Consider the following 142,645-nt stretch of genomic DNA (forward strand, 5'->3'; position numbering starts at 1 on the left):
CTGGCAAGTGACCAGATCAGGGCACCTGTGACCACACAGCTCAGTCTTGGTTTCGTAGCTGAAAATAATATTCCTGGCTTTCGTTTGGTTTCTCATGTTAAGAGGTAGAAGTGCTGACAGCCCCCGAGCCTGCGACGCTCCTCAGGTGCTAACACTGGTGGAAATAAAACCAGGAACATGCTGGAGGTTAGTGAGGGGCTTTCGGAGGTCTGAGCTCTGTTTCAATTCTTAGCACTTTCGTTGCCTTGCACGGGAATTTGTGCACTTGAATCATCCTTACTTAAGTCCCAAAAGGCAGGTAATTAAAGACAGATCAGGAGGCAACGAAGTTAGTGGGGTTTTAGGGTGTCTTGAGATCGTCGTATCAGCATGCAGGTGCCTACAGCTAGAGCATCCACAGACGGGCTCATGGGGGCTTTTTTGTGAGCGATATAGAATAAAAGTGAGGGCAGTGTCAGCGACTACCGGGCAGGGCTTACTAAAACCCTTAATTTCCTTACTTCCCAAGGGGCAGAAGTAAGTTTTTTAAGTTAAGCACAGCTTAAAATTCCTTCCTTACGGCAGCCCGGACACCTGACCCGCGGTCGCCCCTGCTCCCCTGCCCGGGCAGCGGCAGAGGAGAGAGGGAAGGGAAGGGAAGGGAAGGGAAGGGAAGGGAAGGGAGATGAGGAGGAGGCGCTTCCCCAGGAGCCGGGCCGGGCGTGGAGCGGGGGCTGCCGGGGTAGCGCAGGCACGGCCGGGCCGGGCCGGGCGCTCCGCCGGGGCCATCAACAGGAAACCCTGCGCGGGCCGGGCCGAGGCGGCGCCAGGCGCGGCCGCCTCCCCCTGTCTGTCCGTCCGTCCGTCCCTCCCCCGGCCCGTCCCTCCCGCGCAGCCCAGGGGCCGCTCGGCTCCGCTCGGCCCAGCCCGCGGCGGGCGAAGCGCGGCGCGTCCGACCCGGCGCCCGGCAAGGCACCGAGGATGAAACTGCTGTGGAGAGCGAAAATGGTAACCGGCTGTCCCCTCCTGTCCCGTCCCCTGCCCTGCCCTGTCCTGCCCTGGGTCCCGCTGCCCGGCGATGCTCAGTGCCAGCCGTGCCGTGCCCGCTCCCCGCGATGCTGCGCCCGGTGCCGTGTCCGATGCCGGCCATGCCGTGCCCGGCGATGCCGTGCCTGGTACCGGGATATGCTGTGCCCCCTTCCCCCGCTTTCCCCCGGCTCTAAAGCTGCTTGGTTTTTTTGGTTTGTTTTTTTTTTTTTTTTTTTTTTTTGTTTTTTTTTTTTTTGTTTCTTGTTCTTGAAATAATAGGGTTTTTGGAAGAGCAAATCACAAATCCCTCCTTCTCAAGAGAGTGAAAATGTCGCTGTGTTTTAAATGCTCAGTAGCTTCAAAGATTCAAGGCTGTGTGACGAAGTAATTCAGCAGTTTTAAAAGTGCGAATCCTTCCCTAAATGAAAGGCCAAAGAGACTAATTGCTGTAGAAAATAGGGAACGAAAGAGACGACTGCTAATCAAAACCAAACTCTTTCCTTAGAAGACTTTATGCAACTATTTAAAATATGTGCTAGTCTGGGAAAAACAGTTAAATGGAAAGTCCGGGTACCTCGATACCACAGGAAAGGACAGCTTGCCAAGAATATCTCCAGTGTTCCCTCAACCTAAGGGTATCCTGGATTGCTTTGATTGCTGTGTTTGCTTTGTGCTGCCCATCTCCTCTGCTCTGCCTGGAGCGGCAGAGCACCTGGGACTGATTGTGGTCTGCAGAAGAGGGAGAACGTTCCTTTTCATCTTATTTTTCTTTCTCCTTTTCCTGGCAGACCACATTTCAGGATGGGGGTGAAGAGGTAGAAGACGGAGCTGTCTACAATGTCACCCTTAAAAAAGTGCAGATTCAGCAGGCTGCCAACAAAGGAGCAAGGTGGCTGGGGGTAAGTGAGGCTAGCACGGAGGCGGTGGGGAGGACTGCTCATGGACTTCGGAGCCGTCCAGGGAGCTGAATTCCACAGGAATTGTTACAATATTAACTTCGAGCATTGGCCACTCTCATTATTTTTTTAAAAAAAAGAACAAACCAAACACTGGACTAGTCTGCCTGGGTCATCTGAAATAACACTCTCCTTGTGTTGACTCTTCCTCTTTTCTTGACCTGTAAAAACAATTTGACCAGCTGTGGCCCTGTATCAGGTGATTCTTGGTGCAGAAACAAGGATCTTAGTTTATGGTCCGAGAAGCTGAATGTTTAACAGTTGTTGCAGACAGACTATGGCTTGTTTCTGCTGTTAAGAACCTATCTCAGGTCTCCAAACAAGTAGTTATGTTATTTTGACTGGTGAAGGTCCCTCAAAGTCAGCAAAACTTCCTCTGACCTTAAGGGAACATTGGTTTGGGTCTTATTTCTGTATTGCTTTCTTGGCCAGATGAGAAATTAATTGCATTTCTGTAAGAATTACAGCTCTGTACTGTTTTTCAAAGCACGAAGGCTTTAATGGTAAGTAAAATGAGCTTAAATGTACACAGTTGATTTGACATGCTGCTGAGTGCCTTCACCTTTATCAGGCCAAGTCCCCAGCTGATAAAAAATGTCCTCACTTCATTGGAATCAGTGCAGCTGTGGCAGCTAGGGCCAGGTCTGCAGGAGATGCCTGTAACTTTCATAGTGTTTTGTTATGTTTATTTTTTTTCCTTTGGGATCAAAGGCAGTAATATAAGAAGTTGGCTTGATGTAGTATCCATGTTGATATTTTCAAGGCTTTTACAACTGCCCTGAGATTTATATCCAGTCATTTTCTTGTGAAGCCTCTGTGACATGAAGCAATGCAGCAGAGATGAAACCAGCGTCAGGAGAAATAAGCGAATTCCGTCCTGCATACAGACAGTGCTTAGAGTCTCCCCTTCCCGTGTTTCCAAGAAGTACACAGAGTACTCATCAGAACAGATAATTTCAAATCTGCTTCCTTTGAGTGGCAGATTTCTCATTTCTGCCTGCTGTTTTTACCAGGAAAATACTATCAAGTATATTTGAGCTCCTGCAACTTTCCCAGCTGGTTTTGTGGAAGAGGTGAAGATCATTTTGAGTGTGTCTGTGTCCCATAAACATAGTTTAGAAAAGTCTGTTTTTTGAATACAAAAAAATTCTGAATTTTTTTTTGCCTGCTTGGGCTGTGTTGTTCCTTGTAGTAGAAGGAGTTTGCCAGGCCTTGGTCCTGTTCTCAGAGGAGGGGAGCTTGTATATTCCTGTGGTCATATCCCCACAGCTGATGCTGCCCATCCCAATAGCAGGACCATAGACTGCAAGGTCAGGGAAGTGACTGTCAGGATCCTGTGCCTGTTGTTGGTTTTTTGAGGTCACAATGTTTGTAGGGAAGGAGATAATGTGTCAGAAATCCACACCTGTTCTGGGCATAAATCTGTAACTTCAGCTTCCAGTCTAGTCTCTTTCATGAGCAAAACCCCCCAAATCTTATGTATATTACTTTAAAATATTTTGGAACATATGGGCTGTTTGTTTCCCTTAAGCTCTTCAGAACATAAAGTATTTTAAGCTCTTCTTGTGATCTTGTTTTATTAATGGCTTTTTTTTGTGGTCCTGAAATCAATAAATAGCCTCTAACCCAGAGCATTATTTATGAAGAGCCATCCCTGCCCCCAGCAGTTTGACTTTGAAGAGCCAAATTGTCTCTTTTAGAGCTGTCATCAGGTGACTTTGTTTTTTTTTTTTTTTTAATCTGGAGTTTATAAGGGTTTATGATTTTTTTTTCTATGCTTTGGAACTCATTAGCACTAAATTAACAAGGTGTTGGATTTAGCAATTGATTTTATTTTTTTGATGGTACTCGAAGTCAGGCTTAGATTGAAGACTCAAGGTCAACAACCTATTTGTACATCAGCAAGTATTGAGCCTTCACAGTAACAAACATAGTAACTCACTTATTGATCATATGGATGCCTGGATTTACTTTTTTAAAAACTTCTTCTCAGTGTCAGTTTGTGTCCTGTAGAAGTCCACTTAGCAGTATGACCCCTTCTGAAGCACTGAGCTTCTTGTGGCAGGTCAAGTCTAATAAACCTTCCTTAAGATTCTCCATCCTAAGAACCCATCCAGGGTCACTGAGTGGTTGGCCCTGTAATGAGAGAATGGATTGTTTAAAGGCCGATCATAAGATTCCAACTACAGCACCATAAACACTTGCCTGCTGAAATACAGAAATGCCTTTCTTGTGTTTCAAACTTCTACATCTAACAAAAGAAAAAGAGAAACAGGCTGTGACTTAAGCAGGCATCAGCAGTTCTGAAACTTTCAGTAGTGTGAAGCTTTGGGATAATCACTGAATTTTTTAGATTTAAATTTAATATTAAACATCAAAGGATGCCAGTAACAGCCACTGTTTTGTCACCACATACTTAGTCACTAAATATTTAGTGAAGCTTAAGACTTTAAGCACTAGAGTATTAGGGAATATTAAAAGCTCTAGTAGGAGCTCAGTATTGTGAGATGCTGCACAAAAGCACTGTTTTGACTTAAAAGAATGTGCAGACGTGATACTAAAAGAGGATTGTCTGTACATACATCTTAGCTGATGATTGGTATCAAAGCTTCAAAAGCCAAGTGTGCTTTCTAGAAATATTGAGAGAGAATCCCTCCCAAACACAATAGATTCAACCAGAGAAAGCATGAATGCATTTTTCTTGAAAATAAAGTGAGTTTTGGTGTCTCCAGGATAGATTTTGAGAGGTCTCCAGGATCCTGGAGAGAGGAACAATCTACAAAAGCCATGGAAGCTGAGGTACATGGCCTGACATCTTTGTGAGAGAAAAGGATGGAGAAGTAGAGATTTGTACATACAGATGGCACACACAGAAGAGGGGAAGAGGAGGATGTGGGTTGGACAGTCATCAGTTTGAATGGCATTATGTCAGGCTAGAGAAAAAGGCATATTGGTAACTGGAAGAGAAGGTTTGGGAGCACAGCAAGGAATTTGAATGATGTGGTTAGAAAGAGAATATTGTGTTGTGAAACTTTATTTTCAGAAAGAACCTGAAAAATGGGATTCAGCTTCCGTCTGAGGAGGTGACTGCAGCCCACAGGGAGGCTGGATGTCAAAGAGGATGGTGCTGTTGTCCGTGGAGAAAAAGCACCAAAGCAAAAGAGACAAAAGTTCGGGGGGGCTTTGGTCTTGAACTGACAGGCAGGTACCCGTGCAATGACAGAGACGAGCTGAGTCATACTCCAGCCAGTAGTGGGAAAGGACAGCCAAACTCTGGATGTACGAGTAGATCAGCCGCTAAATACCGGAATTTCTGTGGCCAGGAGCAATGTGCTGACAGTGCCAGGGGAGGTGAACTCCGGCCGGTGACCTACGGGAGACAGTGAACAGCTGGAGAGAAGGGAAACAGCAGCGGGTGGAGAAGTTCGTGGGGAGATGGGGGGGACAGTGGTGCAGGAAGAATAGGGCATGGGTGTGGTGTGGGCGGGTGGACAAGATTGCTAAAACATAAGCAAAGAGGTTTTGAAACGCTGTGAAGTGGCTATTGTCGAGCCCCCTGCTAAGCAGCTGGAGTGCTTTATCTGCCCTTGCAGGAGTTAGGGAGGGATGGGCCACTGCTGTCCAGCCCTGGGAGGGGAGGGAATGCTGAGGAACGAGGGGCTCCTGAATACCTGCGAATGTCTTTCCTATCAGAGTCCTTCATCTGGGAAGGAGTGAGGAAGGGACCTACAATGTGTGAGTACCTAGTGGGGCAGGTCACAGGAAATGCAGCCAGGAACTGGAGTTCCCCAAGCCTCAGTGCTGATTCTCCACACCTGAAATGATGGCTGAGCTTTCAGAGTCCATCCTCGCCATCAAGGTTCTTGCTTTACTGATGGATGACAAGGACTCCTCTTCCTTTGAGTCTTAAATATCCAGATAACAGATAAATAGTCTGCTCACTTATGGCCAGGCTGCCTGGCTTCATTAGGCATGGATTACACATCTAGAGGAGATTTTAGAAACTTCGATTTTACTTCTTGCTTTCTCTTTTTGGCTACAGCTGAACTTATGGCTCTGGGGTTTGTTCAGGCAGAGATGGAGGCAAAACATAGCTTGTCTTAAAGTGTCTTTAATATTGTAATGCTGGGTGTATAGCAGAACGTGTTCTTCCAAAATTGTCATTGAACTGCTGTTAGAAGGGTGCTTTTCAGTACCTTAAAATGCTGAAAGAGGGAAAAGCTGAAAAGTAGCAAATCTATCACTTAATATTTGTGTGCGTTCTTAGCACTACTATTATTTGATAATTACCTTTTCTGGGAATTTTGTGGTGTTTTAGAAAGAAATTTTTAAAAATTTTATTTATTTATATTTTTTTATTTAGTGTGAGTGATTGCCTTGCACTGAAAACTGCATGTGACCACAAGTTTGGCTTCTAAACTCATCCAGAGTCACATACATTGGCAGGAAGTTTGTGCTGAGAGTTCAGACAGAAAAACATTGCAAAAACTTGTGGCTAACTAATCTGTATCCCAGTTGGGGCCTGGGACACAACCATCTCTCTGACTTGATCAATATGTCAGGAAAGAAGCTTTAGTCTGGATTTCTTTCTTTCTTTCCAGCACAGACCTCCTAACTATGGGTTGAGATTTAAGTGGTGCCTGGAATCATCAACATTTAGGAAGAAGTAAAACCTCACATTTTCTCTAGCCTGCTCCTGCCCTCCCACTTGCCCTTCTGAGCCAGCTCTATGATTTCTTTTTCATCTTGCCCTTAGATCCCAGATGTTCTGGTTGAGTGCAGTTTCCTGTGGAAGCATCAGGCAAGGGCTGGGCTGATCATTGTCCTTGCTGCAGCTTGCTGTTTTGTCTCTTGATTTAGAGCATGTGTTGGTCACTTTTGGCTAAAGCAGCCTCCCTCTGCTAAATCAGGTTCCCTCAGCCTGTCCTGACTGCCCAGACCAAGGCCAGGGTGCAGTTCTGGCTGTATATTTGGCAGAAGCAGAAAAGCAGCTCCCAAGGAGCTGACAGGCTTCCTGTGGAAACTGAGCTGTGTTATCATCCACTTCAAAGTCTCCGAGGAGCTGTCTTGGAGAGGGAAGAAGGATGGGGTGTGCTCACACGGGGTTTGCTTGGGGGAAGATGGCTGTTGGGTGCTGGAGACCCACAAGGTACTGTATTCCAAGGGAACAAAATGATTTTACCTATAGACATGTACTCAGTTATCCAAAAGAAAGCTTTGGCATCTCGCTCAGCTTGTGTTTTGGTTTGGAGTAGGCTCTTTCCTCTTGTCCTTCCTTCACTTGTGGGCATAATAGTACCATGGTACCATTCACAGCCTTTATTAATGACTTCTCATGGAATATTTTTCTCCTGGCTTCCTGGTTTAGGTTGCAGGGATATCCTCAGTAGCAGTCTTGCATACAGTCATCAGCTGGTTAATAGAGGCTGTGTGTGCAACAGACACTCAAAAATGGAAACTGAGCCTATTAAGAGTTCTAAAAAGGAAGCCTGAAAGATTACTGTCCATTACTTTGCCAGTTCCAAGTCCAGAATGCATAATTAGAAGGGTGACTGGCTTTGTAGCAGAGTGTTATGCTCTCAGTTGAGTGTAAAGTGTAAAACCTGCCACTCCAAGCTGCCAAAGCGTGACAGGGTGGCAGTGCTCTAATCCTGTGGTGTTAGGAAGGCTGAGTTAGGGCTGGGATACCCTGGCACAGCCATGAGGAACATGGGAGAGACAGGGCCAGCCTGCCTTCCTGGGGCTGTGCAGGGGCACCTCTTGCTAAGGATTCTTATATTAAGTGGAATAAAAAGGGTTAAGGGAGGCTCTTGAGTAAAGCTGCTGGAAACTGTTCTGTTGCTGCACTCCTTGTGTGTATCTGCATTTTGGATATCTCCCAGCAAGCCTGCTCATGGACAAAACTTGCCCTTGGCATTTACCTGTGACATGCAGGTTTAGAATGACATCCTGTGCTGTAATTGCTTTCCCCTGGGAATTCCTCTGACAGCCAGGATGACTGTTTTTTTGAACTGTGCTACTTGGATGCTACAGGTTCTCCCTAAATTCCAGTGCCTTAACTGTCTTGCTGCTGACATCACTGAGTGTTATCTTGCTTGCTGTTTTAAGAAGCTCTAAGTGAAAGGAATAAGCCCCAAATTTTGCTTGCTCTGCAAAGGAACTGGCACTTTCTCTCTGAGTGCTAGATGTAGGTCACTTGTTGGGTTAAGGAAGAGTTGGCAAGGAATGTGGCTATGTGTCATCGGAAAGCTGTGAGATGCAGTACATGAACTGGACTGAGATGTTGTACAGAGAACAGCCCTGGAGAAACCATTAGTTTCACTGTTGGGGTTTTGATGCCTTCATTTAAGGAACAGGCTGAAACATTTTATGTATTTAGTCACACTTGGATTTAAATTTAACCTTGGTAAAGCTAATTAAAAAATGTGTGTAAATGCACGCTTTGAACTTGCATCTTTTACTCCTGCTGCTTTTAAATATGTAATTTCCTTTAGCCAGCACTGTAAGGGGGTGCACCTGTGTGAAGAAGCCAGCACAAAGTAGTCAGATCATGGCTTAGCCCCTTGGAGAAAACAGGGTTATTTTGTGTAACAGGGGTAAATAAATGCGAGGTGTGGATCCTGCTCTTCCTCGCCTTTGTGTAGTCACTGTGTAGTGTCTTGTAAAGCAAGGGCAAAAGGTGTGTGATGTCTTAGTGTTAATACCACATTAAGATAGTATCAGAGGCTGTGAAAGATGATTCCTAAAAGGAATTGGAACCTCATTCCTGAAGGGTTGAGCAGCTCACCAGCAGTTGGCTCTGGGAAGGTGTCACAATTTGCTCCTGCAGTCTCCCAAAAGTACTTTTGCCCTTGATTCACCCCAAAAAGCACTATGTTCAGTGGCCATACATGCCCTTCAGAAGTGACTTGTATTCTTCCTGGATAGTACACTAGCATGTAGGGCTCAACTATAGTCTATGTTAAGTTTTTACACCTTATGAAATAAGAATTTTATTGATTATGAGGATGTGTGTTTCATTTTATTTATTTATTTTTTAAAATTTAAATAAAGTATTAAAGCCATAGTGAGGAATTCTGTGTTTTGGACATGGAAATCCTTTTACCTTGGACCAAATTGAACTCATGCTAATGTCTGAATACTGTAGTTCAGTTTAGCACCATGCCACTGAGAGGTGACAATTTAGGGACTGCAAGGAAAGCAGAAACACCCAAGTGAAGAGATAATGGTCTTGCATTCTTACAGCACCTTTCATCCAAATAACTTCCAAAACATGGCTGCAGATTTTCTCTAGACTGACTATGTTGGATGTTGTAATGTAACACAGCACAAAAGTAGGATTGGGTAGGGATTAAAATTCAGCCTCAGTGCTGTGGCCTGGGTTTGGGAGATTCCCCTTTCCTTGGGGAGGTGGAAAAGAGATGGGGAAAAAGTGTTTCTGGGACAATGTGACTTCAAAAAGGCTGGGGTTTTGAGGCTGCTGAAGGGTTTGAACCATTAAAAAAGTCGAGGGAGATGGATTAGCTGTTAGAGCTGCATGGTAATATTTATTTAGTGGCTTCACACTGTTATCATGTGAATATCTTCTTCACATGTGACACATGCAGCGAGGAGCAGCTGCTTAGCAAGCCACAGCAGCACCTGGAAACAATTTAGGACCAGAAGTGAATTAAGTAAAACCACCTGGGGAGAAGACCTGGACTTCTGAGAGTCCAGAGTTCTGTGGAAGCATTTGCCCCCCATGCAACAGCAGTTGTGAAAGGAAGCTCAAATATTAAGTTACAGCAGGGAAGGGGGGAGTGAAGCTTAGAAAATACTGTTAGGGAGATGACAGTAACTCCTCACTCGTTCCTGGTGCTTCTTCCCTCATCTCAAAGGCAGAGAACTAGAAAGAGGATCCACAGGTGGAGGGGGGTTGGAGACACCAAAAAGGTGAGGACTGTTATATTTGTGTCTTGGTGCGTCTGGGGCTGATGTACAAGTTTTACAATAAATCCTCACAGGACTGAGGCTCTGTTCTGGCAATGAATAGGAGGATATAGGAAAAGCTTTCAAAACACTGAGTGGAGAAGGGACATGTTATCTCCAGGGTGGTTTTGAAAGCAAGGGGGGAAAGAAATTAGTGATTTTGCATTGTGTGTAATTAACCTGAAGGGTCTTGCTGCTGGCACAGTAATTGAGTCCAACCAAGTCCAGGAGGATTCAGAGAGGATTGAACATTTATATGAATAATGAAAACAAATGCATGAGATTCAAAACACAAGACAATAATTTTTGTGATTTAGGGATGAAACAAACATGTCCTGCAGCTGAGAAGAGCCTTTTCCTTTAGACTTGTTATTCTGAATGTTATGTGTGTTATTTCTTCACCTTGCTCTATAGCATCTGGTTAGAGGAGAGAAATTTTAAACTCTAGTTTAGTTTAAAATTACAATTATTATGTGTGGCTGTTTATGAAGTTCTGGTTTCAATTTGTTTGCAGCAAATGTTTAATGAGGGAGAATAAGATTGAACACTTATCAAAAGAATCATGAGGACTTTAATGCCCAGGAGGTGTCAGGGCCATATTGCCACATGGTACAGGAGTTTGGTGTGGGCTGGTTTTCCAGCAGCCCTGCAAGCTCTTCCTGCTTAAGGAGAACTTTGGGTGCTCAGATCTTGTTCTTTTTTTATGTGTGTAAAGCAAAAGTTTGCATCTGCGCAGTTTTAGACTCTGCAAAAGCAGGAATTGTGTGGGCTGCCCTTTGCTTTCCCCCATTCATCTTCACAATGACTGCTTTAAAAATGAGGCAGCTTGAGCAGAGCAGAGTACTCTACATGTGGGCTCCTCAGACAATTTTTTGTTTGCTTTTTGTTGTCACTTCCAAGCACTGTGCTGAAATATGTAATGTTCTACCTACTGTAACCCTTCAGGTCTTTTCTCAGATCTGTGTGCCACCGTGGGACCTCTGAGGGTAGGACTTTCAGCAGACTTTTTTCTGGCCTCTCACATTTATCTCCGTTTAGTTGCAGAAACCATCTGTTGCACATCAGAGTGTAGCTTGCCTTCAGAAGCTCTGGCAATCAAAATGAGATTTTGGCAGCTCCACCTCAGGTGTGAAGCTTTGTGCCACTTTGCATGGTGACATTCACTGACCTTTTGCTCTTCTGGGTTGCAGACTGATGGAGTTTTGACTTCTTCCTGTGCCACCTCCATGGCTGTTCTGCACATGGCTATGACAGCAGCCACCAGTGCTGCCCCTGGGCCACAATGGCACTAAGGAGGTGTAGGCATTTCAAGTGCTTTTGTGGAGTAATCCTGTTATTATAGTGTATTGAATATATATTTTTTTCTCTTATATTCTTCCCACCTTTTTTGGTTTGAAAGAAGTTTAAAGGATTATTTTCTTTTACCCTCCCACCCCCTCACCTGCTTTGTACTGCCTTTCTCCCCATGGAGACTCAACCTTTCTTCCAGTCAGCAGCTGTTTCTTCCTTTCTGGGGAGTGCATGGGCTCTCTGTGCAAGTAAAACAGCATGTTTTTATTACTAAGTGGCATTTTCCATTGAAAAACCTCAGAATGACCGAACAATACGGAATGACTGAATGCTTTGAGATAGCCCTTGGGCTTCAAATTGGAGACTTGTGGTAGATCTCATTAGACTGCCAGATCCCATTGGCTCTGTGTTAGTGTCTATAAATCCTAAAGCAGAAATAGACCATCATGTTAGAGCTACCTGGGGTTTTATTCCTTCCTAAATATAGTTCATGCCCCACACAAGCTTGAGTTTTTGTTTTGACTCAAATTGAGTGCAGAATGTCCTTCAGTTGTTTAGAGGATTCCTGTGGATAGAACTTGCCAGATGAGATTCACAACATTTCAGAGATGTGTTGATGTTGGGATGCAAACAAGTCAGTGCACTCATCTGGATTAGCTGTTGTCTTCAGTACAAAATAAATTAATTAGCTAAATGCTCCTGAGGTGCATTTGAAACCTAGCTTTAATATTCCATGCAAATACAGTGAGAAAATTATTATTAAGATATTCCTCTGCTTTTATTTGCTTGGTTTGTAGTAATCTCTGGCTGTACTTCTGATGCATCTTGTGTTTCTTAGAGTAGAAACCCTTTAGGGCAGGGCTGGTGTCTTGGGTTTGGAGATGGCAGCCCATTGTGCTGCTGTTGGAAATGCCCCATGAGTAACAACAACGTGTTTCACTTGGAAGGCAGATCTTAGGCCTTTGCATTCCTTCCATGGAGTGCTTCGGATTGATTCTGGCTGCGCTCCAGGCTCCTGGCTCTCTGGAGCAGAGAAAATGTGAATGAACTCTTGCACACTTACTTAAAGCATGAGGCTTGCATTCTTCCTGCAAAAACAGGCACTTTGTTCAGGAAAACATCAGGTGGTCAGGGAGAACAGGACAGGGAAGAGCAGAGGTATGCTATTAACTCCTGGTGGGTAGTTAAATAACAACCCCCTCAAAAAAGAAGAAAAATCAAACCAATGTGAACAACTTCTGATTTATCTGGCATTTTTTTCTTTTTTTCTCCCCTCCTTACTTGCAAGCTATACTTACTTTGCATTCTGACTCAATACTTCTGCATAATTATGTGTTTTGATTTATGTCCATTGCCTAAGGATTTCAGTCCAAGTGCAACACAGCATTCTGAAACCAAAACACAAATATCTGCAGAGGGTTCAGGGCCAGCTCGCACTGCTTGTGCTGGGGCAGAAGAGGAGGGTTCACCACTGGTGCTGCAGTTGGGAGGATGCACTCATGTGTGCAGGTGTGTGGTGCTCCAGTTGCCACAGCCTCTGTTGGTCCTGTGAAATGCAGAACTTCTCCTAATGTACCTGTACAGATGGGACAAGGATGTAGCCATGGCTTGCAGACACACGTGTGGCCAAACACAGTCACTCCCTGCCTCTGGAGGGGGGTGTGTGTGCAGGAGAGGAACACCAGGAGATACCATGCCTCATCCCTTGTGATGGCTGCATAATATAGTAAAAATGCAGTTTGGCCTGGACTAATGATTGAGTTCATATTTTCGGACTCTCAGCACATAAATAAATATTCAAGCTGGTAACACTTAATATTAGGAAACGTTAGCTTCCTATTACTGCTTTTTCTACTCAGACCCCACCCTGAAGAGGCCTCCTAGTTTCAAAACAAAGGGTAGTAAAAAGCAAAACCATGGAAATGAAGTTTATAATGTAGTTCAGGCATGTTTCCATGCTTTGGTCATAAAAGTGGTTACTGACTGCTAACCCATTTCTTCTTAAAAGCTTAGAAAAATTTGGCATTAGGGATTGCTCACATTAATAATAATAATAATAATTAATTATTATGAAACATGTCACAACATTTCTTGGGTACTTGTTGTTCCACAAAAATACCTTGTTCAGTTTATTTAAGAATATGAATCAATCTTCTGCTAAGTATTTTCTCCTCTGTCAGAAGGCATGTCATCTCCCCTCACCTACAGGTTTAATTTCCAGCTATTCATACTATAGTAATTTATCACTCTTTCCTTGTTGTTTACACTGGATACAGTGGCAGTTTACATTGATTTCCTGACTCGGTATAAATTTAATTTCTGTGTACTCCTTGAGCAAGCTTTACAGTGTGAAAGGAAAGCCAACAATACCATTAAGAGGAATAAAAGCATTTTGGGTTATGTAATATGCATTTGTGCTTCTATTATGCAACAGAATTATTACTTGTGGCATCCTTAAATCCATTTTGAATTTAGCACTGTTGCCTGCTGCCTCATACAGGACCTTTGTTTCTACTGACTGAGCAGAAAGTGATGATGAGCTCCACAATTAATTTAAATTACATTTCTGGAAGGAGATAAAAATAGTGTGACTTGTCACAGGACAGGTATTCTGTTGGTAGTCAAAAATCGTGATCCCATATGAAGTCTTTCTGACTGAGTTAGTGGTAATATCAATCATCCCCTCTTTTTGCTACGCTTGGTGTTTATTAAAAATGACAGTGTATTTCAGCATTTTCAAAAGAAACATGGCAAAGGGCTTTGCTGACCACTGTTTCACAAACAGCATTTAAATAACAGCTTTCCTCTGGCATTTCTTAGGGTAGGCATAGAGTTGTCATTTTTAACATCAAGGCAGCTTAGAAATATTGCATATAAATACAGAATTTTCTGTGCTATGAGATTGAACCTGTCAGTATTTGTCAGATGGCAAGTGCACTGTACCTATCCCTGTAATCTGTAATCAGAATCACAAGAAACTGTTTCAGACTCAAGTGAAAAGTTTAAGCTGTCTGCCACCTTTTGTACTCATTTTCTTTGCTCAGCACCTCTTCTCCCTTATGGTTCCCAGTAAAGGTTCCTGGGTGCTTTGGCACTTCCAGATATCCAGGGCAGACTGGAAGCTGTGAGAGTGTGGAGAAGGAGGAAGAGGAGTTAAGATAAAGGCTGTGAACAGAAGCAGCAATTACTGTTTCTGGGGCAAAGGGGAGCTGCCCCAGCTGCCTTTACCTCCTTAAGGACCTTCTGTAATCCATACCTGGAAAAGCTGTTAGTACTTTTCACAACTAATTACCGCTTGCTTTACGCAAGTCCCAGGAGACTTTGTAGAGCTCTTCTCTCAGAGACACACTGTGTAACACTTCCTTTGGCTCCAGAACTCAAAATATTTTAGAAAATGAGCTGATTGTACTGCCAAAATGGGCACCCATTTCCTTGCCTTCATCCTGGTGCTCTGTTCACTTAGCTGTTTATTATTTTGAATATTTATTTACTGCTTGGTTTGGAGATTGGACATCTTGGTGTTTCTGGGCACTGAAGAGAGGAGGATACTGAGTTTTACAAATAATTTTCTTCTAATACAGAAGGGCTTTGGGAAGATATTTAGTGTGGGACACATTTATTTACTGGATTACAAGAGTGTTTGTAGTAAATGTCATTTGATGACAGATATACCTCCAACAATGTAAGATGCACATGACTAAGAGCCTTACCTGACTTACTGGTTTCTTTTTCTTGCTTTTCAGTTTCAAATTAGAAACTTGCTAAGCTTCAGTGTCCAGTCAAAACCACCACAAGGAATATTTCATAATACAAGTTATGAAAATAATACATCCCTGGCATGCCTAAGAGGGAACAGGGTTGTGGTGAACTGCAGATCTGTGAAACGTGACAAATAAAAAAGAAACATCAATAATCTCATGATTCAGGTTCAGTTAACTCAATGATGACACAAAGTCAGATGAGAGAAGAGGGTGAGAGGTCTTGTATTGGTTTTGGTAAAGGTCTTTCTAGCAAGAGAGGTGAGAGGCAGGACAAGAGGGAACTTCTTGTAGGTAGGAAGGGACGAGAAGGTAAATGCATAAATCATAGGGATTTATACGTTTGCAAGGTAGAGATGGAGGTCTGGAGCTGTTCAGGTGATTTTTTCTTTATTTAAAAACCTTGTATGCTGCACAGCGAACCTCCTGGATCACTTGGTTCTCAGTGAATAATATGGCTACATTCCTTGCTGCACAGATGCTTCTGAGTGGGTAAATTCAGAATTTCTATGTTCCCAGGGCTGGATAAGCTCCAGCACTTTTAAGACCTGCACAAAGCCATTTTAACCTGGACCTCTTTGAAGATTCAATTTAGTAATGCACTTGCTAAAACTCCTTTAGATGGATGCAGGGAGAGGTGATTTGTGAATTAGGCTTCTTTACTTTTGCATTGATTAATGTGGAGCTGGTCCCACAAAATTCACTGATACCCAAATGAGTCAAAATTTGCATCGCTTCAGAAGGTGTGAGAATGCAAAGCTCAGCACCACGAAATTTATTTCTTGTTTCTTATTTTCTCCAAAGAGGCTTTAAGTAGCTGCAAGGTGAATGAGTGAAAAAGTTGAAACTGAGCAGCAGCATTTGTGTAAGAGACTTTCTCCTTTTCTCTTTTCCCCTCTAAATCTGCCCCACAGCTTTTGTGACTGTTTGCCAGCGCTTCAGACAGATACCAGCCAGGCTGTGAGCTCGGAGGAGAAAACAAGAATGCCTTTTGTGTCATGATCATGGAATTAATTGGTCCTGCAAACTCTGGGTCGCTGCCAAGAACGGGTATTTATGTGGCAAGAAAGGAAAGGAAAAGGGTGGAGCATTGGAAATCCAGGAATCCCCCTCCTTTTTGGAGCTTAGGAAAGAGTTCATAAACTTATTTTGGCTTCTGAGTTTGGTGCAGTCAGTATGCAGAATTCTGGTTTTGCGTGGGTGTTTTGGTGTTTCTTTTTTCTTTTGTTTGGTTTGTGTTTGTTTGTTTGGTTTGGTTTTGTTGTTTGTTTGTTTGTTTTTTAAACAGTATCCAAAACGAGGAAATGAGAGTTATTGAAGTGGAGAGAGTTCTGTGGAGAGCTCTGGCGTAATTTTATTTCATTTCATTTCCAAGTGCACTGTAGGATAAAAGCATCTGCCTTTGTCTGCAGGACATCCGCTGCTGGCCACCCAGGCCCTGCACTGCCAGCCACGCTTTCCTAGGCTGGAAATTCTGCTCCAAATTTGCAAGTTTTCCCCTGCAGACTGTTTTCTGTCCTGGCAGCTGGGCACAGAGCTTTCCTAGGCTGGAAATTCTGCTCCAAATTTGCAAGTTTTCCCCTGCAGACTGTTTTCTGTGCTGGCAGCTGGGCACAGAGCTTTCCTAGGCTGGAAATTCTACTCCAAATTCACAGTTTTGCCCCATGTAGTCTGTTTTTCCTGATGGTAGCTGGGCACAGAGCTTTCCTAGGCTGGAAATTCTGCTCCAAATTTGCAATTTTCCCCCATTCAGACTGTTTTCTGTGCTGGCAGCTGGGCACAAAGGTTTTCTAGGCTGGAAATTCTGCTCCAAATTTGCAATTTCCCCCATTCAGGCTGTTTTCTGTGCTCGGAGCTGGGCAGTGTTGGATCTGCCGGGCCCTGAGAGCTGAGGGCGGGAAGCGGCCGGGATGGGAACGGCCTGGCCCAAAAGCACTTGAAATACTTGTGACTGTGTTTGATAAGATGAGCGCAGGCACTGCTATGTGGCATTGCTTGGGCAAAATCCGCACTTCTCAGAGGGTTTTTTTGTTCGGCAGTCATGCGGTGGAGCTGGGTGCAGATGAATGTCAGCTGCTGTGGGTCTGTCTGTCTGTCCGGCAGCCGCAGCGCGATCCCTCTCTCTTCACTCGGTTAAAAACTCCATTGAGGTCTTTGTTGCAAGGAAACGCTTTGTCACCGAAGTTGTTAATGCCTTTGCAGTTGTTCTTTACCAAAATACTTGACTAAGACAGCTAAACAACTTCTGTTTCACATGTCTTGCTGTTTTCTTTAGTGATGTGTGTCTGCGTGTTAAATAAAGGGTATTTTCGGCTTTACTTCTCTTAGACTGATATGGATGCTTATAGTTCTGCAGCTTTTGGAGTGCCATAATTGAGCTTTTCAAATTCCATGATTTGATTTTTTTTCCTCCCTTTTTTTTTATTTCCCCCAAGGATGAGTGTAGATTTTAAAGACATGTGCTGGAGAACCTGTGTGTAAGGAAGCAGTGTGAAAAAAGTGAGGTTAAAATCACGAAGAGCATCTAATTTCTACTTTGAGGAGGTTAAAACAGACTCATATTTAGACAGTGACTTGATTACAGTGCTTTATTTTGAATTAATGTATGAGTTACTGCACTTCAGGCACTTTTATTCCAGCATAGTGTGTCTGTCCAGTAAGTTAATAAAAACAGAGTGGAAAACTCTCCATCTGGTAAAGCTGTAAGTTTCAAGGAAAATGAAGAGCATTTAAGAATCTGTCAAAATCAGTAAAAATGCATTTAAAGTGCTAGTTAGATGCTCCTGAAAAAAACTTCAGAATTTCTGATAAAACAAATCTGTAGTGGAGTGGTAATGTTTCAAATGACTGAGCCTGAAGAATATTTGCTACCTCTTTTTCTTATTGTTCATCCTAGTTGTTTTAGTATTTTTTCCAGTCTGCGTAATGAAAAACAATTAGATTGACCTCATTTCACGATTCTCAGTTCCAGGATCTCAACAGATAATATTTGCATTGGAAAAAACCTGTGCAGAGCAGTGGGTTTTTTGGGTGAAAGCAGTTCTTTCCAGTGGTATTTCTAAGATAATGACTGCAGTTCAGTACGTCTGTTTGGGTAGCAGCCTGGTTCTGTACTGAGCAGAGTTCTAACTTTCCTTTTTTTCTTGAGTCTCTAATCCCTCTTTCTAGGCTGTAGCATTTGTTTAGGCACTGGTGGTGTTTATAGTTAGTTTATATTCCCACAGGAGCTTAACAGGTAGTGTTTGGAGGAAGCTTTTCAGCCTGGATGTGTTTTGGTGTGCACGGAGCTCTCCTGTTTCAGCAAGAACTGTGTATGTAGGTAATGTTTAATGCTGTAGAGCTGTAAGATGATCACCTTAAAGACAGTGGGCCCCTCTGAAGGTACAGCATTGGCAAGGGTTAGTAAAGTTGTTGCAATTACACTACATCAGTACACGCACAACCTCAGAAAAGAAGGATTTGCAAGTATATACTTCCATCTAATCTTTCTATGTTTGCTTTTGGAAGATGCTGTCTGTCTTGTAGGAAGCTACTTGCTCATCACTTATTCTTGCAGATTATCAAGGTTACAATCTGTTGCCTGAAAAATCAAAATGAGATTTTAAAAGACATAAATCAGATTATAAAATGCCGTATCTGTCCGTTTTAGAGGACCAAGAAAATGTTACTGAAGCCCTGAAATGTTGAGGTCTGTGTTAGCCACTGGACACGGTGCTGAAGGAGACAAAAAAGAGCTGGAGAGATTTTCTTTGTTCTTTGGGTGCACAAAACAGTGCAAAACTGGTATCATTTGTTGGTACCACTAACAATACACCCCTGTAAAAAATTGCAGAGAGCTTTAGGAGCTTTTTTTCGTGGCAGTGAGTAGAGTGTAGCTCTGAGCAGAGAGCTCTAAGGCAAACATGAAAACTCCTTTGCCTTTGGGTAGCCTGGCTGTGTCGGTGAAGAGATGCCCTCTTGATTAAATCCAGACTGAGCAGTTTCCTGTTAGCATGAAACTCAGCCCACAAGGTCTTGTTCTCAAAGCCTGTTATAGAGCTTGTCTGCCAAGTCCCTTTTCCTTTTAAACTTTCAGGCAGAATTGCTAAAATAATACAAATGAAGCAATCCCAGAACTTTCACAATGATTTCTAACAGTCTGATATTTTGCTGACAAAGTTTTAGGTTTTTCAGAAACTGGGTTTGTTTTGTTTAGCTTTGGTGGGACTTTTTTGGGGGTTTTGTTTCTTTTTAACATTCTCCCAACATGATGTCTTGGGGAAGTTGTAGTGTTGCAATTAGTGGAAAATTTTGTGCGTGTATCAGTCTTGGAAGCAGATTCTGCCCTTGTTTTGAATATACTAACATGGGAGAATGAGAGGGTTCTATGTGCCCTGAGTGAATATGCCCATAAACCATTACACTGTGAGTGGGGCAATCTGCTGGATCAAAAATTAAGAGTTAAATACAGCGGTGCAGACTTTCTTCCCTGTCTGAAAGTGGTTGTATTGTGTAATGAGTTATTTTCAAAAGTGTATCACAATTGTAAAATGAAGAGTTAGCAATAAAATTGCAATTTTTTTATGCTACAAAGTTTTGCTTAAAGAAAATTTGAATGTAAGAGAGTTACATAGTGGTGGCATCGTATTCTGTTAATAATATTTCTGTAATGACAGTGTCAAATGTAATTCCAGATACACTTTTAGTTAATTTTTGTAATTCATATATTTCCAGATGCACCTTTAAGTCAGACAAATTACAAGTTATACACCTTTTTAAAGATCCGTGGAACAAAATGTAGCAAAGTATTTCCCTGTCTAGTCTGTTTTTATTTTTTTTGTTTTTTAATACAGACAGCAATGTTGTATTTTAATGTTGCAGCAAGGGTTTGTTGGATCTCCTGAAGCTGGGAAATGAGATAGCAGAGCTTTGTAAATAATATTAGCAACAGAACTTTAGAATGATGTTAAAGACATCTATATTGTTTAAAACTGGAAAGGATGTCTATTAGAAACAATTCCAAAGCAGTGGAGGGTAGTGATGTAAATAGGAAGTGGGTGGGGTATCTCTTTAAATTATCTTATTAATAGATTATTTTTTTCCTTTTGTTTTGTCAGTATCCCGAGCCAGGGTTGGTAGTGACTGTCATTAACATGCTGTCTTTGTGCCCTCACTATCAAGATGTTTGAATAAATATTGGACATTTTTTTATTTATAATCCCATTTTTTATCCCACATAATTTACAAAATAGAGTCAGGAAAATACTTTTCTGAACTTCTCTCTAAATAATGACATAATTTAAGGAATTGTTCTTTCAGATTCAAAGCAGGCTGTAAGCATTTAAAACAAATGCTGTTTAAAAAACAAACCCACACACAATCCCAAACCCTAGATTTATGGACAAATATTGTGCCAAATGAAATCTCTTAAGAGAAAATTGGAATGTTTGCAAGATGAGTTTCACACCCTCCCTGCAAAAAGTGTCTTGAAATGTTTTTGCACCAAATGTGTTCTGACCTTGGGTCCTGTGTGACACCCCAAAGTTGGTATTTTCAGCGAGGGAATTGCAAATGTCAGTGCTTAAGTTATGGTCAGTTTTCATGTTCATTCAGAAGTTAAATGAAACACTGAATTATCACTTTTATTCCCTGCAGTAATGTTACTCTTTGTGGGACAATGGATTGTCTTTTAGATATTAATGTATGGTGGAATCATGACTTGATAGTGGTCACACTGTAAAATGTTTTTTTTTGAGCATGTCAGAGAAATGTTTTAAAATAAAGTTACTTAAAAACTCCATTATTTGATACAGCATTTGGTGCTTAGAGAGCACCAAAAAATGACAAAATTATTTAGTAACTGCTGATGGCCAATTCCTGTGCAAATATAGGATTTAATCTATGTCAGGGATCTGTCTCCTGCCTGATTTTTGTGCTTTTTGTTTCCTTTTGTAGGGTGAAGGAGACCAGTTACCCCCAGAGCACACTGTCAGGCAGTATGAAACATCCAAGATCAGGGCTATAAAAGCTGGAACTTTGGAGAAACTGGTGGAGAACCTTCTCACAGCTTTTGGAGATGCAGATTTTTCCTACATCAGCATCTTCCTTGCAACATACAGGGCCTTTGCTTCTCCCAGGGCAGTGCTGGAGCTTCTTCTGGACAGGTAAGAGCCACTGCTGTGGAAATGGACCCATCCTTTACACCACAGGGGAAAGCTGCCAGGAGCTTCTTCCCTTGCTTTTAGTGGGCATGGATTTAATAACCTGTTGTCAAGAATATTGCAAAATCCAGAATTTCAGCATAAAGATCCAGTCTATAAATGCGTTGCTGCTCACATCCCAACACTCATCAAAGCATAGGTGAGGAATGTGTGCCATGTCTGGCTGCTAAAGAACCCAGCTGGACCAACACAGCAAAATTAATTCAGGTTTCCTCCAAAAACCCAACAGAATGCATGGGCTGCAAAGTCATACCTAGAATAGATTCCAAAATTTTGTTGGTTACCAGTGTTTTCAGACCTGTCTCTCCTGTTTGGGGGCTGCTGATTCAGAACAGGGATTGTAGAAACACAAGAAAGAATTTGCTCTCCTGTTCTATTACATCACATGAATATGCAGCCATAAATTTCTGCTGGCAGCCCAAGAACTGCTAAATGTTATAAGAATAACTTTCATGGTCAGACTGTTAAACCATGGCAGCTGGGTCTGCATAAATGCTTGGGACACACAGCATTGGTTTCTCACCCCAAATTCTAATTGAGACATGGCTGGGTCAGGGGTGCTCCTATTTTGGGAGTGTCATATTTGTTGCACTTTAAAAATCTGTGATTCACAGAAATGGTTGCTCTGGCATAAAGTAATGAGAAGAGAGAAGGGGCATAAGAGCTCCTAGGGTTCAATTTTGTGCTAGAGTTTAATTTTGTACTATCTCCCACTAGTTAGATAAAGAACAAGGCATTGACAAATTATCTGTGCTTTTCTTTTCTACCTGGAAATGATAGTCCTGGCTGCTTTGTAGGAAAGCTGTGTGGCTCAGTTAGTAGAAATAATAATAATAATAATAATAATAATAATAATAATAATAATAATAATAATAATAATAATAATAATAATAATAATAATAATAATAATAATCTGAGCATCAGGTAAGCAGTCAGCTGAGAAAGGAGCAGCCATCCTGGAGAGCAGACTTGGTTACAGTGACATTGACTGTTGTGTGCTTTATCCCTCAGTCCATCCCAATACTGGTTCAGAATGTGAGAAATGATAAAAATTGGAAGTGGATGGGTAAAAGAATATAAAAACATTGAGTCTCTAAGGAAGCTGGCCCTGACTTCCTCCTCTCACACTGATTTAAAGAGGTGAAAATGTCTGGAGAGGGCAGGAGAACTGTCTCCATAGAACAGAACTCTCTTTTCTGAGCCCATTTTTCATCTTGCTGGCTTGTGTACCTCTCTGAGCAAGTTAGAATTTCCCTTTCAGAGGAATGGGCTGCCTGATCTTATCAGCATCACCCCCAGCCTTTTTTAATACATGAGAGGATCCACAGGAAATCCTAGGAGGTTACACTTCCTTCCCTTCTCTCAAATCATAGGAGTGTAGTGCTTAAGAATCCATGGATGTTTCTCCTGGCTTTTTGTGTATCATGGGTAGTCTAGAATTTTATGGCTTGGGAGAAAATATAGATTAAATTTAAGCTATAAAAGTTAGAATGATAGACATGTAGCTAGGAATATGGAATTGTGAAGAAAAGCAGATGTTATAAGGGAAAAAATTGAAAAAAAAATGGATAGGAATTGATTTTAACCAGCTTGGTTTTCATCTCTAGATTAATTGAGAATAAGTAGCCCAGAGCCTGCATTTTTGCAACTTTGTTTTTAGTGGTACTTGTTAATAATCAGAGACTAAAATGGGTGTCAGTGCATAATTTGTGTTTGGTTTTGTGTACCAGTGAAGTAATAATAAAAGAGGCATTCTCTTAAAAAAAACAACAACAAACAAACAAAACAAAGGCAGCACAGTTTTGGCATTTGTTGTCAGGTTTAGTTTCATCTGAAGGGTTTGAGCCCTGTCTCTTATTGTTGGGGATAGAGCAGGGTTGTGGAGTAAGGGAACAATTGGAAGTGCTGAGCTCTTGTTGTTTGGTCCAAGGGAGAACAGTGATGTGACCTGATCAAAAAAGGCCCTTCCAGCTTTTTACAGGTGAGCAGCTCCTTGGGAGAGAGGAGGAGGGAACAGCATCCACATCATTTGCAGGATATTTTATTTTGTAGGGACATAGTCACTGAAAAACCTCCTCCACAATGTATTTGTGGAAGCTGGGTTACCCTCAAGCCCAGTGCATTCACTTTCTGCTGGATTTGCTGTGGGTGCAGTGCTGCAGAATTGTCTGATGCATGTGTTAGACTTAAACAAACCCAGCTTACACAAAAGTCCTGGGACTCTTGGGAGAGCATCCTGGGAAATGTGCATGTCCTGTACCCTAAGAGTGTGGGGAAACCTGCTGGTCATTTGGTGCTGTCTGCAGAGCATCCTGTCCAAGCAGTGCAATGCTGACTGCATTTGGAGCAGGAAGCATTTATGGTGTCCAAAAGCAGGTCAGCTGCTGGAAATAAAAAAATGGATGCTGTGCTTTAGAGAAACTTCAGTTTTAGAAACAGTTTCAGAAATCTGGTTGTTGCATTTTTAAATTTTCTTTCCTCCAGGACTTAATGTTACCCTTTTGGTTTTGACAAAATTTGAGACAGAGGCCCTATTAAATTTTTTTTAGCCAGATTCAGCCTATAAAGGTTTTCTTTTAAGATAGATTAGAAGTCACTAGACAAAATCTTAAGCATAGATTGGTATGTTGAGAAGTGAGTGGGATGACTTGTGTTTCCAAAGCCATTTAGGAGTAATTTAACATCCACATCCCTTTAGCATTCATGAGAGTTTGGCATCCAAGTGCAGCAGACAGCTTTGGAAATCTGCCAAGCTTTTAACACTGTGCACTCTGATATTTTCTATTCTTTGGTACAAGGGGGCAGGGAGAGTTTAAAGGAAAATATCCTGGTGGCATTTGGATGTGAAGGCTTTCCATGGAAGTTCCTGGAGGGAAGGAGAGCAGCTCCTCCTGGCCCTGGATGTGGGGATACAGTGTGGTGCCTTTGGTATTCCCAGGGGGGTATTCCAAAGTGTGATGGAAGCCAGAGGTGGTGAGCTATCCACATGAGGTTAGAAGGAGGCCAAATTCCTCTCTTCCATAATGTATTTTGCCCTGATAAGTGTGTTCCTCAGAAGTGGAGCTGTGCTGTGCTTGGCACAGGGAAAGCAGCAACCAGTCCCTGTCTGGAGCAGTTTACAGAGGAGGGAATTGAGACTGTTTGGTGGGAGAGCTGGAGCTGGGGAATGACAGTGAAGAACAAGTTAGATTTATGTTTCCCATTCATTCCTTTTGCAGGAGGAGGGTCTGCTGCAGGGTAAATGGAAAGGACAGGAGGCAGAGGGGGAGTATTGAAGGAGTGGGTCCTACAGTAGCAGAGCCACACGTTTTGGGACAGCAGCTTTGTGGAGTTGGACTCACAGCTGTTCCTGTAGCATCTGTTATTTCAGCTCTTTCCTTTATATCAGGTGGCTGGTCTACTCAGCTAGAGAAGTGATTTCACTTCCATGACTCCATGTGTGTAGGAGTCAAACCACCTTATTTTTCCTGAGGATCTGGCCTTCCAAATTGCTTTTTTCAATGCTTACATGCTTATTTAGGGTTTTGTTTGGGGCTGTTGCAGAGACCACCTTTCCTATTATTTCTGAGTTACTCAGAGTATTTTCCTCCTTCCCTCTTAACAGAGAAGCAGGGATGCATTTTCCACTCTGTTTTCCAGTAATTAAACATTCAGTGTTACCCATTACATTCTGGTCTCATTTGCTTAGTCAGTTTGAGTGCAGTTTGTAACTTCCCAAATGCTAAGCAAGGCTGAAAAGTTCTGTGAGCTACAGGATCCTTTTGTTTCTCGTGTCTCTTTTTGTATGCAAAGCATTCCTACAAGGCTGGGCAGTGAAAGGCTCTTTGTCCGGGAGCTGGTGAGAACAGAGTGCTGGAAGGCTGCAGAAAGGCTGTTCCTCACATCACTTGTGTTGTTAACTCCTCCTAACCCGTATTTAATGACCTGTTGTTCATGGAGGGATGAGAGATAGGCAGAGGCTGTATCCTTCTCCAGTTTTGCACAGAAAATTGCCTGCTCTTTATTGCTGTCTTAAGGATTTCTGCTGTAAAACTCAGCTTGTGTCTCTAGTGGGATTTAAACACAAGTGCCTGATGTTCTGCAAAGACATATTTAATATTTCACTCAATAGTAGGACAGTGATGTTGGGACTCATCTCCATAAGTTTTCCTCCAAAAATTAACTGCAAATTTTGAAAACTGAATATAAAAATCTAATTTTTATTTTTAAAAAATTCCCTGGCAGGGGAAAAGTGCCTTTTGTCTACTGGCCAAGGTGTGTTCTAGGCATTTTATAGAGCAGATGGCAGTGGAGAGTGAAATCCTCTCCCTTTAACAACAGGTCTGTGATCCTTATATAGGAAGTCTTAGACCAATACTTGAGGGGAGCATAAAACTACCACCACTTCCATCCATTGAAATGTTTTTGGATGAGTTTGTGACAGTTCTGAACGAACCTTCAGGACACAGCTCACTGTTCTCTCTGATGTTACCAGGTTGTTGTAGCACAAGCACTTAAGGATGCACTTGTTTTAACTCTTCAGATTAATTGAGATGTGTAAACTTAAATGAATCAAATCAGCTTGTCTTATTCTGGACAGTGAGTAATCGTTCACCTTCATTAAACCTGCCTGGAGGGAGCCATGGGATTCCTCATGGGTAATTATGGAGCTGTATATCTGAAACAATGGGCACTCCTGCTGAAAATGAAGTGGATGATCCTGCCTGCAAGGCACAGGGTTGTGCCTTGTAGGTAAGAGATTTCCCTTTGGCACTGTTGGAGTTGTGCCCATGGCTCCCTCTTTTCCAGTGCTGTTTTCACAGCATCGTGGGCTTTTCTCACTGATATGGGGAGTTTGGGCACAAAGTCAGCACTTGCCACCTAGGAAACCTTGAGATAACACTTGGAGCTTTAGGAATGGCAGGTGCTAGAGACACAGGAGCTGTATTGGAGAAGGTGGTTGTGTCACAGTCTCTTTGCACACTGGAACGTACCCTGGGAAAGGATGGAGTGAAAACAGGCAGAAGGGTCTTGGAGCTGTGAGCAGAGACACTGTTTGGTTGATTCCTCCTGTGGGCAGGCTGCTTCATATAAATTTAAAAATTAGGCTGGATGATACTGGCTGTTTCTTTAGGATTTTTTCCCTCCTAAATGAAATAATCTTCAAGGTCCTTAATTCTGCCCACCTGTTAAGACTCCTTGTAGTTTGAGCTGGAAGTGCTTTGTAGTTGTTTATGGTAATTGTATATGAATGATGCTATTTGGGATTTTGCTTTTATTCACTAGAGTTTCTTGTAAACATCCATCTCCTTTTTCAGGTTTGGCAACCTGGAGACCTCAAGCCAAGGAGAAGTGGCAAACCTGAATTCCTTGGAATCTGAGATGGTACTCAGGGCGTAAGTATGGATTTGCACTGTGGAGCAAGCTCCAGACAGGGTTTGGTCTTGGAGGAGGATGCAAGCAGCAGAGCTGTTGTTTCTGTTGAAAATTCACAGCACTGTTTGCATGCTTAAACAAGCTTGTGGAAAGGCCAAATACACATTGTCTTGTAACATATCCAATAATACAATCCAGGCATCTTTTGCAGGGAAATTGTTTTGGAATTAAACATGAGATGAACACATCTAGGCCAACATTTTGCTGATTAAACAAACAAGGAGTGTTTGTTTCCTCTGCCTTATCTGTGGCAGTAAGTGGTTATTGCTTGAGAGTGATTTTTTTGTCATTACAGCAATGCCTGCAGAGCAAAGCTGAGGGTGACTCAGGCAACGTGTGTGCATAGATCTTTTCTGTTAGTACCCTCTGATTTACAGTGCTGCTTTTAGAGTGAAATTTAAATTCTGAGGTCACCCTCATTTGCAAAAGAAATAGCAAAGCCGTTTTGAACTGCAGTTTAAATGAGAAAAAGGTGGTTTGGCTATCCTCCTGGGGTTTTATCTTTAGACATTGGGTGTAAAATGTGCCTTAGGTCATCAGCATTTGTACTTTGACATCTGTGGTTTGCATGCACTGTGGTATGCATGGTTATATTTGATTACAGAATGAGGATGCTTGATTCTTGTCAGCATTACTGGTTTTCTGTTCCTCTTGCCCCATGGGACTTGACATAGGAGCTCAACCCTCAGTCTCTCCTGACTGGTAAAATGTTTTGCTCCCATTTTGCCATGAGAACTCCTCAAAGAACAGCTGGTAGTTAAAACTTGGTTAGAGGCACCAAGGAGGCAGCATTATGTCATGGGTAGAAGCTATAACAGTCAGTCAGTGGTTCCCACACTTCCATCCAGACTGAGCTCTAGGGTCTCTTCCAGCTTTGGATAAACCATTTGACATTCCCTGATCTCAGTCATAAAACATGAGCTAAAGCTGTACCCTTCCTGCAGAATAGCTGAAGGATTTATACTGGGGGTGAGGAATTAATTTCACCAGTATAAATCATGGTGGGATTAATCCCCCAGCTGCCTTTTTGTGGACCCAGAGGACTTTGTTGATGAGGTGGAGAGAAAAGGGGTGAAAGTAATCTTGATTCTACCTCTGTCACTTGGGCTTTGGGCAAAATGCATCAGTTTTTAGTTATACATGCAGGTGAGTGTGCAAGCAAATAGCATTTAGTAGGAGGGTGTTTGTTTTGGTTTGTTTCTTTCTTTGTTTGTTTTTAGTGGAAGTATTTTCCTCCTGGCACACATACAATATACCAGCCTTGTCAGGTGCTTCCTGCTGCATCTGTGCTTTCTTCCCTCCTGACACGTAACACCTTTGCACAGCCAGGGACAGACAAATGGATAAAGCCTGTGGGCTTGTTCCTGTGGTAGCTCAACTTCTGATGGATTTTCTGCCAGATTTTTCATCCATGTAGTTCAGAACAGCTGATTTTGATCCTTTGACCTTCATAAGATACCTTTTACACGTGAATTTGATATCTTTACTCAAATCCGTGTCTATAAAAAGTTCAACAATGAAGTCAAAAAGTTATTTGTCATGTATATGTACGTGTTTAAACAGATACCATATAAATATGAGTTCACTTTCCTTCCCTAAAAATTTCCACTGTAATTGCTTTCAGTTGCTCTGGCTTCTTGTCTTTTAGGTATGATTAGTGGTATCTGGAAGGTGTTTGGCTTTGTAGTCCTGTTGTGAAACGTGTACTTCTGGTAGTTCAGGTTTTCTCTTGTCTGGGATAATTCCAGTATAATTTCATTTGCCCTCTTTTCTCATGGAACAGAAACATGATATAATTGTGCTCTTGGTTTTATATGACTTGCAGAAAGAGGAGGAATCAGCAGTAGAGCCTTGTTGTTTCTTGCCATTAACTCTGTATTTCTCAGAGGAAAAATATCTCAAGGGGAAGCCTGTGGTCTGTGGCCAGAGACCTTCTGCACTCATCAGACTCCTGCTGTGGCAGCTCAGAGGCTTTAAAAAGCCAGTTGGGCCGTTAGAAGTAGGATGCAATTTAAAGCATTTCCACTGGTTTGACACAAAAAAAAAAGCTGCAGAAGTTGAGAACAACAAGAAGGAGAGTTTATGACTCCTTAAGTACCTCATGGAGCCTGAAAGAAGGAGGAGCAGCAAAAACTGAGGGTATGTGTGGAAGGAACATTGTCCTCTGTGGTGCACTGTAAGCCCACAGGTTTCAGCCTTTTACAGTGAAATTCTCTGTTGTTTTTGCACTTGTAGTGTAGAGCTGTCATTCATGTATTTTGAGGAGAATGCCTGATGTATGTGATGTATTTTGTAAAAAATTATGTGAATATTCCACACAGTGTTTATGTACCTGCTTCAGTGTTCAGAACCTGCAGATCCTAGAGTCGGGCTTGAGCACATTTTTGGCACAGCCTTGTTCGAGGGGCTTGTGGGAGCTTTAAGCCTGCCCTGCATTCCTGGATCCTGCAGTGATTCCAGGCTGCTGCAGTGATGTAGTTACTGACCTGAGATCACCTCGGCTGTGTTCAGAAACATGCCCTCCCAGGACCCCTTCTCCCAAGGGGATTTTCTCCTCTTCACTTGAACATCATTACTATCATTTCTTGGGCCGCTGGAGTGGTCAAAAAATTGTGTTTTTCAACAGGGATACGACTAATACGTGGTTTAAACAAAGGTACCATACTTTTCAAAATACCTTGGATCTTAGAGTTGTGAGTAAACTCATCAAAACCATGAAAAATTTTGTAAGCTTCAAACAACCTGGCTTTTTCATTCCCTATCAGGACCCACCTTAGCTTTTCATGTTCAGTAACTTGCTTTCCACACTTCTCACTACTTTCACTCAGTCAGACAGTTCATGATCACAAGTAACAAAGAATACAGTCCAGAAAAGGTCATATATTCCAGCTAAACATCTGAGTTAGATGGACTTCAGCCTGTGTTTCCAGAAATGTGATGCTGTGTCTCTTAATTGTCTGATAAGAGAGTTGAAAGGAGTAGCTTGTTTGACCCTCTACCTCCTATTAGTAATTTTTTTGTTCTTCATGTTATCATATCAACAAGATTGCCTTGTTCTGTGTCTCATGCTGCATGTTTTTGTGTCAAGGGGTGACAGACTTTCCTTCTCCTTGTAGGTTGTTGTTGTGTTTGGAGTCTTCTGTGTTCTCTGCATGGTTAGCTTAGGACTTCTGTTCACATTCAAAAAAACGTGTAACACACCAAGGTGTGTGACAGTTCAGAATAAAACCATATATACATTAAACACAAATAAATTATCAGCATGATAAATTGCATTAAGATTGCATTAAATTACATTAAATTGCATTAAGAGGGGTTAATAAAATTTAGTAAAATTTCTATGATAATTCAGTTGTGTTCTTTCCTTTTAAATGTCCTAGGGAAGACAGTGTTAATTTTGATTTCTGGGTAATCAGTCCACTTCTGGCAGATAGCTGCTCCCAAGCACAGGCTCCATGAATTTAGAGAGGTGATGTGTTAAAAGAGCAAGCACTGCTTTCTCCAAAGGCTGACACTGAAGACCAGGCTGAGGACTGGAACTGAGAAAGGAACATAAAGCCTTCCCAATCTAAAATATTGTAGCTGCTGGTACTTGCTGTGATTCAGTGGCTCTGCAGGATCCTGGGATGTCTCTGGGTCATGTGAGGGTCCCAAGCCAGGCCATGGCACTGGAATCCCTTCCTGTGACAAGCCTGTGACACCTGGGGAGCTGAGGTGGTACATCAGGGAGAGGTGCTGAGCTGTTAAAACACCAGTTTTAAAGATTTGTGTCAGTGCAGTTCCCAGAAGGGATTCATTCCTGGCCAGACACACAAAAAGCTATCCAGGCTGGCAGTCCAGGCTTGCCTGTGATGTTTGCATTTGGGGAAGCCTAATTTAAGGTCAACTGTATCTAGTTCCTTGGAGACCTGGCTCAAAAATACAGGATTATCTGCAGGAAAGGTTTTTTGAGAGGCAGACATGTTGCTGTGTTGGTCTGTGGACTTGGACCATGATTATTTGTTTGTTTGCTTTCCAGAGGTCTAACATTAGTAGTGCCATGAATCTTTGAGTAACAGCAAAAAGTCCTTTCAAGCTTCCTCTTGAACTACAAGGCTGTGGTTCCCTTCTGTTACCTTGATTTGCTGGTGTGGAGTCCATTGGTGGTGCTTTCCCTCAGATGGAAGACAGGTCACAGAAATGAATCAAAATTCATGGGGCTTTTTTGCTTGTCTTGAATGTCAGGTCATAGTTGCATCCACTTTATTATCAAAATGTGAAATTTCTTTGTTATTAAAACTTGGAATATGGCACAACTGAAAACCACAGACAAAGCACCTTGAAGCTAAACTGAAACCTTGTTTCATTCCACAGCATTTGGGGGAAATAGTTCAAATAGAGAAAATTAAGGAATTATTCAGTGACCACATGTCTTGCATGTTCACCTCTCCTCTTCTGTATTAAAATAAAATATCCAAAACCTTCAATGTAGTACCACAGCATTTGGAGTTTTTCATAGTGACAAGCAAACATTCTCCTCTGGCTTTTTGTGCATTGAGATCTTCCTGACCAAAACTTGATGTCTTTTGGTTCCTTCTGAACCAAACAGCCCCACTGGAAAACAATGTGCACAGTTACAGCACTGCAGAAGTAAAATGTCCTGAAACATTGTGCTGCAGCACAATAGACACCAAAGGAATGTGAGACAAATGGAAGAAAATTCACTGGAAGCTTCTGATGCCTGGGAAGTCCGTGGTGGGGAGCAGTTAAGATGCATTTGGGAAAGCAACAGTTATTCATTCCAGTAAAGCAAATTAAGCTCAAACAACATCAGAAACCAGTGTGGTTACATGAAAAGCAGAGTCAAACACAGGGCAGTGGGAGAATTATGAAAACAACCAGTACCAAGCAGAAAAGAATAATTAGAAAGAAAAATAATGATTGGTATCTCAATTAAAACAAAGAACAGCAAGCAGAGCTCTTCCCTTAGCAGTTTCACATGTGTCCCAACCAAAGTCTCCCATATGTTACTGAAAAAGGTTTTTCCAAATCAGACAGAGATGATAATTTGCTGGAGGTCATCAGGATGGTATTTATAAATAAACTGGGTGTGAGAAGCCACCATTAGGGCAGCCTTTTCTTGTGGTTTGCTTACATTTTACCCTTGATTTAACAAGCAAAACTGAGAAAATATGGGTGACTTAATTTAGTCTGTGTGAGCAAGTCTGAGACCTAATGCCTGGACAGTGGAGGAAAGGGAATAGCCATCTGTAATGAGTATTTTCTCAATGGACTTAAGTATGCATTTTGCAAATTATAGCTAGTTTTGTGCACATTCTTATGGAATGTCATAAGAAATTAATCATTTAACTTCTTTTTGCAACTGAGGTTCCCCTTATTCTCCTTAAGTGTTGAGATTCCCTTCTCATTCTTTAGAAATAATTGTGGTAGGAAGAATTAATTAATTAATTAATTAATTCTGTGATTCTCTGAAATGCTGTCTTTAATTCCTGTCAGATCCTGTCAGGACTGTTAGAGTTGTCTTCCCAGTAGAGACAAGGCCATGGAGAATTCCCATGTGGTGGGAGAATTCTCACCTCCACTGTGCCCTGCTGAGCTGACAGAGCTGTTGGACATGGAGATGCCACAGCCCTATGACCTGTGCAGCTCATGGGCAGAGGGAGGTGGGTGAGTTCTTGGTCCCAGTCTGTGAACAACAGGCTCAGATACACTTCTCCACCTACCTGGATAGGTTTTGATACTGAAACCTTCAGAGATGGGCTCCAATCAAAGTTGGTGTGGAAATTAGATGACTTTCTGATAGGTGTGAAACTTGAAAGCATTGCTCAGCAGAGCAATGGAGTCTGTGGCCAGCAGCACAGGAGTTAAGCATTGAAAGGTTTTTTTTGTATGGGCAGGAAAGGAAAAATTTATAGCTCGTAATCAACCCATGAAAAATGTAGTCTGTAGTGTTTCTTTCCCGTCTGAGCTCTTGGAAGGCCCCTGTTCCTATCTGAGTCTGTTGAGTATGGAGAGTTTCTTTGCAAGGGCAGCAAATATAAAGCTACTGCAAGATATGGGCAAGTGTCCAGTCCATTTGTGGAAAGCTGCATTATTCCCTGGCACTCCAGTAGAACAGCTGGGCAGCAGGAGATCACTAGGCACAGTGTACCTCTTCTCTCTTTCCCATTTCCCCTCTTGACTGAAATGATTTTGCTGGCAAATTCAGTGTCTGTAACAGCTGTGAACTCTTCACCCTGCTCTAGGAGACTGTATCTGTCTTAAACTCTGTTTATTGTTCAGTTTAAGAAAGTGGCCACCAACCAAGCCTCTGGAAACTGAGCTTAGTGTAGAGAGTGTGAACAATATTAGTACAAAAACTTGCCCTGGGGAGAGGCTCCTCCTTCCAAATCATAGCTGAATTGGTCAGTGGTTGTAGGAATAGAACACCTAGCCTGGCTTTTGGTTTTGGGACCACTGTGGTGATGGTTTGTGATGTGGGTGGGGCAGAGGAGCACAGAGCAGGAGGAAATGCACTATCTGGGCATGGAGTGAGGCACAGTGTTCCCTGCCTGTGGGGGGAATGAGAGGGAAATGCTGTGGGCATAGGAGAGAGGTGTTTGTGACTGTTGGTGCTCTGTGACAGCATTCTGGGTGTGTGTGGGGCTAGAGGGGACAACTGAAACTGGGAAGGGTGGTGGCAGAGCCTGGGAGCATCACTGGGAGCATCTGCCTGGTGTGGTCTTTCCTGGCCTTGGGATGTGGAGCTGGTCTGGCACTGCTGGCTGTGCCACAGCTTGCAGTGAAACCTGAAATCCAGAACATGTTTGCATGTTAATTTTAGATTGTAGATACTTTTCATAGCTGTGAAATCGTAATTCCAGCATTTCTCCTGTCAGCAAGCCTAACCAAAGGATGTTACCAACAGATTTTCAAATACTTTAACTGAAAATTCAAAGTTGCCACATTATCAGAACAAGAAGGGAAATAAAAACAGACTTAAATGGATGCAAGTTGTATGAAATCTGTCTGGTATTAAAAGTTAATTGAGTTTTGAGGAAAACTTACACAATTCAGATGAGACACAGAGAGTAAGAGAAACTCTCTTTTCTCTTTCTTAACTATTGGTTTATTTTGGATGCTGCTGAGCAGCTGAGTTAACCAGAGACTCCTCTGGTTTCCCAGCTTGCAGCAGGAATGTGCCAGTATTTGTACACAGCTCCAGTGGAGAGTTTCCTGTGCTGGAAGAGACTTGAGATACAGAAATGGCTTGGAGACATGGAAAGTTCAGTGCCTTTTTTCAGGAAGTTTAGGTGTTTACTGTGCCTTTTATTCTGAAATAAGGAGCTTAAAGTTTTAAGAAAAGTTGGTTTTTTGGTTTTTTTGGTAGTAATTTTCTGTTGTTGCTACACTGAGTTGAAAATTGTCAACAACATTGCAAATTATGTCTGGAAAACCATAGCTTAAATTGCCTTATTTTCTTACAAAATCCTGTTGAAATGATGATAAATCCCTGCAAATGTAGGATCTAAAGGCATTCCCACAAACATATATTGTGCAGTATCTAAGTACCAATCTAATAGCTGGGTGTGGATGAACACCTGCCTAGATCAGGAAAAGCAAACAAACAGATCACTTCCCCCTCCTCCCCGCTTCAGGCAGCATGGAAACCCCACTGAGTCATCAGCTCTGCTTTCCTTCATCCCCCTCAGTCTGTGGAAGGATTGTCCATGGGCTGGTGTTCTTTTAGCTGCATGTACTAACAAAGTCTGGGATAACTTCCCTGAGCAAGATCCAGTGGTCCTTAAGCATCCTTTCCCTGCTCTGCCAGCATGAGCAGGACACCCTTTTTGCCTGCTGTAATTTGACAGCCCCTGCTTGCTTTGTGCTGAAGTTGAAGTGAAGACCCTGCTGGTAGATCTTCAGTCACTAAGATTAGCAGGACCACTGTGTCTCCTGTGGCTCAGCTCTCTGGGCACTCCCAGCTGGCTCTGGCACAGGCTGGCTCGTGCTGCAGCGAGGGTTTTACCCTCCCAGATGAGGCAATCCCACTCACTGTGTGTGCCTGGGGGGGTTAGGTTTGGGATTTTCTCCTTTCCTCCATGAGAGCCTCAGTTTCATGAGCAGGCAGGCTTTGTACCAAGGCTGTAGATAAGGAGGAACACAGTGTGTTGGGATTTGCAGCTCCAGTATGATTCCCCAGACTCTGCAGCTGGTGAAAGGCCCCAGAGGAAGCATTTGATTTAGCATTTCCACTGGGAAGGAGCCATGAATACCTTGTTTCCTCCCTGCTATTTTCCCACAACGTCCCAGGGAGTGGTTATGGAGCAAACATTGACCTTATCCCAGTGGCCCAAGACGGAATGAAGAAATTCTGTGGTGCTGTTGATGGTGTGTGTAATGTCTGGTGCTTGTTAAACATGGCTGTGGTACAGCTCAGCACAGATACTTCAGGTGGGCTGTGAATGGCTCACGTGCTTGTGGTTCTGGTGGGTGCAGGTACACTCAGTTCCAGCTGGATGCAAGCAGTGTGTTCTCTGTTTCCTTGCAGTGAAATAGCATCAGTCTTACGGGCCTGGCTCGATCAGTGCTCGGAGGATTTCAGGGAGCCCCCTGACTACATGTGTTTGCTGAAGTTGCTGCATTACCTGAAGAACAATATGCCCAATTCTGACATGGAGAGTAGGGTGCAGAACCTCTTGAAGCAGTTTCAGAACCAAGAAGTAGAAGCTGTTGGTGAGTTACCATTCCCTTCTCTCTTTCTGTCCTCCCTGCCTGTAAGATGCCCCAGGGATTTATGTGCAGTACATTTCACCACCTCTCATGCTTATTAATAATATTGTGAGGCTCACCAGTGACCTTTGTCTTGTTTTTTAAAAGGAAACCCAGCCTGTGTTTGAGGCTGCAGGCTGTGTGAGGGATGAAATAGTTTTACATGTGAGGTGCCTATGTCTGTTCATCCTGGACTGGCTTGGGAAATCCAATACTTCTCAAATATTTAGCCAAAGCTTTGAGATTGCTGCAGCAGCCAAGTGGTTAATTGTCAGCACTTCCCATGTCACTGAGTTAAAACACACAGCTACTCTCTAGCTGGGCTTCTCACTTAACCTACCCCCCCCAAAAAAAACCCCAAACAAACAAAAAACAGAGTACAGAGCTGTGACAAAATACAGCTTGAGTCACAACTTTGTCCTGCAGCTTTTCTTCCTAGTTACCATCTTGTCTAAGGAAGTGCCTGTGGGTGTTTTTTCCTATTGGAGTGGCTGGCTGCTGGTATCCAAGGACAGAGGAAAATCTTACGTTATTGGGGGTCACAGTGTGCTGGAACAATGGTGAACTGTAGTCACACAAACCTGACACATCCCCATATCCTGGTCAGAAAACTTCCTGTGCCAGAGCTGGGGAGGGAGGAGAGCTCACACAGGGTGTGAATGAGAACTGGAATCAACTTCCACCTTTGGTAGAGGGGTCAGAGAGAATAATTCATGCCCTAAATGATAAAGGAAATGCCAGAAAAAAACCCCACTTTCATTACATGAAAGTCACGTCTGCCGGATGCTCCAGAAATACCCTGTCAATGCATAATACTGTGAAATGCCAAAATAACTCAGTCATGAACAGGAAAAGGAGGAATGCCCAGAGCCCAGGCCTTTACTGAGCACAGGTAAGGAACAGGATGGCTCAGATGTTGCTCGTGCTGATGTTTCCTGGGTTGGGTTCCCCCAGCTCAAACAAAGAAAGAGACATGGAGACATGCAAAGTTCAGTATTTTTTTCAGGAAGTTTAGGTGTTAGTTGTGCCTTTTATTCTGAAATAAGGAGCTTAAAGTTTTAAGAAAAGTGGTTTTTTTTTTTTAGTAATTTTCTATCGTTGCTACACTGAGTTGAAAATTGTCAACAACATTGCAAATTATGTCTGGAAAACCATAGCTTAAAATGTCTTATTTTCTTACAAAATCCTGTTGAAATGATGATAAATCCCTGCAAATGTAGGATCTAAAGGCATTCCCATAAGCATATATTGTGCAGTATCTAAGTACCAATCTAATAGCTGGGTGTGGATGAACACCTGCATAGATCAGGAAAAGCAAACAAACAGATCACTTCCCTCAGAAAGAGGGAAAGAAAACTCATGAGAACTGTATTTGAGTTCATGTGTTCTTCAGAGTCAACAGAAGTTCCCAGCAGCCCTGCTTCTGCATTTGTTTCCTCAAGTGACAGCTGAAAACATTCTTTTTTGAGTCATAGGTAGGCCAGTAGGAATGATAACATTTTCCCAATTGTGGCAGAATAGAGATTACTTATTAGAGTAAAATAAGAGGAGGACAATGAAATTAAGCTGTGGGATTTGCAAAAAAGAGTTTTAGGATTGCCTTACTTTCATCAGAGCTCCATCTTTGTACATTTTCTTTCAAAATCCCTGATACATTTTCTGCAATCTTTGTTGATAAGTACTGTCCCAAAGCATTCCTGCTGGGTTCTGAATTTTGAAATTTGGGCTCTAATCCTACAGCTTGATTTGGGTAATCAAACCTCTGTTCTTTGCTGCCATCAGCCATGCCAGTAGATTAGATTGCAGTACCAGACAGGAAGATAAAAGCTGCTTCTGGCCTCAATTCTTGCAGGTTGAGCAAGCAAAACAAGGAGAGGCAGAGGTTGCAGGGTCAGGAGGGGCACGTGCTTGCTCTCAGTGCAGTCAAGAGCCAGTCAGACTTTGAGAGGGCTGAGTGGATCAGAGGGGTCCTAAGATGATGATGAGATACTTGAGTTCAAGGGGATTCCAGCTTGTTGGAGAGCAGGGAAAAGACTGCTTATATGTCTATGAAGGAGAAAAAGAGGGGTGAAAAAAGAAAAGGAAAATTTACACTGCGCTTCAGGACCTCATTTTAAGCATGTTGTGAAGTTTTGGGTAGGGCTGCAGCTCAGTGGTGAGGATTTCCAGTTGAATTTCAAGAGCCAAAAGGAAAAGGAGGTTTTACAAAGCCAAAAGGAGTGAGATTCTTGTAGCAGTCCAGTCCATTTAATTATGCAAATTGTTACAAAACAGCCATGGAAAAGTAGCCAAGAACAGAGGTCTCCATTTACCCCACTGAGCTCTGCCAATAAACTGTGCAGTTCAAATGTACAGATGGAAATCAGCTTGTAGACATAACTTGTTACATCAAAACTGTAGCAATTTACATTGGTGATTATGTTCTGTTAATTACTGGAGGAAGGAACAATGAAGTATTTTGAAAAACAGTGATTCTCTATCACATTATCTGTTGTTGTTGCTTTAATGCTCTGCTTTAACTGGGTATGAAGTCTTGCATAACACTCTTTGTTTTTGTAAATGAAATCTCACCAGTAGTAAACTCATTACTTTGGTTGTTAGTCTTCAGCAAGTCCCTATTTTCTTCTCCCTCCCGATGGAGTTACTGTTGCCTTACAGTAAAAAGAATTAGGATTTATTTTCAGGGAGTTTCTGTTTCTTCCTCCTCTACCATGGGAAACAAGGGATATTTCTTGGTGTTTGAATTTTTGGTTCCCAACTTCTGGGAGCCAAAAGGTGACAAGGCAGCAGCTGTGGAACTCTCTCCTTTCTGCACTGGCTCAGGTGCCTCAGTGAGGACAGTTCTGCTCTCACCTCCTCTCTGCTGCCCAGATTTAGAAGATTTAGAAGAACCATTCAGCAGAATATTGTAGGTGCTCACTGTATTCCATTTCCTGGGAAAAATTCCCTGAGAGAAAAGGTGAAGGCTGCTGGAATAAACTCTCTTCAGTACAGCCCATGTAGCCACAAAGGGTACCGGAAATCTGGTGTCTTCTTTTATTTCTGGATAGAAGAGCATTCCTAATGCAGTATTTTGGGGATATAACTGCAGCCTCATGTCTTTGTAGTTTGATTTTTTTTTTTCAGATTATAAATACTGAAAAATAGATTAACAAAACAGTGGGATATCAGTAAGGAATTTTTGTTGGGGTGGTGGTGATGCCTTTTCTTTCAGAAGAATAGTTAGCAAATGGGTCAAGCCACTTTTCTAAGATTTGTTCTGTTTCTTTTTACTCCATCTTTTCTTTGCTAGTTTAATCTTCCGGTCATTTTTCTCACTCCAGTGGCACAGTGGGGCCATTACATCAGGCAGGCCCCTTAGGCATTCTGCTGTAATACAGTGATGTTGCAAAATAAACACCTGCTTTGATTCATTGTTTGCTGTATAAATTCACTGAGTGGTGTTTTCCATCCTGGCCAGATGGGTTCTGTAGCACTTCCTCCAGTGACCTGGTTGATGGAGAGGAACTGGAGAGCAGCAATCCAGAAGAATTCTCCTCTTTTCAAGACCACGTTGTGGCAGAACAGTTGACATACATGGATGTGGTATGTAGAGTATTGCATATAATACAACTTTATAAAATAAAACATATTTTTTTGTAAGTTACATTGCTTTAAGTGTAGAGTTCCAGAACAGGACTGCTGCTGGGACACAGAACACAGCTCTGTGGTTATCCCAGAGGTTTCAGTCTTTGAGTTTTTCCCTTCTGTCATTTTGAAGGTTTTTTTGATTTTGTTTTTTGTTTTGTTTTGGTTTTTTATGTGTAGCCTCTTTTGCAAAAGTTACTGGCACTGATAAATAGCACATTTTAACTATAACACTACCTAGCTTAAAGATGTCTAGGAATTCTGGACTGTAATGCTCAGATTTTGCTTTGTGTCTATCAGTTCCCTTCTAAATATCATTATATAAATAAATTAATAAGATTATTAAATAAATAATCTTGGTTATGCAGCTGATATAAAGATGTCCCTAATTTTCCCATTATTGTTTAGCTGGCAGTTCTTTTGAGGCATCAAGCCTATAAAGAGTATGCCAAAGGATATTTTAAACTAAGAGAGAACCAATACTTATCTTTAAGTACCATATTAGATTTAAGTCAAATTTGTCCTCTAAACCTGTATTTCTTCTCGTGAATAAAAGATTTAGGAGAAAGCTGCTGGCTTACCACACCTCTGTTTCACTCTAGATGCTCTTCAGAAGAGTTGTGCCCTACCACTGTTTGGGATCCATCTGGTCTCAAAGGGATAAGAAGGAAAACAAGAACCTGGCTCCAACTGTCAGAGCCACCATCACCCAGTTCAATGCAGTCACCAAATGTGTCATCAGCACTATCCTGGGGACCAGGGAGCTCAAAATCCAGCAGAGAGCCAAGATCATTGAGAAGTGGATTCATATTGCACATGTAAAGCATTTATTCTGGTGAATGTTTTTTGGGTGGGTGCCTTGGAGTGAAGGAGTTGGGAGAGTAAGAAAGGGGTTGTACAGATTGGTGCCAGGCTATCTTAGCTCTCATTCCTTCAATTTTAACTGGTTTTTTTTTGTGATACCAAATAAATATTGCCCTTCCTCTCCTCAGTTCTTTCCCACCATGGAAATGGGGCTGATACTTGGCCATGCCAAAGCTTTAGAGAGCTCCAGATAGCTGAAATCAGCAGCTCTGTGGAATCACCTCCATGTGCCTCAGCAGAGCTTCCAAGAGGATCTTGTAGCAGATTCCATGTTTTTATCCTGTTTTTCCTAATCTGTGCAAGAAGGGGTTTTTTTTCCCCATGCCTGCTTTACATACCTAGTTTGCTAATTTCCTAGGTTCTATTATTTTACTGTAATGTTCCTCATTCCCCTTGGAGCACTGGGCAGCTGGCAATAAACAAGACCTCTCTGGAAGAGAGCACTTCAAGCACTTCCATGTGGATGTGTGTTGACTCCTAAGAATCCCATGGATTCTTTTTGAGCTCTACAGAACAGTCAGGAAAAGCTGAAGCCAGAGGCTTTCCAACCTTGGCAACTTCTGTGCTTCCAGAGGCAGCATTCAGTCCTGGCACCTGAGCTCTGGCAGCTGCATGGTTCAGGAAGCTGGGATGGGGAAGGGCTTGGACCTCTCCTGTGGCACTTACATCTGCTTGTTTTTATCATCATCTGGTGGATGTTTTATTGCCTGTGTGAAGGGAAGTTTGATTTCCAGTTTCTACATGCAGACCTAAGTGGCAGAGGGCACCAGCTAAAAGAGCCTTCTTCCTGGGGCAGGCTGGACAGAGCTTCATCATCATCCCACGGCAGAAGGGAGGCCTGGGGAAATCAGGAAAGGCACTGCCCTCATCCCACTCACTCTGTGGATGGAGAACTTTGTTCTACACCCCTGCTGATTCTGTGCCTCTCCCTTTACTTAATTCATTAGGTGCTCCAGTCGTAGCATGAAACACATGAAAAATGTATGTGCACGCTCTGCAGAATAATGGCACATGTACAGCAGCTGGGTGCACGTTTACTTAGCTGCCCACTTCTGAAGAAAGCTGCTTCCTTTGTGCATGCAAATGAGGGTTTTGAATAGCTAGGTGCCTGAATTAGAAAATAATCCACTCATTAAAGTACAGTTATTCACTGATAACTAAACTTAGCAGCATGGAGTTCCACATTTGTCATCTCTTCATGACTTCTGGTTCCATTTTCTTGGTTCAAAAGATAAACTGGATACTTTCTCTACTGCCAGCCCTCTGCTCCACCTAGATCTAAGGTTCCTGAGCAGGAGCAGCCAATTTCACTCAAACAATATTTTCTTTAAAAATAAAAATGAAATAATTAATGTCCTGTTATGCTTAAAATTTTTAAAATCAAAGCTGTTTCTCCACAGGATTCTTTCTGGTTTTCCCTCTGTGAAGGACACAGCATGAAACAAAGTTATTAAAACCAGTCTTAAAAATTCTTCTTACATGCAAATGAAAGCTTGCTCAATTTTAGTCTGTAGTTGGTTGAACCACTGAGAACACTAAATCCAATATTAAATGAAATTCCAACTGTGCTCTAAATTGCACAGCATGCAGTTAAGTCAAGATGGTTCCAAATTGGTTCTTCCAGTTCAAACTCCTGTTGTACTGGGAAGAAAGAAGAAAAGCTGATAATTTGTGCCTCTAAATTTGTGTTCTCCACAACCTAAATTTCAGGTTGAACAAAAAGAAAGGTCTCATTCTTTAACATGTCAGTCTCTGGAGAAGAGTTGTTATGTGGCTTTTTTTTTTTTGGCCCCAAACCATGCAAAAACAGCTTTCAGTTCCAGTGAGTCCTGCCTCATGATCTTGAACTTGGTGTTTATCTGACCCAAGTGTCCACCTGCTTCAGATGATGTTGGCCCAGGCTCTCTGCTTAAGCCACACTTGGATAAATGGAGTGTCCTAATTAGAAGTTTTTTGTGGGTCAGTAACTGGGAGAGTTTGTACTCTCCTTAGCTGTTCAGTCACTTCTAATGCAGCTCATGAACAGAGATGCTGATGGATTAAGGTCTGACTTTTGCTTATGCTGAGGTTGCTTTACATTTGTTCAGTCCTACAAAGGAAATAAATCATGTCTGTTTTCACTGTAAGGATCCTTTACATAATAAGCATTATTAGGGTGAGAATCAGATTCATAAAAAATGTTGATAAGCAGAACTGGAGTTTGAATACATTCTTATCTCCATGCAGCAGTCAGATTGGCAGGTGTTTTGTCTGCTGGATTTGCATGTACAGACACCTGTGCTGAAGGTTGTGGTATCCAAGCTATCATTCTTGAGCCACCAACAGATTTCCAGGAGTCACAGACCAGACTTTCCCTCTTGCTTCCCTCCACTTTATGAGGAATCTGTGCTACTTTTTTGAGTTTTTCATTATCCTTTTCCACCCAAGCTTTTGCCACAGAGTAGCTGCACAAGAAACATCCATGAGCCAGTCTCTGTTCAGATCTGATCCAAACTCTGGAAAAGCTGGGAAGGTTTTTCTCTTTAATAGTGTGCACATACTTGAATAACAGGTTATTCCTTTGCATGTCTTTATTTTTAATTGACACTGAGATGATTGAGGGTTTACATTTTAAATACCACATATAAAGAGTCAAAGCCTGGTTTTCTCCCTAAGGGGTAAAAGGGATTGGTAACTATAAAGAGCTTTTTAAGAAGTATAACCTTTGTGCCTTTCCCCATGGCTTCATGGACTCAGTTCCACTTTTATTTTTACTTGGAGAACTGGAAGCTGTGAGACCACAAATACATGAAAGTGAGGAAAACAAGCTCTAACTGCCAAAGCTTGTGAAGTGTTTGGTGGCTGGAGTGGGGAGTGATATTTTTGATGCTCAGTATTTGCACAGCTGCTGCTCAGCAGTGAGAATGTGTAGCAGTCCTGACAGGGCTCAGAGAGAGGAGCACCAAGGTCTGTGCAGTGCTGACATTTAATGCTCCTGTGTTTCCAACCACTCCTTTCACAGGAATGCAGGATCCTGAAGAACTTCTCCTCCTTGAGGGCCATCATTTCAGCTCTGCAGTCCAACTCCATCTATCGGCTGAAGACCACCTGGATGTGTGTTTCCAAGTAAGCCTCTCCCTCAGTTCCCAAGGGCCACAGGGCTCAGTGCTCCTTCCTTTCATCCTCTCCTCATTCTTCCTGTTCTGTTCCTTCACTAACATGGGTCCTGTCAGAAGAACCTTCCATTCCTGGGAGGCTCAGACCCCTCCTGTGAGCTCCTCTTTCCTGTTGAGGGGACAACCTGCCCTTGGGGATACTGAATTCTGTCCTTTCAAGCATATTGGGTCTTCTACAACCTCTCTAGAAAAACTATGGCACTGGCTTCTCACCCAGCTCATGCCCACCACTCCCAGGTCACCATCTCTGCTTGTCTTCTCTCCCATGAAGTTTGAGGAGATCCAGCTTGCTACAAATCCTCCCAACTCTTCTCCTGGTGCTGATATTTACATAAGATATATTCCTAAATAGCAAAATCCAGTATTGAAGATAATATTTCTTCCAGTGAAGATAATATTTCTTCACTTTATTGTGATAATAATGTTTACTGCCTGCCCCACACATGCCAGAAGTTGTTGTCTAGAAAAAATGGTGTTCTGCTCATTCAGTTTGGAGAAACCAGATTTCTTTGCCTTTGATAAATAAAGTATCAGTCTGCTAGGCAGTATCCTTCTGTATTTCCTCTCCACAGAAGTTGGGTTTTCCTTCTACTGCCCCATGTTTCTGATTAAAATATTGCCTATCTTGTCTTGGGCAAAAAACTACTCCTACATTTAAATGCTTCCAGCTTTCCAGAACGCATGGAATAGGGCAAAAATCAAGAACTTGGGTTTTTCTGTTGCTTTGTATCCCCTGACCCATTCTCACACTGCACTGACAGTTCAAAGCCCTGCCCAGGGGCTGCTGATGGTGTTTCTTTGCTGTCAGATGAGGCCAAACTTTGCTGGAAGCACCAGAATGTCCCACCAAGGCTCCCAGGAGATGTGCAGCATCTCACTGGGTGCATTTTGGTGCTGTTATCTTTTATAAGTGGAACTGTTAATGATTGAGAAAGAAACAGAAACTTGATTGGATTTTAGAGTGCTCGCTAATGACATAAATGATGTTATCTTCTCCTGTGCAGGGACATCCTGCTGATGTATGAAGAGCTGTCTGAGATCTTCTCAGACCATGACAATTATCTGACAAGTAGGGAGCTGCTGATGAAGGTGAGAACTGGTATGAGTTAAAAATTTGTGATCTCAGTGAAATCTGAGGTTTAACCCTTTTTGAAACCAGCTGCCAAAGCTCATCTCTTCCTCAAGGACCTTTCCTGGTGTTTAGGGAAGAGTAGGCTGTAAAACCTGAACTTCTTGCTGGGCTGAGAGTTGATTTCCTTGTTCCTGGAAGAATCAGTAGCTTTAGCCTGGATAGGCACAGCCATCAGGCTTTGGCAGCATGATCTGGGTGGACAGCAGGTCTTGCAGCCCCTCAGCCCATGAGGTCACTGGAACAATGCCACACCTTCAGCTGAGGAGTCAGTCCAAGATGTTTATCCCATTATCCTGTACCTTTCTCAGAACTAGGAAGCAGGGCTGGGAATTCTGAAGGAACAGGCTTCCTCCTTTGTGGGTGGCCAGATGGACAACAAAGCAGGCTCTGTGTGGAGCAGTTTGACTCTTGCACTCTCCTGGGTGAACCCCAGTAAGCTCAGGAGCCTGAAAGGGGTGAGGAAGAATGGCAGGGAAGGGCTGTGTTCTGCAAAAGCTAAGGAATGTTTGAGGCAGGTTTTTTCTATCTACATAAAAAAGTTCCTCATAAACTCAGTAAGCAGTTCATTCTTTGGCAGTTCTGTCCAGCCAGTCTGGCATTTGTCCCTCAGCCCCTTGCCTTGGGATCTGAAACACTGTGTTTTGCTCAGGAATGGTGGGTGAACACATTCACATCTGTCAGTCTGTTTTGTTTATCATCCATTTATCAACATCTGTAGGTAATTTTTAAAGCAGGTGAGACCATAATAAGCACAGAGGGAAAATGTGTGTTTAGAACAGCCTATTTAACTAAATATTAAAAGACAAAACAACTCAGACTGAGCCCAGACCTCTGGCTCCCAGTAAATCACCCTCCAGCTGCCCTAAGCAGATTTTAAAAACATTTTGGAAGCAGTGAGAGGAGAAAAATCCCTCAGACTAGCTAGAACCTCTCCCCTACTTTTCATCTTGGACCATTTGGAGGATTAATATCCACTGAATCCTCAAAGGCTTAGTTTTCCTTCACTATAAATAGCCTCTGTAAGGGAAGCCATGTTGGACCTTGCCCCTCCATCCTGCAAATCCAAGTGTGGAGGAAACAAAATGCCATTGGAGACAGATGGGGTGGCATGGAAAGGGAGCAGTGTTCTCTCCTCCTGAACAGATACTGATAATGATTTGTGACACATCTGTGCAACCACTGGAAGAAACACATAACTCCAACATCCCCTGTGCATCCAGGGAAATGCAGGTTTAAAGAACTGTGGTGAAATGCCTCATCCATTCATAGGAAAGCTGGAGCTGTAGGGATGGAAACCTGTTCCTTTAATTTCCTGCATGGTTTTGGGTTAGTCAGTAAGCCACAGTGGCTGAATCTTGGTGTTGCAGCATAAGAAAAACAACAAAGCATTACATAAGATGGAGATGTTTACTTGTAGCAGGCCTGATGAGGGAATTAACCAGAATTCCTCATGTCAGGAGTGTTGGGATAGAGCATCTGGACACCTGAAGTGTGTCTGAGCTTCTCTGATTTAAACTCCCAAGTGATTCTCAGCAGCACTTGGCTTGGCCAAAGCCATTCTGCAGAAAATTTCCCTCACAGTCATCTTGGGTGATTTTTGTCCAAAATTCCCAATCAGCATCCGAGTCCCAGGAAATCAACACGTATGTAGACACAGGTGTGTCTACAAATATTTCATGCTGGCTTAACTTGTCTGGTTAAATGACTATTTCACATGCATGTAGTTGCCAGTTTACCACTTGGATCCTTCATTAATTGCCTTTAATTCTTTATCACCTCACAGGAAGCAACATCCAAATTTGCAAATCTGGACAGCAGTGAGAAAGAAAATCAGAAAAAGTCACAGAAGCGACTGCAACTTCAAAAAACCAAGGTGTGTTTGGGGGTTTTCCTCTCCTTTTTGAACTGGTAACATCATTAACCCTAATTGGTCAGTTCTTTAAGAAGCAAAATCCAGAAAGGTCTTCCCCAGAGTGAGTGGGCAGGAGGGGATTGATGGATATAAACATGTGGTCATCACTCCAGCTCTCTTTTTCAGTCCTACAAGTAAGAGTTCCATTATCTACTCTTGTAACATTTTAGAGAGAAATGCAATTTCCATGTGGTAAAATGTGTGCTGCTGTAAATACTGGAGTTCTTGTGATAAAGACAGTTAGCTCTGGCTTTGCAGAAGTCTCATTTACTTTCAAACATGTTGATGAAGCTTCTGGCACACCAGCTTGAAAATTGCACAGGCTTCTACAGAGATTGCTTTGTAAAATGTGTCTGGGGTCCAGTCTGCTGGTGAAAATGGTTTTTGTCTCAAAGCTGGCAAAGATTTAAAAGGACAGGGGGAGAGAAATCTGGAATAGGGAGGCAAAAGTGCTGAATATGATTTTTGTCTGTCTAGATGTTTGACTGGAAAAAATACAGATACTTCTGGATGGTAGAAACAAGTGTTTCCTTTGCAAGTGTAGAGCCAGCCTGAACTCTGCAAGTGCTGGCAGTCTAGAAGTTTAAAGTGGGACTAATTAGCATTAAAATGCAGTGGATGGCTGGGGAAGATGGTCACTTCTTGGAGACAAAAAAATGGTGGCTTGATTTGACTTCACTATCACAAGGTATAATCAGTCACACATGTCTAAGTAAAAATCCACAGGGATGAAGCAGAAGCTGCTCACAAAGGCTGGCCAGGACCATTCCCCTGCTCCTCCTCTTGCACCAAGTGACAGAGGGACCCTGTCCCTGGTCCTCAGTGCTTCTCCCAAAGGCAGGGTTTCCTGGAGACCCACTGCTGGGAATCAATGATGGCAATACTGTAATGCAAAACCACTGGGTAATACCTGTGAGAGCATCCTGGTCTCACTGGAATTGGATTTAAGTTCTATATTATCTAATGAAATTGATGTCATGAAATAAAACATACTTATAGGACTGATGCTTGGTTAAGCAGATTACTTTAATTTCATTTTCTTACACAGGAGTGTTCTGGAATTGTAACTATTCTCATTTTTCAGTCAGTTAATCCAGCATTGCTCTGCTCACTTGCAGGGAGTGATGCAAGGCACGGTCCCTTACCTTGGCACCTTCCTGACTGATCTCATCATGCTTGACACAGCCCTTCAGGACTATGTTGAGGTAATTTGGGGCAGTTTTTTGGAACCCTAAATACCCTCCCTGCCTTCCCAGCTGAGTTTACATGTTTCTGCATCCTCTCCTTCTGCAGCTCTTAAAATCTGTTTACAAAAAGAAAAGGGAAGCAACATGCAGTGTTATTAACTGGAACTTGTGTGAATTTTTGTGCATTTATCTCAAGGTACAAGTCTGGCTCTTCTCTGATCCCTTCTCTTTCTTTCCAACAGGGTGGCCTGATCAATTTTGAGAAGAGACGAAGGGTAAGTTGAATGTTCTGTGATTTTTGGTTTATTGATACCCTCTGGGGCAAGGGCATTTGTCCTTAGCAGCTGAACCAGACCTAGTGGCAGGAGACCTTTGCTTTCCAGAACACACAGTTAGTAAATAATCCTCCTTCTCCTGCAGGAAACCCTTTGTAGGTGAAAGTCTGCAGAGAGCAAACCAGAGGAGGCTGTCAGTCTCTCCTTTTGGCCTGATCCTTGTTGGTCAGAGATAAGTAATGTCCTGTAGGAGTAAAGGTGCTGGGGTTACCTTGGGCTGAATGAAGTCAGGCCAAATCTCCATCCTTGGGTTGAAAGCAGACCTGGACTTGGCTGAGATGGAGCCATTTCCTCCCCTGAACTGCTCAATAACCTGCCCTAAACAATCCAGGGTTATTCTGGCAGGGTGTGTACAAATGCAGTTACAGAAGAGCAGCACACTCTGGTCACATGCCTTAAGGGCAGCATTTTACATTCCTCTGGAGCAAGTGTGAGTGCACATTATGGGTTCCAGGGAAAAATTCCCATCTTTATTGTTATAGGAAACTGGTTCTTGAAATAGTTACTCAACTGAAAATGAACTTCACATCAAGCTAAGTTTGTCCTGGATCCCTCGTTGTATGAATAAATATAATCTTGTTTTCTAATTAGACTTTGTATGTGATTATTTATTTTCTTAGGAATTTGAAGTCATTGCCCAGATCAAGCTCCTGCAATCCTCATGCAACAGCTATTGCCTGATACCAGACCAAAAATTCATCCAGTGGTTCAGGAGGCAGCGACACTTAACAGAGGAGGAGAGGTGGGTGCTCAGTGCAGCTGGAAAACCTCTGTTCTCAGCCCACACACCTGGGCAGAGCAGGGCAGGGACATGCAAACACTGGAGAGATTTTAAACCTGTTATAAGGGGGTGAAATATCCCCTTGGCCCTGGTAAAGTGTCCTCTTTGGGGCAGTGCAGCCTTCTGTGAGAACAACTGAAAGATTCTCAAATTTCTTGAATATTGCTGCTGTGAGATGTACAGCTAAATAACACTGTACAACTAAATAACATTGTACAACTGAATAACATTGTACAACTAAATGACATTGTCTGCAAATATTCACCTGCAGTTACAAACTCTCCCGTGAGGCTGAAGCAGCTGCTGATACCAACATCCTGTCTCCAAAATCCCAGAAAAGCATGGTGAAGAGGATCAGCACGTGAGTATGATGGGGCAGAGGGGTTTTGGGGTGGGAATAGGGACCTGGATAACTCAAACAAGAAGTGCTCATTTAATCAGCTGCAGAACCTGGCTGGGGATCCACAACCCTGCATTGCTTTAAGGAGAAATGCAGCCTTGTGGATGAAGCTGTCCCTTTGTTTGCTAGAAGCAGTCATGATGATTATTAAAGGTAGAAGAGACTAGAATAAAGAATCTTTCCTATGGTGTCAAAAAAAAAAACCATTTTAGTGGTGGATTATAATTCAGTACCTCTTGTGTAATAACTTCACTGAATGCAGCAGGAAAACAGAGTAAATGAGGAGAAAGTCTGGTCTATTATTAGTCTAAATTGCTATAAACATGCAAAATTTCCTTGCAGGATTTTAATGTGAAAATTAAGGTTAGTAAAAAGGCATTTGATAGTGGAAACAACCAGTTGGAGAAGGAAAAAAAATCATGGGGACAATTGTCCAATTTGGTGTAATACCACAAAGATTCAAACAGGACAGGGCCATGCAGCTGGACATGGGAAACAAGAGGCTAACAGGAATGCAGGGAAAGCTGCATGGAATAAAGCAGAGCTCAAAGACTGAAGTTAAAATACTGCACTCTGAATGTGTTTTGCAAATGAATACTGTAGAAAAGCAGTCAGTGACACCTCTCTAAGGTGTATTAAATCAACAACTGCATGCTGATGCTCCCTGCTCCTCCTCTTGGTGGGTCAGACCAGCTTGTTTCCTTTGACACTCCTTTCAAGTCACTTGACCTGCATTTAGAAATGAGTCTTGGAGAGGGAGTGCCTTTAATTTACATTTTATGATCTTATTGTATGTATCTCCAGCCTTCTAGAGAGAATCTGGTACCTAACAGAGGGCAGGAATTGGCAGGGGGGTGAATTTGCCATTTCAAGCCCTTTTTTCTGTTAAATTAGCCTGAAAATGTGAAGAGATGGAAGGGGAGTGTTGTTCCAGTGGGGCATGAGCTGGTTGTGGCTTTCAGCTGTGGGCACTCTGGGTCAGGAAGGTGTTGTGTTAGCCTGTAACAAAGCTTCTGGACAATCTGTATAAACACCACAAAAGAAATGACAACAACAGGCCGCTCCAGAGAGGAAAAACCTCCAGAATGTAAGAGCTCTGAACCAAGGGACAGCTTTGCTCAGCCCAGCTATCACTTACTGGCTTTTATGCTTTCTTTCTTTCTATACTAGACTTTTTCTGGGCACTGATGTGTTCACCCCACCCAAAGAACAACCCCTGAAGAGCTCTCCTGTAGGAGGGAGCTCCGGGGAAAGCACGGATTCAGCCAGTGTTTCATCGTGTGAGTTCAATCACTCTGAAACTGAGGATGTGTGTGTGACTCCCGTCTCTAGTCCTGAGGACCCTCTGAAAAAGGTACAGCTGGGGCCTCTGCATGCTGCAGGCAGGCCCAAAACACTTGGCCTTGACTAAAGCATTTGTTTTAGTGAAATGGACAGAGAAATGTGTACAAATGGAAGTAATCCAGTCGGGGCTCTTGCACAATGTTTTGTGTTGTCCCTTACAGGGGGTTTGTTCCTGTCAGGAAGCTTTTGAGCAAGGCAGAGGGAGAGAAAAGCAAATGCTGAGCAGGGGAAGGAAGGGGGCAGTTTCAAGGAGAATGGCAGAGAGGAGGGGTGTGTATTTCCACTAGTGTAAATGCTCTCACCTGGAGCAGGAGTGCCTGGGACACCCTCTGCCCCTTCCCAGCCGGTCCCAGTTCCTGGCTGGCTGCCCACAGCCTCATCCTGTTCCTTGGATCTGCTGCCACCTCCTGGGCTGCTCTTACTGCGAGGCCAGAGCATCCCCAGCAGGACAGAAACTGTCATTAAAATGCTGTAATCAATCAAGTGAAGTTCAGTTCTCAGTTCAGGAGGCAAGGAATGCCCCTGCCAGCAGGCTGGGCAGTGTGGGTGACTGAGGTTTTGTCTGTGCCTTCTGCAGTCTCTGTTCCTCTGGCACATGACACAGCCAGACACACTTTGTGACAGCACTTTCCTTTCTGTTGTGCAGATCTCTGGCTACTCCTTATCGTCCTGTTCTCCTGACTCTCCCATGAGCACACCTTCCTCAGGGGTGTCATCCTTACCCTCATTCCTGCTGGTCTCCACCGACGACAAGAGCTCCGTGGGCTCTGACAAGGGCTATGACTCTGACAAGGGCTCCATCAGCTCTGACAAGGGCTCAGGCTGCAGCAAGGGCTCCACCTGTGACGCTGGCTCAGGCTTGGACAGCGGCTCCATGCCCTGCAGGGACTCAGGCTCGGTGCTGAGCAGTGCCCCCAGAGCGCTGCCCGTGTACAACCGGCAGAGCGAGGGCTCCTGCATCATCCGGGTCAGCATGGATGGGCTCCAGGACAGCATCTACAAGAGCATCCTGGTGAGTGCCATGGGGGGTGACTGAACCCATTGCTGCGTTCTGAAAGCCCCCCCTTCACTGGGTTGGCTCACCAAACCTGGCTGCAACGGGAAAATGGCACGTGGTGCCATGCAGAATGGAGCCTGGTAGGAACGAGATGCTTTGAAACAGCTTAAGGGAAGCTTCTGGTCTGGAAATGGGAGTTTGTGTTTTATCAGAAAGCTCCAGGTGAAGCACTGTGAGCACATGGAGGTTTTGACATAAGATGGTACATTTTCCCTCCCTTCAGCAGCTTTCCCCAGGAGCTGGTTTCTGGAAACAGGGAGCTGACATGCCCTTTAATTCCACAGCTTCTCCCAGTGAAGGGAGAATCTCCCTCCTCTCACCAGACCAGCAGCCCCAGAATTCAGGCATTTCCCTCTCTGCTTACTCCACAGACGTATCCCAGCAGTGCCACTGGTGCTGGACCGTGGGTGAAGTGGCTTAGCTCAGCTGGGGGAAACAAAAGCGGGATAAGTTCTCAGCATCTTTAGTTCTTGATTTTATTGGTCTCACTTCCCCAAATCCAGCTAGTTGTTCCTTGAGGGCCTGATGGATTTGGCTGCTGGTGAGACTGCATGATGCACTTCCTCAGCACACAGCAAACCCAGCTACAAGGCCAGAAGGCTTTGCAGGATGTCCAAGGGAGCACTCATGCTGAGTCTGCAACAGCAGCTGGGGCAGCTCTTCACAGGGGCTTCAGTGGCTGGTGAGAGTGACATCTCTCAGAGGGAGCAGACACTGGCATCTACTGCTGTCTCTACCAGTACTGTACCTGTGTCAGCTTGAACTAAAAAGCCACCACCTCCAAATGTCAAAAATGCCAAGTTTAGTATCTGTCAGCACCTTTGTTACTCACCTGTGCTTTCAGTTCTCTGACATCTCTTTCAAGAACAAACAGTCAGGTTTTTGCTAACTACTAGATCACAGGAGTGAATGAGAAGAATCTCTCATTGCACCTTATCTTCCCAGATAACCAACCAAGACAGAATCCCTGATGTCACCCAGCGAGCCTTGCTGAAGCACAACCTCGAGCCTGATGCAGTTGAAGACTATGAGCTCGTGCAGGTCATCTCTGAGGACAAAGGTAGGGAAGCAGAACTCTGCTGCTGCCTGGAAAGTTCTGTTGGATTTCAAAGGGAAGAGTAAAATGGGAAGCATTAGAAACACTGTTGATGGGTCACAGCTGCCAGTGAGAACCCCCTGGCTGCTCAGGGGTGGTTTCTGTCAGCACAGCCCCCTTCCCACAAGCAGAGCCAGATCCCTGTTCTGCCAGGCTGACTTCATGTGTGCCTTGCAGCCATGGGGTGACCACAGGATCTTGGGTGGGGGTGCTGTTCTGCCTCCCTGGCACCAGGCCCTTGGATCCCACCCATCATCAGCCTTCTCTGAGAGTCTGCCAGGGCCTCTGCCAGGCTGAGCACGCTCCCTTTCCCCCTGCTCCCAGTGCTGCTGTGGCAGAACAGAGAGCTGGCCCTGCCCACACTGTCCTGCTCCCCGTCCTGTCTCAGCTTTGCTGCTGTGCCCCTCCCCACTAACTCTGCTTGGCCCTGTTGTGCAGAGCTGGTGTTCCCCCGTGATGCCAACGTGTTCTACGGCATGAACAGCCACGTGAACTTCGACTTCATCCTGAGGAAGAGGGCAGAGCTGCTGGGCTGAGGCTGCACCTGCACTGCCCTCCTGGGTTACAGGGAATCTGTCAGAATCCCCTGCTGAAAATGTGCAATTGGAGCAATGGGCAGCCCTGGTGCAAAGGCTCCAGGCTGCTGCATTTGTCTTGAGGACACCCCATGAGCCATCTCTGTGAGAAAAGAGTCTCCTTCATGCCAGTATTATACAGAAAAAAAGATCATCTGAACTTATCTTTATAGAACTGAAGCAAGTTCTGAGTATGTCTGCCTGAACCAGCCGAGAATTTTTTGCACTTGTTCCACACCAGAGAATGACCCATTTTGGATCTTGTTTCCAAAGAACTTTAAAATGAATGAACTGCACTTGCCTTTGCATGAACATCATGAATGGGACAAACACTGCTTTGTGTTGGATGGAGGTCTGAATGTCACAACGGGGTGGTTTCCCTTGGACTTGGTTAAGCCATGGACCAGAACCTGATGCTTTTTGTGTGCACTCCCATGTGATGGAAGATGTCCTCCCAGTGTGCAATTCCTCTGCTGGAACTGAAATCTGAACCTCTTCAAAAGCCATAAGACAGACGTTGGATTGTAAGCAGCCCTGGTTTGAGACACATGAAATACACAGAGTATTTCTGGTTCTGCTGGTAGCACTGTGCATCCCTGCACAGATCTAGGAGCTATTATCCAAACAGACAGCTTAGGATTCTTAAGGATCATTAGTTAAAACAGAGTTTTATCCATGCCTGGGCCTTTTACCCCCAGTTCTGTGGCACTAATTTGCAGCACTGGGCTCAGGTAAGTTTTACACTACATTTGGATTTACCACTGCTGTTTACAGGTAGGTAAAACAGACCAACTGTAGGTCTGCTGTACATCCAATGTACAGAGTCCTATGGCAGGTGCCACAAGCCTGGTGTAGGTCACAGCCTGAACAATTTATGAATTCCAGTTGTTTGTTAGAGGGTGACAGAGTGGGGGGGGGTTGTTACTGAGCCTTAACCTTTGCCCAGAGTTAGGGCAAAACTAGAAGTTCAGTTTTCTGCTTTTGGTGTCTGTACAGTGCAGTTCCTTGTGTACATAGCATAGCTCCTACTGTATATAGTACTGCTCACTCAGGAGGGTGTATGGCAGTGTTAAGCTGAAACATAAATGTTCTGGATTTTAAAGTTACACTTTGCAAATGTTTATATATGTTATGTTTTTAACTGCTTACCTGTAATCTTTATATGATAAGTATATAAATTGTTTTGCATTAACATTTGCCTGGAATCAGTCAATTTCCTTTTATTAGTGCACGTCAGATGTGTAAAAACACCTTACACCACTTCCCTTGCTGTCACTTTCTTCAGCCTCTCCACTTTTACTGTTTTAACTTCTCAACAGCAAAGCCAAAGCCCTTCCAGCCCATCAGCCATGCACACAGCAGCCTCTGAGAGATTGGGACCTTTGTGCTATTTCTTGAGGTTTCAGCTTAAAGATTTCAGTAACTGGGTAATTATGATTGCACAGCAGTTTTATGTTTTCTGCATTAAATTATTCTCTTTTGAGCCACTGAATGACTTCAGAGGCCAGATAATACAAAGTAAGTGCTTTTGAGTGTATCCATTTCTCGCCATTGTCTCAATCATGGTGTTTTCCTCTTGCTCTCACCTTGTTGTATTTTCCCCTCCCTGCACACAATACAACATTCAGATTAACAGTTTACACACTACAGCCCCTTCTGCCATCTCACAAGTCACTTCAGCATGAGGGGAGGCTCCTAAAGCTGCCCACAAGTCTCACACTCAGTCCCTGAACTACAGTGCCCTGGCCACTTAAAGGCCTCTCATGTTGCACTAAGGAAGACAAAACAAAGAGTACCTGAATCTGATTTTTAAACTACCTCAGGCCACAAAACCCAACACCAGGACCTCACTTCATTTCCTTCAGGATCAATACAATCCATTGGTGAACTTGGAATTTCACATGCCATATTGAGTGCACAACAGCACTTTTCCATCCTTAACCCACAGCAAGGACCAAGCTGGTGGATTCCAAGCAGTCCCTACTGCAATTAATCATTTTTAGGGCCTGCCACCACAGCCTGCCTCATGAAGAAGCTGCCAGAAGGCTGGTTCAAAGCTGGTGCTCCTGCTCAGTTCTGAAACCCATTAGGTGAGTCAAAAAAAAAATACAAAGTTGTGTCAGGGACCCAAGGTCATGCCTAAGGCACTGCCATATTTAGCCTGTGGTTGTACACATCAACAAGATAATGAAGAACACTTTATTGCTTAATGGAGGGAACCTGACCCTTGAAAGAGAACCAATGGATTGGTGCATTGACAGGAAGTTAACCTGTGGAAGAGGAACAATACTCACTGGAGCTGTGGCCAGCATGGAGGGGCTATCATGAACGACTCTGGCCTCATCTCACACTGGCCACACATGAGATGATGCTGTAACTGGAAAAATTCCACTCCAGAGGGGGAGGTCCAAGGCCTGGCGCTGGGGTGGAGGGAGTGAAGATTTCCAGCGTCCTTCACACAGGCCATGTGGGCTCATCAAGCAAGAGACCTGTGGAGGAAGCAAGAGGGATTGTGAGGAGGGAATAACCCAGGCTGTGTGTGGCCCACGGGGCAACCTCCATACTCACCAGGTCGTGTGGGCGTCTGCTCCCACATGGACACCAGCAGGAACTTGGCTTCCAGGTGGGAACTGCACAGTCACAACCAGTGACTCCATGGGAGAGGGACACGGCCAGGAATCCCTTCCATTAACCTCCAGTTACATTAGGGTCAGGCTTGGAGGAACCTGGTCTAGTGAAAGGTGTCCCTGCCCATGGCAGAGGGTTGGACTGGGTCACCTTTAGAGGTGCCTTCCACAACCCAAACCATTCCAGGACTCCCCCACACAATGAAGAACACACAGAGCTGCTCATCTTGCACCAGGTTCTATGTATTATCAGACCGGCTGACAGGTAATAACATGTCTTCTGCAGCAGAAAGCACAACATTGGTCAGTAATTATTCAAAACAAACAAAAATTAAAACCAAAACCCCAGCCACACATACTCAATGCACAGATCTGCCAGCAGGTGAGCCCCCAGATGGCAATTCCTTCTGCTGCCCAGAAGCTCAGGGTCTGTGCCAGTATAGTCCATGATCACCTGGCCTCTGAGAAAGGTTTTTTTAAAAAAAATAAACACCATATCCTGCTGGCATGTGAGCCAACAGCAGAAACATCAGAACTCATCCAAAACACAGAAAAGTTCACTCCTCACATGAAAAAATATCCAGGCAAGTCGCCCTTCCGTCCTGTGACACACAATTCTATCGGGCTGTTGAGAGAGTAACATTGCTGTAGGTTCTTTTGGTTTTAGAAGGAGAGTTTGTAACCTAACTTCTTACATTTTAAGTTCCCAAAACTCCTACACTTGCTTTTATGGCCTGAAAAAACAGGCCTGCCAATAGGTCATGGGGTTTTGTTTTCCTGAAGGACTAAGTTGAGGCAGGGGTGAAGCAGGATGTGACATGGACCAGCTCTGCCTGCATTCCCTTCAGGCAATGCAGAGATAAATAAATCCAGCTACCTCCACTTGCATGGCTTCCATGACTTCAGACATTCCAAGACATCTGTTCTGGATCCAGAGGCCTGTTTAGATGGGATGCAGCAAGATTAAAAATGAGCTGATGGGAAGCCAGCACTGGTTTTGTACAGGAGTGTGATGGGGAGACGACACGACAGAGGAGCACTGCTCTCCTGCATTGAACACTTTGGGGAAACATCTTGATTCTGATAGGGATCCCTTTGGAAAACAAACCCAAATCCCCCAGATGCTCAGCAAACAGGGTGGTAAAAGCCTACAGACCTACAAGGAGTAACAGTGAGGGAGCAGCCCAGGTACAGCCATCCCGAAAGGCACTGACATTTGTACACCTCTATATATTAATCTTTATAAATACAGTGTTCTACATGAGGAACTGTGGAACCAACGTCATTCCAGGCTGGTTTCTTCCAACAAAAGCTTGCCAGGGCTTTTGTTTGGATCTGGAACTCTTGTTCTGCTTCCTCCTTGGTGTCCCACCCTGTCCTCGGCGGCTGGGCAGGTGTCCGGCCCGATCCCGCACACGGCCCTTGGGAGTGGTGGGAGGGAGACCACATGAAGAGCTGCTCTACAACTTTCAAGGGTGAAAAGCTAAAGTGTGAGGCAGGTTCAGCTGTCAACAGAGTCCCGGGGAGGTGGGCAGTCATAGCTCATCCCTGGCTGACGGCGTGTCCAGGGAGGACTGGGAGGGCAGGGCGTCCTTGTTCTGGGCATCGCTGTGGATCTTGCCCTGCTGCCGGGACTTCCAGGAGTGCGTTCTGTCCCAGTCCGTGGACACGGTCTCGTTGTCCCAGATGGTGGAGGTCTCCGTGTCGCTGAGGTAGCCCGGCTGCCCCGTGTAGTGCGTGGGGTAAACAAGCAGGGGTTCTGCTGAGAAGGCCTTCAAGTCTCTGGGCTCGTAGTACTCCATGTACTTTGTGCTACGGAGGAGAGAAACGCTGTCAGCAACAGAGGAACCCTCACTGGTGCCAAGCTTGTCCCTGGGAGACATGGCCAGTCCAGGGAGCAGACTGGTCTGGGAGTGGAGGTAGGTGCTGGGGTACAGCCAGAACCACGTCCTTACAACCACACACACCTGTACAACCAAAGCTTGCTCCCAGAGACAGACAGGTGCCTCAGACAAGCAGTCCACAAGCCCTGCCCCAGGCATTCCCTTCTGCCACCTCCTTTGACCTGTGCCAGGAGGATAAAACCAAGCACCACAAGGAGTCCCACCAACCAGGCTACCAACAAGACCTGGTTTAAGATCAGTCAGCGAGACCCAGCCCATATCTCCCCCCGAGCCACAGAGGGACTTACACAGGGTGCTTGTTGTACATGATGGGCAGGAATTCATCCACGGGCAGCATCTTGCTGAAGGGCTCAGCCCCAATGAGCTTCTGAGCCCCGTGGAAGGAGATGGCATAGCCCAGGGTCCAGTAGGAGTAATCAGCCTCCACTAGGTTCCGGACATTGGGAACAGCTCTCTCGGGCTCCTGCACCTGCATCCTTTTCCGGCCAATGTAGCTGCAGGGATCAGAAGATCAAGGAGATGGGACCAAAGTGAATCCATAGTGTCACAGACACATTTCATGAAAAATCCTTTCCTTAGGATTTTTTCTCCTGAGAAGCTGAGAGGCCTCAGGAACAAAATGTAACCAATGGTTATCTGCTGCTGTGGAATGCAACAGGTGCATCTGGGATTGGTCTCATGTGGTTGTTTCTAATTCATGGCCAATCACAGTCAGCTGGCTCAGACTCTCTGTCCAAGACACAAGCCTTTGTTATCATTCTTTCTTTTTCTATTCTTAGCCAGCCTTCTGATGAATCCTTTCTTCTATTCTTTTAGTATAGTTTTAATATAATATATATCATAAAATAATAAATCAAGCCTTCTGAAACATGGAGTCAGATCCTCATCCTAAGACCCCTGTGAACACCATCACACCATGGCAATTAGGACATGACTGTTTGTGCCAACCAGGCCAGGGCAAAGGGTCAATCCCAGAAGCAATCCCTGACCCAGCTCACAGATTTCTATCCTGCATCACAATCCAACTCTTAACCCAGTGGGTGGGACAGCTTGTGAGAGGCTTCCTAAGGGAGCTAAGATGACACAGTCTGAGGCTCAGGACTGAGCTGTGCTGGTTGCTCTGTCAGCATCTCCAACACAGCTAAGGTCCAACCATGCTGTCCACAGCATGGGCAGGGATGGTGCCCTGGCAACAGCCACCCCACAGCATGGTGGGAAGAGCTACCAGAACACTGTGCCACCATCCCCTGCACTGCAGCATCAACCTGCACCTCTGCCACGCCCCAGCAGTGCTGCCAACCTCCCCAGGTGCCCAGGACCTCCCAGAGGAGCAGGAACTTACATCAGCTCCCAGTCTAACTGGGCTTGCTCGATGTCATCCATCAGCTTCATGAGCTTCCTCTTGAACTGGTGCTCGAAGCGCACATCATCCTCAATGACCAGTGTCTTCTCCAGGCCCCTGCTCACCACCTGAAACACGAGGGCTCCAGCGTGAGCACAGTGGCCCCCATGGGTGCCCTGCTGTCACTGGGGCCACCCTGACCTGGCACTGCCTCCCAGACCACACAGGCAGGGAGCTGAGAACCACTCTGTGACATACACATGATATGCCAAGCCACTGGAACTTGCTCCTGCTCAGATAGAGAATCAGGGGAAAAAAACAGGAGTGTTTCTTTAACCCCATTTGCTTTTCAAAACATTCTTGCCTTTCTTCTAAGCAAGCTTGCCATAAGCAGGATATTGGATGAACTTCAGAAACAGTCATGAAAATGTTCTGATAAAAATCACTTGGAGCTGAGGGCAAATGAATCACAGAATTCGTGAATGGTTTGGGTTGGAAGGGACCTTAAAGCTTATCTCCTTCCACCCCTGCCATGGGCAGGGACACCTTCCACTACCCCAGGGTGCTCCAAGCACCATCCAACCTGGCCTTGGGCACTTCCAGGGATCCAGGGGCAGCCACAGCTTCTCTGGGTACCCTGTGCCAGGGCCTGCCCACCCTCAGAGGGAAAAACTTCTTCCCAATATTGCATCTAACCCTGCCCTCTGGCAGTGGGAAGCCATTCTCACTTGTCCTGTCCCTCCATCTTGTCCCAAGTCCCTCTCCAGCTCTCTTGGAGCCCCTTTACATACTGGGAAAGGAAAGGAGAGGTGTGAAAGATGAACACTGCATTCAGGAAAACCCCTGCAATCCAAGGAAATCACTCCTATCCTACACTTCCAGACACCTGGGCTGGATCCAACGCTCTGCACCAGGACTGGCTGTGCACCAGGACACAGCACCTTCCTGCAGGACCCTCAAGGCCCCCCAGAGCCCTCACCTCCTTCCAGATGTAGTAGTGGCTCAGGAAGCAGCCGATCTCTCCTCTGGTCAGGGGCCTGGAGGAGTAGGGGTCCCGGTAGCCTGGCAGCATTTCGATGCTGAGAGCTTTCAGCTGACTCGTGTTCAGTGCTCTGGGAAACACAAAGTATTTATCACCATTGAAAAACAATCAGGCACTTCAAGCCAGACACAGGCACAGCATGGGGAATGCTGCTGATGGTCAGGGAAAAGCCACACCTTGAGAAATTCTACACTTGTTTTGTTCAAAAACACAAAGGAAAATTAACTTCTTGATTTACATCTCTAAATCAAGCTGATAAACTGTATCCTTAACTCTGCCAAAGACAGGGACCATCACTTATCTTTAACTCTGCCAAAAACTTCCTGTGGGATTATCCTCTTGCCAGGTGCTTGGCTTTGATTAATTTTCTGAGGCCTTGATAGGATCCCAAGTTTCCAAGACCACTAGATGGTACGTGGGCTCCTTTCTCCTTGAGGCCTTTTTGCAACTCACAGACTCAAAATTTCTGCCTTGGTTACTCATTATTAAAAGGTCTTAACATACCTTAGAATCATAGAATTATTAATATTGGAAAAGCCCTCTAATATTGTCAAATACAAGCATTAATCCAGCAGTTGTCCCAGGGCTGGGGCCTCCACCACTGCCCTGGGCAGCCTGACCACCCTTGGCATGAAGAAATTTTTCTCAGGTGTCCAGCCTGAACACTTCCTGGCACAGCTTGAGGCTTTTTCCTCTTGTCCTGTCCCTTGTTCCCTGACCCCTCCCTGGCTGTCTCCTCCTGTCAGGAGTTGTGCAGAGCCACAAGGTCCCCCCTGAGCCTCCTCTTCTCCAGGCTGAGCTCCCCCAGCTGCTCCTCAATAAACTTATGCTTCAGACCTTAGAGTAAGCTTGGAAAGGGCTGTGGCAGGGTTAACACTGCAGCACCACAGCTCTAGGATGGATAATAGCTCTAGGATGGACAATAGCTCTAGGATGGACAATATTAGTTGTAAGTTGACAAGCAGCACTAGGATGGACAATATTACCAGGAGTTAACTGCTCCATTCACAGAAACCTATGATTTTAACCTGATTTGGACCCTAGTCTGAACCCCAGTGCCCTGGTTCTCTCACAGAGATTGGCTAATTGCAAAGGAGGAAAGAAACAGAGCAGAATTGCCCCAGATAGATGGTCAGGGAGATCCAAGGGGTGCTCAGCTCCCCCCACAGCCAACCCTGCCCTGCTGGAAGTAGGTCAGGGCATCCAAGGAGATGCTGTGAAGCAGTAAAGCACATCCCACTGTGAAAACATCCTCAAGCCCAACCAAAACTCACTTTCCATCCACAGCCTCCACTACCTTCACTGCAATCTCCTGCTCGTAGAGCGTCCGCAGCATCCGATCCCGCCGGTCCTTGCGGCGCTTCAGGTTGATCATGAAAATCTGGGAGGAACAGAAAGACACCAGGACATCAGACCCCCAGCTGGGAAGGAGGGAGAAGGGAAGTCCTGATCCAGCCCTCTCCAGCAGCCCCACTGGAAAAGCAGGTCTTGTGAAAATACCACACGTGTGTGCGCTCCAGGTTGTCCAGAATTTGCCAAAAAGCTGAACTTGGTTTTGAGTTGAAAGTGTAGAGGTTTTTTCTCTAACAACTACTTTTTATGGATGTTGAGGAAACTTGCTCTTTCAGGGTGAAGAAAATGAGGAGAGAACAGTTAGAGCCAAGTCTGTAATTTCCAAAGACACAGGATGGTTTATATCAAACAGAGTAACATGACCATCTGCAGCATCAATCCTAGGGGAACACTGCCACTGCCTGGATTTAGGATTATCAGCAGGGCCACCATCCAAGTACAAGGCCATGGTAAAGAAAGGATTTTTGTGATTACTTCTGGCACTGAATATCCACTGTGATCCCTGCCAGAGCAGAGAGCCAAGGCTGAGAACAGAGATGTCTGGGCAGGGCTCTGTCCAAAGCCTTGAGGAGACTGGTGGCGGGCTGAGGACTGAAGCCTCACTGCAGGTAACCCTCAGGGACATTTTTCAGTCCCAGGCAGGCTGGTACAAGCACAGCCTTGTAGCCCATGGAGCAAATCCTCATCCCAGTAAGAAGCAGAACGAATTTCATCTCAGTACAAATGAAAGAATAATAAACTGGATAAATACAGCACAGCCACAAAGGACAACATGGAAAAAACCTGTTCCAGCTGTGCCTTAAACACAGACACAGCTGGGCTGGGTTCAGCCTCAGGAGCCCCACAAACAGATGGAGCAGAGCACACCAAGAAGACAAGGGTTCCCCTGATCCCCACAACTCCCTTGGTCCCAGAGCCACCCTGGCAGCTGCACACACAGGGGCTGCTGGCTCTGGGAATAACACAGACACCAGGCAAGCAAAGCCTGGCACGTCCCTCTCCCATGGTTTGCATCCCTGGGGGTATCCAAGGTGGGCCAGAACTCAGCTGTGAGCCTGCATCCCCCCCTGCTCTCAGCTGTCCAGTGTCTCTCTCAGGTGAGAGAAATCCTTCCCTCCTGCCACTGGAGAGCTTCACCAAAGGCCCAATTTCTGTCACAGATGGAAGGGAGGCCAAGCTGCTCTGCAGAGTCAGATGTAGAGCAAACAGCACAAGAACAGGGGAGTTAACTTGTTTTTCAGTTAACCTGCTTTTCAGCCTCGTTTCTGCCTTCTCTTCCCTGGCTGGGTTAAACCAGAGTCATGGCATGGTTTATGTTGGGAGGGACATTAAGGATCAGGTGATGAGTGAGAAGACAAGACAATAAACAGCGGAGCAGGCTCCTTACTTCATCAAAGCCCATCTTGTCAGGGTGCTTCGGAGGGACAGAGATGTACTGAGAGGGCTCCACGGGAGGGCGATCGACTGAAAGAGAGGAGAGACCCCAGATGTCACCCTCGAGCACTCCCTGCAGTGGACATGACCTGTCTGAAGGTGTCTCCCTCCCTCCCGGGATGCCGGGATGACGAGCCACGGCAGCGTGGGAACAGCAGGAAGCACCACACGGCAAAGCCAGAGCCAGCAGCCATGGGTCAGACAGACATCAGGAAAAACATGGACATGCAGCACCCTTTTCCACAGGAAAGATGCATTTGATCCGGGGAAGTTGAGGGATTTTGTGGATGGGGTTGACCTGACCATGAAGCAATTACATCCCTAGGTAGAGAAGCAGTGGGAAATTTTGAAGACTGCGTATCGGAACAATATTAGAGCGGACAGGTTGGGATGCAGGCTTGCAAAAGAATGAGAGCTGGGCTGCTGGCAGGAGAGCTCTGCAGGCATTAACTTGGGGTGTCCAACATGGCAAGGGCACAGCAACTCACTCATGGCCTCGATCAGGGTGTGCACAAAATTCTCAGCTTCCTCCTGCAGCGACTGCTGCGGCTTCAGGGGCATGGGAAGGAACCCGTAGTGCTCCCGGTTGCAGATGAACATCTGGACTCCTGGGGATCACAGAGAAGCAGAAATCAGGCCTGCTAGCAGGGCACTGCACTGCCACAAACACACCTGTGCCAGGACCTCAGTCCCAAGAAGTTCTGCTTCATAAGCAAACAAGTCAGAATCATTCCAGTTCCACTTTCTGTTTTGCCTGGCTGGCAGCAAGTGGCCTCTCCCATAAAACCAATCCCTACTGGCTGCCTAACTGACCCTCCAAGGCCTGAGCTGACAGGGGCTGTGGCTTCCCTCTGAAATAGAGTGGGTTTAGGTTGGATTTTGGGAAGGAATTGCTCCCTGTGAAGGTGCTGAGGCCCTGGCACAGGGTGCCCACAGAAGCTGTGGCTGCCCCTGGATCCCTGGAAGGGTCCAAGGCCAGGTTTAATGAGGCTTGGAGCAGCCTGGGATAGTGGAAGGTGTCCCTGAAACAAGATGATCTTTAAGGTCCCTTCTAACTCAACCCATTCTATTCTTTATCACTGCTTCCTTTGGCCAGGAAATAAAGGTGATACATTTTCACTTGTGCTGGCAAAGGACTTTGAGGAATACATATGACAACAACCTTTGACATGCCAAGTCACCTCCAAACACAGTCCTTTCCTCTCCAGAACTAATTTTTACTGTGCCCTGGAGATGAAAGGAAAATCCCAGAGTGAGACACCAGTGAGGAGAACAGATGTGACAACATTAACACCCTTCTACTCAAAAGCTTTTGCAACTGCTTGTTGAAGGTGGGAAACAGAGAGAAGGTGCAAAGCCTGTCCTTGGAGTGGATGCATTTGCAGGGCACAGACTCATCCAGTGGGAACATCCCAGCATCAGCAGAACATTTTTTCCCTCTGGGACAAGGATTTGCTCACTGGCTGTAACTCTGCCTTTCACATCAGGCAACATCCTCAAAAGCCACATCCAGAAAAGCCAAGGGAAGGATTTCTGTTGTTTTTCATTGAGTTCTGGTAAGGTCCTTTTATTAATTAACCCAAATCAAAGCTGCTAGAACCTGAGCAACCGGCCAAAACCTGCTTTTGTCTTTGTCTTTTTTTTTCTTAATGAAACAAGCTTAACCAGCCCCCTCCCTCGAGGAAATAAATGAAAAGCAGACACTACCTGGTGAGCTGATGCTTTCATTATTAGTGCCCCTAATCCATGGTATTTTTAGCAGAGTGGAACTGTTGGCACTAATGACTCTGGTGTTTCTCTCATTTTAAGTTCTACAAGTAAATTGCTGGCTATGCTCCTTGCCAAAACACATTCAGCTGTCAGCTGCAATTTAAGTAAATGGCAGAATAAAAAACTACTACCTGCAGACATGAATGGATTTGGCACTGATCTAATCAACTGATCTTATCTGACTCACTGATCTCTGTTTTTATCTTCCGCTGCCTTGAACATAATCTGCAAAGATTCACACCAGTGTTCCTGCTCTGTCTGGGATTAAATGTACTTGAAAATGGTAAAGCTCCCATAAAGGAGGGAGGGGGACTCACTCTCCAGCTCTGTTTTTATAATAAAGTTAAATGATTGCTACAAGGGATAGGAAAACTACAGGTGTTTGTATTATTCTTCTTAATGGGCTTTAAAGGCAGTGTCCAGGATTTACAGTCACAGCCTAAAACCACAGCTGCAGTTAAGGAACCAAAATTGTCCCCACTTCCCTGTGACCACACCTTCCTGCTGGCTGGCTCACAGGCTTCAGAGACCCAGGCTGAAAGGCAGCTCAGGAGATCATGGAATCATGGAATGGTTTGGGTTGCAAGGGACCTCAAAGCCCATCTCCTTCCACCCCTGCCATGGGCAGGGACACTTTCCACTATCCCAGGTTGCTCCAAGCCCCATCCAGCCTGACCTTGGGCACTGCCAGGGATCCAGGAGCAGCCACAGCTTCTCTGGGCACCCTGTGCCAGGGCCTGCCCACCCTCACAGGGAACAATTCCTTCCAATATTGCATCTAACCCTGCCCTCTGGCAGTGGGAAGCCATTCCCCTGTCCCTCCATCCCTTGTCCCAAGTCCCTCTCCAGCTCTTCTGGAGGCCCCTTTAGGCACTGGAAAGGTCTCTAAGGTCTCACCTGAGCCTCCTTTTCTCCAGGCTGACCTGGCTAAAAGCTCTCCTGTGAGTGCAAGGGGCTCTGCAGAGTGCAGTGCTGGCAGTAACACCCCCCTGAGCTCTGCTCAGATGCAGCACTCCCACACAAGCCACGTCCTCTCTCAGAGGTGGGATGCTCTTTGGAGCACCACAGAACAGCTGCTTCCAGCAGCAGATTGCCTGTTGGGAATTGATGATTTTTTAAGCACAGCTTTTGGCCTGGACAAAAGCCAGCATAATTTCTGACTTTAGGGAAAGTAAGTGAAATTACTCCAAAAAGAAGTTTGCCTCAAAGCTCACACATTTTTCAAATTTCTGAACTTGGATGTCATCCTTTTATCCTGGGTGACAAGACTGAGCTCAGGACACAAGTGAACAATCTGAGCAGATGAACAGGCCAGACAGCTGGAGCAAAGCCTTCCATGTCATGGGTCAGTCCTGGAAAAAGCTGATGTTCTAGGACAGAAGGAAAAAATGATGGGTTTGAATCCCTGAAATATTTCTGAAGCAGCTGGAGCTAATGCACTGCAGTTACCATGGGGGTTGGAGGCTGCACTTCTGGGAGAGCTGTCAGAGGGAAGAGGTGGAGGGGTAGATTTTAAGCAGCCTGCTTTGCTCTCCAAACTTAAACCTCAGCTCTCCTCTGGAGCCAAGAAGTGGCACTTGGGGACACGGTTCAGTGATGGGTTTGGCAGTGCTGGGGAAACACTGAACTGAATGGCCTGGGGGCCTCACTCTGTGCTTCTGCACTCATGTCCTGACTCTGACAGTCAGGACCCTGAAGCTGCTCTGCAATTCACTCCTCACCTCTGCCTCCCAGGGAATCCAATCTCAGCTCTTGCTGCCTCTCCTCCACTCCTCATCCTGAGAACACCCTGCTCACTCTGCCAAGACAACATCATCATTTCTGGTGCTGCCAACCAGACCCAGCACTAAAAGGGAAGCTACAGGCAGCTGGTGGCTGCTGTGCTGGTCTGGGATCAGGGGGAAGGGAGGCTCAGCCTGCAGAACAACAACAACAGCAGCCCTTCTTCCCTTGGCTTTCTCCCTGCCTGCCTGCTCCCAAGAGCAGCCCTTCCTGCTCTCCTTAACTTTACATCTTCTGCACAGGACAGGGAGCACCAACTGCACATCACTCAGAGGATTCATGAGCAACTTCTCCTTGATAATTCACCCCACCAACCCACTCACTTCTGAACAGAAGGCATTTATGGGTGCTCTGAGGTTTCACCAATCCCTTTTTCCTTATAATGCCCCAAACTTTTCCTTTTCCACCTCAGCAGGCAAAGAACAACAGAGATGGCCATTACAGTCCTGGGAGCCCCTTCAGCTGTGACACTGCTACACACAGGTCTGGCAGCCTGGACAGCTGGATCAGAACATTCCCAAGAGCCACTCTCCAGAAATCAACGGGACTAAACATCCTCACCACAAGCATGAACAGCAGCAGCACAAGGCACTTCAGAGACAGTGATGTCTCAGCAACACCTGGAGCTCTCTTAAAACATCAAGAGCCAGAGATTTCCTCTCCCTGGAAGTACTCAAGGCCAGGTTGGATGGGGCTTGGAGCAACCAGGTCTAGTGGAAGGTGCCTGTGCCCATGGCAGGGTGTGGAATGAGATGAGCTGTAAGGTCCCTCCTAACCTGAACTGTTCTAGAATTCTGTGGTTTGAGTCTCTTGTCCTCACCCCCTTCCTCATGGATCTTTTGGAAGTGGTAACTTTAGGTACCTCACCCCCAAACCACCTTCCCCTCTCCCAGCACCCCCTGTGTTCACCTGCTGTGACACAGGAATCCCAGGGTTTGTCTCTGAAATATTGCCCCATCCCAAGAACTGCCCCACATCCTCTGAAACAAGCAGCAATCCAAAACCGCCTTTCCAGTCACTTGCTGCTGGTTACCCCTGAGCAGATCCCAGAGAGGAAAGGGAGCAGGGTCTGAACTCCCCATGGAAGCCCACCCAGGACTTTTGGGCTGTGCCCCTGCAGTGGAGGCCTGTGAGTCTCCAGGAGGGAGCCCTCCCCAGCAGGGGCCCTGGACACACCTGCCTGGCGACTGGAGAAGGCAAAGACCATGATATCATCGAAGCTCCAGGTGTAGTCCTGGTGTGGGGGGTAGAAGGCCAGCTTGGCAGAGGCCTCCTTCCTCAGGTCAATGAGGAACGTGGAATGCACCATGGGGACAGCAAAACAGCCCATCCTCTTCCACTCCCGGATCAGGGGGTACTCCAGGGTCCTCCTGTAGTAGCCCTGAAACCACAAAGAGGGGGCTGTTGGCACAAGAGATTGCTGTTTCAAAGCTGCTCCTTAGCAAAAGCTCACACCCTGAGCTCTCCTGCAGAGGCTCACCAGGGCTCAACTCAGCTTTTTCAGAGTCTCCCATTTGGAAACAGCTCTGTCAAGTATTTAGAAACAGTTTTCTTCCCAAAAGGTAAAAATTGTCCTTCTCCCTACTTTATAGGAGCTCTTGGAGAGCCCAACCTTTCCACTGTAAAATTCCCCTGCAATGGAGCTTCAAACCTCAGACTATTTTCTTCTGGTTCTTCAAAACCTTTTCTGCACTTTGACTCTCCAGCCTGCTCCTGGAAGCTGCTGAGCATCCATGACATCTTCCACACTCAACAGGCACAGAGTCCATTGAGCATCTCAGAGAATAGGATCTGCAAATTAATTCTATCCATAAATTCCATCCTATCCATGACTTTAAAAAAATCATTTGTTGTCACTGCAGTGAAGGCAGCATCTCAGTCTCCATCAGCTGTGTAAGAATCCCTGCTTCCTCCACAGTGGGGCAAGCAGGTTTGAAACTCACTCCTGACTCTGCCTGGGGAGGCACTTTAGTCAGCTCCTGGCTAATTCCCTGTACCCAGGAGCTCTGCCAGACTTCCAGCACTCTGGGTGCAACACCCACAGTGTGTGGCTTGTGTTGTAATAAATACACTGAATTCCTCCAGGAAGAAAACCCCAGAGCATGAAACTGACATCTGGATGGTTGAATCCAGAGCAGATTCAGGGCTTTACAGAAAAAATGAGTCACTAAAAGAAGTTAAAGCTTATTTATGTTCAATTTTCCATGAGCATTCAGGCACTGGCTGAGCAAAAGCCAGCAGAACTGCTCTGCCCTGGGCTGTGTGGGGCCAGGGTGTGGTGCAATGTGCCTGGTTATGGATCTGCCAGCTCCCTCTGCCTTTCAGGTGCACTGTGACCATATTGTGAGGATGGGATATCCCAAACACAGCCATCAAGGAGCAGGTGGGAGGAGATGTGACTGGCATTCCCACCAAAGGAAGGGTTAACACACTCACCCTTTAGCAGACACCTCAGAATCCCCACAAGTGAAGATGCTGGACATCATCTTTCCTCCTCCTCCTCCTCCCCCCCCAGGTTTTTGGGGCTGTCCCTGCTCATAAACCACATATAGGCAAGGAGGGCTCCAAGTCCCCCACTGCTGCCTCTCCCCAGCTTTGCTCCATGACAGATAAATGCCAGCCTGTCTGGAGCTGGGCTTGGCTCAGTGGCCCTGTGCTGGGGAAGGCTGTGTTTCAGGATGGGCTCCAGCTGTGATTCCCTCCCCAAGCCCCCTGGGAGAGCAAGGCTGAGCACACACAGCCCTGGGACCACATGCAGAAACAAGAGAAAAGGAAAAATGAAGGGTGAACTTTCCTCTTCACTCCAGCAGGATTTTTTTTTTTTAAACCAAATTCGGCAAGATGTCTTTGCTGGTTTTCCTCTCCCCTTTTCTCAGTTAGAGCTGGTAATGGTGGAAACTTCCTGCTGGAGAGGCAGGGCTGGGGCTGGTGCACATGGGCAGAGATCCACTCCAGCCTGGAAGCAGGGCTGATGTACCCCAGTGGAAAACCTTGGCTGACTCAGGACAGCCTCAAAAACTTCAAGCACAATCAATACCTTTGCTATGAAGTTTATATCTCCATTTTCAAACAAAGCAAACAAACCCAAGTGAAACAAGCAAACACACCTCGTCACACTCCCTTCCTTATCTCTCTATTTACTTCCCAAGAATTTGCAAAGTTCAGGACCTTTTCCTGCTATTTTTATCCAATTACTTGGTCTGAACTGTGGAACACCTTGCCAGAAGATGGTGTGGGTGCCAAAAAAGAGATTCAGACAGGGATTTCTGTAGACTAAAAAAAAAAAATCACTGAGAGCTTTAAAGACAAATATATTCCTCAAAAACCCAGAAGGGGATTGTCAGAGGAAAGAAAAGTATTTTAGGGAAGTAATACTCACTTTTTTTGCCCTATTCTTACACAATTCCCTAGACATCTGCAGATGCAGTTATGTGGATCAGAAGTAACATGAAAAGGAACATTGAAAAGGTAACATGGAACTCTAATTGTTAGGCTCAGCACCAGTACCTGTTACATGCACACTTCAGCACACACACTCCCTATAAGGCAAAGGATGCTGCCCCACTTCAAAAATCCTGTTCATAGATGAGAAAGATAACTTAAACACAATGGAGATCTGTGGAAAGAAAAGCAAATTCCTCTTGGATTAGCATCACTATACAAAAAAAAGAACTGGCCTAAAATTAAGCACCAAGGGTTTTAAGGCCATTACAGAAACATGGAACCACCTTAAAAAAATTCTGATGTGTTTATCAGAATGGTTTGTGTGGGATCATACCACATGTTAACACCACCTCAGAGCTACAGCAGCAGATGGGAAAGCCCAGAGAACAGGAAGGATGGCTGCTGCTCCAGAGACAGGAGCAGGAGCCCCTGGAGGACACCAGTCACACAGCCCCCAGCACTGTTCTGGGGTCACCTGCCTGGGGAGTGATGCCACACCAGAAGTTGGAGTAGAGCGAGCGGGACTCGAGCATCGGCGCCACCAGGGTCTTGTTCTCTGCTATCAGCAGCTTCAGGGTCTCTGGGTTGGTCAGTAAATTATCTGCATCAATAAACTAGAGAGGGAAGAGGGGAAAAAAAACTGTTAACAGATGAAACAATATGAATCCCTTGATGCTTTCTTGGGAGTGAGGCAGCCAGAGGTACATGAGCAGCCCAGGTGTGGGCACAGGCCCAGGGCAGTGCCTGTCCCCTGTGCTGCCACTGCTGGGGCACCTCTGGCTCTCACAATGAGAAAAGACCTTGAGGGGCTGGAGCAGGGCCAGGGAAGGGAATGGAGCACCAGGAGGGGCTGAGGGAGCTGGAAAGGGGCTCAGCCTGGAGAAAAGGAGGCTCAGGGGGGACCTTGTGGCTCTGCACAGCTCCTGACAGGAGGGGACAGCTGAGGGGTCGGGCTCTGCTCCCAGGGAAGTTTAGACTGGGTATTAGGAAAAATTCCTTCTAAAAGAATGGCCAGGCACTGAAATAGGCTGTCCAGAGCAGGGGGGAATAACTATCCCTGGAAGTATTGAAAAATGTGTGCACCTGGGAATGTGGCTTAATGGTGAACATGGCAGGTCAACAGCTGGACTCAGAGATCTCAGGCCTTCTCCAGCCTTAACAATTTTATGATTCCATTAGGTAAGCAAAAAAACACCCTAAAAGCAGTGAGCTGGTGGGTTTGACTCCCTAGGGCACAGGGCTGTCACGGGGAAGCTGGGGGCAGCTGCTCCTGGGCACAGCAATGAGATGGGCAGAGAGCTTCCCTGACTCCATACAGCCTCGTGCCAGCACAGGGAGCTGCCAGGGAAAATAACATCACTGGAAATTCAGGGTGAGTTCATTCTGTGAAAAGCATCAAGAACAACTCCTCAACTGCCTCACACTTCACCTTACTTGGAGGCTTTGGGAACACCCCCCTAACAGTGACCAAAGGCAGCATCTTCCCACAACTGCCTTGCACAACTATTTCCCTTACATTTCACCAGGTGGGGCTCAATCTGGGGGACCCTCCCACCACCAGGACTGTGCTCAATCCTGGTGCCAGTGGAGAAAGCTCCAAGCTCAGCCAGGACTCACCTCCCTCACTGCAAAGTCTCTGGCTCACCAGACTAAGAAATGACCCACGACATCTCAACCTGTCCTTGGCTGGAGAGAAAACTTTCTGACAGCCCCCAGTACTGAAGAGAGCACCTGGAAAGCTTTAGTAATGAATCAGAGCTCGTGCTCACCAGGATGTAGTCTGACCACTTGTCCCGCGCAGCGCGCAGGGCAGCCTGGCGCAGCTTCATCACGTGCGTGAACCGAGAGCTGGGCCAGTGCTTCGGCCCCATCTCTTCTGGGTAGGACCTAGAAGAGAAATAAAAGGTGACTGCAATCCATGTCTGGGCTTTATTACACCAAAAAAACAGAAAAGAAGGGGAAAAAAAGGAAAGGAGGAGGAAAGGAGGAGGAAAGAAGGAAGGAGGAAAGAAAGAAGGAAGGAGGAAAGAAAGAAGGAAAGGAGGAAAGAAAGGAAAGAAAGAAGGAAAGAAAGAATTCCATTGCTGCCTTCATTATGAAAGCAAAACAGCATTAGAGTCACCTCAGGCAACCCAGGAGAGGTTTTGAGGGAGAATAATTCCAAGTTCTGTGCTGGCATGAGCACAGAAGGCACCAGAGAACAGGCAGTGCCAGTTTTCTGACAACACCACGCAGGGCAGGAGCTGCTGTGGCAGCAGAGGGGACCCTCCAAACCCACCTGCAGCCCCCTGACCCCTCTGGCCTGGGGTACAAACTCATCTGCCCTCTGTAAATCCAGCTCCCCTCGGCCCAGCAGCACCAGCAGGGCTGGGATGTGAAGATGAAGGCAGCCTGGCCTCCCCCAGGGCTCTGGGCATTATTGGGAACTGCTAACACATCCCACATCCCCTAAATCTCCCAACAGCCAGCTCCAGCACGGCAGCAAAGTCACATGCATGGCTCTGCCTTCAGCTCCAAACCATGGCTTTTTAACAAAGATGGAAGGGAACCCAGGGGCACATCCCAACGAGGAATAAAAATCCAGGACTTTGAAACAGTGCCAGAGTTAAGTCAGGGAAGGAGCTAAGAATTTCAAAAGGTTTTTGCAGAACTTAAGCAAAGTTTGGCAAGAAGAAGGAAACTCAATTCAAAGGAAAGGATTAAAAATGTCAATAAAACCAGCACTCCCTGAGGGTTTGTACTGCAAGCTCCCCATCACTGCAGTGAGGAACTCAAATATAAAAGTAGGCCTAAAGGAAGGGGAAACTGATGTAATTTTCCTTGATGGAAGAAACTGAAAACAGAACAAACCCAGGAACAGCTGATCTTCAAAATAAATAAAAAATAAAGTAATAAAAATCCAACACATCATATTTCAAAGCAATGGTCCTGCAAATCATGTAAAGGCACACTATGTGGAATTAAATCTAGTTCTCTGGCTCAGCACTTACTGAATATTTGATGTGTCAGAGTTTTCATAGATATTATGAATGGGGCTATAATTTCTCTGCTTCCTTGCAAATAAAGAATGGTAATTTAAATTCCCTGTAGTTCTTGATGTAATTTGTTTACCATGCAAAGAGAGCAGCTACAGATGCTAAATACTGAATGGAAAATAGCTTCTTCCACAAAATTCTGCATGAGGCGCTTCTCTAAAGTCAGAGACCTTTCTAGAGACCTTACCTCACCTTTTTCCCTAAGAAAACAATTTTAATGGGACAGACTCCAGAAAGCAAATAATCCGCATTTTAACACTTAGACATTTAGTACCAGCTCCTGTTTTGGAAACAGAAAACCTTGGGAATTTGGGCTGTGCAGCCAAGAGCCCTCCCAGGCACTCACGGGGGCTCCTCCATGGGTCTCCACTCCACGTCGTGGTACAGGTGCTGCACATTCTTCAGCCACTCCCTGAGGATTGCTGTGGTGTTGTCAATGTTGTGGTCAGTGGCTGCCCTGGCAAAGCAAGAGCAAAGGAAGCAGTTAGCACAAGGTTTGTGACTAAACCCTGCTTTACCATGGAGCCCTCTGCCCAGTCCAGCCACCACAAAAGACAAGAGTGAGGTTTAACAGGTTTAAGACTGAGGTTTAACCCCAGCTGGTGACCGAGTACCACCACTGTGGAAAGGGGAAGGGCACAAAGCCTGTGGGCTGACAAAAGAACCATGTAATAACTGAAACAAATGACTAAAATGTGCTCTTAGCGGAGGGGAGGGACACAGTGCCCTCTGAAGAACGGTTCTGTTCCCTCAGGGCTGAGCCGAACAGACTGCAGCAGGAGGCACAGATTCCCATCCCTGACAGCAATCCCATGGAAATGCTCCCACACACTGCTCTCTGCCTGGGGTGCTCAAGGCTTCATGTCACAGGATGAGTGAGCCAAGTCCCATCCCAGCTGCTCCTCCCCAGGACCAGGATTTGCACACCCAGCATGGGATTGTGTCAGATCCCACCACAAACTCCTCTCACTGACAGGGCTGCTCATTTTTCCTAGCTGGAATGGGCAGGAAAGCACAGTCCTGTGGCAATGCACAGCTCAGCAAGCTCCACTGGGAGTTTATAAACCCTGCCTATTCCTCTGGGAGTATAAACAGTCCCACAAGGTGTGGTGCAGACAGTAAAGCCAGTATGAAACACATCACTGAGGAGGTTGCTGGAAGCTCCCATCAACTGCTATACATTTATTGGTTCATCCTCCAGCTCCAGGGACCCAAAGGCACTTCCCAGAACACCTTCCACCTTACTTAAAGCCAGAGCTCCCTGTAGCCAGGGGAGAGGACATGCAGAAAGGAGCCACATCCCAGACCCTACAGCTAGTCCAAAGCTATTTCAGGAAAATACCTTCACTCCAAGTCACCATATGACCCTAGAGATGAAAACCTGGACATGAGCCCTTTTCAGTTAGTGCAACAGGAACATACCATTGCCATGGGGTCTAGCCTGCTTTAAAGTAAAAAAAGAACCAAGAAATTGGATTTTCAGTTTATTTATAGCCAGAACATTACAATCACTTAAGGCCAGAAGGCTTATTTGTTGAATATTTATTCATGTCTGCTGAAACAACAAATAGTGAAAGTTCAGCAAGTGTTAGAGGCTGGTTCCTGTGTCATGAACTGCTCTCCTGTGACAGAGCAAGGCTGGGCTTAGTCAGGGCTCCAGGGTTTGCTTTAGTCCAAGACCCTGGCTCATGCTGCACTGCACATCTGGTTTGCAATGATGTTCAAACTGGCCTAAAACAGTCTCAGTGCTGACTTGGCGTAAGTCCAGCTTGCTCCATGTGTCTCATGGATGAAGCTCATCCCCTGGAGCCCATTATCACACACTTCCTTGGGCTCCCACAGCCACCAAGGTGTCCCACAGCTCTCACTCTGCTTTCCTCCCACGTTCCAGCTGCACAGTCAGCAAACAGCTCCAGAATTCCTAAAATACCAGAGGCCTGGGGAATGGATTCATGTTCATTGTTGTCACTGGAGCTGCAGTGGCACCAAGAAGGTGGCACTGTGGCCACAATGCAACTGGACATCACACAAACGAGGCCAAGAGGAGAGTGGCCACCCTGGGAATGCTGCAGCTCATCCCACAACATCCTCTTTTCCAGGTCCAGACCAGCCTTAAGGACCATGGAGACCCTTTAAAGTAAACACACAGCTCTCACAGAGTCAGGTCCATGTGCCTCTTGCCCTCAGCAAGCCTCTTCCCATTCTTTCTAACCTCATCCCAATCCTTCTAAGCTCACATCAGCGGGGACATGTGAAGGGATTTGCTGCAGTCTGGGCAGGGAAAGGGGAAGCTCCAGCTGCACACATCTCAAACTAATCTGTTTCATGCTGGCTGCTCCCATCTCAGCCAGGAGATCCTTCTCCATTCAACTTTGTGCACACACAAGCCCAAAATGTTTTAGATGGGGAGTTGTTTGCAGGGCTGTGCAATAGAAACCCAGAGCTCTCAAACAACACATAAATTTCTGTGACAACATGAAAACGTAAAGTCATCCAAGCTCAGAGAAAAGAGTCACCAAAGCTGCTACACATAGCCCCAGTCTCTGACCAGCAGAAGAAACCCTGAAGTTGACGACAGGGACTGGCAGAGTTGGAGGAAGACCTCTGCCTCCCTAAGCACAACAAGGGGGATGAAGGATGCTCTTCCCATCACACCTGGAGTACTCCATCCTGCTCCTGGTAGGGCACCAGGCCCTTGACAAAATTCACCCTGGATACCACCATCAGCCAACATCCTCCAGCCAGAAGCAAGATGAGCAAATGGGAGCTGAAGGGATCTCTAGATCTACCCACAAGGAATCTGCTGGAAGAAAATGGCATTTTCCAACCCAAACCATTCCATCATTCTATGACTTTAGTGCCCAGGCTGTCCTGGTGATACATGGAAGGTAAATCCACATCCCAGCAGACCTCTCAAAGGCAGCGATCAGCCAAGGCTCTGGCACAATGGAGGGACAGCTCTCTCCAGGACTATCCACCCAGCAGCATTTCTAAGCCCAGAAGTCCTCAAAGGCAATAAAGTTCCACCCTGGATGAAACACACCCTATGACTAGCAGTTTGGCAAACCTTTGTTCTTCCAGCTTTGAGCTCAAAAAACCCAACAAAAATGACCCAAACCAAACCAACCCCCCCAAAAAACCCAAGCCATTACAAAAGCAATTATCACTATTCTATATTACAGAATAATTAATTTGAGATCAAACAGCATCAGCACTGACTCCTTTTGTAGTATCTGAACCAATTCACCTTTCCCCCCCCCCCGAAAAAAAATAGCAGCTCTGGTGTTTGCAATAGCACTGTGTGGAAAAACAGGCACATACTTTATTTTTCCCTCTTTTTTTTTTTTTTTTTTTTTGAAATGACAACCCCTGCTCAAGAAAAACAAGCTAATTAAAATATGAGCAGGACTTCTAACTGGGAGCAAGAGCTCCTCAAGCCCTGAGAGGCACATCAGGACACTCCTTGTTATAAACACTTCTTCTGTAGCACTCTGTAGCATTTCAAGAAGCCAAGCACACAGCTAAGACTTCAGTTTAGTGGTGAGAACACGTCACACAAGAGATGCTATCACCTCTGCCCACTTGCCTGTGCTGGAAAAGTGTTTTTACTCCATCCTCTTATCCTTACTGGTCCAGGATCTGCACTTGACAGGACGAAGAGAGTGGATCACTATAACCCAGCTCCACTCAGCTCACCAGGAGCATGGCTTGTCCACATGGCCCTTAGACTAAGGCAATGACTGGATTTTGGGTGTATTTTCTGAAAGCAAGTTGGTAAGCACAGCATCATTCTCTGTGTGGGAGTCTATCAGCAACACTGTTGAGCTGGCACCAAGTTCAAATCCTGTTTTTTGAGTGAATCAGCAACACCATTTTCAAGAGATGATTAAAAACATCTAGGATTTAATTAAAGAAAAAAGGTCCCCTACAAGATTTACAAGCTAAAGCCTGTGCAACACAACCAGGAAAAATAGAGGAAAAAAAGTCTAATTCCTCTCAGTCTTTTCAGAAAAGAAAGTTTAATAAATAGACCAGAACATACCTCCAGATGGACACCTCTATTCCAGTAACATGGCAGCTTTTTCCACTCAGATTTAAACCCATTTCCAATAAACAGAAGTTACATTTTTGAAAAGTTTGAGCGAGTGAGAATGTTGATAGAGGGGCTTATGTCGACAGAACTACAACCACTTCAATATTGACTTTGGCTTTAACAGGAGTTGTACCATGGACACAAGCCCTCATTGTTCATGCTCAGCAAAGTACCCCTCCCAAAAAAACTCATGGATCATGCACAGTGGAAAATCAAAGCATGATGTTAAGCACCTCCTGTTTTAATTAAGTAATGTGAGCAGCAGCACATGCAGAAAACAGCTCCTTCTACAAACTGCTCATATTTTTAGCTTGATAATGTCTCCTCAAATAATGTTTGCAAGAGGGAGTTAATTTAGGCTTTGATGGTTGTTCTCCTCTTTTCCTCCCCAAAACGGGAATTAAAAATAACAATCCCCCTTTTTCACTTCTTCACACTCTGGCCTGTTCTCCCAAGCTATTTAATTCATTTACCTCAGGCACTGGGTCAGAGGAGAAAATTTTCACCTTCACCATCTGTATAGGAAAAATACTAGAGGACAAAATGCATCCTGTGTGCTGCTGGCTTGTCAAGAGTATGGGGTTATGCTGAGACACAGCTGAGGCAAACTCCACAGCCAGGGCCCTGCAGTAATTTTCCTACTGAATTCAACATTTACCACCTTCTCCCTTCAGCAAACAGGGTGGGAAGGACAGCTTCAAACAGGGGTCAGTGCTTCACTTTCAAGCAGTGCGGAGCTGAGTCAGGACTGGCTGGAGGGAGCCAGCTTTCAAAAACAAAAGCTGTAAGGAGCTTTTGCTCCTTTCCCCTTTCCCTTTCTGTCAGGGTTTGAGGAGGCTATTGGGCTCACCCTTTCTGGCTGTGAGAGCCAAATCTGCACGCCCAGGTTCCAGTGGGCCCTTCCCATCACTCTGCTGAGAGCACATGAAGGATGACAGTGGTCAGGAGGCTGCTGATGCTGGGGTTGTACTGCAAATGGGTCACAGGAAGAAGATGCACTTGCTTTTCCAGAGCTCCTGCTGCTTGCAGATCTAAGTTGAGAATGCAACCAAATTCCAGGAAGCCCCAGGGATATCCCCTTTAACTGTCTCCCTTGGCTCCTCCCTGCCTGCAGCCAGGGGTTCAATTCACCCACAAGGCCTGCTATGGGATGTGGTCCAATATTGAGTTCCACTGAAGCAGGAGCCATAGGGTGACCGTGTGCCCTAAACCCACAGGGTCTCCTCCACAGCAAAGCCCAAAGTCAAAGGAAAGCCTGTCAGTAGATCATTTCTAACAACTGTAACACAGAAACTGGGGACAAAACATCAGTACCTCCCCTTGGCATTCTTCCTGAGAGCTGAGCAGCAATAAACCATTCAGAGAGAGGTTACAGCTCACACCAAAGTGATGGAGGAAGCACATTTCTGTGTGCTCTGTTCCACAGCTTGTGCTAACAGAGGTGCTCAAATACTCCAGGACAAAGCTCAGCCCTCAGCAGGACTCAGCATTTTCCTGAGTATCACCAGCGGGGTACTGGGGACAGACAAAGGTGATTACAGAGAGTCCATCATCAGAAGGCATGAAAAACATTTTATTATTAGAAATCCACCATTCTTATAGAAACAATGGTGGACCTAAGACCTGATTGGCCTTTAGGAATCTTAGCTCACCTACTGGTCAAGAAGGGACAACTCCTCCTTGTAAACCTCTTTGACAAACAGAGATTACCTGCCAGGTGCAGAGATTGGGATAATAATTGTTTTAATTCTTTCTCTGAGCTTTCTCACAGGTTCCCAGGAAAATCTTGGGAGAGCTGTGTCTCTCTTTGTTCAGAGGATATGTGATCACCACACCTGAGCAACTCCTGAGCCCAGCCAGCAGCAACAGGCACTGCATGGGGGGTTCCCCCAGTGCTCTGGGATTTCAGACCCCAGAACACTGGAAAAATCCACACCACTTCATCCAGCCCCAGCCACTATTAATAATGTACTCCAGCAGCCTCATGTTTTTTACCATGACACTAACAACACACAAAGCACAGAGCAAGGATGGGAGTTTTAACCTCTGAATTTAGATCCTGCATAAAAGCCTTTGGCTTTCAGTCCCTTGAGGCAGCCCAAGAGCCCAGCTCCTGGTCTGAACTCCTGTCACCCAGGCTGCCCTTCTCATACTGGGTGTGAGATCAGCCCGGCCAAAAATAACTGAAAAAGCTGAGTCCAGCCACAGAGCCCTAATATGAGTCAAACATAAATTTGGATTTAGTTTTCCCAAAACAAGTGGTAAATAAAGTAACAGCCGAGTCATTTCTCCCTGCTCTTTTTGTCTGAAAGCTGCCAGGCTTAGAAAACCAAGTCAAAATATAACCCCCACCCCTGAAGTGGCAGTTTCCACTGGGAGCCAGAGATGAACTGAATTACCTTGACCAGGAACAGTGCACCAGAAGAGACTGGAAGAGAAGGGATGGATCCTAAAGAGGAAGGAAAAAAACTCAAAACAAGACAGAAGCAAAACACTTCTCAAGCACAGTAAGAGGGATTTAATTTCAGCTGTTTTTACCACAGATCAAGCCCCTGGAAGTATCCAAGGCCAGGCTGGATGAAGCTTGGAGCAGCCTGGTCTAGTGGGAGGTGTCCCTGCCCATGGCAGGGGGTGGAACTGGATGACCTTTAAGGTCCCTTCCAACCCAAACCATTTGTTTACTCTATTGTATGATTTTAAATGGAGTTACTGTCAACTATTCTGTGTTCTCCTGCCCAGGACCATCTCAAAAAAGCAACAAATCAAGCAGGGCTCCCTGTATCCTTCCAAACACTCCCCCTGCCTGTCACACAACAGGCAGATATGGCTCCTGCTCATCCAGCAGGGATGAGACTCAGATAACAGATGATTTTCAGGTCTGCCAGCCCTACCTCACATCTGTGAATTTGAAACTCAGATCTCCCAGGTAACCCATGGGATCAGGGATAACACACCAACAATGCAGTCCAGAGACTCTGGACAGATCCAAACCATCTAAATCACTCATTTTAGCACAACTATGCTAACACACTTCATAAACAGAGCCTGAATATTCAGCCCAAGTTCAAAGAACTGCTTAAGCATTTAAATAAGTTGCCAAAATTCTAATGTATGTATAAGGCCTTTTGGCTTCCTAGGGACTTGGCATTTGCTCCAGGCTTTTCTTAATTAAGGACAGACTTTTGGAAATACCTTCTTTTGTTTTTTATTTTAACTTGGTCCCCAGGCCACCTGGGCCCAGATGGGTGGCAGGGAGCTGCGTGGGAGCATGGAAGCAGCAACAGGAGCAGTGCTGCTCCCCGGGCTGGGCAGCTGGACAAGAACAGGACCTCAGAGCACAGGAATGCAGCACACAGGGCTCCCCTCGAACTCTTTCCCAGTGCCCTTCAGCAGCTGTGGATAATGGATTGTGCTGGCAGCAGCACTGCTTTTAAAACCTTCAGTGGTCTTCCAAGTCCAAGTGAATGACTCACAGATGTATGTATGTACATACTTCTGTGCTCACCAGGATCTGTGCTCTTTCCATGCTACCTCAAGAAATCACTCACTTTCCTGTCCCTCACTCCCCACAAGAGAATCATGGAATCCCAGAATGATTTGGGTTGGAAGGGACCTTAAAGCCCATCCCATTCCACCTCCTGCCCTGGGCAGGGACACCTTCCATGATCCCAGGTTGCTCCAAGCCCTGTCCAGCCTGGCCTTGGACACTGCCAGGGATCCAGGGGCAGCCACAGCTTCTGTGGGCACCCTGTGCCAGGGCCTGCCCACCCTCACTGTAAAAAACTTCTTCCTTGTATCTAATCTAAATCAACCCTTCTGGCTCCCTCATGCCACAAGTCAACAGCTTCCCTGGCCTCCATGAAATGGGAATTCTCTTGCAGTGCAAAGGAGGTTCTTGCTGCTTCAATCCCAAGTCCTCCACCTGTCTTTAGCTCTCCCCATGCTCACCCCATGCTCCCCATGCTTTAAAGCAGCTAAGCTTTAAAGAAACAAAAAGCCAGCTGCATCTTGTGAGTACTTCCAAGCAGACTTGGCTTCAAGGGAACAAGGCCCCTAAGGGAAGCCCAGGAAATCCCATACATGCAAGATCAGGGTGGTGACTGACCTCTGAAATCAGTTGTTCAAAGGAGGAATTAATTGCAACAGTTGTGTAATTTCTGAAAGGACAGCTTAATCCCAGCAGCTCACTCAGACACCAGCTGATGCAGCTGTTTGAGATTAATGCAAGTGTGTAAGCCACTGGGAAGGAACACTGGGATTTAGAAATATTCTTCTCTCTGCTAACAAAAAAAAATGGACGGGTTTCATATTTAGGTGCTCAGCACCACTTATTATTCCATGGTCACATTGAATATGGGCCTGTAACACATTGCCAAGGGTCCCCAAAACAGAAACACCTGAAAAGCTCTGGTCTCTGCACCAAGCCTGCAGACAGAGCAGTGCCAAGAGCCTGCCTCACCCCTGGTGGGAACACACACACCATGGACCACCAGACACCCAGCAGGGAGGGAAACACAGACCCAAATCCTTCCCAGTCCTGTCCCACACCACCCAACAAGAGCTTTCAACAGTTCTGCACAGAACCATAGAATTACAGAACCACTGAACTGCTAGGGCTGGAAGGGACCTTGAACTCACCCCATGGTGTCCCATGGGCAGGGACACCTTCCACTAGTCCAGGTTGCTCCAAGCCCCATCCAGAGACAAACAGGACTGGCTGAACATAACCAAGTTATGTGGGTGAGGCTGGTATGTTCCATTCCTCCCAGCTGTGCAAGGATGTACCCTTCCAGGCAAGACATTTTTAAGAACTCTTGACTTAAAATATGAAATATGACTTCATTACAAATAATTTTCATTCTAAACATCCTAAAAGACCAGAAGTAATTTCAACACACAGAAAAACACTTTTGCTGAAATACTGTGTGATTAAATGACTACAAAAAAGTGATTTTTCATCTCTTGTCCAGTGCTGGCTGAAAGAAACAATACAAGAAATGAGGGAACGAAAATGGAATATTTTAATTCACATTACTAATTAGGAGTTCAAGCAGCAATAAGAAACACACTAAGCTAATTCTGGAGCAAAGGACAACTTCTTTTACCAACTGAGAATCTGCTCTGTGATCTGGAAACTGACAGGATGTTTTGTGTGACACTGGAGAGCTTCACACAGTAACTGACCCTTTCATGTGAAAATTTTGCTGATAGGCAACAATAAAGCCATTCTTCACAAAAGTTGCCAGACAGCTTTTCTTTGAGGCCATCACAAACCTAGAATAACAGAATAAGAGAACAGGAAGAAGAGCTCAGTGAGTGCCAGCAACAGTGCTCTCTGAGATGAACCCCAAATTTAGCATTTGGAGAAGAGGTCCAAATGCATTTGGAGTAGAGAAATATAAGAATAGGCCATAAACTGCTTGTCCTACAAACAAAGTGGCAAAAGATGCTTGGCTATCCAAAGGGATTTTTTTGCCTCTGGAGAGAGAAAAATGGCTATGTTTAGATGGGTAGGAGATGCTTCAAGTTAAACAGTTAATGAAGACCAACACTACTCCATATTTTCATATCAGACTCCCTGGAACTTTCAAACTTTACCTGGATTCAAAGGTCACTGAAACACAGATTTTTTTTTTCCCCTGCAGCACTGTTCAGAACACAGCTCACAGCCTCCAGCCCACCAGCAGGGCTGAGGGAAGCCCTTCACTCAGTAATTTACTATTTTTTTAAAAGGCTTTCAACAACTCCCCTGTGCAGACCCTGAAACAGGACTGCCACCCCAGCAGGTCTGTTTGAGGTTAGCTCTGAACTCAGGGCTGATCTCCATCCCACTCTGTGCCTCCCCAGTGGACCAGGAATTCCTTTGCTGTTGCTGTAGGCTGACAAGGACTGTCAACAGGACAAGAGCAGCAAGCCCTGCAGAGCTGTCTGCAGCAGGCTGCTACCTGTCTGCATACTCAGGTGCACACAGACATCCTGAAGAAACCTCGACAGTAAAGCATTCAGTGTATGCGTGAGGATTCCTGAAAAAATGTGGCACAAATGCTGGGAGACACCTTCCAGCTCAGCAGGGCTGGATGTGTGCATCCAGGGGTACACTCACTAAATGACAGCTTGAAAAATGCCACCTTTGCAGGCTTTGCAGTCATGTTGCAGGAGTCCACACCAGACCTGCAGAGCTGACTGTGGCACCTTGTGCTTCTCTGTGCCCACCTCTGAGAAGGCTCCTTTGATCAACACAGAATATGCTGAGTTTGAAGAGACCCATCAGGATCATCCAGTCCAACCTGTCCCTGCCCAGGCACCCCAACAATCCCACCCTGTGCATCCCTGGGAGCATTGTCCAAACACTCCTGGGGCTCTGGCAGCCTTGGGGCTGTGCCCATTCCCTGGGGAGCCTGGCCAGTGCCCAGGACCCTCTGGGGAAGAACCTTTCCCTGAGCTCCAGCCTGACCCTGCCCTGGCACAGCTCCAGCCATTTCCCCACTCCTGTCACTGGTCAGAGAGTGAAGAGATCAGTACTTGCTCCTCCCCTGCCCCTGTCAACTGTACAGTCAGAGAAAGCTGAGGCTCACACCAGTACATGTCCATTCCACCAGAATAACACTCTGCTCTTGCCCACAAAGGCCTGGAAAAGCAGAGATAGAGGCAGGAAGGAACTCTGGAGTCAGACAGGGTCCCACGCTCAGGACTGTCCTAGTGCAGCAGCCTCAGCACTGAGTCACCCAGGGCAATACCAGCAATGCATCCCAGGAGCTCCCAACAACTCCCAGCAGGCTGGGACCGGTCCTCAGCACTGCTGGGGCACATAGGACAACGAGCCCAGTGCCAAGTATTATATTCCTGATGCACCAATCTATGGAAAAGTCTAATAGTGAGGGAGGGACAGCAAGTCAAATTGGAGGACATTTGGCTGAAGGACTCTCTTGGCCCTGTGTGTAAGCTGTGCCCCAAGAGAATGGGGTGCCAGCCCTGGGCTCCGCCGTCTGCTGGCGGCACACACAGGGGGTGTCTGCCCACACCTCCCTGCTCCAGCACCAGGGCCGCTCTCAGAAATGAGCCTGGCCAAGCCCACACTGCTAACAATCCCCTGGCTAATTTGCACTCAGAAATATGACTCTGCACTTCTCCATGAAAGGGCTCAGTGTCTGGGCACAGAGGGCTGCAGCAGGAGCATGCGCCCGATGAACGGATTGCTACAGACACATGGAGAAATCCCAGCGCCGCCGTCAACACGCACACGGCTGCTGTCAGTCCAACAGCTCCTTCTGCCCTGCTCTCACACAGGGAACCATGCCAAGTTTAAAGGTTTGGACCCTGAGAGAGAGCTGCAGACTTGCCTTGCACAGGCAAAAGCATTTACAACAATTTAAGGGGTTTTTTTTCCACTGCTTTTCAGGGAAACTCTTTCCATCACAAGGATTTGCAATGCTCCCACCAGGAATGGATAATACAGAACACAGACCAACCCAAGCCCAGTAAGGGAGGGTAATTCCATCCCTGCCCCTAGAGCTGATTACCCCCAGGGTGTGTTGTACCAGCTATCTTACTTAGTAGCCACTACTTAGCAGAGTTGTGGCTACCCCATCCCAAAAGTGCCCAAGGCCAGGCTGGATGGGGGCTTAGAGCAGCCTGGGCTAGTGGAAGGTGTCCCTGCCCATAGCAGGGGGTGGGACTGGATGGGCTTAAAGGTCAACTCAAAACCTTCTGTGATTCTGTGATTACAGAAGCAGACAAAGTCAGCGAGACTTTTTCCAAAGGAATTCAACCTCAGGGTAGATTGAGAGCAGCAGTTTTCAAACTGTGATCAGTAGATGTCTGTGAAGTATTTCTAGTTTGCTTGTGAAAGGTAATAAAAAAAATCTATCATACCCAAGTCAAAGTTTGCTATGCTGCACAGGAAAAACATGTTGGGTTTACGCTCAGCTGATGGAATACCATTCCCCTTTCAGTGCTGCTGGAAGGGTCAGAGCCAAAATCCTCCCCAGGACCCAGACCTCCTGCTAAAACCTCACTGTGTGATCCCCAGCACTGTCTCAATCTCCAGCACAATGAGCTGTCTGTGTACCCAGAAACTCATGGAGCTTTAGACACTAAGAATAACTTCAGTTTATTCTTACAGAGCAAGATAACAGGGCCAAGGCTGGCACAGGCATATCATAAACACTGCTGCTCTCCTCAGCCGGCTGTGAATTACTGGCTGCTTGCAGGAAAACTGGGCAACACAAGGATGATAAAATCCCAGGTGTTTATAACATGTAGTACAGACACAGAGGAAGAGAAACAGAAGTAAATTTCTTGACTATTTCTTCTACAGCTTCTGTACAAGCAAGTCAGTTACCTTTGGGATGAAAAATGTTAGCACAGAATCTGCTTTCAAAAGCACAGAATCTGCTGTCAGGAGGTACAGCAAGAAAACTCAACCATGGATCTGTAACAGATGGTTCTCAAGGAGAAGAGCTGCCATGTTTTACATCTTGTATCCCCCAAGGGACCCAGGCTCTGCCCCAGATCACAGCAAGCCTGCAGGCAGGCTGGGCCTTCCTCCTGCTGCTGGAGCACCTCCTCTTCCAAGCCCCAGGGCTGTCCCAAGGGGCAGCCAAGCCCACTGCTGCACAGGGGCTTTCCAACATGACCCCCTGGGCTGGTAATTCAGAATCACAGGACAAGAATCACAGAAAGAACCTCTGGAGGTCATCGTGCCCCCCTTCCTCTAGCAGGGCCACCAAGACCAGGCTGCCCAGAATCATGTCTGAATCAAAATCATGTCTGCTTTTGAATGCTGCCAAGGATGGGGACTCCTTTCTCTAGTGACCAGTGACAGGACATGGGAAAATAGAGTGAAGCTGCACCAGGGGAAGGTGAGGCTGGACTATCAGAAAAAAGTTCACTGAGAGGGGTGTCACTGGAACAGGCTCCCCAGGGAAGCCATGTCACCAACCCTGTCTGAGTTCAAGGAGGATCTCAGTGAAGGTCTCTGTCACGCAGTTTAGTTTTAGGTAACACTTTGAGGAGCAAGGAGTGGGATTCCATGACCCTTATGGGTCTGTACCAACTCAAGGCATTCAGTAATTCCATTCTGTAATTGTGTTTCTGCAGGGATCAGCCAAGTCTGCAGGCAAGGGTAAGGTTATCCTCACTTTTACAGCCAGACCACTGTGACCATTAAGTCTTTTCCAATCTTAAAGATTCTACGATTCAAAGTTTTGCCTTGAGCACAGCATGAGGTGAGGCAAGGAGTGGGACTGATCTGTCCATGGCCAGCCCTCCCCCTCACCACAGACTCCAGCCTCTGGGCCAAGAGCAAAGACATAATAACATGCTGGTAGAAACCAGGAGAAATCCTGGTCCAAGAGCTCCAAGTGAAAGCTGGGGAGAGCACAGCTCCACAGCTCAGACATGGATCCTCACCTCCAACACGGGCTCCAGGTGCCATCTCACAGGATGGCAAGTCACACCACAGCCAGTGAGAAATCTGCATTATTGACCCCACTGAACACTGTCACCTGCTGAGGCTCCTTCTTAAGTCACTCAGGTGTGTGGCTAAGTGCAAAGCCATAGAATTCCTAAATGGTTTGGGCTGGAAGGGGCCTTAAAGCCAACCCAGTCCCACCCCCTGCCATGGGCAGGGACACCTTCCACTATCCCAGGTTGCTCCAAGCCCCATCTACCCTGGCCTTTCAAGAATTCACAGGGCTAACACCTCTCTCCAGCAAAGGAGATTTTCTGCTTTAAATACACTTTTCAATCTGGCCCTTTGCTTTACAGTATCAAAAACAGGTAAAGAAACTTAAAAACACAGCAGCAAAAGTTAGCTGTATAGCAGATGATCCTGGAAATAGAGGCATGAACTCCACCCACACTCTCTCCAAGTTCATCCAAAGACATGCAAGGTGCTGCTGCTGCTGCTGGTGGGAGCCACCTGAACCAAGCTAATATTGTCCACAAAACACACATCCCAGGATGCTGCTGCCTGCCATATGGTCAGGAAATGAAAGGAGATGATGAGTGCAGGTCAGGACAATCTGTCTTTAAGTCAAGGCACATGCATCAGCTTTGCAGTTTGCATTAATATTAAAAAGAACCATACAGAGAAGGCAATGCAAGAAAAGTAAAAATAAATAAATCAAATGCTCAGCATGGTTCCAACTGGTTTGCCACTGTCTCTGAATGATAAAATGGCAAATGGCTGCAGAGCTGTCACCTCTACATCAGGGAAGAGGTTTTCCCAATTCACAGGATAACCACAGGAGGAGACACTTTGGAAGCCAGGCTGACATTCTAGTGGAGCACACCCACAAAAGACCTGGAGAACGACTCAGGTAAAGGACCTGCAGGGACAGGACACAGGGAATGGCTTCCCACTGCCAGAGGGCAGGGACAGATGGGATATTGGGAAGGAATTGTTCCCTGTGAGGGTGGGCAGGCCCTGGCACAGGGTGCCCAGAGAAGCTGTGGCTGCCCCTGGATCCTTGGAAGTGTCCAGGGCCAGGGTGGAGGGGCCCTGGAGCAGCCTGGGACAGTGGAAAGTGTCCCTGTCTGTGGCAGGGGATGGCACTGGATGAACTTTATGGTCACTTGCTCTGACCTTACACAATATTGGCTTTAGGGACTAACTCATGCCCCCTTTGCAGGTTTAATTAATTCAGACCTTCTTTCCAAGCACTTCAATGCCTGCAGGAAGCTCAGGCTCTTCACCACATCACATCTTCACTGCACTGTTAAACTGAGTTTGACATTTGGTGCCCAACCTTCCCTCTGTGTCCATCTTCCAAGGAATTTGCAGACCCTCCTCTTCACCACCTGCATGAAGCAGGGTCCCCTCACCACCCAAGCAGGCAGAGGTTGTGTGAGGCACCAGCCAGGGTGATGCCCAGGGTGCAGTTTGTTCCACTTGTCACACTCCACAAAGTGGCACAGCTAGAGGGCAAAGCACCTGAGTTAGTCACAGACCCAGGAATATCAGATTTTCGCCTTTTCAAGGATCATCAGAGCTTCAGAGAGCATCCACAAAAAGTAACCCAGACAGAAATACAAACTCATTTAACTTCCCATATCCTGGGATCAAGGAAGCAACAACAAAAAAGCAGAACTGAAGTGCCAACACTGGAGACCTGACCAGCTCTTCCCTCTCAGAATCAGCAATTTAATAACCCAACCAAAGCACCATCCCTGTGAACCTACAAGGCACACCTACAATACAAAATATTTAACAACATCAGACCAGACATTTCCCCTGCTCCACTGCAAATTCACAGCACACAAACACAGCAGGTTTCATTACTCTCTCCCTGGCACAGGCTTCCCTTGGCATAAAGGAATTTAAGCCAAACTTTGCTTTCACCAACATTAAACTAACACTTACAGTCATCAGTGAGTTATTTTAGAGATAGACTTTGCTGAAGCCAGCATGGAACTTGAGACTTCATAATTTTGGCCTAATTTTCCTCAAGTAGCCAGTTACCCTGGAAAACAGAGGTTCTCTGAATTGCATGGAATGGTACACTGCTTGAAAATAAATGGATTACATCATATTTGCTGGCAAATGGCTGAAAATGTTTTATACATAATTAAGAGAATAGAAAAACAACTATTGCAGCCAAGCAGGGAAAAATATATTCAGCCTTTACAGATGAAGTAGAGAGTTTTCCTGGATGTAATTTTGTCCATCCCATTTCTGATGAAGAAACAGCTGAAAAGGTGACAACCTCATATGCTGACAGGATTCTGAATAAGGGGAGAGGGAAAACACAACAAACACCACTCTGCTAGGATAAAATAATGAATTCATCAATTAAAATCTTCTCAAGTTTTTTCCTGATAGATTGTACAGTGTTCTTGCTTTGAATGGCTAGGTGTGCTCATCTGCAATGTACCCCTGGGAGTGGGGTGATGTGAATCACAGAGGTCAGAGGCCATGCCCAAACCCACAGCAAGGGTCTCAACCTTGCACGGAGGCAGCACTGTAGCTTCATTTTACAGAGAGAGAAACAAAACCAAAAAGATTAATGGATTTTCCCAAGTCACAAAAAAAAGAAAAAGGAGTGGGTGTCAGGGCTGGGAATGATAAAATAAGCTAAGATTCCTTCCAAAATATACACTGAAATAAATGACAGATATTCAGCTTTTGTAGAGCAGTTTACTTAGTGCATTCACAGAGTACTTGTCAGACTAGTGATAAATTTGTGGCCAACATCAAGAACAACTTTTCCTCTGTGTTGCTTTTAAGAAACTCTCACAAACTTACAGACAAAAATCTCTCTTCCTATCCAAGTATTTTGCCTCGGGCACTGAAAAAAAAAAAACACTCTGGGTTTTTTGATATGAGGTCCCTGATTTTGAGAGTTTAGAGTTTTAAAGCAGTGAAACACTAGTACTGGAGAGAAGAAAAAAATTAAAAGCAAAGTATTTCTACTTTAAATTCCAAATACTTTGGGCTAGCACAATTTCTGGATCTGAATCTCTTCAATTTATGATCTCACATTTCACTCAGGGAGACAGAAACCCACAGGGCCTCTCCTATGGACACACATGTGCTGCACACATGGCTGCTGTGGGGTCAGCACACAGGACACACTACAGATGCCAGGCTCAGAACACACTGTTTCTTGGAAAAGACTGACTGGACTCAAAGTGATGGAAAACTGGTGCTGTGCTGATGGCTGACTTAATGCTAAAGAGGAGACAAAGAAAAACAGTGAGGTCTTAACTCTAATCTTGTAAGCTAAAGGCTCTGCAGCCCTCTGTCAGTAATGCTGTACATTTCCCATCCCCAGCTAAGGAATCTGGATCATAAAATCAGAGGGACACTTGGTGGATGTGTTTGCTTCTTCTGCATGACACAACATCACAATTCTCCCTTCTGCTGGTCTGTTCTCTTTGTGTGGATTTCAGGAAGCAGTCACTGGAGAGGGACAAATGCCAGGGAGCACCCACTGAAGCCAGGCAAATCTCTGGGAGAGCCAAGCACTGAAAGCTGCATCAGCAAGTGAGGTGTGGAGAAGAATGCAAATGCACAGTTTATCTCTTAAAGGTTTAATCCTGACCACAAATGCACAGTTTGAGGATGGTTAGTTTTTTCCCCCATCACTGGATGTAAATAAAAGAGAGGAAATGGGCACTTAGGTCTTTCAGCAGCCAGTTCCCAGGAAACTGGAAGCCCTGAAAAATGCACATGTGCCTTTATTCTGCAGAGCATGGCTCCTAACCATGCTGTTTTCCAGCGGGAAAGATTCCCATCTTAGCTATCCCCATTCCAGGGGATGAAGTGTGTGAGATAAAGTTCATTGCAGCCCCAGCACACCTGCAGGTGTTGGACTTGACGGGTCCCTCAGGGGACAGGGACATGTCAGGGACATGCTCTGGCCCAGGAGCCCTCGCACACATCACAGCACTTGTCCAGCAGCATTCCCAGGCCGGGACATCTCAGCTCCCTGGGGCTCTCAGGCAATTGCAAAGGCTGGAAAACTGAATTTTTGGAATACCTCAGCACAAGGCATTGCTGTGGGAGGAATGAAAGAGCAGAGAATGTCCAGCTTCAAGGAACCCACAGTCCCTCTGCTGAGCATGCAGGAATCCAGTCCCAGGCTCTCCCTTTGCCAGGGGTAAACACCATCCTAACCCCAGTGCCAGCACTGCCCAGGGAATAGCAGATAACATGCCACAGCTCCTTAGATACTACAGAACATGCACCCACAGACAAAATAGCATGACTGTCTTTGAAGACTTTGTGGTTTATACAGAGATGTGATGTATAAGGGGATAAACTGAAACCTAATGGCTTGCTTTATTTGCTGAAGCTATTAAGTTTCTTGGGAGTTGTGTTCCATAGATCATTTAATATGATCTGCTGCATAGTGAAGGCAAAGCATCAGCTAATGGCCCCATATGAATTCAAAGATTTAGCATCACCTGCTTGACTCAAAAAAATCCAACAAAACAAAAAACTCACAAAAACCCTCCCAAAAAAACAACCCAAACAAAAAACCCACTGAAAAACCCTCACCAAACCCCAACCCAAACAAACAAACAAAAATGTCCCAAGAAACCAAAACCCCAGCACCTTTTTAAAAAAATTATTTTCATCTGAAACCATCTCAGATCCTTCTTCTAAAGCCTTTCAAATAATCCCTCAATAGCTCCATCTCAAATCCATACAATAGCAGCAACTGATGTGCATCATCAGCTTGCAAGGGAACAGCTGATATATCCTAGAAGCACCAGGCCACCAGAGGGATTCCTTAAATACATTAAATAAAGATAGTTCATGGAAAAACTGAGAGGCTGGTTCTGTCTCCTTTGAGAAATCATTCTGCTCTTAAACTTCTGCCAGTTTATCAGTGGCTGCAGTTGGGTGGAACTCGAGTTTCATTAACCTCTTCAGATCATGTAACTCAGTACAAGATCTAATGAGCTGAAATCTAGGGGTTTGGGCAAGTATATTTATAACTCCTATGCCAGCACAGAACTGGAAGAAATATACCTCTGTAGGGTCAGCAGATCTGGAATAAATACATTTACCCAAGAAAAGGCTGGAGGTTTGGTCCAGCTATGTGTCCAAACTATTGGAACCAGATGTTTTCCTTAACCTCTGGGTTATCTCAAAGGTGTCCTTGTAGTACCACACACCTGCAGGAGCTACAGGAGCCTGGTCAGCTTTGCCAGGTGGGCAATTCCTGCTGGGAGATGTAACACACCATCATTTCTCCTTGGAGATCTCACTCTATTGGAGAAATAAAAGACCTGAAGCACATTTCTCCTCAGCAGATCTCTGTGGGACACTGACTTTATTCTGGCTGTCACCTGTCATTCTGATCCACATGCTCCATGAGCAACAAGTTCTGCACCTTGCAAAAGTGCAACAGAGCAAACCTGGAGGTGACTGAAGCTCTCCACAGGTAGAATCACTGCACAATGAATTGGTGAGTGTAGAAAAGAGACTCCTGCTTAGGCCCAGCCTAGCCCTGAACACATATTCCTCCCCCTTTAAATCTGCACCACATACACAAAGACTGGCTCATCCAAAAATCCAGATGGGAAGTTTGTAGGCAAGGCTGCTGGAAGCACCACTGACAGCAGCTCAATTCTTGCTCTGTGAAACAGAGCTTCCTTCAAGGCTCAGGTATTAGCCAAAAAATCCTGGCAGCAGCCTTCGTTTGTATTAAGTCAGAGCAGAGTTCTGCCAGCAGACGGCCATGAGCTCACTAGTCTGAAAAAACATCTCATTGACAAGAGTTTTTGTGGAAGCAATAACTTGTTTGTGTGAGAAATAAAGGGAGAAGGGGGAGAGAGTGTATGTTAGGAGTGATAAAACATGTACCACAAACATACTCAGTAACTTAATTTCCATTTAAAATTATACATGGTAATTTTCATTTAAATCCTGCTTCAAGTAAAAAAATTGAACTTAAAAGAAATCATAAATTAAGAGACAGTATTTAGCACCAGTGACATTTTCATATTCCAGTCACACACACTGAACTTATTTCAGACTGGTGTTTTGAAAAATGAGTGCAACCATAGTCTCTGACAGCCAAAGCCAGAGGAAGAAAATATTTGAGGAGGCAAAAGACCCAAAAGCAATTATTATTCTCTACCAACCAATTTAGAGGAGGCTGGCTAGGCTACTCCACAACCATGGAGCCCATCTCAGAGACAAATAAATGGAAACTCCATCCAGAGCTTTGTACTGAAGGAACACATATCATCTGGAGCAAACACCAGCAGCATCCAGAGCCTGATTCATGGGAGTGAGTCAAGTCATGCTAAGGGAGTCAGACTGGGAAAAATGAGCACAGTACTGGGCTGCTGCTCTGTTGTTGCAGGAACTGGTTGTGCTAAACCAGATACAAATGGCACAGAGCACATGCAGTGCCTGGTCCCTACCAGCAGCTGGCATTTCTAAACCTCCAGGGCCTGAATAACCTGCTCATATCTCAGTTTACAGCTTGGAACTCCCAATCCCAAACCTCACCTAAGCTGTCCTGTGTAGCAAAAGGAGCAGAAAGGATTCACCTCTACCAACATCCCACTCCCGTCTGAAGGAGCTGGAGCCAAGCCAAAGTAGAGAAGCTATGGAGTTCCAGGCACTGAAAGTGCAGAACTCCAGCTAAAGGACTGCCAGAAACCCTCTGCACATGCTGAGAGAGAAAAATGCCATCCAGCCAAGCCAACAGCAATCTGCTTCCCAACTCTGCCAGCATGCAGAATCCACCAGAAAATTAACATCTCCAAATCTTACTCCTCACCACAACCCTCTAAGGAACCCCAGCTCAATCCAGGGGCAGCACCACAAGGTCATGTCAGACACTCCACTGTCATCAGGCCTTTTTTCCATCTGTAGGATCTGCAGAAGGGACTGGAGCTCTCAAAGTCTTCCCACTCCCAAGACCTAACTTCCCTTTAATCCCCCAGGCAGCAAGGGATCCATAAGACAGGAGATTATCCAGCCTTGCTCCCTACTGACACCACTCCTCCTCCTGACTTTCTAAGCCTGTACAACCCACCAGTAAAAGAGATCCTTGAATATTTAGATTTCCAAACCTGAAAGCTATTCCAGCTATTTCTCCCACTGGTAATTCTAGCCAGCTGTAGCCAAGAATTAAGGAGAAATAAAATTCAGGCCAGCAGTTCCTGAAGACACTAGAACGCCCTTTAATCCTTCAGTTTACAGAAAAGAGAAAGAGCTTGCCTTTTACTGTTTTTCCAAAATAAAAACATAAATCTTTACCCTAATTATGCAGTTCCTATGCTAACATATATTTTAATGTCTTTTTTTAAATTAAGATTTTTGCTAGTCTAGTGTAGTGACTTTTGCATGTAACTGGTGTGCTTTTCACTGAACTGTAAATATTTTTGCCATTGTCTTTCTGAGTTATGGTGTTAATTACAAGTTCTGGTTAGACTAAAGGAATGTATTTGTTGTCTTCATGTAAGAAAAAGAATTTGCAAGAGTAAAAACACACCCTCAATGAACCACAAGGGGGGCTCCCAGCATTAAGGACACACTCTGGGACACCCCAAGGAACAGTGCAGCCAAGCACAGAGCTCACTCAGCACCTGCTCTGCTCCTGCAGCACACACCAAAACACGTCTCCATCTCACTCACACACTTCGTTTTCCTGGTTCTCTTTTTGAGGCAAAGACAATGTAACATTCCTGCTTCCTCACATGAACTGGGGAGTGCTGATGATTGATGGACAGAGAAGAGTCTTGCTGCAAAGCTTCACTGGTCATGTTCCTCTTTGCCTCCTAGACACAAACTGTGGGGACAGAACAGGTCTCTGGCAGCTTCTCCTGTCCAAAATCACATGTCCAAGCTAACATCTTTTTATGACTTGCCTGAAGCAGGCTTTTGGTTAGTTAATGATACAGCAGTCCAGCTACAGGACTTAAGTTCACTTGGCTGAAGTAGGGAATAATTTACACGTTTGAGCTAAAAACCAGAGGAAAAAATCAACCAACTAACCAAAAAAAAAACCCGAAAAACCATGAAACCAACAAAGGGTTTGCATTTGTCAGAGTTTTAACATTTACCTTGCCTGTCACAATAAGCATTCAAAGTAGGAATGCTGGAAACAGCCTTTTCCACCAATGCTGAAATGGTTTGGGTGAGAAGGATCCTTTAAATGCCACCCAGTCCAACCTCCCTGCAATGAAGAGAGAACCTTCAACCAGACCAGGCTGCTCAGAGCCTGATCTTGAATTTTCCCAAGTATCTTACAAAAATGACTGAAAGTAGTAACAACCTTAAATTCTCATTCTAGCCCCAAAGGTACAATGCAGCACCCATTTTAAGAGCAGATGCTGAGCTGCTAACTGAAGGTTCTGACCTGCTAACTGAAGAGATGAGCACCTGCTATCAGTGTCAAGATATAAACTTCACAGGTAATGCAACCTCACTGTTGCCACTGGGCAAAATTCAAACCAGGCTGCAGCCACACATAACCTTCCCTCTGCAGGGAGATCAAAGTGCAAAACTAAGCAAGCAATCCTTTTAGAATCAAGGGAAGACTGTACTCTGTGTGAGGAAAGGAGAGGAAAAGCATAATTATAAATAACGTTTTCTTCCTTACAGGAAAAATCTTTTAAGAAACAAAACAAAAATCCAACCAAAAAAATTCCCTTTTGGAGCTGAACCCTTACAAAACTAATGTGAAAAAGCTTAAATGAGCCCTACCGTGGCACTGTAGTGCCACATGGACTCCCACTATCTTATGCTTCAGCATAAATTTAGATCTTCATGAGCTCCAGGGGGACAGCCTCAAAATCCTGCTCCAGATCAAGATTTGCTTATCTTTATAACAGGTCATTCCTATGAGTCCATCCAGACAGAATGAAATAGCTGGAAAATCTATTTATTCCATGTATTACAGCCACTCAGGCACCACAGATGATACAAAGATCTCATCAACATCTATGTTTTAATAAATCCCTGGAAAAAGAGCAAGGACAGACTTGGTGAAGGCATATTCCCACCCCAAACCAACACTATCAGCTTTCATGCTCAGTTTTACCTGATTCTACAGTTAGCTACATGTTAGAAAGGGGAAAAACCACACTGACTACTTAAAATAGTTGGTCATAACGAAAGCAGCCTTCACTTCTGCGCGAGATTTCACTTCCCAAAATGTCTAACAGCTACCTCAAATAAGCAACCACTTCTCCCAAAGAAATACAAGAAATTCTGCTTCATAGGCCATTAGCATAATATCAGTCCTCTGCAGTGAATTCAGTCTCTAGTACAAAATTTAGCTGTTTTTTAGCAGTGCCACATCATGTCAAGAGGAGGAACAATGTGTTGTGTTGCAAAACTTTATCACAACTCAAGTGGTTCACCATAAAACTTTAATGACTGAACTCCATTTGAAAGTATATACCAGATCCATAGTCACATGGAAAAAGTTTAAAATCAACATGTTGTTATGAGTCTCCCTGTCAACTTTTGCAGAAAGAAAACTGGCATCATTTTACAGTAACAAAAGTGCTCTGGCCCAAGGACACCAGATATAGATATATAGACAAATGCATGTGCCTGCACACACAACCAAAACTAATAATTTCATGCTTAAAATCTGGATTCAGGCACTGAATGAGGCAAATTGTACACACACACAAAAAAAAAAAAAAGAAGAATCGTGTTTTTCTTAATTGATGAATTTATTAACAGTGCCACATGCCTGTATGAAGGAGCTGAGCAATCTACAGAAAAGGACAAAAAATCCACTTCATCAGAGAACACCAAAAATTTTTGGATTCCTATCTTTCTTTACCCTGAAATTTTGGTGCATGTGGGTCCCATTTAGCTGTAATCCATCCTTGGCCATAAGCACCATCAACATGCACAATGCTTGACCAGAATAAAGGAAATGAGATGCACAGAAATAGACTGCAATAATACCAAGTCTGAGACATCATGCCACAGGAAGGAAATTCCAGGTTCTGACAGACAGCACCCCACATCACCCTGGTCCTCTCTCTCCACCCTGGAGCCCAGATGAGCCTCCTGGGACGAGAGATGGCAGCAGTGCTGGGCCATGCTCTGCACACCATGTGCAGCACAGATCTGGTTTTAGAGAATCCTGACCCAGTGCAGGAAGACTTTTAGTCCCAGGGGACTCAGATAAATAATTGCAGGTATGTGATGATTCATGTAAGAGATCAAAAAAGCCCTTCCATCCCTAGCTCAGCACAAATCCCTGGTTTGGTCTCCTCACAAAGGGCCCTGCCAAACCTCCCAGGGATTGACCCCTCTCCAGCTGCACTCAGACACCTGGGGTCCCTTCCTCAGCAATCTGATGGCAGTGACCAGGCAGCTTTCTGAGAAGATGACATGTTCCATTTAACAAAAAATAGGAAAGAAAAAGTGGTTGGAGCAACAGTCTTTATCCCAAAGGTGTGCCACCCTCAGCCCACACGAATTTCCAGGACAGTCTGTGACAGTGACAGGCTGCCCAGGGATTGCAGAGTCCCTATCCCTGGAGACATTAAAAACTTGAACTGTTTCTCAATGCTCTGCCATCACCAGAGCTGGCTTTGGGAGCAGCCAAAGGAGGTGCATTCCAGCATAACCATCCCAGGAGATCCATGCATTAGCTCAGCTGGAGAAGCACTGGGGAAGGGGAGAGGGCTCTGTCCCTGTAACATGAAAATGACAGCAGGAATTGGGCAGGTTCCTCCTGGATCAGACCAAACTGATCCCTACTCCCAGATTCACCAGAAATGAGGAGCTGAAATAGCTGGTGTACAAGCAAAATTGACTTTTTTATTATTATTTTTAAAATTTTTTGAATTTTTTTTTGGGAGGGGGTGCAAATTAATAGGAGCACTCAACAGCCAATATTGGTTGCAGCTGGTCCTTGGACCGACAGCTGAAGGAGGTTCAAAGGACAGGTCAGTGCACAGCCTGGGCAGCCTGGACTGGATGAGGAATCCCAACCCTGTGGGAAAGACAAGGAAGGGATGAAGTGGCAGGAATGAACTAGATGACTCTCTGAGGTCTTTTCATCCCTACTTTGTACAGATGAAAATAGACAAAAAAAGCTTGAAAACTAGATCTTCCTCACCTTTGAAAATATCCAAAGGCTTATCATAAACAACAGCCTCTGCTACTGAACTCTGCCTGCTGTTTCTTTTGGGCAACAGATTATTTTATTGGATTCCAGTCCCTAAACCCACAGCCTGCACTACAAGGCACCAGGCAGCCCATGACACAAGGGACAGACACACAGATAACAGGGTAGACCCCCATCTCAAAAGGTGGGTGCCAAAAGACAGCAGCCAAAATAAATGTCTGCATTTTCAGAGATACAGACCATGCAGAATTCAGGTATAAAAAAAAGATTAAACAAACACACACAATGTACTATGCTCACTAGTGTCACAGAACTCCTACACATTTTAAGACATCAGTTTTATGGTATTATCCGTGTACCTCTGGAGGGATATTTATTAATTTCATGGTGATAACATACTATTTTTGTCTTTTTTCTTTTAGCCCAATATTCACACTGCTGCCTAGTAGACCCCAATATAAAATGTGGGACAAGATGGTCTTTAAATGTCATCAAAAAAGCATCAGAATTTGGCAATTTGTGACTACAGCAGGGAAAAATAAAGAAACTCCTGCTACCTTGCACATTGCCATCACACAGCTCACGCCTCTTTTATGGCTTCTCTGTAGAACTCCACAGTTTTTAGCTGAAGAGTGGTTTGCCATGCAGACCTCAGCAAGGCACAGCAGCAATTTCTGACTTCTCTTCAAATGTTTCTACTGAGTAATTTCATGATGCCATTTGCTTCAGTTTGCCAAGACTGAGATGAGGGAGAGAAAACCAAAGGACAAAAAAAAAAGTGATTATGGATATTGGGAACAGTTCTTTATCCTTCCTTGGTTTTCCATTTTTTATGTAATTTTTCTGCACCTTGGTGTAAAAATGACCTTGGCAAGGAAGTATTTACAACTGACATTTCTTGATTCTTCTATCTCCAGTTTTGATAAATTCAACAATCTCATGTAGGTTACTTTACCCTTCTACCCTTATTTCCCCAGCTAGAAATTAGAAGTATTTACTGCTATTCTTTCTTTTGATGCAGTCATCTAAATGCAAGATCTCTGGCAGAGAGGCTCTCTGCAACATCTTGCACAACAGGAACGTCACCTTAATTGCAATTCCAAAGCTGTGCAAAGCCCATCTCACTCTTGGCCCCTCTCAGTCTATGACTGTTATTAAAACTACATAATAAATAAAGTATCTACAAACGGGAAACAAAATCCCACTAAAATTCACTTGAAATTCACTAAATCCCATTAAAATTCACTTGAAAAAGTCAATTTCACTTGTACTTAGCTCATCATAGCCAAGTACAAGTGCAATTGACTTTTTCAAGTGAAAAGTCAGTTAATTTCTAAAACCTATGTTTTAATATTGCCAGATGGAAGTCACAGCACAGGTGAGCACACCTGGTATGGATGCAAAACACCAGTGGACAGACGCAGGAGAGGCAGAGCCAGGAGACTGGAATGTCAGCATTCCTAAGTGACTAATAATGACCATGAAGATTAAAGTGACCTCGTTGCTCAAATGGAGACAAGGACAGAAAACACAGTGTGTTTGAAAGCCAGCACTTCTCTGAGAGTAATAACAGCCATTAAAGTTTTAAATGATCCCTGCATCTCATTGGAGTTTGCCCTCTATGTGGAGTTTTTTCACATTTGAAAAGGAAACCACGAAAGAATAAGAAAATGCTCAGATATCATCAGCTAGTTCCAGTCTAATAATACATAATTATGAAACACAATTATTACACTGATCTCATCAGCTTCTATTTTTAGCTTCAACCAGTTATATTAAGTTGAAACTATTTCCTCACTGGAGCTGTGTTACAGTACCTCCACTCATCTCTCAGCTGGGATTTATCTCATCTTCCCACCTGTCTCACTGTTATTCACATTATAATTTCTGAAATATAAGCATACTCTGATCCCCAAAGCAGATTTTCAAGCACAAAAGGACCTAATTACTGCTCCCAAGCACCAACTCATTTATGCAGGCATTCCATCCCCAGGTTACTAAGAGAGGAGAGAGCAGATGACCCACTAGGATGAAGCAGAAGGTGAAATTACAGGCAACTTTCTTTGCTATACCATCACTTAATCTGAGAGTAAGGAAAGTGAAAGGCAATGTGATAAATTGCTGAATACACACACTTTTAAAAGGCTGTCTATTGCAGCCAAGAGGAACCTTCCTGACAAGCAAACACTCTGTACCTTTAACTGACCAATCTCAAACACTCAGCATTGATAAAGCTCAAAACAAAACCCCACAACCTCGCCCACTAAATAAAAAGAGGGTTGGGGCACTCTGACTGTTTAACTTCTGGGTCATTTTTGTTCAAGATAAAGGTCTCTTCCCCCCCCTTTGCAGTTCTCCAAGCCCAGCACAAACAATGCTGAACATTCTCCCGGCAAGTTTCCCAGCTGGGCTGGGAGCACAGGGAGCTCTGGGAGAAGCTCAGCCACACAAGCAGCACATCAGAAGAACCTTTGTGGCCATAAAAAGCTGCACTTGGGTCCCACAGCCAGGTTTTCTCTTTAGGCTCCCTCCTGTTGTGGCACTTGGGTCCCACAGCCAGGTTTTCTCCTTAAGCTCTCCCATTGTGGCACTTGGGTCTCACAGCCAGGTTTTCTCTTTAGGCTCTCCCTTTGTGGCACTTGGGTCTCACAGCCAGGTTTTCTCTTTAGGCTCTCCCTTTGTGGCACTTGGGTCCCACAGCCAGGTTTTCTCTTTAGGCTCTCCCTTTGTGGCACTTGGGTCCCACAGCCAGGTTTTCTCTTTAGGCTCACTCCTGTTGTGGCACTTGGGTCCCACAGCCAGGTTTTCTCTTTAGGCTCTCCCTTTGTGGCACTTGGGTCCCACAGCCAGGTTTTCTCTTTAGGCTCTCCCTTTGTGGCACTTGGGTCCCACAGCCAGGTTTTCTCTTTAGGCCTCTCCTGCTGTGGGCCCCAGCCCGTTTCCCTCAGCGCTGGGTATTTGGGCGCTCAGAGGGGACAGCTGTGACCCTTCCTCCTCCACAAGAAGGGACAGCTGCTCCCTTCAGCATTGCACCTCCATGGTGACATGGGACCAGATCGGGTTCTGTGGCCAAAGCAGGGGACTGCCATTCCCCCTGAAGCAGGAGACAGCCATTCCCGCTGGGCTGGCCGGCTCCAAAGGCTCCCAGGCCACCGATGGCCAAGTCTGTCAGCAGGGCCAGCACAGAAACCCGAGCTGTCCCACAGAAATTCCCAGCTGAAGTCACAGCACAATCCCGGGATGACCCTGTCCCCAGCAAGGACAGCCGGGGTTAACACAGGCCAGGGAGCAGCTCAGATGCATTTCCTGATTCCCGGGAGGGAATCTCGAGGAGGGAAGGAAGGGTTTAACTGCACAGCCATGGAGGGAAGGAAGGGTTTAACTGCACGGCCATGGCTCCTCCGTGCCAGCTGGCCCCAGACCAAACGGCCTGCAAGGCTCATTAGGAGCCGGCAAGCCCTCCCGAAGCTGCTCACAATCACTTTCAGAATTAAGTCATAATTAAGACCAAAGGTAAGACAGGAACACAAGGCTGCCCAGTGCACATCTTTTGTTCAGTATCAGGGTAACAAAGCTTGGGATTAATTGATACAGACTACACAAGGGAAATTCAGTGTCTGCTTCAAACTCATTATCTCTTAACTCATCTTTATTGTCACTCATAAAGCTTCCCTCCTAGAAATCTGTCAAGAGGAATCCACTACTCAATTTCAGCCCTCCAGCTACGCAGAGAGAGCATATGGGAGCTTGAGAGATGATTTATGGTTTCAGTTTTCATTCTCAAGATCTATGGTTGGGCATTTTAAAATGCTGACTTACTCAAGAAAATGCTGAAGTAGGATATAAGTGGCAATGGAAGAATGCAAATTCATGACAAACACCACTCCCCTGCCCTGCTCCCCAAGCTATCCCAGTAACACAGGGACACAGGTAAATCTTGGCATTCATCTGTTGAAAGGACTCTGTCTGAAACACAAGATGCTTCCAGAAATGGACTGAATGGTTTCACTTGTTCTCAAGAGACTTTACAGGTATTGTATGTGAGTTTGCTCTGAGTGGGTACTTTGTGTCCTGAACGTTCCCAGCTCTGGAAAAGCTCAAGTCTTATTGAGCAGCAGAACTAAACCTCTCCAAGGAACCACTGCCACGCCACAGGTACCTCTCACTCTCTGTGGCAACTCAGAGCATCCTCAGAACTTGTGTTCCAGCAGCTGTGACAATTTTAGTCACTCTCATTTTATAAATCTTGACATTTTCATCAGCAGATTTTCCAGCTTAGCCATGCCTTGTGTCTGTGTGCAATCCTCTTAAAAAGGGAGCAATTTCTTGTAAGAACCTTAGTGTATTTTAAGCTAGGTTAAAAGTAAGTCCCCACAATACTTTCAACACAATATTGCAGAGACCTTAAGTCAGTGAGGATAATACAAGCAATGTACTGAAAAAGTTGTAGAGACAATCAATTATCTGCAGGAGTTAAACCCCCCCACAAAACTTACTTTGCACTTGTACAGCAAGAGGCATTTCGAGATGTGCTCTGCTTTGGTGATCAGGATTGCACTTACAACTCCCACAAGTTTTTATAAACACCAAGCTCAGCTGAATCACAGGCCATGTGGGGTCTGATAATATCTGTTTTTATACACATCTGCTACGAGGAAATCTCAACTGGCAAAATTCCTACTGTTACAAATGAACGAGGAGTCACAGATCTACACAGAGAGGAATGTGAATTTACCCACTGCCACACACCAGTTTGTGATTCCATACCACACTTGTGTGGCACCCCGAATTTGGCCTGATAGCACAACTTGCTTTGTACACCTGCAACACGAAAAAAAGGGGGGAAAAAAAGAAAAAAAAAAAAGATCCAAGAACTGGCGTACTGCAGAGCCTCGTACTTGGAGACAAATTACAGCCATGTTACTGAAGCACACACAGAAACATCTGTTTAATGACACTTCAGTGATGTGACTGGGGGGCAGGTCCTGCCCTTTCAAAGTGAAACGAAACTTTACTGACTTTTTAAGCTAACCGGACTCTCACCACAGACTTCAGCGAACTTTGGATCAGGCTCTACAGAGAAAAAAGAAACTCTGTTTGGGGTTCTTCCAAGCGATCCTGTTCCTCCCAACACTTATGTCAGGTTGAAAGATTATTTTTTTCTTTGTCTCCTTGCAAAGGCAGATTGACCAGTTCCCAATCTGCTCCAATTCCTCCATCCCGACCCCTGTTTGACCGCCGCAGCTGCCCCCATGCTGCGATTTCTGAATACATCTTTTAATCCATCTTCCAGCCTCCAGCCTGGCAACAATGCTCCTTTCAATGCCCACCAGCACCGACCCAGCCCGCCGCTCTCCAGCCCTGGAACATCCCGAGCAGCTCCCACAAAGCCCGGGATTTACCAGCCGGGAGCCGGCCCCACGCTCTCCGTGCCTGTGGATTTGGACACATGCTCCGGCGCTGAATGTTCCCAGGCTCCAGGCCAGCTTTGCTGGGATAACTCATCTCCCTGCGGCTCCCGGCAGAGACACCGCGCTGCCGACACGCGCAACGGGGGCCGAACTCTCCCCGGCCGCCACAGCACAGCCGCGGCTCCTGGGCTGGGCGCAGCCGCCGCCCCTCAGCGCTGCCCGGTCCGCAGAGCCCGCAGAGCCCGCAGAGCCGCCTCTCCTCTCCCCTCCCCGCGCCGCCCCCGGCCCTTACCAGAGCGCGATGCGGCTCTTGGGGTAGCTGAGCCTCTCGATGCAGCCCAGGACGTGCGGCAGCGTGTGCGCGGCGTTGCGGGCGAGGATGGCGAGCAGCACGGTGGGCTGCAGCAACGCCGACTCGGGCAGCGCGGGCTGCTCGGGCCCCGGCGGCTCGGGCGGCTCGGGCGGCTCGGGGGCGGCCCCGCAGCCGCGCAGCAGCGGCGGCAGCAGCAGCAGCAGCAGCGGCGCGCTCGCAGCCATGATGGGCGGGCGAGGGGCAGCCGCGGAGCCGCCAGCAGGCAGGGCAGAGCGGGCTCCGGAGCAGGGAACGCGGGAGGAGGAGGGGCAGGCACGGCACGGAGGAGGGAGAAGGGGAAGGAGGAGCCGAGCGGTGCCGCCTCCCGCCCTGCCAGCCCCGCTCACCGCGCCCCCGGCACCGCCCGGACCCTGCGCTGCCGCAGCGACCCCAGGTGAGACCCGGTGCCCACCCCGGGAGGCTGCAGTCAGCGCAGCACCCACCGTAAAAGCTGCAAACCCCGCATTTCTCCACCCGAGTTTTGGGCTTTAAAGAGGCTTTCGGAGCGTTGCTGCTAACGCTGAGATGTCCCTTTGTTCGAGGCTTACGTGAATATCTCGCCCTCATCCTTCCCACATAGGTAGGGAATTAAAGTGACTTTGAGCTTTCATATCAGGAGGTTTTTGGCAAACATCCGCGGGATGTCCGTACGGAGCAGCTGCACACCCCACACCCATCCCACGCTGGAAGAGGGATGCACTGTTCCAGCTCGAATGCAGCTGGAAAATTAATATGGTGGAGTCATAGAAAGGACCTTCAGGACAATCTCATTCCAACCCCCTGCCATGGTAAGGACACCTTCCACTGTCCCAGGTTGCTCCAAGCCCCATCCAAGGTGGGCTTGGACACTTCAGGGATAGGGCAGCAATAGCCTTTCCAGACAACCTGTGCCAGGGCCTCCCCACCTTCACAGGGAAGAGATTCTTCCTAATATCCAATCTAAATGTGCTCTCTGTCAGATTAAGGATGTTCCCCTTACGTCCTATCATTATCTGTCCATTTAAAAAGCCATTCTCCCTCTTTTTATAAGCCCCTCTCATGTACTGGAAGGGGCTCAAAGGTCTGCCTGGAGCCTTCTCCTCTCCTGGATGAACAACCCCAGCTTTCTCAGCACCTCTTCTTTGAAGACAGGAAATACAGGGAAGATTTTCCCTCTACTTCACTGACTTACCCACCATGGAAATATTCCTGTGAATAGACTGATGGCAATTTAGCATAAAAAATACATAAAACATATTCCATCAATTAAAATTATTGGGTCATGATCTTAAAAGGGGCATAATAATCATAGTTCTCTTAGAAGTTAATAGGATTTGGGCATGCTAGACCCTTTTCAATATGAAATCTCTAATTAACTCTAAGGGCCCCATCACAGCATATTTGGGTTTTACTGTGGAAATTTCTCCAAGGTGGACAGACCCACTTTGAGCAGGTGCTGCTGTTGGCTGTGTGCTTGCAACACTTAAAAACCTTTAGCAAGCAAACAATTGTTTAATTATCCATAATCTCTCTGTGAATTGCTTGCATGTGGGTAGTGTGTGTATATATATGTATATATATACAATATACATATATATATAAATATACACACAGATTATATATATAGAGTTAATGTTTGCTCCTCTTTGCTTATAGAATCTAATTTATCAAACACACCAAATTATATTGTCTCAGTTTCCTGAGCAGATGGCTTCCCAAAAAGGGTCATTCTAGGAAACTTCAGTAGAGAGTCTCCAGGGATAATAGAATCATCTGCACTAAAATTTGAGAAACTCTCACAGTTTGTACTCATCTTCCTGAACAATTAGCACAAATGTGTTGCTCCTGCTTGCCCTTCACTATGCCTTTGTAATTGTCCTTCTAGAATGATACATTAATGAGGCTTTTCTGTGATGGTTAGTTTGCCACATGTTGCTTTTATGCTTGGATTCATTATCCAAATAGAAGGAGCAGCCTTGCAGCGGGTGGGAGGTGATTAGAGTTCCACAGGAGCCAGCCCCATCCACACGCACGGAATTCCCCTGCTGCCCCCGGGAGCATTTGGAGGGTGGGGACTAACGCTGCCAAATTGTTCTTGATGTGGAGGGGGAGGGCTGGAAGCTGGCATTTTCCATCCACTGGACACTCATGCTGGGTCACAGTCCTGATTTTAGGATGTTTCAGCAGAAATAAGCCCCTCCTCTGCCTGCCTTTGCCAGAGCTCTGAGCGTGCCTTTTCCCAGTGCAGCTCTTGATGTCCTCAGTGAAATCTAAACTACCTTCAGCTCTTTTCACACTCCTCTATTTAGGGAGCAGCATCAGAGCCATAACGATTTGCTGGGAGCAAATGAAAAGACTCCAGCAGCACCCCAAAGCCAGTGATTTGCTCTCCAAAGTGATGTTCCCTCGCTCACACAAATCCCTGTGCTGGCTGGCTGCCGTGGAGCACAAAAAGAGCGAGAGCAGCAGAAGCCTGAAACATGAGATGTTGTTCTTCCATGCAGAAGAGAAAGGAGTCAGCTCAGCTTCATCTCTCACTCCCAGTCACACACAGCTGGGGCAATGTTTGGAGAGCTCAGGTAACAGTTACCTGACAATTCGTGTCATTCCAACACCTGTAATGTGTATTACTCCATGTCCACGTACAAAGAAATCTGTACTCATTCTGACTTCTTTATTGGTGGCCAGAACTATATCCTGTGGGGTTTTTAAAGCCCAGACTCCATCCTGCTGTGACAAGACAATGAGCCCCTCTGTGGTGGAATATTTTAGCTTTGAGGAGGAAACGGCTTTTTGCAGATGTAAGTCCCACAGAAATCAATTTAAGGCATTTGTTTCAGCCTCCTCTAAATATGTTACACCAAACAAGGAGATTCCAGCTATGACAGCTGTCTCTGGCAGAGACATAATCCCTCGGTTTGGCAGGTGCCAAATTCTCTCTGAGGCAGATTTCTTCTAAATTGTTTCCCACATTGAGGAAAACAGAGGTTCCATCCTGCTGATGTAATTGACTCATCTATAGATTGATGTAGATCCATCTCCTTTCACTTGCTTCTTTGCTTCTAAGAACTCAAATCCATCCAATTATTTTCCCAGCAGCTGAGTGAACTTCTGTTGCCAACTCTTCCATGAAAGTCTTGGAGACTGGATTTTTTTTTATCCCACCTAGCTATCTATTCTGTGCCCAGGCAACTGAAGTACTGGCTGACAATACTTTATAAGCAGCCAGAATGGCTGCTTATTTTACCACAAAATTCCTTGAATTAGATTGGCCCAAATATGACTTCCTGTGCCTACAAACCACGCACAATTTATGTGTTATGTACATAGAGACCAATTTTCACTGATGCTTTATTATAGAATAGCCATTGTTTGAAATTCATCAGAAGAGTCACCGAGGCAGATGGAGCTGATAGGCCAGACTTGGGACACTTGGCATTAGGCACAGTCAGAGATATTTCTAATGAAGCAATCCAAGATGCTTTTAATGGCAATACCTTGAAGGCACGTCCCTTATGCAGTCTAGCAAAGCTCTGGACACTGCAGATTGATAACGCTTTGGAGCCTTTAGGAGAAGGGACCGTGAAAGGAGTACATGTTAATATATATTTATATATGTTTATATATATTTTATATATGTTCATCTATATATATCGGTAGGAACGGAGCGGCGGCGGAACGGTCGTGGCGGTGCGGCAGTTTCCGGGAGCGTTGTGCTGCGCGGCGCCGCCCGGAGTGAAGCCGCGTTGCACACCGGCGAGGCGGCATGGAGCCGGCGGCCGGGCTGGGCGGGACGGGCCTTTGCCCGGCTCCGGGGGGCACCGATCCGGGCCAGGGCTCCTCCGCCGCCGAAAGGGAGGAGAAGGCACAGGGCAGCTGGTCGGGGGCGGCTGGCGGCAACTGGATCACGGCTCACCCCACGGTAGGCCGGGGCGGGGGCCTCGCCGCCTCTCGGGGGTCCCGTTCTCCCGGCCGGACGCTGCAGGATTTTCCCCTCGAGGTGCACGTGGGGTCCCCCCTAGGGGGGTTCTGCAGGGAAATTCCCATCTGATCGACGATATTTGGTTTATCGAAGGGGGCTCCGGCCCGTGGGGGAGTTGGGGAATTCCACTGCCAGCAGGGGAGGAGGCTTTAAATCATGGGATCCCAGCTGGGAAACGTAAATGCCTTAAAATTTGACTCCATCTTAATTGTTACCACACTGAAAACATGGAGGTGTTTAATTTGGCCATCATGTTACGTTGTGTTGCAGCAAAAATAGGTACAATTATATTTACCCCAACATAGGTAAAATTCCACAAAGCTAGAGCTGTTCCAGAAATAGTTGAGACTCCTCTTGTGTTTGTTTATTTTGCTTGCTTTTTTAAGCGCTAAAATATGGGGAATGTGGAAAAAGGAGCCTTTGAGATACTGTCAGGAAACAAATTCTGCTTTTTGATTGCCTTCAAATGGGTTTGAACCTCCAGTGGGTCTGCTGGTCTGTGCATTCTTAGTTTAACCTGTGCTTTCCTTCATCACCGTTCCTCTCTGGCTCTCAGTTCACAGAAATGATGTCACTTGATGTGTCTGACAGCACTCAAGTCTATGCTGCCTTTTTGGTGTACCTGGACCTCCTGGAAGGTAAATGGGGGAAGTGGCAGCATCCCAACCAATGCCTTTGCCCTTAGGAGCTGTTAAATTCATTGCACTGGGACAGGACCTTTCCTTCCAAAGTCCTTGGTGCCCATTTTGAGAGTTTTTGTGCTGGAAGTTTCTATCCTCTGCCTGCCTGGAGCCTGTGCAAAGATGAGAGCCTGTTTCATCCAGCACTTCCAGGTGCAGGTGTTCAGGGAAAAGGCACTCAGCAGGGAAATAAAAGAAAGAGAGGAGTAGGGGAAGGAAAAGGAATGTAGGAAGGTGAATTGACAAGTTCAGTGGTTGAGCTTGTAATAGTCCTCACTTGCAGATTAATGTGAAATTACTCAATCATAGTGTTTCACAAAAGTCACCATTCAGCACATGGCTGCTGTGTCCTGGAATGTTTTCTAGAAAGGGCAGTAGTTCTTCTAGCAAAGAAGATCATTTGCAAGTGTGGTAGCAGTAATTTATAACCATTGTAGTAATATTATGGAACAACACAGTAATTTATACAATAAATTGTAGGTGTTGTGCTTAGGGCCATGGCTTGTGGAGGACCTGGCAGTGTCAGGTCACTGGTGGGGCTCCCTGATCTTGGAGGGCTTTTCTGGCCAAAATGGTTCTGTGAAATCCAGTGTATTCTGCTGGTGTCTGCTCAGAGTGGAGCAGAGTTATGTGATATATAAACTTCTGCCTGGCTTCTTCCAAGTTGGCTTTATTGAAAAGGGACTGTGAGTAGGCAGCCAGCCAGCCTAAGGAAAATATTTCAGTTTTGCTTGGAGCCTGGTGCTTCTCAAGGTCAGGGAAGGGAGGGATTTTACAGTCCAGGAATTGCTGTGTCTGCTGCTGTTACACCTCTGAAGAAAATACCTTAATAGTCTTCAAGAGAAGATTTCTGTAGTTCTGCAGCAAAACCTTCATCCCTATCCCTTCAGCAGGAGTTTAAAACTTGTATGGTCATTAACCATGCTTCTAGCACCTGCTGCTTCACAGATCAGGGTGCTGAGTCAGGTGACTAAAGCTGTGTGGTTTTATCTGCTTTGTGCCTTTTGCAGAGCAGCTTTGTCAGACAGATCACTTCACCACCCCTCAGTGCAGCTCTGGAGCCAGCAGGCTGCTCCTGCTCCTTGGATTTCTTTAGCAGGATTGCTTCTCAGGAGGGGAATTTGGCAGAGGAATGGAATTTTCCTGTGAAGAAAAGGGGGAAAAGGGGGAGGGAAAAGAAAACCTCAGATGTTAACTTAGACACTGCATTTGTTATTTGACTGATTAAAACTTGTGTTTTGTGTTCTTTCAACCCCAACAAACCTTTCTAGGGAGGAGCTGGCACGAGGTGCAGCCGGTGGGTGTGGCAGAGCTGCAGCTGGTGTGCTTGCATGCCCGAGCCAAGGAGCAGGAGGGGCTCCAGGTGATGGTGCCAGTGCCTGCTCACATCCTCATCAGCCACGAGAGGTGAGGCTGTGCTCACTGCTTGGCTGGGGTCACCACTCAGAAAATGGGGCACAGGGACCTTTGACAGGCTGGGGATGGCTTGGTCAGGAGGGGAAGGAGGAGGAAGTGGAGGAATATCAGAGGAAAGCAGCCTCTCAGCCTGTAAGCAGAGTTATTTTGGGTTCTGCAGACACACAGGCAGCTTGGAATGTTAAGGAGACCTCACTTTGCATCAGTCTCTGCCTCTCCCTGTCTGGATGTGCTTCTTGGAGGTCAAACAGAAACTGATGCCCACTGATAAACACTTCCTGTTGTTTGGAGTTGCATATGTGCTAGGAGATAACATGGACACCAAAGTATGTGTTTGAGAGACAAGGTTAGAACACAAGGCCTTCACAGCTTATGTTTTGAACATTCCTGTGCTGATTTTGTACTCTTGGAAATGTACGATGCTTTCTGAGTTGCTGGACTTCAAAGGACCTAAGAGGAAAGAAATCCTCTTGGAGCTGCCTAAGAATCAGCTTTTTTATTGTCAGATTTGTGGATAAGCCTTGTATGGTTTGCTTTGCTTTTGTTTTCAAACTATAATTTGGCTACTTTGAACAGGAAACTCCTCTCACTTTACATCTAGAGTCTCATGTGCCTGTGATTTTTGGCTTGATTTCCTCACACGTGCAGGAGCAATTCTTCAAGCAGAAGACAGCACAGCCATGAATTTGTTACATTAAAGATATTTACAGCCTAGAAAACTTCCACTTCAGTAGTTTTACAGTCTCTTTTAGCTGGCCCTTAGGGCAGCCTCAGACACAGGGTAGGATTTACTCTCTGATGAAGGCTGCCTTCTGTGACTAGTATCTGCCATGATGACTCTGAAGACCTGAGCTATTTCAAAGGCATCACAGGGTTCTACATTTTTAAATTTCTTCTGTTCCCACTCCTGCTAGGAGCTGGCTCAGGGCTGGCTCTAAAAATCGTACTGTTCTTTGCTACTTCCTCTTGCTCTGTGGGCAGCAGCCTGGCACAGTGGTAGGTGGGTAATCAATTGCACTTATCAGATGTGTGTGTGCACTCTAGGAGTGATGTTTTTGCTTTTTAGTTTGGAATTTAGAAGTGACAGATCAATGTCTTGCTAACAGACTTTTATCATCATTTTACTGTTTGTTGGGTGAGGGGGAAGAAAATTCTTTACTAGGTATTGATGGGGTTTAGTACTGGTTTTGTACTGAAAAAAATATATTTGCAAATATTGGTCAATCACTTCTGAGGGCTTGGTGATGTGATCTCCACAGGAGAGGAAAGCTGCTGGGTGAAATGCTGGGTGTTATTCAGCCTGTCTGCAAGCAGGAGGTGTGTGTGTGTGTGTGTGAATGAAAGGGACGTGCTGCAGCTCTCAGCTCAAAGGTTTTAGGGGAAATAGAAGGCAGCCAGTGAGCATGTGGGATCTTTGAGGAATTCCACCTACATGCTGAGCTGTTGTGCTTGGTTAATATAGTGTGTTTCCACCTGGGCTGAAAACTTGGATTCCTGCCATTGGGTGAAGGCTAGGAGTATGTTCTGATTGATTTGTAATGACAGATATTCCACTGCATGCATGTCCTATCTTATTCTGTGTCATTGGAGCCTTTCATGGGGAGCCTCTGCACTTGTTTGTTCTGTGGTGATGCTGTTTGCTCTGCCTCTGGCACCAGAGTGTCTGGAATCCAGTACTGGAAGGATGTGTGGTGGAGAGGCAAAGAGTGAATGCATCACATTGATTAAAAGTACAGTTTGTAACAGGGTTTGCTGCAGAGCAGTGACACAGGATGTGTTGTCACTAAAATGAGCTGAATCCCAGGCTGCAGTGCCAGGTGTGTCCTGCATGTGTTCAATAGCCATGGATGTTGTCAGGCTGGGAGCTTGTGTTTCTGTACAACACTTGTATTTGTGGTGCTGAATGTGCATCTGCATTTTGATCAAAGCAGCACTTTGTGGTTTTGTGTTACCTGCTAAAAGCAGGGGAGGAGGTATGAGTACAAGTGAATGTAGCTTGCTTAGTGTTGAAAATAAAGCCTTGGAAGGATTTGGGAAGGTGAAAATATTCTGTCTCTATTCTGGGCCTGGAATTGTGCTAACTGCAAAGGAAGCCAGTAAGAGCAGCATTTATGGGCAGCACTTCCTTGTTTAACCAGTAGGGTTTGGAAGTGACACCTTGAAATCAGACTTCCATCTTCATTCTGCTCTGTGTTTTTCTTATTGGTAGAAGAAAGAAAGTGATTCACTGGAAAATAATGTATTTTAGTACTATGTATGTGCTAAGAAAGATCTCACATTTTGCCAGTATTAGTCAGTCACTCTTGTGGGTTTGGTCTTCCAGAGAAATATAGTGGTGGTTCTCTATTTGAAATCCTTGCTAGCCAAGCTCTGCTTTTCCAGGTGTCTCTTGAAGTTCCCAACTTGGCTGCCACTGAGAAGTGTGTCCTTAAAAGGCCACAGGAAAGTTGCTGTGGACATTACCAGCAGGACACCTGGGCAAACGACAAATAGGAGTGCCCTACAAAGATTAAAACCTACTCAATATTTTTTAGCCTATTACAAAATTTCATCATGTCCAGTTTGAGCATGACAGATAAGTGCTGAAGGCAAAAGCTGTTCTGCTTCCTAAGCTCACTGTCCACTTCTGCAGAGCTGGGTTGAAGCTGCTCATCCAGCTGTGGCAGGATAGGGCTACACAGGAACCCACTAAATTACAGAATTATGGGCTGTGGAGCAGAGTCTTGAGAAGTGGCTTTGTGCTCTCTGTCTTCTTCAGATGAAGGCTGCTGAATCTTCTGTGAGCAAAGCCCTGGGGAATATGATGCAATTTCTGTCTGTCTTGGCCTGCTGTGACCCACACTCAGCTGGCTGAGGCTTGGAGAGCCTCTGAATTCAGGAGGATCTGCTGCATGTGCTTAGGCTGGGGTGTGTTTGCTGCTCCCTACAACACCTCAGAGCATGCCAAGTACCTCGTTGTCCATTCCAGAAGTGTGGCTCCCCACTGTGGAGGAAGCAGTGAATCCTGGGAGTGCAGAAATAACTTGCATAAACCCAGCTCAGCAAGTTAGGAGAGCTCACAGTGTTGGCAGCTGGATTTTTAGATAGATCTGGGACCTAACTCCCTGGTCCCTGAAGGCTCAAGGCTTTCCAGGCTGATAGAATTGGGCACTGTCTGTCCTAGACAAATAGCTCTGTCTAAGCAGAATGTTGCAGATAAGCTGTCAGATTAAATGACACGTCACTGCTCTGTTTGTATTTTGTGTACAAGTGCTGTAAATGAAGGATGAAGTTGCCTGAGGTCATGGAGACCTGTGAAGTTTGGGAAAGGCTTATTCTGTTAAAATGCGAACTTACTTTAGAAGAAAGCAATACATAAATGTTTTGTTTTAAAGCTGATAAGCATCCTGAGAAGGAAATCTGAGGACTGGAATTTACTGTCTTCAGGAATTTACTGTAGACTGTGAAATAGATCTTGCTATAAACTGAAAAATCCTGTTATTTTAAAGCACTGGAAGTGTGACGTGCATCTTGCATCCTCTTCACAGTTTTGTCAGTAACTCCCTTGCTAAAAGCATAGTTTACTCATTGCAGTAAATCACACATTGAAAATATAATTAGTGGCTCCTAAATGTAAGCTCTTTATTAGTATTTTTATTTAATTTTTTAAATTTAATATTTTAAATAAGCTTGCAGCTCCCACAGCAGAGTGGGTTATGCAGTACTGTGGTTGAACACCCAGTAGTGTGTCCTGTAGAACTTTGCTGAACTTTGATACCTCCCTTTTGTGTGGTTTCTCTTGTTTTCTTCTTGAACTTCCATGGAAAAAGATATTTTATATTCCTTGAGGCTTCAATTCCTTCTCCTGACCAGTGTGGCATGTAGTGTTTTATTTGCATTTATTATTTTTCTTTCCATTACAAAAAACTGAGTAATGGAAAGAAAAAAATAAATGTAAATAAAACACTACATGCATTCTTCTAGCATTCCCTGTTTGTGTGTTTTGGGAACAAATCCCCAGGAATAGTGCTGTGCATTTACAGCTCCTCCCGGCCCCATGTGCTCCTTCCCACATATTCCAAGGCACTGGGTTAATGCTGCCTGCCCTGCAGGAGGGTCTGGAGCAGCATTCCTGGGGTGAGCTGTGCTGAAGTTTGCAGTGCTGGCTAAATCCAAGGAATTGTGCTCTCTGGGAGGTTCCTGTGCCCTGGTGCTGGCCCAGGCTGGGACAATGGCACGCTCCAGTGCCTGGGGTAATGATCTCTGCAGGGGCACAGAGACCAACTTGTGTGCACTCTGCAGCCCTGCCTGGCCAGCAGGGGAGGGAGCTGGTCAGGCTGGCCAAGCCTGCAAGGAATTATTCATCCAAGTATAAAGGGCAGATTGAAAGCCTTTGGCTTTTATGGGATGGAAGGCAGTAGTTCCATTTCAGCTCAGTGGAGCTCTATGCAACCTCCATAAAATTGCCCTGAGCTTGCAGAGGGATGCTGCTTCTCAGAGGCATTGCATGGGATGTGTCTCTGAAATGCTCTTTTGCTCATCACAGAACTTGCTGCTTGAGTTCTTTATGATTCTGCCCTTGGATGATTTCTGCAGAGTCAGTTGAAAGCTCAGGGTCACCAGCTGTACACACCTGGTTCTTTCTCCCAGAGAAAAGGGCAGTGTTTGTTTGTTAGGAGCAGGTATTGGGAAACACAGCACAGATTTCTGATGGGTGTTGAGGGCCTACATGGTTCAAAATTAAGGTAGGGGAAGGATGCAACATTCCCCTCTGCTCTCTGGATAGATTTGTATGGATTTTCTTGTTCTGTTTTGGAATTTGTTTTATTTTAAAGCTATTAATTGCCACAGTAATAGAAGACAGGGTCAGCTCACTGCCATCATTAAGTTTGAATGCAGCAGTAATGACAGATGCAGGATGACATTGCTAGTGCTGTTCCCTTAGCTTGCAGTGCTCCTTGCACAATGTTAAGTAAGTTAAATCTGCTCCTATGACTAATTTTTTGGTAGAAAAAAAACAATCCCTACTGACTCTAGTCTGTAGATAACTGGGAAGCCTTTTCTGAGCCCTTTTTCTAATGCAAAGTGTTTTAGAAATGCCAGCTCTTTGGAGAACAGAGTGTTTGAGATGAAGTCCTTTGCATCTCCTGGAGCATGAGGTGAATGTGAGTTTGCTTCCTGGGTGGAAAATGAGGGCTTTGTCCTGCTTCATCTGGCCTGGTGGGAGCAGATCTGGATGTGAATGAGCATGCAGCTGAGCTTTCACTGAGAGCCTGCAGAACAGCAGGAACTGTTTCTCAGCTGCACCTTTCTCTTGTCAAGTCTCCCCATTCTGCTGAAAACTGGCTGTGCAGACAGTGGAGTGGGCATGCTGGAATTCCTGTGGAAAAAGAGGACCCAGAGAGAGCCAGTCCACACCAAAGGCTTGACCCCACAGCTTCTGTGGGGCTCACACTGTTGGAGCACAGCTGGGGAACCAAGCCCAGAGTGGTCATGGGCCCCTTGGTGTCAGTGTCCATCAGTTATCAGTAATTCCAGAGTGTGTCCTGGCACAGCTGTGATTCAGGGAAAGGCTGCTCAGGGTGCTGGGGAATGTAGGTGGTCAAGGCTGTTGGCATCTGCCAGGCTGCTGGATGCACTGAATTCCTCTGTTCACTGATGCTTGACACTTTCAGAAATGTTAAATACACTTTTATTTAAGCAAATTCATCTTTTATGGTTGCCATCACCTGTATGGTGTAGCAGATTGTGCTGGTCACTGAGGAGCTTATTGGTAGCCATTAACTGGGTTATTTAAATTAGAGTATGGCTCTGTTGGGGGTGTTACCACATGGGCTTCTTGCCTGGGACTTTATTTCCATCATTGACTGCAGCTGTTTGTGAGATGGGCAGCCTTGAAATAAAGGGTTCTTGCCTTGTTTAGGATGTCCAATGTGCATTCTTTGAATTTCAGAAGGCCAACAAGGCTTCATGCTTTCTTTATTTTTCCATAGACAGTATTTGATGCATGGAAAGGACTACAAAAGCTATACCTGTCCTGCAGTATTTCACCTTCCTGCTCGTGGCAGGCAGCAAGCACAGTAAAACCAGAGGTCCCATGGCTCCTTTGCAGTGTCTGCTGGTGCAGATGAACATTGGGAGCAGGCTGGACACAGAGGCTGCTGGGGATGCCTTCAGGGGAGGAGGGCAAGGGGTGATGTCTGACACAGACTTCCTGAATTCCAGAGCTTATCCCTCTAAAAGATAGCCTCTCAGCACTCTGCAGATGTGCTGCAGTGCACTGTGGCTGCTGTGGTATGCATGAATGAGAGCCCTTGTCTTGGGGCTGCCTGTGTGCAGGGAGGGGGGAAGGGGAAAAGGGTGCATTTGCACTTGTCATTCCTCATCTGTGGACAGCAGACCTAGCAGATCATCCTGATGCAATGCTGTGTCTTTGTGCTCCTTACCTAAATCCTGGAACTCTTGTCTCCTGAAAAGGAAGAAGAAATGGCATTAATCTGTTGTCAGGATCTGGCTGCTTTTGGGATCATGGGGCATCTTTGAAGTCCTAGTTGCTAAATAGGGGGAAATAAAGTCTCAGGTGTTTGTGCTTGGCAGTATAAGAAGAAATCATGAGTATCAGAAATGTAGATCTACAGCCTCACTGTTCCATCCCTCCTCCTAAGAGACTATCAGGAAAACCAGTGACAGGTATTAAAGAAAATAGGAAGGAGCTTCTGCCCTGACTGACAGGTGAATCAGGTGAATCCAGGCCTCTCCCTTAGTCTGCTCTCAGATACAGCATTGTCCACACTCAACACAAGTTTGGTTTCTTTGGCTCCCAAAATATCTCTCCTGGGCTATGCCCTTTAATTTGGGCATAAAGCTGTGCCCTTTAATTTGGCATTTTATCATTAATTCTGTATTGCATTCACAGGAGAGAGAGAGATCAATGTCCACTGCTTCATGGATAGTTCTTTCCTCACGGGGTCTCTGCCAGCTTAGAGCTTTCTCCAGACCCTTGGCTGTTGAGGGTGGGCAGGCCCTGGCACAGGGTGCCCACAGAAGCTGTGGCTGCCCCTGGATCCCTGGCAGTGCCCAAGGCCAGGCTGGATGGGGCTTGCTGCAAACTGAGATAATGGAAATGTCCTTGCCTGTGGATGGAACTGGATGAGCTTTAAGGTTTCCTTCAACCCAAATAATTCCATGATTCTGCATGTGGCAATTAGATTCTTGCTGGCTGCATGTCAGGAAGGAGATCTGTAATATTTTCCCAGGCTCTTGTCCCCTGACAGGGTTTTGGCAGGACATTGTGGTGCTGGGGGTATCTCTGCACAGGGGCTGGAAGTGACAGGAGCCAGAGGTTCAGAGCACAGAATAAATAAGTTACCTGCCAAATAAACCTGCAGACAGAGCCTGCTGAGGTGGCAGTGAGCACAGGAGAAATGTCCCATGACCTGAAGGAGTCTCTTGCAGTGTCTCTCCTCTGCCAGTGGCCAGCACAGTGTCTCTCACCTTATTTATTGTGTTGTTAGGAAATGTGCTGATGTGGGAGGGCTAGGATAGTGCTTTTCCCAGCCATGGTATCTCTGTGGCATGAAGTAAATGTGTTGTGTTGCCTTGCTGTGTGTCTGGTGCAGTGGTGCAGCAGGAGGAGAGGCCCTCTGAATTTACCAGGCTGGATTATGCACAGCTCAGAACACAGATGGGTCCTTAAGAAGGTCATGGGCTTAACAGGGAGGCTTTCCAGGCTGCTGCTCATTCTCTGCCACGTTCCATTTGGCTTTTATTAGAGGATCAAAGGGGTTCTGAGGGAAGATGGTGATTGAAGTCTGAAAGCTGCTGCCTTTAGTCAGAGCCCTGGCCTCAGAGCTGCCTGTGCTCTGCTGGGTGAGCTCTCCAGGTTGCATGAAGCCAGGACTGGTTTATCCTGGTGCACAGCTGAACTCCCCCTGGAATGTAACCTGTCCCAGCAATCTCAGAGGAGCCCTCTTGCACCTGACATGTGGGGGCAGGGTCTGTCTCTGGTCACCACACTCCTTCAGAGCTTGCTCCCCAGTCAGACCAGGAATGCAGGGACTCCTGGGATCAGTGTTGTCCTGAGCTCTGAACCGTAAAGTAACTGGCATGTTACTCTTAAAATAAGCTAAACAGGAAAAATTGCATAACTTTGTCTTGAGCTTTTAAGGAAGACTTTATTTGGGCTGACTGTTCTGAAGAAGAGCATTAGTCTTGTGGCTTCTAGTCTAGACAGGGAGGTAGAGAAACCTGGCTTGGGCTCCTGGGCCTTCCACAGTCTGGCAGAGACCTGTGGCACAGGGACTGGAAGACTTACCTCTGCAAATGGAACACATCTCAATTATTCAGTTCTCCAATTGAGCACCAGGTGTTACTTAATTAGATTTCTTACATAAGTCTGCTGAAAACAGGGCCAGTAGAGATTGCTGTGCTGGGATTGTGATGGATGAGGGATGGCTGAGGGATGTGCATATGAGTACACCTAAACAAAGCTTAGAAGCATGTGTTGAGCCATTTCCAGCAGAGATGTGTGTAACTGACTCTGTTATTTTCTTTTGTTGCTTGATTACACAACTTAATATTTCTGTTAGATATTATGCTCACTTTAGTGAAGACAAGTTTGCAGAGTGTAAACAGGCTGAATCAAAATGGTGCTATTCTACCTTTGTGCCATCATAGATGGTTGTGGATTCCTTTCTAAGTGTTTATTTTCCTCTCCTAGGTTAAGGGAAATACTGAAGAAAGCCTCTCTGCCTCCAGAGGATCCTGACACCCTGCTGTCAGTTACCTTGGCCATAGTTGAGACAGACTCCACAATAGTCTACTATAAAATGACTGATGGCTTTGTAATGCCAGATCCTCCTGGTGATACTGAAGATGTGGATAATAAACAGTGGAGGAAGAAAAGAAAGAAACTTTTCAAATGATTGGGGCAGAGAAAACAGAACATTTCTTGGACTCCTGGGCTGAAACCCAAACAAATGCAGGAACTGGTGTATGTGAATAAATGGTGAGCTAAAGTCTGCCTTGGCATATCAAGGATGTGTTCAGGGAGAGCAGAGGCTTGTGCAGCTGCACTGTGATGAAGTGCCATTTGAGGTATGAAGTAAGTCATGCTTTGACACAGATCAGTCCTGACTAATAAATACTCTTGGGAAGTGTTACAAAGGCTGTGTGTCCTCTTTGTCTGGTCAGGCACATAACAGAATAAACATATCCTTACCCATACTGTAAATACTGGTTACAGGTGAGTCTGAAGGGCTTGAAGTTTTGTAGTTTACAGAGTGTCTTTGTCTTAGCCCTGTCAGAAGCACTCATGCTGCCCCCCAGGTTACATTTCTGAACTTTGCTTTCTTCCCTCTGCTTTTGGAGAAAAGGCTCTTCCACAGAAATACCTTATTTTAATTTTTTCCCTGCAGAGGAAAACTGATTATAGCAGCACCAGAGTATGTCACCATCTATGCTGTAAGAGCACACCAGTTACCTGCTTCAGGCACCAACTAGATTTCTAAAGCCATTGGCATTCCTAGGATTTACTTTATTTTGTCTTTGGACACAGCTTCTGCATATGGAAAGAGATTGCCCAGGAGGTGCTTCAGCTCGGAGTTAAGAGGAAAATAACTGACTTTTAGTTACTTCTGCAGGAATTTTCCACGTCTTTTGCATGAAGATCTTCTCCAGGTTAAACTTCAGAGTTCCCTGGGCATCAAATAACAATCTCAGAGCAGCTTCTTGAGCACAGGATTGTCTGTGTGACATCTGTGTGGCCAAGGGTCACACATTCAGTAGGTGAAGCACAAGAGGTTGTCTTCTTGCGTGAGTAGAAGAATAGGAGAGAATCCAAAATACAAAGCTGGAAATGAAAGACCATTTAAGCTTTGCTATCCCTGGGACCAGAGTGGATGTTTCTGTGGCTGTGGAGCTTGATGGTAGTTTGGCCAAATGTGCTGGGAGGCAGAATGATCCCACAGGGAGTCCTGCACACCCTGGGAGGAGGTGTGTCACTGTCCCCTGGGGCTCTGCAGGACACCTTTATCCCACTACAGGCAGGGGACACTCAGCATCTGTGGGTTTCAGTCATGGAGAAAAATAATTTTTCTTTGCCTTTCTCAGCGTTGCTCCCCTCATGGAGGAAACCATGATTTTACTTTGGTCTGATGCTGTCCTGCCCTGAAGGGCTCCATGTGTGCTGACTCCTGCCATGCTGCATGTGACCCTGACATTGATATTTCCTGGGATCCATGGCTTATTCCATGCACTAAGTGTCACACCTGGCTAGGCTACCTGCCACCAGTAAATTGTCCTTGTTACAAGCTGGGAAGTACTTCAGCCCTGCAGGAGAAGAGCTGGTTTGTGTGAAGGAGGCTGTAACAGATGTGGCATGTGGCAGACTTGCTATTCAAGTGACACATGCTTAACCCTAAAAGCAAATTCCTTTGCATTTGCTTCAATTTCTGGGAAATACTGCCAGTTTGCAGTTTGCTGCATGACTGATGCTTGGCTTTACCCTTCATTTTATTATTTCTGTGCATAGGAAGAGGAGCCTCATAACTTGAGCCTCCTTTTCTGCACACTGAAAACTGCTGACCCAGGCTTCACAGGTCAAATTGGGGAAACTGTCTGAAGGCTTTGATTTCTGTTTCTTCTTGTGTCCCACTGAGAAATGATTATATAGGCCTTTTTCCAGCCTCCTTAGATTGTGGTGATTCTTTATTTCTGAGGGGGAAAAAAACCAGAGAGGAACTAATAATATCACAGCACTGTTTGTCCCATAGGTATTACAGTGTAAACACAGGGATGTTAAATAAGCTTGGAGCCAGCTGTGCTGCTCCTTTACATTCCCCTGAAGTATTTCTCTCTGTCAAGTCAACAACACACAGATTGGAGCCTCTGGTCTTCCAGGCAGTGAATAAAGATGGGAAGAGACTTCCCACAGAAGTCTATCAGTTCAGAGCAGTAGCTCGTTAACATTCCTGAATCCATAGCATCCTGGTCCTGTGCCCAAAGTGTTCAAGCATAACTCTGCTTTAAGTGTTTGTGATACATCCATGGAAGTGTGAGCTGTGGCACTGCTGCCAATCCAGCACTTATTTCAGCCCAGAAGATTTTGCAGGCTCCATAGTGCTATCTTTTAGAGTTTATTTTTGAGGTTTTATTTGCCAAGCACAGCTTGATAGTTTCACTGAATGCCCCTGACCATCAGCAGGTGTTTAAAATCTGGAGAGTATCATTTTGCAGTAGATTATTGTTGCAAGCCTCTCTTCTCTGCAGAGGGATGTTTGCATTGACGCTTCCCCACCGAGTCAAGGATGACAGAAAAGCAAAGGGCTGTTTTGGCCTGGCTTTGACAGCAGACTCTTACATAAGGGAGCCCTTGCTTATGCAGACTGTGTCTCCTTGAGGCACTGCTGGCACCATCTCCCACCTCTCCCAGTGCAGCCTCACTGTTTGCAGCACACACAGAATGTTTATGTGAAGAAATGCTGGTGGAGAGGCAGGAGAGCCTTGTCAGGTCCATGAGGAGGAGCTGTGCTTGCCAGCAGTGGCCAGGAGAGCTCCCACAGCCCTTTGGGAGCCCACTCTGAGCACAGCAGACTGTCTGGCAGCAGCTGCTCCCCTGGGAGTCTCCCAGGGCTCCGTGGCCGTGCGTGCTGTGGGGCACTGCAGGAGTCTCTGGCTCAGCATTGTCTCTGCTTCCTGGGCATGCTGGCATGGCAGCGAGGACAGGCCAGGTAAAGGGGTGTTGCTTCCACATCTTGAGCACAATCCCACTCCCTATAAAGTGGCCCTCAGCATCTCTACAAAACACTTGAGTTCCTCAGAAATCACTAGAAGGAAGACATGAGTTCCTGTAACCCATCCTTGATCTTGGCACAGTTTTGCACAGGCTCTCCTGCTGGGACCCAGCAGTTAGATAATAACACTGCTACTGCTAAAGCTAAACCATCTTAATCTTCCTCTTTTCTGTCAGCAAAAGCTTTTTTGTTTAAAACATTTTTTTCCCTAATAAAGAATCCATATGAATTTATTAATTGGCCTACTAGTGTTGCAGAGCTGTAGGAATTAGATGTTTAATAGCTTGTCCAAGTAGTTTTCAGCAGATTTCAGTAGAATCTAAATGCTGTCAACTGGCCTGCAAGAAGAGCTGGTTTGTGTGAAGATTCTGTGAAGGTTCTGTGTAAATGGACTACTTGTTAAATTTCTCTAGTCCTCCAGGGCCAGGACCTGAGGGAAGGCTGGAGATCAGGAGGAGGTTCTGCCCCCAGAGGGTGCTGGGCACTGCCCAGGCTCCCCAGGGCATGGGCACAGCCCCAAGGCTGCCAGAGCTCCAGGAACATTTGGACAATGCTCCCAGGGATGCACAGGCTGGGATTGTTGGGGTGTCCTGAGCCAGGAGTTGGACTGCATGACTGATCCTTGTGATTCTCTTCCCACTCAGGATATTTCATGCTTCTAAAAATAGCTACAGCTGCAGCTCATATTTCAGAGTATCCAGGGAGCTGATGGCTTTTCCCTTTCATTCCCTCATTTCTCAGATGCTCCCCCTGAGACCCCGGATCCCTGCCTGCAGCAGACCTCACTGAATTAATGATGCTCTGACTCCTGCTCAGCTCCATGCTGGGTGTTGTGTTTGCAGCACCTGACAGACAGAATTCATTGCCTGATGCCTCATTAGTCATTCTTTGCACCCCCACCTGGCTACATGTTTCTCCTCATGTGTCTTGCCTGGCCATCGAGCTCTCAGTGACAAACTAGAATGGCTCTGCTGATCTTTTTCACTGCTTTTTTATTTCCCTTCTTTCTCACTGCTGTAGTTATTTCAGCAAATTTCTTACTATTGTTCACTGCCCTCTTGGCCCACATTTCATACCCTTAGTTACCCTCAAATTTATCTTTCCTGCTATCTGGAAATGCCTCTTTCTTTTCAAGCTTCCTGTCTTCTGCTGGGGTGCCTGGATGGTCTATGAAAAGCCATTTATACCTCTCTCTGCTCCAATCCAGGCACCAGCTGATCCTTTCAATTCCACCAGACCAATCCCATTTGCCACAAAAAATTTGGGTAAATTCTGAAGCAAGTCTTGTGCCAATGTCCAGCCAACAGAGATTCACAGAATATCCTGAGCTGGAAGGATGATCCAGGATGATCATCCTGAGCACAGGATGATCCAGTCCAGCCCCTGTCTCTGCCCAGACACCCCAACAATCCCACCCCTGTGAGCTTTGTCCAAACACTTCTGGTGCTCTGGCAGCCTTGGGGCTGTGCCCATTCCCTGGGGAGCCTGGGCAGTGCCAGCACCCTCTGGGGAAGAACCTTTCCCTGAGCTCAGCCTGACCCTGCCCTGGCACAGCTCCAGCCATTCCCTGGGCCCTGTCCCTGTCCCAGGGAGCAGAGATCCAAAGGCTCTGTCTCCTGGAGAGCGCTGCCTTCACAGGGCAGGGTGGCTGCCACCCCCCTTTCCATAACCCCAAACAGCCCCATTAACCCATTAACAAACATCATCCTGCATGCATGTTCTGCTGGACAAATCCCCCGGCAGAGCTGGCTGGAGCTGCTGGTTGTGGCTGCCAGAGGGCGCTTGCAGACTGCCAAGCCGGAGTCTTCCTCCCCTGGGAATGCTGGAGCTTTGCAGAGCTCCCCTTACACACCTCTCCTGCTTCTCCTAAACCAAAGGACGGGGAGGAACCCTGCCAGCAGAAAACACCTGCCATGGCAATTCTTCCCACCTGGAAATGGTATCACTTGAACCTTCCTGGAGAGGGACTTTGGGCAAGGCAATGTCGTGACAGGACAAGGGGAGTGGCTTTAGGCTGACGAGAGGGCAGGGTCGGATGGGATATTGGAAGGAATTGTTCCTGTGAGGGTGGGCAGGCCCTGGCACAGGGTGCCCAGAGAAGCTGTGGCTGCCCCTGGATCCCTGGCAGTGCCCAAGGCCAGGTTGGACAGGGCTTGGAGCAACCTGGGACAGTGGAAGTTGTCCCTGCCCATGGCAGGGGGTGGCACTGGATGGGCTTTAAGGTCCCTTCCAACCCAACCCATTCTGGGATGCTGTGATTCTAGGAACAAATCTGAGAAGACCTGAAACAGAACAAATCCAGCAGAAAAGCAGAGTGGAGCAGTGGGTGGAGTCCTCCTCTGTTGCTGCCCCTTTCCACCTGCAGCACCCAGGTAGGGTTTGGCATGGCCTGAGCAGCCAAACAGCTTTGAAGTGCCGGTTTTCATCCTTGGAATCCTGCCAGAAACAGACTTCCCATAACAGAACCATGGAAGTATTTATGTTGGAAAATCCCTGTAAGGTCACTGAAATCAACCATCCCCCAGCAGTGGCAGGGCCACCACCAACCCACATCCCCAAGTGCCACATCTACACAGCTTTTAGATCTCTCCGGGGATGGGGACTCCACCCCTGCCCTGGGCAGCTGTGCCAGGCTGGACAGCCATTTGGATGAAGGAATTTTTCCTAATATCCAGTCTAAACCTCCCCTGCCAGGGTGTAAAGAGCAGGATGCCTCCTCAAGCAAGGTCCCCCTTGGGTTTGGTACCACAGTACAAGAGGGAATTTGGGTCTGTTATGGGAAGTTTCAGGGCTGCAAAGCCTGGCACTAGGAGATCCCAGAATTCAGGCTGCTTGTGCATCCTGAACCTGGTCTTGTCATCTTGGGCTTGATCTTCTTGTGGATAAGTGTTGAAAAGTCCTTTGCTGTAGGTTTCAAGACTTATTTTTCCACTTGGTAAATGTGGAGTCACTCAAAAGTCTTTCTTCTCCTTCTCATTAGCAAGTTACTTTATAAGTTATTAATCAAAGAGTGTCTGGACGTGACACTGAACACAGAAGTCCTGCCTTTGGGGTGCTTCACTGGAATCTCAAACAAAGCATAAATATTAGTGAGCTGCCAGCTCTGTAATCCCATGTAATTAGATGAGGAAATTAGACAGGGGTGATGCTGCTTCCTTTTGCAGACAGAGATCTGAGGAACAGAGATTAAGACTGTAAGCGTCTACTAATTTCCAGTGTTCAGTTTCAGATAAGGAGAGTTTAATTTTTAAATTTAATTTAATTACTCATGCCCAGTAATTCTGCTGCCCTTCACTAGTTCAACCTGCTGTGGAAGCAATAGCTAAACCACAAAGTCTTCACACCTTGAAGAAAACTTCACTTTTGGGGGCTAAACTGCCATCTAAGGAGGAGAAGGGACCCTGTCAGGGATGCTGCATGGTCCTGAGGGTCCTCAAGCCCACCTGGAAATAAACTCATCTCAGCAATAAAGCCCTGCACTGTAGGTGCACAGTTTGGTAATTGGGAGTGGGGCTGTGGAGCCTCATCCCCAATGGGCTCCAGCTGTGCAGGACAGGTGACTGATATTGAGGGTAACGAGCCAGGGATTGCCCAGGGGCACTGACCAACCAGCAAAGGGAGCAGAGGGCACACAGGTGCAGGGCATCAACAGGAGGGGATAAAAGGCTGGGCTAAAAAAAAAAAAAAAAAAACCAAGGAGAGCAGATATTTGCGGCCTTCTGAAGTGATGGGCTGTTACTCTGTGTGAGCAGACGGTTGAAGCCTTCTCACAAGGTAAGGTGTTACTCTGTATGGGCTGAAACTCCCTGAAATTGTATTATGAAATTCTGTGTATTGTGGCTGTCTCAGCTGTGGCATGTGCTGTGACACTGCACCTTCTTATTTGTTTTAATTTCATCTCAGAGATAAACCCTGTGCATTAAGCAATGTTAAGACACCTCCAAGTCCCAGTCTCCTGGCCAGGGCTCAGCACAGCTCCCAACACTTGGTGCTTCTGAGATGGAGAGTTGGGATCTGACTGAACGTTGCCTCTCTCAGCACTTGGCCCCTCAGCCTAGCAAACTGGCAAAAACACCTATTTTTTTTTCCCCTTGGTTTATTTTTTTTACCAATATATTAAAATCTTACTGAGTTTCTGTTGAGTTTACTGTGCCCTTCCCAGAAGAGTGGCTGCTCTGGGATTGGTGTGCAGTTTTAGAATCACAGGATCACAGAATGGTTTGGGTGGGAAGGGACCTTTAAAGGTCACCCAGCCCAACCCCCTGCCATGAGTAGGGACACCTTCCACTGTAACTTCATACATGGCAGATTGGATTTGTGTTCTGAGCCCTGGGCTCCCCTGTTGGTGATGTGCACTGCTGTGATGCACATCTAGATGCATAAACCCTGCTCTTCACTGTGTCCCACAGTGGCAAGCGGCTCCTCTTTGTCCAGAGTCTCCAGATGGTGCTGAAATGCTCAGAGCTTTGGGGCATTGTTTGTTTATTTTTAGATAACTTGCACTGATGAGAGCTTGGGCCCTCATCAGGCTGCCTCAGCCTTTCCATTCACCAAACAATGTCATTTGAGTTCATTTTGTCCTCACTGCTGGCCCCCTTCCCAAGCAGGTCTGTAATTAATTGTTGTGGTTTATTATTAGTGTTGGTGCTGAAGTTCAGTTTCTGAGTCTCTTGTTGTTTTTCCCCTTCCCAAAGTAAATTCGCAATTTCCCTTGTGTTGTGATGTCAGTGATTTGCTTACCTCCATGCTGGATCCAGACTGATTTTTCCAAGTTGGTTATTGGCTGTTAAAAAGCAAAACAGAGACAACTGATCTCATGTGCTGAGCCCCAGCCCCACTGCTGGCATCTCTGTGGTGGTAACACCATGTCCACCTTCCACTGCTTCTTTGCCTTTGGGGAATCAGCCCCAAAAATCAGCATTTGGCAAACATACAACTGTAACCAAGGGATTTTTCATGGGGGGAGGAACAGGCTGAACACCTCCAAGGATGGTAAAATTAGCAGCCTTGTGGAAGAGCAGCTCAGTTGTGTGTTCTGCAGCTCTGATCTCTGCTCTCTGTGCCCAGGGAGGGCTGGAGCTGTTCCAGGGCAGGGTCAGGCTGGCTGTCAGGAAAAGGTTCTTCCCCAGAGGGTGCTGGGCACTGACCAGGCTCCCCAGGGAGCCCCTGCCGTGGCCAGCAGCTCCCTCCACCCCACCTCATCCTGGCAGGGAATGAGGAGTTCTCTTTCCCTACCTGTGGTTTTGGAGTGAGGGTTGCTGCTCCTCCATTGCTCAGGCTATATTTAGCTGCTGTGTAGTAGCATTTCCAGCTTCCTATTTTTGTAAATCCTCACTACTTCCCAGGAAAGAGGCTGAGCCCCAGGGGACAGGAGATGTGTTTCTTCTGCACATGTGACTGCACCTGTGCCAGTGCTGGAGCGGGTCCAGGCAGTGCCTACAGCTCTGCCAGTGGGGTCTGATGCACATCCTCAGCCATTCCTCCTTCCCTTACAGTGCCTGCAGAGGTTTTCCCCCTCTGTGCCTGCATCTCCTCATTGCCATCACACGTGGAACAATTTTCTTTCTCCTTGGCATCCTCCCTGCTGCCATCCCTGCTCCAGCCAGGGCACTTTAGGGCCTGAGCTTGGGTCACACTGCATTGCTTTCTGCAATTGGGGTTGCATAGAGGTAGATGCATAAATGTAGTATATAAATGGCATGATAGATGGTATATAAGAAGCACAGCAAGGTGACAGGAAAATAATAGCAAATAAATCCAGCGTGGGAGCATCAGTACAAAAAGCTCTTTGAGTTCTCTTCTTGGTGGACAAAGAGTTTTAGGCTGTACAGGGTTATTCCTTAGACACCTTAAAAACCATGTGCTGGCAGCAGTGTCCCCTGGAAAGACCATGTGCTTATGGTGGTCCTGGGAGCATGGGTATGAGATCCAGAGGGATTGGGATAATTTCCCCAGGGAAGCCCTGGGCACCCTCCCCAGCTCTCTGTGCTGGTAGTTTTTCAGCTTCCTCCCGAGGAAGTGACTCCAACAGCAGACATTTACTGGGTTTTCTTTAGTGTGTAGCCCTTTTATGTCCAGGTGATGTGCCAGCCCAATACAGCCCTGAAATACAGCATCACAACATGCTTGGCTGGTCCTTCAGGCTGGGAAAGGAACCTAAATATCCCATTTATTTCCATATCTTTCATGCAAAGCTTTTCAAAGGCTTTGCTATGAGAGGTATCAGGATGGACCCAGACCCTGTGAGGCTCCTGCAAAGCCAAGAGAGGGAAGGGAGAAAACTGATGCTCAAAACACAAACACTCCTTCTGGGGCCCAGTGGGGCCCTTTTGGGGTTTCTCTCTAGTGCAGCATCTCCTTGGCCTGAGAATAACCTCATAGGTCTTTGAACTTGTGGTCAGTGGGCTCTGGCCAGATTTGCAGAGTACCCATGAGAGCCTCTCATCAGTGCTGAAGGTAAACTTGGGTTTCCCTTTCTCAGTGCTCAACAAGCAGCAGCTTCCTGAAAGAGCACCTCAGGCTAAAGGTGTTCTAGGCTGGCACAGCTTTCTGTGCAGTCAGAGGTATTCCTAAATATTCCTAAATATTAGGTATGCCAGTGTAAGCCATGGAATTGAAGAAAGAGGGGAGACTTTGGGTTGGTGACTTGGGTTTGCCAGTGCTGGGTCTCAGCAGGGTAGGGTAATTCAGCCCTGCAATGAGTAACTCACTGAGTCTGGATTGTAGAGGGCTTGAGAACTGGAGGAGCCTAACGCTGAAAATACAGCTCAGACTACTCCAAGTCCTTTTGGGCTGATGGGGGACAGCACACAGTGACAAGCCACCCACCACCTGACTCCCATTGTCACCCAGACAAAGCAGAGGGCAGAACCCGCCCAGCTGGATCAGAGCACACAGGTCTGCTTCCACCTGCTTGTTTGTTCTTTGTACCTGGCAGTGTCAGTTCATCCACACAGACAGCACACTGAAGATGAGCCACTTAACCCAGCTCTTTCCTGAAGCTGTGTTTAGTTTTTATGCTGTTTTCACATGGGCAGGTGCTCAGGAGGCCCAGGAGTTTGCTAGTTGAGTTTACAGTCATTTCAGAAGCTGCATGTTCTTGTAATCTGATTTACCTGCAGTGAAAAATGGAGGTGGGGAGGAGTGAGCAAGTTCTGCCCTGGATTTTTCCTTCTTCTTTGCAATAAACTGTACATTCTACTTCCAAACTGATGTTATGAGACCCTTTTCAATTGCACTTTGAGGTCAGTGCTCCGTGGTGTACACACGTGAAGTATTCCTGAAGTCCATCTCTCATTTGCTTTGATGCTTTTTTCCTTCCTAGATTATACTCTGGGTTTATGACACAATGGGGTGCTGAACAGTTCCAATATGGGGATAGAGCAGATGCAAGTGTAGTTACCTTGTTCTGTGCTTATAATAGAAATCTGAGCCCATAAATGATCATATTTATTATATAAACCAACCTAATAAGTTATTGTTGTTTCCTGGACCCACCACAAACTCCACTTGTCCACCTCTCCATTACTCACAAGCCTCTGAGCTGGGAGAGGTTGTTCTTTCTCAACCCCAGTGAGCAATACATGGAAAAGGCAGAAACCACCTCAGTATTTAAAACAGGAGAGTCCATTGTACCTTCCTCTGCCCAGATAAATTACTTTTAGCCCTTCTGCTTCTCCTCAGACAACATTTCTTCTGATGTTATTCCAGGGCTGATACCAGCCTCCTTTGATGCACTGAAATTCTCCAAAGAACAATACCCAACACTTATCTGCATGTATATATTCCTTTTCTCTGCCTCCAAGGAATACTTTCCTATGATCTTCCAATGTTTATTTAGGTCATTTTTGTCTCAATCCAGTTTTCTCTTTGGAGAAGAAAGCCTATATGTTTCTTCAGATGTCACTCTCACTCTGTACAGTCACCATAAATATGCAGCTATGAAGTCTTTCCTCTGTGTAAACATTAAAATATAGAGAAAGTATCTCAATTATCTCCAAGATTTACCCTTGGGGTACCCCTTTCCCTTGAAGTCTGTATTGGCTTTAGTGTTCACTTCACTTAGAAGCATTAACCCAACACCAAGGCAATTTCCAAAGCCTCCACCCAACCTTCTTCTACCAGGGTTTGCTTCTCCCAAAGCTCCCAAGCCATATTCTGCACATTTCATGCTAGTGCAGCAATTCATTGTATCCACAGGAACTTAAAGGACACTTTTACAGATCTGATTTCAGCTTATTTCTGGATATGAAACTGTCTGAGAGCAGGAGTGGTCCCATCAGGAGGCAGCCCTGTCCTGCCTCTCTGCGGGTAAGGTGCCCTTACCTTGGTGCCCAGCTGTCCTGCCACAGACAGAGGAAAACAAGGCTGGTTTTGTGTCTAGTTATCAGACAGTAAAAGATGTTTTGAGGCTGCCAAGCCAGCATTAGAGGGATTTGCTGCATTTCTGCTGGTCCCTGCGCTTTGCCATGGCCCAGGTACCGCTGGCACACGCAGAACCAGTTTGCTCTGCAGTAAAACAGCCTCCAGCAGCACCCAGCTCAGCAGGAGCAGGGCTTGCTCACTGCCTTTCTGGCTCCCAGGCCAGAGGGACTGGAGCAGAATGGGGCTTGAGCCAGCTTTTCCCATGTGGGACAAAGAGCACAAATGAGCATCGGCACCGCTCAGCTCCAAGGTTTTGGGAGATGCTAAATGTCTGCCCAGGGCTGCTGCTGCTCTTTAGTGGGCACTAATCTGCTGACATGGCAACTGGATCCACTTGGGTGGATCCTGGGATAAGCACAAATTTCCATGGCAGGAGACTGCATGGGCAAAGAACAAAAGCCCCTCGGTGCCAGCAGAGCCAGGTGCCAAATTCTGCTGGCTGTAATCTCTCAGTGAAACCACTTATCTGAAAAGGCAGGAGGAAGCTGGCTCCAGTCCTTTGCATAATTAAAGGCCTGGTGCTCTGGGCACGTATCTTTGGAGTAGAAATCTTATTATCCCACTTCTCAGCTGCCAAGGAAACATGGTTTAGCTGGAGTGACTTGGAGATGTATAGGACCAGGATCTATAGCCCTTGCTTGCCATCTGATGGGTCCAGAGCCAGCTCCAAACCAGGTGGGAGCACACCTGATATTTCAGATATGGGTATGAGCCTGGGAGATGAGTATTTACATCTCATCACGTGATTTAAAAGCCGCTTTAAGTTTTGGGAATAAATAGTTTTGTATTCATATATACATATCTCTGTGTGGGTGTGTATAAAAACACACGAGGTAGGTGAGAGAGGGGGCTATCCATCTCAAAAGCAGATTTGATAAGGAAAAAAAGTATTTCTGGGTGTCTGGGAATGTGTCAGTATTGGCCTCTCAATGCCTTGTCCACTGGGAGTTTTTTCTGACAGATTTTACTAAGAAGTTCATTTATTCACTCAGAGAAGAGCATTTATTTAACCGAACTCCTGGCAAAGAATAAAGGTTGGACTGTCCTACTTACATAAAATAATTTGGGTTTAAAGGTTTTTTTATTCCTCTGGTGGACATGAGAGGTCAAGTTTAATAATCTTTTTTAACCTCTATTTATAACCTGTCAGAGCAAGGTGAGCAAAGGTCTTTTTGTACTCCTGGGGAGAGCAATACAAACTTTAAGGAAAAATATCCTGTTGCTCTGTTATGGCTCTGCTTTCTACTCCAGCAGCTGCATGACACAGGCTCCTGGCTTGTTCCTCACCATTAGTTATACTACTTGTGATCCCTGTTTTTTTCATGGCTGCTCCCCCTAAAAGGGACATTTCTGCACTTTTTTACCTCCTATCCATAGTTTTTTGCCTGGAAACTTTCCTACAACTCCTGCCTAGGAGCACAATGCATTCCCATAAGGCGGGGATGGGAAAGGCAGAAGTTATAATCAAATATAGTGCCAAATTGTGGAGGGGAGCTTTGAAAAGAGAGAATCACAGGATGCCAAGAGGGTTTTTAGGCTGGAAGGGACCTTAAAGATTACCCTGTTCTACCTGCCCTGCCAGGGGCAGGGACACTTCCCACTAGACTTCCAGCACAGAGCTTTTCCACAAGAGGTGGAATTCCACCATTGAGGTGAGGACCAGCATCTTCACGGCTCACCTGTGTGGTCCTGCCCCTATGAGTGCTAAAACTCAAGCTGTTTTAATGTGCTCAAAATGCTAGACCAGCTGTAAATCTGATGGATGACCCTATCCAAAGCAGCAAATCTGGATGTGCTCTGGCTCTGGCTGGAGCAGGGTCTGAGCCAGAGCTCAGATGGGAGATGGGCCAACACCTGGGCTCCTTCACATGGCTCTGAGCTCCATAAGGAGGTGGGTTTGGATCTCTGGAAAGGCAGATATTACTGAGCTGCTTCCCAGCTGCTGCTGGTTAGAGGCTGAGGAGCAGCCCTCACATGCTCACTCAGGCAGACCAGCTATTTTTGCATGAGTAACCCCAAAACTCTGGATTGAAAGTCTGCTGATAAGAAGGTTGTGCTCTGCATCCAAATGCGGTTATAATTTTGCTGCTGGGTACTTTATATTCAGGCGCTGTTGCTTAAGGACGTAGCTGTAGAATCAGTGATCTTAACATAGCAGCAAATTAACCAACAACTCATTTATAATGTCAATTCTGTCTGGAAAAGTGACTATTACTGCTGGGGCTGGAACAAGCCTGATTGTTCAAGTGGGTTGAAATGCATCTCCTGTGTCCTTCGGTGGCACAAAGGTGGCGCCTCAACTGACAATTGATTTCATTTTAGACTGGCTTGTCTTATAACTGGGGGCTCATCTTTGGACTCTGTAGGTGGATTCAGGTCTTCATTTTGCATTTAAAGTTATGTTCATGAGCAGAGATTGCTTTGCAACAAACTGACAGGAGGTCCAGCATGGCTGATGTAGTCAGTACACCAGCTTGGGGTGGGGTGAGCCCTTGGCAGTTGTGGGTGGTGTTGGTCCTTCCCTTGGTCAAGTCCTGCCCTGTTGTGCTGGCATTTTGCAGGCAGTAAACACAAATACTTGCAGGGTTACTCTTTCCACTGACATGCACCTCTCAGATGCTCAGCTAAAGTCCTAATCCCAAATCCCTGTTAGAGCAGAAGAAATCTACTCCTCAATACTCTCCTCTATAAATCTGGCTGCTTCTGTGGTGCCTTGTAAGGTTTTACCCCACAGGTCTGGGAGACACCTCTGACACCTCTGTGCAGTGGATCTGCTCTGATTTTAAAGTAAATCCACAGCCTTGAGCAGGACTGTTTTCCAAGATAGGGTTTTCACATGCCAGTGTCAATGCTCTCAGCATGGATATCTAAAACCATTTTTTTAGAGTTCATCCAAGATAAATAGAAGGAGAAGGTAACAGTATAGCTGATGCTTTAAGTTTTAACTTTCATATTTTTTAGATTATGTACTGCCTTAGTGTGTGACTGTGAACTGCATATAAAGTGTTAGCAAGTTGTATTTAGACAAAACAATCCTTTTCCAGCTTGAGAACCAAGGACAGTGTTGCAGCTTTAGGCTCAAGAAGTATAAGCAATAGCAAATTGAGAGCAACATGAGAGGATGGGACTTCCTAACCTGAAGCTGTAATTGGACAATTGACCCCAATATGGAAATGGACCAAAATTTACAAAAGTGTGAAAACTCATGACTGGTCATCCATCCTGCATCCATTTTGGGCAGAACCATGGCCAGGCTCTTATATTGCCCAAGGTGTGTCCTTTGAAGGCTTTTTAATAAATTCCTCCTTTATTGCTTTAGCTCTGTCTAGCCTCTGTTCCAGGGCAGCCTCTTTAGGCATCACAACAAGCCAGCTCCTGCTGACTTCAGAGGGAGCATGGATGCAATCCAAGAGTGTTTCAGGCCCACAGAGCACCTTCCCTCAGTCTCCAACAGCCTGTGCATGCCTTGCTGATCAATGCACTGTGGTGCATTAATGCACTGGAGCTGCTTATCTCCAGCTGCACCATTTGTGATCTCCAAGGTGCTCAGCAGAACCCAGCCAGCCCTGGTGACAGTCCCAGGATGAGATCTCCCATGGGCAGGTGCCTGTCTCAGCTCTGGGATGCCATTGCTGGGTGCTCATCCTTCAGCAGAAGGAAGCAGCAGGAAATGTGTGGTTCCCAGCAGCCCCTTGCAGCCATCGGGATGGGAACAGCTCCAAGAGGGAATACTCAGCAGATGAGAGATGTTTGTTTCCAACGTCATCTAGCTCAGCTAAGCTAATTCTTTTTGTCATCCCTCAGACTCAGGAGTGGCTGTGTGATAAGGCCTGACAGGGAAGCTGTCAGAACAGCAGGGAGAGCAGAGCACTGCTGTCAAACACTTGACTTCTCAGTCCCCCTAGGTGTCTGTTAATTCTCTATTATGCACTTGGGCCATCAGTCTAAAGAGCGGGTGACTGGAGTGTCCAGCATGGGAGCAGCTTTGAGTGAAGTCTGTCCTGGGCATTCTCTGTCAGCTCAGCAATCCCTCATGGAATATGCATCTCCTTGCAGACATTCTTGCCCACAGCCTGCCTGTGTGCAGCAGCCAGCATGAGCTGCTGTGCGTGGGGGCACAGCTCCCCAGAGGTGGAAGGACAAAATGGTGTTTGCTCCAGGAAAATGGAACAGGAACCTGTCCACACCAACCAGGCAGCAAGTTTCCAGGTCACAACTCCTCCTTTTACTGGTACTGAATTACAGAAAAGCCCACAAACTAAATTCAACCAACAATAAAGATTTTGTGTACCCACCTGCCCAGCTGATTCTACCCACGGGGGAGTTGAAGTTCCTAACAAGTCCCCAGGGCTTTTTCACCACCACTGGAGCACAAGTCCAATGGGGAGCAGCTGAGGGAGCTGGAAAGGGGCTCAGCCTGGAGAAAAGTTGTGGCTCTGCACAGCTCCCTGACAGGAGGGGACAGCCAGGAAGGGTCAGACTCTGCTCCCAGGAGCAGGGACAGGATGAGAAGGAACAGCTTCGAGCTGTGGCAGGTGAAGCTCAGGTTGGATACTAGGAAAATTTCTTCATGGAAAGGGCTGTCCAGCCCTGGCACAGACTGTGCAGGGTAGTGGTGAAGTCTCCATCCCTGGAGGGATCTAAAAGATGTGTAGATGTGGCACTTGGGGATGTGGGTCAGCGGTGGCCTTGTCAGTGCTGAGAGAACAATTGGAGTTGATCTCAGACGTCTTTTTCAGCCTAGAAAGTTCTATGATTCCATGACCTTTCAGTCTGGAGTGTTGCTTACCTTGACTCAAGTTTGAGGGCTTTCATAATAACCTCATTCTTGGGTACATACTGTGTCTGGGGACCAAAAAAAGGAGGCACATTCCCAAAGTTGGCCACAAAACCCAGAGCAACATCTGCCTTGAACATGTCCCTAAGGTGTCCCTGTTCTGTGCAGGACAGAGGTTGATGTGACACCCATTCCTACCCAAGAGACATCAGCTTGGACCAGATTTAATCCATTTCTGTAGCCTGAGAAATTCATGGGTGAAGGTAGGAGCTGATGCAGAGTGAGCCATCTTACTGCCCCTTGCAGAAAGGATGTAAATTTAAGGTTTTTGTTATTCCATTCCCTTGTTGTGTCTGGGCAGTGGAGCACAAGCACCACTCGTTCTTTCTTTTTTCTAGTGGATATTCCAGTAGGAACTCTGACACTCCAGAGCAAGCCACCATGAAAAATTAAAGGATGTCTTACATCTGACAGTGAAAATATTTATACCATGTTCTAGACTGATGCACAACGATGTGCAAGACAAACCCTGCTGGTTCACCCTCCCCTCAGGATGCCCTGGCTGAAGCCTGTGTTTCAGAGCTGGGAAGACATTCTCTCCACAAGTTTCAAGCACAACAGAGTGGTAGGTCCAGTCTAACAAGCCCTGTAAAAGCTCTGTTGCACCACTGAGGGCTTCCTCCTGCTCTAGACCAGCTGTGCAGAAACATCTTCCGAAGAGGTGCATTTTTACTTTGATTTTGTTTTGGTTTAAATAACCTTTGAGGCCTCAGTTTGCCTCCTGTAAAGTCTGAGCCAAGTATTCCTGCAGGCTCAGTTACCCCACCTACAAAGAAAGAAAGAAATATCCTAAACTGCTTTGGTATAGGATGTGAGAGATTCCCAATTCATGAGCAAACAAGGAGAAGTAAAAGAAACTCAGAAAAACCCTCTGTTTACATTGAAGCAAAACTTTTCTCGGACTTAAAACCTATTTTTATGGCCTTGAATGGCCTAATGGAGGATTATCTTATTAGCTCTGGTGATGGGAGATGCAGAGGATACCTCACAGGTGACTTTATTTTATTATTTGACTCAGCTTTTTTTGGATGCAGATGTTGGTAACACAGGAATTGGAGGCCAACTTGGCTTTGAAAGAATTGCTGTGTTCTTAATCTCAGCACTTCATCACTGCAGAAGGTACACAAGAGAGCCTTGGAAATTTGGAAAGCCAGAGTTTGCCCTGCTGAAGCCACACAAGCTCAGAATCAATGCTGGGGAAACCAAAGGGGATGATGTGTGCATTTTTCATCACAAGGATGGGCACATCCCAGGGCACATGGCATCCAGGAGCAAGGGCTTATCTCATCCTCTTGCTCACACAAGCCTCTTTCATCTCCAAAAAGCCCATGAGATCATGGCTGGAACCTGCACACTAAAAAGCTTCCAGCAGTGATAGTGCTTAAAGAATAAACTTCCAAAGAGCAGGTGGGGAGAATGGAAATGAGGCAAGGTTTCCTTCTAAGCCCTGATGTGATGGAAAGCTTTGCCCTGCAACGTGTCTCCTTCCTGCAGCCTCCAAAGCAGAGCTGGAAATCATTTATCTGAACTCTCAGCAGCTGCTCAGCTCAGCCACGCTTGAACCTCTCACTTATTCTTTGCAAGCCATCTGTAAACAGCCAGGGAAAGGGCTTTTTGTTCTCACAAAACATTTGGGAAGTGCCTCTGTGTGCTAAATATCCAGAATTGTGCACGTACAAAAATCTGTTTGTTCTTCCATTGACAGAACCTCCCAAACATCATTCATAAATAGCAGCTGCCATGACTGTGTGCTTTGAGAACTGCTGAAAATGGTTTTTAATAGTTCCTATCTTCATGCTTACAAAAAGAAACATTCCAAAAACTAAGAGGAAATCTGTGAAATAAGGGATATTTTTTTGGTGCTTTGTACAGCTGCCAGATACTACGTGCAAAAAAAAAAAAAAAAAAGCAGCATAGTTTGAGGTTCCCTGTAAGGGTAATTCAAAGTTCATCTGCTTGTGGGGGCAATTCAACAAACTCTTAGCTACTGTCCAGATCCAACAAGTCCCCCTATGGCTGCACCTTAGTCCATGCCTGCTGAACCCGATTTAGCTGAACCCAATTTAGCAGTAGTGTGACTGACACAGCAGCCGTGGTGCCCATTCAGAAACCTGTGCCTGTTTCTGGAATCCAGTCATGTAGGACATCCCCTCTGCATTCCCTGCCAAAGCAATTGCCCACTGCAGCACCCCTGAGAGTGCCAGGGGTGCTCCCAGCCCACCATTGCTGTGGAGCAGCTGCGTGGAGTGGTTTGAGTGATGAAAACCCAGAAATGCTGCAGAACAGACAAAAAATCAGTTTATCCACGTTTGTGCCTCATTATTCCCTGCCTAGTGCAAAGATTCCCTTCTCCCCAGATTTTAGGGCGTGCTGCTCCACAGCCTCATCTCTTCTCATGCAAATAAGAGCTCCCTGTGCATGAATAAGCAAAGAAGTTTGTGTTTCCCTCCTGCTTTAGAGAATTCCGCCCGTCTGGAAGCAGAAATGATGTTACTTAGGTGATGGCATGGGGCAGGAGGAAGGAATAGCAATGGTGATAGAGACATGTCTGAAGCTGAAGGAATCCAAACTACTTCACAAGCACTTAAAATACTAATTAGCAAGTCAAGATGCATCAAGGACGGCAGTTCTAATTAAACAAATAATTTGTCTGCTGAGGCTGCAGGGCTTGTTGTAGTACAAGCAGTGCCTTTTCATGGCACCAGACAGAGAATCTGCATTCACGTCCACCCTCGCTCTCCTTCCAGTTCCCTCTAAGCCATGGGAGCAACTGTTTGCTTCCAGGATTTTCCACCTTTTTATGCAAGAAGGAGAAGGGAGGGGAGCTGCAGGTGGGCTTGGGCTGGCATCCAGCTGGGCTGTGTACCCTGAGGTGGCATCAGGATGTGGGGTCACTGCAAACAGGGAAGATGCACTTGAGACACAGCTCCTACCTGGCCCCACTGCTGCTGTGTTTCCTCTGAGGTGCCATTCACTGCCCCTCTGCATTTGCCTCATTTTCACAGAGGAGGTCAGCAAGGACAGCACTTTGCCTGATTTCCAGGCAGAGGACCTCATTTGGTGGCTCCTTCTTCCAATTTCCTTATCCTTGGGCCAGGGATACCCACAGTGCACATCCCCAGTTGCTTGTCTTTACAGGAGACCCTTATGGTTATAAAATCCAGCATTTGGCACCTCTTATTGATGGGATGAATCCCTCCTGTCTCCTTTAGTGTGGTGGCACCAATCCAGTTCCTTTTTCCCGGTTTCCCTCTGAATGCTTCACACGATCTGGTGTTTGCCTGGTCAGGTCTGATCAACTCTCCTGAGGGACATCTGAACAATGAACAGGCAGTTTCCAAGAGCAGGTCCTTCCTTCTCCTCACAAAGGTGAGGAAATGTGCAGGACACGCTGCCCCTGAGGCATCCCTGGGAACATCCATGGGAACAAATCCAGAGGGTCTGGAATTGAGGGAACTCACTTGATGGTGGCACTTTGACACTGAGCTTGCAGTAGCCACCCTGCTCCAGGAGATGTTGCTGTGCTTTCAGCTAAAGGCCTGGAGGGGAAGCAAACAGAGCCTGGGGATTGCACAGAGTCAGGGAAAACATTCTGAGTGCTCTTGGAGCAAGTGGAGCTGGGCACTGTGACAGGATGAGCAAAAGCTGTGTTTGGGGCAGTTCTGCACTTCCCAGGAGTGGAGAGGAAGGAGGCATCTAGTAAAAAGCAGATTGGTGTCGGCATCAAGGGTTGGGTCCCTGTTTTTAGGTTTCTTTCACATCTCAGACAGGTGCTGCTTTTCCATACTTGCTGGTCTGATGCCGTGCAGGAGGCAGGGCCCTGCCTTAAATAAAAAATCCAGTTATTCCCAATTTCCTTTTGACCTACAGCAGGAAAAACATCCCACTGCATGGCCAGCTAAGCACAACTCCCTAGAGAACAAAACAACAAAAGAGGCAAACACTTCACCTAAGCATTTGGACAAGAATCTGCATCTTGTGACAGCACCAAGGCTGTGAGCAAGGAGGGCCAGAGAAGGGCCAGGGCTCAGGCAGCACTGAAGGAAGCGCTGAAGTGCCAGAGGTCCTGGTTGGACTGGGATGCCAGCAGGATCAGTCAGAGTGGGGCCTTGGGGTTGGCTTGGGGCAGAGGCTTTGTGCTGTGCTGGGTCACCCCCTCCCAGGATGCAGCTGGGAACAAGCTCCTGCCGGGGCCTGCAGAGCCAGGACAGGCTTCTCTTCTCTTTGCAGGGTCACTCCTGTGCTTGTTTGCAAAGAGCAGCCACCCTACAAGCAGAAATAAGGGAGAACAGGAGCACTAAGGTTGTGTTTGTTCCCTATGTGCACAGAAGGAACTGCAGCATGGTATTGCCAATACCCACCCAGAGCTGATGGCCAAGGTGTGCTGAGCCCACCTCAGCTCTGCTGGCAGCCAGGAGCACCCTGGTGACCTGTTTGGCTCACCCTGCTGTGTCCTCCTCATCCACCATCCACTCCTCCTTCCTGCAGGACATCCCTGCAGTGAGTGAGCACATCCCTGCAGTGAGGAGAACCTCAGAGCTTGGAGCTGCTGCAAGCACTGCCTCCAGCCCAGACACCCGGTGCCTGTTGGTAGAGCCATTTCCCTGAGCCATGGCTTCATCCAAACAGGAGCCATGGAAGGCAAAATCCCTGTGAGAGCAATGGAAAGAGTGTTTGGGGTAATTAAACTCCTCTGTTTGAGTCGTGCTCCCTGCCCCAAGGAAATTGCCATCTCATCAGGGACAAACACAGATGTTACAGCAAGAACTAAGGGATGATGATAACAGGCAGGGACACAGGGCTGCTCAGAGGGTTGAGTCAGCATCCATTTGCCCTCAGCAGCACAGGGGATAGGAATGCTGAAATAGCTCTTTGAGAGGCCAGCAGCCCTCCAGTGCCTAATCCCTGTAAAACTCCACTCCATCTGCACTGCTCCCAAGTGAGTGCATCCCTGCAGGGAGGGGGATCCAGGCTGCGAGGGTCCTCTTCATCCACCCACTTGTGTGCAGAGTTATGCCCATATCCAGCCCAGAACCTGAGGAACTCACTGAATGCTGTTATTCTTAGCAAGGGTCTGAGTGTACAACACTAATGACAAAAAGCCAATAGTGTCTAGACACAGGTCTAGTCACAGCAGCTCTCTGTTGTGCTCAGGACTGCTGTGGAGGGGACAGGATGTGTCAGGAGCACAAGATGCTGCTTTGTGCCCATGTAACTCCTTGCTGCAGGTGGGAGACAGTGCCTGAAAAATTCAGGGCACCTCCATGCTTTGCACAGAGCTTTGATCCCCAAATGGAAATCGCTCCTTGAAGCTGAGCCTTGCTGCTGCTGCCTCCCTGTCCAGCCTCTAACCTTCCAGGTTTTACTAACAATATGTCAAAAATAGACTAGAAGTACAACTAGGATATGTCAAAAAGAATGGAGAGGAGGGAAAAATGTGCTAAGATTTAAGTAGTCTGTTTTTTCTGACTGAAGGCAGCTGTGGGCACAAGGGATTGGATACTGAGCAACACAGGGACTTGGAATCTCCATTTGCCATCACTTCTGCCCATCCTAATGTCTCCACCTGGGGACATGGACTGGTGCAGGAGGAGCAGCTGGCTCCAGAAGCATGGCATGAGAAGGGTTAATGGAAATATATCCTTTGTGGTCACCTCTGTGTTGGCAAGCTCTGAAATATCAACTAGAAAAGCACAACATGGACATAGTGGTGGGCAAGCACGGGGTCAGCCAGTCTTGAGCAGCTAGGGTGCAGGTGGGTATCTGGACTGGGGAATTAATTTGAAAAGTGTTTGCATTCACTGAAGTGTCTCAGAGTTCCAAACAGCCTCAAGGATGCTGCAGAATTGCAGCTGGGGCTCCAGAGGCTCCCAGTCTGTCCTAGACCAATTAGCTCTGCTGAAACAGCTCTGAGCAACCTGGTCTGGTGGAAAGTGTCCCTGCCCATGGCAGGGGGTTGGAATTAAATCATCTTTAAGGTCCTTTTCAAGCCAAGCCATTGCAGGATTCTATGAAACAGGGACTGTTTGATCTATAGTGATGCTGAGGTCTCAGCTTGCATCAAATATTGCTTTTCCAAGCAGCACATGAGAGAGCAGGTGCCCCAGGCTCACCCCAGAAGGCATCTTTTTCCTTTCCATGAAAAAATGGAGCTGATCCATGCAAAAGCATGCAGGGGTTTCCAGGTGTGGCTACCCTGGCCCCACAGACAGGCAGCAGAGGTCTGAGGCAGAGCTGAGTTTACATCATGACATTTAACGTGCGTGAGCAAAAACAGGAGTTGAGCATCAGCTGTTAAGATTAGATCCCAACGTCAAAGAGTTTGGAATTAGAAGTACAGGCAAAAGGGAAAGCAGCTCTACCTCACAGCAAGCTCCTGTTTCATTCTTGAGACACTCTAATTGCTGCTATTTTTAATTGCATATTTATACCTCTGGCTATTTCTTTCCCTTTAACGAGACAGGAGTGAAATCAGCTTACAATATTTCTACGTCTTTTCATGAAGGTGTTGAAGGAACTGCCTGCTCATTTTTACTTTTTTAGGGCTGCAGAAAAAGGGAATTGATAATTGCCAAAGGGATGAAAAGTCAGAATTTCTTCCCAGCTGGGAGATTTCAGTGTGGGTAAGGGAAAGAGCCCAGGAAAAGGGGGGAAAGGGGGTACAGGTCTGAACCCATGGCCACTTCTCCAAAACAGGCTCCAGCTGGCAGGAGAGTTCAGTGGGGAACTGTGGCCTTTGACAGAGCTGATGAAACAGCTTCAGGGCAGCTTGGGTTTAAAAACATCCTGGTGCTCCCAGGTCAGGGGGTTGGTGAGAAGGCTGGGACCAGTTTTCCTGTACCTGGAAGTTCAAGTGGGAAGGCATGGCAAGAGAGGTGGGAAGGAGAGGTGGTGCTGCCTCTCCTCATCTTTGGCTGGTCCAGATCTTCACCTCCCAGATGTTCACCTACCAACCTTCAGGGTGGATAAGGTGAGGGGAAGAAAGCAAGGCAGGAGGAAGCTCCCTCCGTCCTGTAACTCTTAGTGCATGCAGGAGTAATGAAAGGGAATGAGGAAAAATACCCCAACCTAATATTTTAGCTTCCAAAATTTAATTTGTTCAACTAAAAATACAGAAAGTGCAAATTTTCATCATTTGTGCAAACAGTTGTAAATTTTGTTGAATCTTTTAAAGCTGACCTGTTACACTAGAGATGTCCAATTACATTCAGGAGGGCAGGCAGAGAGACAAGGAAGAAACCTATTTGAAGGGATGCCTTGGGGATAAAACACATTCTGGGGTGGCCTTTTTTGGGAATTGGCTAAGGCAGGCAGATAAAATACCAGTGTGACCTGTAGAGTTGTAAAGTAAATGAATGAATGTGTTTGGGATTATTTGTAGTGGTTTTTGTGTGTTTGGGGTTTTTTGTCTGTGTGTTTTTTGGGTTTTGTTTGTGTATGTGTGTTGGAGTTTTGTTAATGCCTTATAGGATCAGCACTTGAAGAAATAAACCTCAGAGGGGCTATTTGGGTACTGTAGAGCAATGCAAAAAGTTTTTCTAAGCCTAAAAATCCAGGAATAGCTTCACTGGAAGTTCTGGATGACCTGACAGTGGGCTCACTGCTCATCCTTCCCAAACCACTTTCTTCAAAGTCAGATGCCTCCAGTAACCTTCCTTCCCAAAGCAGGAGCAGGACAGGGGGAATCCCTGAGTAACTCCCCTTGTAAGATCCTCCAGACAGAGCACAAACCACTGACCCTGTGATCCTGGCAGTTTTCCCACTCTTTTAGCTGTCCACCCCAAAGTGGACACAAGAAAATTGAGGGACACTGCATCAAAGCCTGACTAAAGACAAGGCAAGTGCCATCCACTGCTTTCCCTCATCCACAGGTTCAGTCCCAGAATATCCAGAGTTGGAAGGGACCCACAAGGATCCTCAAAGCCCAGCCCCTGGCCCTGTACTCTCCCTGAGCACTGGGCAGCCTGGGATTAAAGGGAAAAGCACTTTTAGGTTGTAAGTCAGGCTGTCAAGAATCAGCTACAGAAGCTCCCAGCCAGAGGAGTCACTTGGAAGTTACAAAGAGCAAACTGAACTTCAGGGTAACAAAAGCTGAACAACAACAAAAAGTGCCCCAAGATATAACAAACCCTACAAGCAGACAGCAAAACCCAAAGAAAACCTCACTCCCAGAAAAGCCTGCCTGTATAAATAATTCACAAATGGTCAAGAAAACAAAACAGGGAACCACCTACTTCCCCAGACTGTCAGAAATGGAGGGAAAAGACAACAACAAAGCCAACAGCCATCCAAACAAACTTCCCCAAACCCAGGAACAATAACCCCCTCCTTCCCCAACCTGCTGAAAAGACCCACAGCAGTTATGTTCCCTGCTGAAAAGCAGTCCAGAAAAAAAAAAGAAAAAAGAAAAAAAAAAGAACAAAATAAAGACAGAAGCCAAACAATAGTTTGTTGGTTTCTTGGAAATATTTATGAACAATATTCAGAGGAAATGTTCTCAAGGGGAAGTCACGTAACTGAGTGCAGAACTCAGGCAGAGATTGGGAAAACAGATGGATCTTGCTCTCCAGAGGGGATTTCTGA

General features: G+C 45.9%; 3 protein-coding genes across 3 annotated transcripts; 2 read left to right on the top strand and 1 right to left on the bottom strand.

Moving 5' to 3' along the window:
* The first annotated feature begins 880 nt into the window (after positions 1 to 880).
* On the top strand, positions 881 to 54,003 carry RGL1 (ral guanine nucleotide dissociation stimulator like 1). The gene is made up of 18 exons (XM_066556056.1): positions 881 to 987; positions 1,797 to 1,907; positions 20,915 to 21,123; positions 26,478 to 26,555; positions 35,126 to 35,310; positions 38,807 to 38,931; positions 39,576 to 39,791; positions 42,839 to 42,942; positions 43,997 to 44,081; positions 45,908 to 45,997; positions 47,155 to 47,241; positions 47,466 to 47,498; positions 48,179 to 48,300; positions 48,611 to 48,700; positions 49,910 to 50,093; positions 50,730 to 51,095; positions 52,086 to 52,200; positions 52,675 to 54,003. Exons 1-18 carry the CDS (start codon positions 961 to 963, stop codon positions 52,770 to 52,772), a joined length of 2,325 nt encoding a protein of 774 aa, XP_066412153.1. The 5' UTR covers positions 881 to 960; the 3' UTR covers positions 52,773 to 54,003.
* Positions 54,004 to 55,660: 1,657 nt separating this feature from the next.
* COLGALT2 (collagen beta(1-O)galactosyltransferase 2) lies at positions 55,661 to 103,092 on the bottom strand. The gene is made up of 12 exons (XM_066555390.1): positions 102,914 to 103,092; positions 72,891 to 73,001; positions 71,279 to 71,396; positions 69,989 to 70,123; positions 67,242 to 67,446; positions 63,002 to 63,121; positions 62,467 to 62,543; positions 61,001 to 61,107; positions 59,664 to 59,796; positions 58,685 to 58,812; positions 57,630 to 57,836; positions 55,661 to 57,250 (listed from the first exon to the last, which is right to left on the bottom strand). The coding sequence occupies exons 2-12, from the start codon at positions 72,902 to 72,904 to the stop codon at positions 56,974 to 56,976; spliced, it is 1,521 nt and encodes a 506-aa protein (XP_066411487.1). The 5' UTR covers positions 72,905 to 73,001; positions 102,914 to 103,092; the 3' UTR covers positions 55,661 to 56,973.
* Positions 103,093 to 106,688: 3,596 nt separating this feature from the next.
* Positions 106,689 to 118,174, top strand: TSEN15 (tRNA splicing endonuclease subunit 15). Its single transcript, XM_066555689.1, has 4 exons — positions 106,689 to 106,874; positions 107,491 to 107,572; positions 108,886 to 109,021; positions 117,729 to 118,174. The coding sequence occupies exons 1-4, from the start codon at positions 106,719 to 106,721 to the stop codon at positions 117,931 to 117,933; spliced, it is 579 nt and encodes a 192-aa protein (XP_066411786.1). The 5' UTR covers positions 106,689 to 106,718; the 3' UTR covers positions 117,934 to 118,174.
* Positions 118,175 to 142,645: the final 24,471 nt, after the last annotated feature.

Source organism: Molothrus aeneus, chromosome 9 (genome assembly GCF_037042795.1).
Source record: "Molothrus aeneus isolate 106 chromosome 9, BPBGC_Maene_1.0, whole genome shotgun sequence".
Lineage (NCBI taxonomy): Eukaryota > Metazoa > Chordata > Aves > Passeriformes > Icteridae > Molothrus > Molothrus aeneus.

Coding starts and splice junctions, on each gene's coding strand:
- TSEN15 (XM_066555689.1), top strand. CDS start 106,719: ATGGAGCCGGCGGCCGGGCTGGGCGGGACGGGCCTTTGCCCGGCTCCG. Junction 106,875..107,490: donor GGATCACGGCTCACCCCACG/GTAGGCCGGGGC, acceptor TCTGGCTCTCAG/TTCACAGAAATGATGTCACT. Junction 109,022..117,728: donor ATCCTCATCAGCCACGAGAG/GTGAGGCTGTGC, acceptor TTCCTCTCCTAG/GTTAAGGGAAATACTGAAGA.
- RGL1 (XM_066556056.1), top strand. CDS start 961: ATGAAACTGCTGTGGAGAGCGAAAATG. Junction 42,943..43,996: donor ACCTGGATGTGTGTTTCCAA/GTAAGCCTCTCC, acceptor TCTCCTGTGCAG/GGACATCCTGCTGATGTATG. Junction 44,082..45,907: donor GTAGGGAGCTGCTGATGAAG/GTGAGAACTGGT, acceptor ATCACCTCACAG/GAAGCAACATCCAAATTTGC.
- COLGALT2 (XM_066555390.1), bottom strand. Junction 62,544..63,001: donor CACCCTGATCGAGGCCATGA/GTGAGTTGCTGT, acceptor CCTCTCTTTCAG/TCGATCGCCCTCCCGTGGAG. Junction 58,813..59,663: donor ACTACTACATCTGGAAGGAG/GTGAGGGCTCTG, acceptor CTCGTGTTTCAG/GTGGTGAGCAGGGGCCTGGA.